This window comes from Ahaetulla prasina, chromosome 6 (assembly GCF_028640845.1).
Source record: "Ahaetulla prasina isolate Xishuangbanna chromosome 6, ASM2864084v1, whole genome shotgun sequence".
NCBI classification, from domain to species: domain Eukaryota; kingdom Metazoa; phylum Chordata; class Lepidosauria; order Squamata; family Colubridae; genus Ahaetulla; species Ahaetulla prasina.
The window spans coordinates 13,744,568-13,888,746 of NC_080544.1; the positions used below are offsets into that span (position 1 = coordinate 13,744,568).

Below are 144,179 nucleotides of genomic sequence, written 5' to 3' on the forward strand. Positions count from 1 at the left end.
TGGTCAGGATGCTCTGAAGCCTGACCCACAGTTGCTGATGATTGTCCGCTGATACCAGGACATCATCAAAGTATGGAACCACCCCTGGTATTCCTTGCAACAGTCTCTCCATCAGATTTTGAAATTGACCAGGGGCAACACTGACCCTGAATTGTAACCAGGTGCACTTGAAAGCACCCCGGGGGGTTACAATGGTCTGCACCTCTGCCATGGTGCCATCTACAGGCAATTGCTGGTATGACTGTGCCAAGTCTAGCTTTGTGAATGTCTTGCCAGGCCCTAGGGAGTGCAGTAGATGCTGCACAATCGGCACTGGGTAGGCACTCTTCTGTAGGGCCTTGTTTAAGGTCACCTTATAGTCCATGCAGATGCGGATTGACCCGTCGGACTTGATAGGAGTCACTATGGGGGTCTCCTATCTGGCGTGGTCGGTGGGAACAAGGATTCCTTGTTGGATTAGCTTATCTAGTTCCTGGTCTATTTTGGGTTTTAAGGCAAATGGCACCCGCCTGGCTTTCAGTTGTATGGGGGTGATCCCGGGGTCAAGGTTAAAAGAGATAGGGGTCCCCACGTACTTGCCGAGGGTTCCTGAGAAGACATCCTGGAACTCGTGTAGGAGGTCGTCCTTTAGGCTCTGGCAGGTGGTGTGGATCCCGATGACCCCGTAAAGTTCCATACCCAGGGCTCTGATCCAGTCCCAGCCTAGGAGGCTCGGCAGGTCTCGGCGGACGATGGTGACTGGCAGCTGCTTCTTGTACAGGCTATAGGTGACATTGACCGTTGTGATGCATTCCATGGGGATTCGGTTCCCCTGCTAGTCATGCACTCGGAGTTGTTGGTGTTCCAGTTGTTCTTTTCAGACGTGCAGTAGGGATGCCTTGACGTTGTCCCAAGACATGATTGTGATTGACGATCTTGTATCAAACTCCATCTCTATCTGCTGGCCATCAATGCCAAGCATCGTGAATACCTTGTCTTCCAGGTTGGCATTGGCTTGGCCGATTCGAAAATGGTTCGATTTTGTGCCTTTTCTTTGGTAGCCATTTTGGTTGCACCTGCGTGAAGGTGGCTGCTGGCTGGTTGGCTTCCATTCCGGACAGTTCTTTTGGCGGGAAGGCTGGCTTGCTTTGCAGACTCGAGCCAGATGTCCTTTTTCTCGCACTGCCGGCATACTGCGTCCTTGAAATGGCAGTTGTTCCGGTGGTGGTTGCTGCTGCAACCGGCACACTTGTCCTCGTCGTCGCAAGTGACTCGGTCAGTTCTGAACACCGCTTGTTCCTCGACCTCCTAATCCTCGCTCTCGACCCTTGCGTCCGCTTGGTGTATGGACACTGTGTTTGTCGAGGCGCCAGTCATGCCCGGTCGCTGTAGGGTCTCGGCAGACTTGCTGGACAGTTCGTGTCCCTTGGCCTTGTCGATCGTGAGGTTAGACCTGGATAGGAGTCACCTCTGTAATCGCAGGTCTCGCACTCCACAGATGAGTTGGTTGAGGAGTGCCCATCCAGATCCCAGTACTCGCAATGGGTGGCTGCCTTTTGCAGGGTGGCGATGTAGGTGCAAATTGGTTCACCCTCTTATTTCCCATTCCTCTTCTGTATTAAGGTGGCTCTCATAAAATTCCATTGCTTTATCGAATGAGTCTAGTCTGTGTCTTTTTTCCTGCCGGGTAACTAATATTCTTTCAGGTACAAATTTAAGGCCGGTGGCCTGGGATGATTGGTTGCTTGGCTATTTGGTCTGTTTTTTTCAAAGAGTTTTAGCAGTTCGTCCTTGGTCAGGAAAACCTACAGCAACTAAGTCATATCTCCCCATGATGGATTGTGGCTGTCAGTTATTGATTTTAGGGTTTGCATTACCATTTGAGGGCTTGCCCTGAAGGTTGGAGTGTCTTTTTTCGAAATAATGAGATCCGAGGCAGAGAAGGGCATATGTGTTAGAAAATATTCCAGTTGTCCCCTATTTCTACCCAGTACAGGTTTGCTCAATAGGGGAGCAATAACCTTTGCCTCAGTTTTAGCTTCTGGAGAATGGGTTCCTACTTTAGTCTGATCTTTCCCTATAGTTAGGTCCTTGGTTCTGGCTAACTCGGCCCAGCAGTACCAGTAAGGTATTTGGCTGGGCTTAATTTGGGATCTAAGTGCTTTCTGGGTTTTAAAATCAAAAGTACTGCTGTCAGGCCAAATTTGTCTCCTAGTATCATCCCTTATTTTACACATTCTTTTTGCTTTCCTCTTATTCATACTGGCCAGGACAGACATCTGCCTCTCGTCCCATGCCTTAAGCAAATTTCCTAAGCAAGTTTCCTATCAATTACTGCCCTCGAGCTAAAATTTCCCATGTTCCTCTTTCCAATGTGGGGCTCACTTTGGTTAAGCTGGGGCTTCTATTCTACTGCTGCCAGTGTTCAGAAGAAGAAAAAAACTCTGGAGAGGACTTTGGTTCCCGCATGAAGCATGCGCACCTCTTCATGCACTATTTCTCCTCTTACTTCCCGTTCCTCTTCCGTATTAAGGTGGTTGTCATAAAATTCCATTGCTTTATCGAATGAGTCTAGTCTGTTTCTTTTTTCCTGCCAGGTAACTAATATTCCTCCAGGTATCAACCATCTGAAATTTACACTGTATTTGATCAACACTGTAGTCAAGAAATGATATTGTTTTCAAAGGTCCCTTACTCTCCTAGGAATCTGTTTCAAGACTACCAATTGTTTCCCCTTGTATCGCAATGGTTCATCTGTTGCCTTGTTGGGTATCTCATCTCTTATCGATTTTTTCATAAACCTTACGTGCCCTTCTCATGGAAGCGTATGTCTTCTTGCATAGTTTGTATGTATTCTAAAAGTTTCATCAATTCTATTTTCATTTCCTGCTGATCTATTCTATTTTTCTGTGTGATGAAAATGTTTTTAATGTCCGTACAGCATCAGACATGAAGTCTAATATAAAGATGTGAACATAAAGATGACACGGCACACATAAACAGAGGTCTTGAACAAATACAGTTTTTACACTTTTTTTATAAAAAGTTTTTTATTTTGAACACATTAAAACACAAGACAAACATACAACATTCATATACATATCACTGTTTCTTATCAGCTATTCAAAGTGGTCCTTTCTTACTATTCATACATATTTTAATTCTATCTTATTCTACTTTTATATTATCTATCTTCTTTTATTTCATCTACATTTCGTCTACATTCATCTACATTTTCTTTACTTCATCTACATACAGATTTTACCCTGTTATTCAATTTTTATTATCTTTCCTATTTTCCAAGTATTCTGTTCTGTCCCCTCCTTCCTCCCCAAAACAATACGCCAGCCGAGGCCATCTGCCAGCAATTTATTTACACTTGGCCAGATTCCTTCTGGCAACGAAAAGTTCTGGCAACGTTCCTTCACGTGCCAGCCCTTATCAAGGAGCAGCGTGCCGACAGACCGTTGCCGGGGCAACCAGGAGTCTGCAAGATGATCTAAAGTACTCACAAGAAATCCCAGCCTTCAGTCCAAAGCAGTCAAAGAGCCAGTGGTGCATAACTTTGTCCGACACAAGGGCCTACGGAGCACTCTCCCTGCTTTTATCCCCTGTGGGGTGTGGCTCCATGACTCAGCATTCCCTGGGCCTGCCCCACCTTTTCCTCTGCTGCGCACGCTTATCTAGGCGTCGCTGTTTTGCATCTAGCCAAGATTGATCCTCAGCAGCTGGTTCTTGGGATGTTGCCAGGTAGGAGGAGGGGTCGGGGGAAAGAGGCCTTGTCAGCTCCTCCTCCTCCTCCTCCTGGCCTGCAACTGGAACCTGGGACGGTGCCAGGGAGGAGGAAGGTCCAGGAGGGGAAGGAGGCCTTGTCAGCTCCTCCTCCTCCACTCTCCAAGTCATCTGGCTCCAGGAGGCCAGGCCCGGGGGCTGGAGCCACAACATATTCATACCATCTACATTAGACCTTATAATATTCTGTATCCTCTTTTTCTTTGATTTCTTTTGTGAGTTTATCCATCTCTGCACATTCTAGGATTTTCTTAATTAAATCTTCTTCTGTTGGTGGGTTCTCCTTCTTTCAATTTTGTGCATAAGCTATACGTGCTGCTGTTAATATGTGTAGTATTAAGTTTGTGACACTTCTGAACAGAACAAAAAGAGGCATGACCCGAGCCCCTGGGGTCTTGATTATCTCCCCTGAAATTAGCCAGTCCTGAAGTTTATAGTTTAGGTGTTTGGCATGCACTTTGCTAATAACACTCGGAAAGCTAATGGGTCTGTAATTGCCTGAATCATTTCTATTACCCTTTTTATAGATTGTTATAATAATTGCTAATTCCCAATCTCTTGGCATACAGCCCGTTTTATCTATAAATGTAAACAGAGATGCTAAAAGTGAGGACCACCAAGTGGTGGTCTTTTTGATTATTTCTGGGAGGACATTATCAGCACCAGGTGCCTTATTAGCCTTAATATCTCTTCTGGTGTAACGGGGTGATATCTCTTCTCAGGGGGCCAGTAAGCAGGTTGGTCCAAACTAATTTGGCTCTCCTTAATTACATAGTCGGGGTCTCTATATCTCTCTCTAAAATATTCTTCCCAGGCCTGAATCGGTACCTGATTAGTTGGGGGTAGGGGGGATTTCCCCAATCTTCTGGTGATGTACCAAAAAAGGGATGTATTTTTTGTCCCAACTGATATAATTAATCTCTGCCAAGACTCCTTCAAAGCCGCACTTTTCTTTTCTTTTAGGAGGATCTTATATGTGCCTTCAACTGTTTTAAGAAGTGAGTGTGATCCTCAGAAGGGTCATTTTTACTTTTTCTGTACTCCTTATTTATATATCCTTTTTAATTGCATGCAATCTCTATCAAACCATTTTTTTTTTGTTCTTTAAAACCAGCTTTTTGGCGTGAGCTAGTATTCTGTTAGTGAGAACGGATTTGAAATTTGAAATTAAAGTTTCAAACTCCTCTAAGTATCGTCCTTCAAACTTATATCTTAGTAGAGATGTATGTAATTTTATGGTTTCTGGAACTAACATCCATTTAGTAACTTCCTTTGCATTTTTCTTGGTCCATTTAATTTTTACCTCGGGTCTTTTGGCTTTATTGCCAAAACTGCCTTTGTGGTTGCACTGTTTTTGGCTCTGAATACAATTTTGATTTTCTTTCTGGAAATTTTTGAGGTTTCAAATGCTTAATTATATTTCAGAGTATTGGCTCAAAATTTAGATTGTTTGTTTTATTTTTGAAGTTGTTTATGTTTTACCTACTTTGTTCACAGATCCATTTTTGTTTTAGCCACTTTTTTCCCCCATCAAAATGCCAGGGGTTGGCACAAGCTTGCCATATTCAACTCGATCAAGCCAAGCAAATTGTTTCATCCCATCCCCAATGTTCTGGGGCATCTCCCTCAGGATTAATCCCCGTGGTTTCACTTCTAATCAACCATGGCAAATGGATGTTATCCATGTTCCCTCTTTGGTTCCCTGGCTAATCAGTCCTTTAAGGACTGCCTTCACAAATAATAATAATAATAAAAGGAGGGCTTTCTAGTAAACATGGTTAGGGCCGGTCCCTCGATTACTTGGGGATGGGGATATGCTGCTGTGCTTGCCCCTACAGGACCTTTGTAGATTCCAGCGTGTTGTATTTGCCCAGCCAAGGATGTGGCACCAGCCCCTGAATCCGATCCCAGAGATGGCAAAACTGACTCTGCAGATGGCGCAGCGACCATTCCAGCTCCGTCGAGCCAGTCGACCGGTGACATGGGGAGATGTGAAGAACCTGACCACCAAAGCGCAGACAATGCTGCAGCGGCAGCAGGTGGAGCAGACCCCCGAGAATTTGTGTGCTGCCATTTGCGGTTTTAGCTGCGAATTCCTTAGCCATCATTGGTTTGTGCTTGATTGCTAATAGCCGCGCTTTATTCAATGTATTCCCTCTTTTTGCAAAATGTGTACCGATACCTTTTGCCCCAAAGCTTCTTTCACACTGCCCCAGGATCAGGTCACTGTTTTATACAAACACATCCAGGGGGTGTCCCTTTCCTGATTATGATCTTCTCACTGACTCCTCATATGATGATGCTTTGGCCACTAAAACAGAACAAAATGAGGCGTAGGGAAGGAGAGTAGAAAACTACCCCTCCCCATCAATCTCATAGTTCTTTTTTTATGTGTGTGTGCATTTTTTTTTATTTTTTACATAAACAAACATAAAAGCCTCTTCAATCCAGTTACAGTGTGTCGGTGGGGTGGTTATATATCTCTTGTACAATTTCAAGATAAACATCTCTTTCATTCATCTAGTCTTACATTATCTAAATCTCTTAATCAATTTTTAATTAAACAATGGCTATAAAATGTCATGCTCTCATTTCATGTTAATTTCCCCAAATTAGTATTTTACCTGATAGCAGTTCATTACTCTCTCCAAGGTCCATTTCATTCAGTTAGCTCTCTTGATAAAAAACCTTTCTTAAATCTTTTCCTTCAAATCCTTCCTTCTAACCATTGATAAAATAAATCCCATATTTTATAATATTGCTTATCTTCTTGTTCTCCGATTTCAAATGTCAATTTACTCATTTCTGCACATTCCATTATCTTCCTAATCATTTCATCTTGCAAAGGTAGTTTCTCATTTTTTCCAATTTTTAGCAAACACAATCCTAGCTGCTGTTATAATATTCACCATCAAATATTTTAATTCTCTACTATATGTTTCAGGTATAATCCCCAACAGAAAAACTTCTGGCTTAAAGTCTATATGTTTTTTGATCATTTTTTCCAACCATGTGTGTATTTTAGTCCAATATCTTTTAGCTTCAACACATGTCCACCACATATGGCAGTATGATCCAGGTGGCATTTACAACATTTTTCAGATTTATCCTTGAGCCTTCTGGCAATTCTTGTCGGGGGTAGATGCCACCTGTACAACATCTTATACTAATTCCCCTTGTATGCTGTAGACATTGTCATTTTATAATTATACGTCCATAATTTCTTCCATGCCTCTAGATCTATCCTGTGTCCAAAATTCTTCCATCAGGCAATCATTGTCTCTTTTACTTGTTCTTCTTCTAATTTAACCTCTAATAAATATCCATATACTTTCCTAATTAAGTTGTCATCAATATCTGTTAAAATCTTATCAAAACTAGTTAAATTATTATAGAAGCCTTCTGTTTTGGAATCTTTATCATATCTGGAGTGTATTTGCGAGTAAGAAAACCAATTCATTTTATGCCTTCTGTTTCTAGTTCTTGCATAGTTTTTAACTCACCCTTTTCATTCAACAATTCATTGTATCTAACAATTTGTTCCTTTCTAAATGTTATTGAGCATGATGAGAATGCCTCAATAGATGATACCCAAATTGGAATTTTTAAAATGGCTTTTCTTAATCCTCTCCCAGTTTAATAACAGAGCCTCTCTTACAAAGTGTCTTCTAAAATACCCTGTGTTTTAGCTTGCCCATACCATAAGAAAGCATGCCATCCCAATAACAAGTCATGGCCTTCCAAAGTCAATATTCTATTATTTCTTAAGGTTATCCAGTCCTTGATCCACATTAAATTTGCTGCTTGGTAGTATAATTCCCAATTGGCTAGCCCAAAACCCCCTCCTGTTCTCACATCTTGCAATAATTTTAGTTTTATCCTCGCTTTTGTACCTTGCCAAATATATTTCAACATTATTTTATTCAATTCCTCAAAATATCCTTTCCCCAGTCTAATTGGAATTGTCTGGAACAGATACAAAATTCTAGGTAGTATATTCATCTTAATCGTTGATATTCTTCCAAGCAATGATAATTGCAAATTCTCCCATTTGCTGAGAATCCAGAAACGGGACCCGGGGCAAGGTGCCCTTTATATACACATCTGGCTGAGGCACCAGCCAATCAGCATCGAGTATTTTTCCCTCCAAAATTCCCATACACAGCACTCCTCCCCTCCCAGAAGGCACTTTGCCCCCCACATTTGCATTTATTTACATTCGTAATCACACATATAGACAGGGCGTTCCCGGCGTCTACTGGATCTGCGCAATTCAGTTTTGGCGGGGGAGACATGCTGGTTGGAGGTGCTTTCTGTTCCTCCCAGCTCTTCTGTTCGGGCCTTTTTGTGTGGACTATTGGCAGTTGTTTCTTCATTCCCCCTTGGATTAATTGCTGTTTGGTCATTGGCGGGGATAGTTGGTGGACCTGGGCAGCGCTGGACACCGAAGTCTTCAGGTAAGTCCTCCGGTTCCCTCGGGCTTGAGTAAGCTGTTGGAAGGATTAGTTTGTAGTTAGGGACTGTTTGTTGTGGTGTTTGGTCTAAATGCTTTCTGAGTTGGTCGATGTGCTTTCATTCTATATTGCCGTTGCCCATGTCCACAGTGTAGGATTTTGGGCCTGTGATTCCTGTCACCCTGCTCGCCACCCATGTGGGGCCTTCGGCGTAATTTTTAGTAAACACCGGTGCCCCTATTGGGAAACCTCTTGTGCCTTCCCCTCCCCACTGGTACCCGTCAGGGGAATAATTGGGGTTCAGTCTATCTAGTGTGCACCATAGTTTCCACCCCATCAGCAGCTCAGCCAGGCTTAGGCCCGTGGTTGGGCATGGTGTCCCATGTTGAGCTGTCAGGAAAACATCAATTCTCTCCTGCCAGTCCCCGAGCCCGAGGCATGCCAATGCCTCTTTGGTTGACCTTATAAATCTCTCTGCCAAACCATTCGTGGCCAGGTGATACAGGGCCGAGAGGGCATGGCAGATCCCTAAGTCTGCCAAGTAGCCCTTGAATTGGGTTGTTGTGAATTGGGTCCTATTATCCGAAACCAGGGTGTCCGGCAACCCGTGGGTTAAAAATAACCTCCGGAGCACCTTGATTACTGCTTTTGCAGTGGTTGACTTCATGATTTCTATTTCCAACCATTTTGAGAAGGCATCAACTATGATCAGGAATGTTTGGCCGTGGAATGGCCCCACAAAATCTATATGTATGTGGGACCAGGGCCTTCAGGGTCATTTCCAGTCCCTTACCGGGGCTGTGGGGGAGGGGTTGGGTCTGGATTCCTGACAAGGGGGGCATTTTTCTACCCAGTTGGCGATATCGTTGTCCATCTGAGGCCACCACATGTAGTTTCTGGCCAGACCCTTCATCCTTAACAATCCCTGGGTACCTCTCATGTAGCATTTCCAATACCTTCTCATGCAAATATGCCGGTACAACAATTTGATCCCTCCACAATAAACAACCTGCTTGTGTGGACAAGTTTGGCTTGTCTCGCTTCGAATTTTTTGAATTCTCCCGCCACCCGCTCTTTAGGCTAACCCCTCTGCACCCAGCCAATAATGGTTTTTCAGAACAAAGTCCCATCTTGATGCCCTAGCCACCTCTGCTGATGTCAGTGGACCCAAGTTCAATGAGTCTATGAGCAGGGCCAGTCTCCCCGGGGTTGGTTCTTCCACCAACTTCGGAAGTGGGCACTTGCTAAGAGCATCGGCATGGCTCAAGTCTTTGCCGGTGAGGTGGACTAGTTGTAGGCTGCCAGGAAAATTGCCCATCGTGTCAATCTCGGTGACATGGCGATGGGAGTGGGTCGGTCCCCTGCTAACAGTTCTAATAGGGGGCGGTGGTCCGTGACAAGTTCAAATACCCTCCCAAACAGGTATTCATGGAACTTTTTGACCCCAGCCACGGTGGCGAGGGCTTCCCTGTCCAGCTGACTGTAATTCCTTTTGTCACTGGACAGGGTTCGAAGAAGTAGGCAATGGGTGCTTCGGATCCATTGGGCAGTCGGTGGCTCAGGACTGCGCCCACTCTGAAGGGGGATGCATTGCATAAGAGGACTAGTGGGAGGGTGTGATTGTATTGGATCAAGAGACTGTCTTCTGTTAGTAGTTTCTTGACCCCTGTGAATGCTGTGGCTTCAGCTTTTCCCTAGACCTTTCTTTGCAAGCAGTCTATGGAATGGCTCCGCTATTGTGGCTTTTTGCTTGAGGAAGATCGCATAAAAATTCAGGAGACCCAGGAACGCTTGGAGTTCGGTTTTATCCCATGGGGTGGGTGCCTCTCTAATAGCCTTGATTTTAGATTTGATGGGGTGAATGCCCACTTGGTCTATCCGGTAGCCCAGGAACTTGACTGAGGGGACCCCAATCTGGCATTTTTCAAGCTTGATTTGGAGCCCTGCATTCCTAAAAATGGTCACGACGCTCCAAAGCCTGTCCCCCAGTTGTTGATGATTGTCCGTTGACACCAGAACATCATCAAAGTACGGCACCCCCCCTGGTATCCTCTGTAATAGTCTCTCCATCAAGTTTTGAAATAGTCCAGGGGCAACGCTGACCCTGAATTGTAACTGGGTAGATCTGAAGGTGTGTTACAATGGTCTGCACCTCCACCATGGTGCCATCTACAGGCAATTGTTGGTATGCCTGTGCCAAGTCTAGTTTTGCGAAAGTCTTTCCTGGCCCTAGGGAGTGCAGTAGATGCTGCACAATCGGCACTGGGTAGGCGCTCTTCTGTAGGGCCTTGTTTAAGGTCGCCTTATAGTCCGCACAGATGTAGACAGACCCGTTGGACTTGATAGGAGTCACTATGGGGGTCTCCTATCTGGCGTGGTCGGTGGGAACGAGGATTCCTTGTTGGATTAGCTTATCTAGTTCCTGGTCTATTTTGGGTTTTAAGGCAAATGGCACCCACCTGGCTTTCAGTTGTATGAGGGTGATCCCGGGGTCGTCAAGGTTAAAGGAGATAGGGGTCCCCACATACTTGCCGAGGGTTCCTGAGAAGACATCCTGGAACTCGTGTAGGAGGTCGTCCTTTAGGCTCTGGCAGGTGGTGTGGATCCCGATGACCCCATAAAGTCCCATTCCCAGAGCTCTGATCCAGTCCCAGCCTAGGAGGCTTGGCAGGTGTCCGCGGATGATGGTGACCGGCAGCTGCTTCTTGTAGAGGCCATAGGTGACATTGACCATTGTGATGTTTTCCATGGGGATTCAGTTCCCCTGCACTGTCATGCACTCATGCACTCGGAGTTGTTGGTATTCCAGTTGTTCTTTTCGGACGTGCAGTAGGGATGCCTTGACGTTGTCCCAAGACATGATCATGATGGACGATCTTGTATCAAACTCCATCTCTATCTGCTGGCCATCAATGCCAACCATCGTGAATACCTTGTCTTCCGGGTTGGCGTTGGCTTGGCCGATTCGAAATTGGTTGGATTTTGCGCCTTTTCTTTGGTAGCCATTTTGGTTGCACCTGCACGAAGGTGGCTGCTGGCTGGTTGGCTTCCATTCCGGACAGTTCTTTTGGCGAGAAGGCTGGCTTGCTCTGCACACTCGAGCCAGATGTCCTTTTTCTCGCACTGCCGGCATACTGCGTCCTTGATATGGCAGTTGTTCCGGTAGTGGTTGCCGCCGCAACTGGCACACTCGTCCTTGTCGTCGCGAGTGACTCGGTCAGTTCTGAACACCGCTTGTTCCTCGACCTCCTCATCCTCGCTCTCGACCCTTGCGTCCCCTTGGTGTATGAGCACTGTGTTTGTTGAGGCACAAACACAGTTTGTGTTTCCACCCCGTTTCCTTTAACTTGATCCTGGGGTCAAGTTAAAGGAAACGGGGGTCCCCACGTACTTGCCGAGGTTGCCTGAGAAGATGTCCTGGAACTCGTGCAGTAGGTCATCCTTCAGGCTCCATTGGGTGGCATGGATCCTGATGACCCCATAGAGCCCCATTCCCAGAGCTCTGATCCAGGCCCAGCCTAGGAGGTTATCAGGTTTCCACGGACGATTGTCACTAGTATTTTCTTCTTGTAGGGACCATAGGTGACGTTGACTGTTGTGAAGCTCTCTACGGGGATTCGGTTCCCTTGATAGTCTCATACCCAGAGTCATTGGTATTCTAGTTGTTCTTTTTGGATGTGTGGCAGGGACGCCTTGATGTTGTCCCAGGAGATGATTGTGATGGAAAATCGGATGTCGTTCTCCCTCTCTATCTGCTGGCCATCAATGCCTACCATGGTGAATATCTTGTCTTCCGGGTTGGCTTTGGTTTGGCTGATTTGAACTTTGTTCGATTTCACACCTTTTCTTCGGTGGCCATTTTGGTTGTGCCTGCGTGAAGGTGGCTGCTGACTGGTTGGCTTCCATTCTACGTGGTTCTTTTGGCAGGAAGTACGGCTTGCTCTGCACACTCTAGCCAGATGTCTCTTCTTCTCGCACCGCCAGCATACTGCATCCTTGAAATGGCAGTTGTTCCAGTGGTGGTTCCTGCCACAACTGGCACACTTGTCCTTGTCGTCGCGATTGGCTCGGTCACTTTTGAACACCTCTTCTTTTTCTACTTCCTCGTCCTCGCTCTCAATTCCTGTGTCCCCCGGTATATGGGAGCCATGTTTGGCCGAGGTGCCCGTCATGCCCAGTCACTGTAGGCTTTGCTGGACAGCTTGTGTCCCTTGGCCTCAATGATCATGACCTGTAGCGTGAGGTTAGAAGTAGGCTCTCTTCCGATTGTATGGGAGCCCTTGGAGGTCATTGGCCTCAAGGAAATAGTCGAATCGGGCCATATACGATCCCCATTTCTCGGTGGCTGGGTCAAATGGGTTGGGTGTGTTGTAGGCAGCCATCTCCGGGTCTCGGCTTCGGCGAGGGTCGGTCTGCCTGTCTCTATCGGTTTTAAAAGATATTGGTCTGCGATATCTTTTAAAACCATAGTATTTAAGGTCCATCTAGATCTTCTCCTTTGGCCTTTCCATATCATTGTCATGGGGTTATGGCCCACCCAGGTATTGGTTTCTATGTCAATTTTTTCTATATTAGAGATCACTTTTGTTGTCATCCATATCATATCTATTCTGGACCAGGATAAATGTCTGTTTGAATAGAAAGTATATTGTCTATTTTCCTGATTTCTTTCTCTCCATACATCTTTTAAATTCATCTTATCTACCATATTAAAGAAAAATTTCGGAAGGACCTTTCTATTTTGCTTCGTAGTTTTTTGTGTTTTATAATCCAAGTTACCATTAACTACACCATTAAAATCGTCCAAAATGCAGATATTTTCATAGTCCAGTTCAACAATTTTCATGTATAATTTCCTGTAGAAGTCTTCTTGGTTGTCATTAGGAGCATATAGTGCCATTAAAAGTATTTTTGTATTATTGTCTATTATTTCCAACATCAAAGTTCTATCATTCTCATCTAAATATATCAACTTTGCCCTAATTGTGTCTCTTATGTATAAAGCTATTCCTCTTTTCTTACACTGTGGTAGTGAGGTAAATACTTTCCCCAATGTTGGCTTATTAATAATTGTTCATGTTGCTTTTTAATATGTACTTCTCGCAAGCAAATTATGTCCAGTTTTAATTTCTCTAATTTGTGAAACGTTTTCCTCCTCTTAATAGCTGAATTAAGTCCATTTATGTTTATTGTTATCTATTTTCTCTCTTCCATTTTCATACTTTATAATTAGGGGTTATTGCTCCTGTCGATCTTGGTTCATGTTGTGGCTTAACTTCTACCTTACTACCCACAGCACCTTCTTCTTTTTCAATCATCACCAATAGCTCTGTCTCCTGCAGCTAAATCAGTTGACTTCTCCACTTGTATCCGTTTCTTTTCCTTTAAGGAATTCTGCATGAAAATCTTTGGCTTTATCTATTGTATCTATTCTGTATTTTTGCTGTTGCCATGTGAACACCAAGCCCCTTGGTGCCAGCCATCTATAATTAACACCTTTCTGTAATAAGATTTTGGTCAAAAAATGGTATTCTCTTCTCCTCTCTCTCACTCTTCTTGGAACTTGCTTCAATACTACAATTTCTTTGTCTTTGTATTTCAGTGTTTTATCTCTTGCTATTTGTAGTATTTGTGCTTTAATTGATTTTTGGGTGAGTCTTATATCTCTTGGGAGATTATATCTTGTAGCATATCTCATGTGCACTCTAAAAATCTCATCAATACCATTAATCATCTTTTTCCTACTAATTTCTAAAGGTTCAGCCAAGATTTCCACCATTTTGTCTGCCAAGTTCTCTCCCTTCTCCTCCTCTATATTCTAAAATCTGAGAAAAAATTCTGCTCTATCCATCTCCCAGTCCAATGATCCACTTTTGTCTCTTTCAATCTCCTCCAATCTGCTGTCAATATATTTATTTTTTTTAATCTCTTTGCTCTTCTTTTTCCTCAACTTTTTGAAGTCTGTTCTCATATTTTTTCATCATTTGTGGTATATCTTCCACCTTTTCATCCATTTTCTCTGTTCTTTGCTTGATTTGTTCTGCTTCCTCTTGCAATTTCTGGATCCCTTGCCAGATAACTTGAAGAGTAATTTCTTTTTCTTTTTCTTTCTTTTTCCTGTTGAAGCATCGATTGTATTGACTTTTTACCTCCTACTGGTGAGGAGGAGGGTGTTGATGTGGCTGATCCAAATGCTGTTCCTTTTCTACTCATTGTCCTATGTAAGAAAGAAAAAAGCAAAAAGCAAAGTGGCAGTCGGAGGACCCAAAGAAAAAAGCACCTCAAAAATAATACAAAGAATTTCTTCATTCTTGTGTGTCTTAATCCAAGTTCAGTCAATCCCAAAAGAAAGAGAAATAAAAAAAGGAAAAAAAGGAGGCATCAGAGAAGAGAAAAAAAGAAAAAAAGTAAAAAAATATTGGCCTCTTTTATTTTAATAGTCAGTGAGGAGGGAACAGAAGCAGGAATATATAAAAAAGGGGGGGAAAAGGAAAAAAAAAAAAAAGCCTTCTTATAAACTTTCCAGTAATTATCTGCAGCTCTCTTTCTAGAGTCACTACAGTTTTCTCAAAAAGAAAGAAGAAAGCCTTTTTTTTCTTCCTTTCCCTTACAGGCTATTTTAGTTCATAGCATCCAGCAGAGCACCTGAATAAACAAAGCTGCAGAGATATAAAGTTTCTTTGATGTTCTCACCCAATATCTCATAAGAAACAAAGTATCTCAAACATAGAGCCCTAGGAAAATAGTGTAGCCGCTTTCTTACAACAGTGAGAGTACAAGATTAAGAAAAAAACAAGCTATGTCCACTAGAAAGATTTTTTCTTTCTTCCCTCCTTGCTCAAAAATATAATAATAATAAAAGCATAAAGATTTTAAAATTGTTATAATGCCAAATTATGAAAAAAAAAAGGGGGGGGAAAGAATTTAAATCTGGAAAAGGAGATTCAGCAATTTCAATTCAGTCCAGACAGGTTTTATTAAACTAAATCAAACATGGAGGCATTCTAAAAAAAAAAAAAATCTTTTTAAAAGGCAAAGAATTTAAAAAGGAAAAAATTTCTTCTAAATAATCTTGATCCGCCGCTCAGCTATCTTTTGTTAATTTTAACCCCTTCCAATTTTAGAATGATTTTAAAACAATTTTTTAAAAAAGAGTCTCTCACCCCACCAGCACACTTCTTTCAATTCTTCCGTTCCGGAGCTGTCCCAACTTCAGCAGCCATTAGAGCTGGAATTTCCTGTCAAGAAAAAGGGCTTCTCTTGGATCAGTCGGGGACTTTGCAGTGTCCCCGAGATTCTCGGGAAGTGCCCTTAGTGATCACTGTCTCTTCAGGACAGTGAGGTCCAAAAGCAGACCGTCCTGGCAGGAAAACATCGACTGCAAGTCTGGAGCTTCAGGCTTGCATGTCGTCTCGTCACGACGTCAGCTCCCAATCTCATAGTTCAGTTGGCCACTAAAACAGGAAAAAATGAGGTGCAGGGAAGGAGAGTAGAAAACTACCCCTCTCCGTCAATCTCATAATTGTTGGCCATTAAAAACAAAAGAGAGTGAGATGTAGAGTAGATGGTCACCAAGTTGGCCACCTTGATCCATCTCATAATTCTATCAAAATTTGACAGACCGGTCAAGAGTTTATGGCACACCACCCTTGACACTCCACTGCACATCAGCATAACAGCTATATTTTTAGCTATTTCACTCTCTCTTTCCTACATACGTGTACTTTTGGTCATGCCTGGGTAGTCTAAGGGAGGGTTTAGCCAAAGTTCATGTCTCACATCTGTGACAACAGCCCTCCCCATCACGCCCTATAACTTTTTATGTTATACAAATGCTTCATGTATAAAAGAGGAACAAAATTTATAGAAGTATAAATAGCCATTTTATTGCTCACAATAATCCATTAGTTTCTGCCTTATGATGATCTCCAGTTAGATTGCATATAACTACTACGCATATATGTAGAATTTGATGAGCTGACATTATATGTGATTTGCTCTGTCACGTAGTTGCTTCTTCACTCTCAGTTTGACAACTCTGTCTGCAGATCATGAGACCCTGCTGCCACCCCCGCCACCCCCAAGGTCACAGTGCATAGGTGGCTGAACAATCCGGGCCATTCTCATAACAAAAGATGAGGATGTAATTGGACAATGCATTGAACTGAGGGGGATGACCAAAGGGAAAAAAGCAAGTTTAACTACGTGAGCTTGCGTGTGAGAAAACCAGAGCTGGTTTCTCTTCTTCTGTGCCAATAGTGTATTCACTAAAGTTTTACTTTTGGGAAGCACAATGTCTCAGGAGTTCTCTTTTTGAAGTCTCTTAATTGGACAACTGACATTATAATTTAATGATCCAGCTAATAGCGACAGGAATCGTTCTCCCACTTCCCTTTGTAACAAAGTCATCACAGGTTTTATTTTGGAGATGCATTGTGATTTTTTTATTAATACTAGAAGGCATCCAAAATACAGAAGTGAACTGACATTTTTATCATATGCTCTCTAGATATTCAACACTCAAAAATCTAGGCCCTTTGGGGAAATTGCAACTCCAGACAACCCAATAATTGGAAAATGAACGTGAGAAACTCAAGATCATTATAACATTTCTGGAGTGATAAAACAATGCAAGTAAAACATGAAGAAGTAGCATTCTTTAGCATGGCTTGACAATAAACCCAAATGTATTCCTAGATTAAACATGCATACAACATACAAGTAATATTTCTATTGTTTCAACAAAATTTAAAAAGAATGACTAGTTCGGCAGAAATGAACAATGTTTGAGACAACATTGAAGTGTCTTTAACACTTTGCATTGGGGACACTCTTGCGTCACATCAAGAGGTGACAGAAAGAAGCTTCAATGGAACACAAGAGTTTTGATCGCAGCAAAGCAACGTCACAAGCAGTGATCTTCACAACCACCTCTAGCAAAGGAACTGAATAGAGGATGTCCTTTTGTGTATCAAAATTGTTAAGCAAGCATTTTCCCATTTGGTGTTGCTGGAGCAGCAAGGATGAGGAGGGCTGTGAGGAACGACCAAGCAAAGTGACTTCAACCTAAGCAGGTAAGCAGTGGTGGGTTGCTACCGGTTCGCCCTGGTTCGGGCGAACCAGTAGCGGCGGCGGGCGGCTCCATCCATCCACCCAGATGTCATCAAAAATGCAAAGAACCTTCTGCGCATGCCTAGAAGCACCGCATGCTCACAAAGCGAGCGCGCGCACCCTCACACTCCGGATAGCGAACCGGTAGTGCCGGGATTTGTAACCCATTACTGCTGGTAAAGCTGCATCCCAAACTTTCCTGTAGGTAGCCACCCAGTCCCACAAACAAAAGCAAGTAAGCAACAAAACCAATTTGCAAAAGCAGAGAGGAAGTCCAAAGACAAAGTGCAAGCTCACAGAGTAAGTTACAGTCCACAGGACAACCACCGTCTGATTAACCACCTCCCCCAATGCCTCAGGGGCCTGGGACAGCATCATCCTCAGCCCACTGGCCTCTCCAAACATTCCCAGGGAGACGTACCATCCCTGTTGGACCATCCTCATTCCAACTCCTCCTCTGACCAGAATCCGCTGTGGCCATGACACCACATTTATGGTTGTAAGTTGAGGACTACCTGTAGTTGGAGCATTTATGTTGCTTATTTTCCTCTTATGTCCTTGAAAATAAACCCTGCCCCATCCAACCCAATGCCCCAGAGGTTTTCTGCCTTTAGACCACCAAATTCAGACAGTGGCCTGATTTGAAGATTGCTTTGTCATACATTTGAAAAGCACAGTTCTGCTTCAAAGTCTCAAAGGGCCGCAAATTGTTAACAATGCAACACTTCTGCCCTGTCTAATTTTCTTAGGAGCCACTGTTTCGAACTCTACAAAACTTTGGTGAGTCAACACAAAAAAGACAAGACAGAGACAGGATATACTCCCAAGCAAGGTGAAGCAAAGGCAAACTATACTATTTGCAAGTTGCTGGGTACCCAACAGGACTCTTGAACATGGAACCTACTCCTGGCTCAAAGAAAACCACGATTAAACCCAAGAAGAACCCAATTAACAGAGCGGGAAAATTGGGTCAAAGTAAAAAGGTAAGGCTGCCTAGATAAGGCTGATTTTTTGGGTCTCCCCAATGACCACCCAACTTTTTGGGCACCCGGGATTGGTTCCATGGAGAGAGATTTTTCTGTGGATCAGAGGGGGCTGCTGAACCCCTTTATCTATAAGTAAGAGATTTTTTTTAAAAAAAATAGCTGAATAGTTTAAACCGATTAACCAGATTATATAAATAAGTTGGTAGAGAAAAATGTGGTTTTACATTGCATGCGGCTTCATTGGCGCCATGATAAAAAACAAAAGAGCATTTCATTAGAATTGTGAGAAATGTCGCTTAATGGGTTAACTCATTTCTGAGTTTTAAAAAATACCCTGCTGGGACCAGCCAGGCAAGATAATCTGGCTGTGTTTTTTTTCCCAACAATGTATAAATTTCAGGTCATCTGGATGGGGCTTCCCTTTTTTTGCTCGGCCTGGTGGCTAGCATGCCACAGCCTGGTGCCAGTCCACGGACCGGGAGTTAGAGACCCCTGTTCTAGAGCAGGGGTCTCCAACCTTGACAACTTTAAGATTTATGGACTTCAAATCCCAGAATCCCTCAGCCAGCAAAGCTGGCTGAGGAATTCTGGGAGCTGAAGTCCACAAGTCCACAAGTCTTAAAGTTACCAAGGTTGGAGACCCCTGTTCTAGAGAACAGTTTCTTCTATTTGTTGTTCTCTGTCCTCTGTTGGCCTCTACATGCAAATATGTGGTAGCAAGTGAAGGAAATACTAACAGAGCAGCATAAGGCACCTATCGTAGGCTGAATCTGTTGTCCAATCTGACAACAATATTATTGTCCTGATCTAGGGGTCTCCAACCTTGGTCCCTTTAAGACTTGTGGACTTCAAGCTTTGCTGGCTGAGGAACTCTGGGAGTTGAAGTCCGCAAGTCTTAAAGGGACCAAGGTTGGAGACCCCTGTCCTGATCCATATAGGTAGTCTTCAACGTACGATCAAAATTGAGCCCCAGATTCATGTTGCTCAGGGAGTAATTTGTTGAGAGAAGTTTCGCCCCGTTTTAGGACTTTTCTTGCCATGTTTGCTAACTGAACCACTGCAGTTCTTAATAGCAATAGCACTTAGGCTTATATACTGCTTTACCCACTCTAAGCGGTTTTAGAGAGTCAGCATCTGATTAATAAAATTAGTAATTAAATTAGTAACACGGTTGTTACGCAAATCTGGTTTCCACCCCTGTTGACTTCGCTCATCAAAAGGTCACAAAAAATGGTTATTATGTGACCACGGGGACACTGTGACCGTGGTAAATGCGAGTCTGAATGTAAATCACATGACCATAGTGCTGCAACGGTCGTGTGAAAAATGGACGTAAGTCGCTTATCTCAGTGCTATTGTAAGCGAACTGTTGTAAGTTGAGGACCACCTCTATTGAAAACAGGATTATTTCCCAAAATTAACAGTGTAACAGCTCTTACCCTAACACTGAGGTCTCTTTTTATTATTAAACACAGAATAGAAAATGTAAGATATTGTATTTTTCGGATTATAAGACACACTTTTTTGTCTCCCAAAAGGGGGTGAAAATGTCTCCGCATCTTATATTTTATTTTATTTTATTTTTATTTTATTAAATTTCTATACCGCCCTTCTCCCGAAGGACTCAGGGCGGTGTACAGCCAAAATAAAACACAGAATATGTACAATTAAAAGAATTTAAAATGAACTATTACTATGCGGCCGATAATTAAAACATATAGCGAATATTGCTGAAGCCCCACCCACCCACCAGCCATTTTTTGGCTTCCACATGCCCCATTTTTGAGGCTTTTTTGGCCCATTTTCGAGGCTATCTGGCTGACAGATCAAGTGTCAGCTGACAGATTTTTGGCCGAAAAAAGCCTCAAAAATGGGCTGAAAAAAGCCTCAAAAATGGGCTGAAAAAAGCCTCAAAAATAGGCCAAAAAAAGCCTTGAAAACTGGCTGGAAAGGGGCCAAAAAAGGCCAGAAAAAAAGGGCTAAAAATGGGGCCCATGGAGGCCAAAAACTTTTTTTTTGTTTTCCTCTTCTAAATTTAGGTGTGTCTTATAGTCAGGTGTCTTATAGCCCATAAAATATCTATCTTTGGACAGCAAGTCTTCTGTAAGAAGGTGAGAACTTTTCATTCCCTATTTAAAATGTAATTTCTGCTTTATCAACTTATAAGTTTATCACCAGGGTGCCCCAAAACCAAAGATCTTTTTTTTTTTTTTTTGGCTTTCCAGGTAACAATGAAAGGTGTTTTCAATCAAATGCCAAAATTCGGAGAGATCCTTCAGTGTTAAGGGCAATATCATCCCCTTTCTGCTTCCTTTTCCAGTTCTAATTCTTCACTGGATTTTCTTGGGTGGCTTGTAAACCAGCAGAAAATAAAGCGAAAAGATGCCACACAGCAACGTTTGAACGAACCACCGAAGCTGCGTCTTGCTGTCCGTGATGCCTTTCTTACTGCGAGAAAAAGAGAGGCAAATGACACCGATATTTATTTAGTGGGGGAAATAGTTCAAGCTTAAATAATGCTGATCCAATTCTACAGAGGAGTTATTGAGTCTGCCATTTGCACCTCTATAACTGTCTGGTTCGGTTCTGCAACCCAACAAGAAAAACACAGACTTCAGAGGATAATTAGAACTGCAGAAAAAATAATTGCTACCAACCTGCCTTCCATTGAGGACCTGTATACTGCACGAATCAAGAAGAGGGCCGTGAAAATATTTACAGATCCCTCGCATCCTGGACATAAACTGTTTCAACTCCTACCCTCAAAACGACGCTATAGAGCACTGCATACCAGAACAACTAGACACAAGAACAGTTTTTTCCCGAAGGCCATCACTCTGCTAAACAAATAATTCCCTCAACACTGTCAAACTATTTACTGAATCTGCACTACTATTAATCGTTTCATAGTTCCCATTGCCAATCTCTTTCCACTTATGACTGTATGACTATAACTTGTTGCTGGCAATCCTTATGATTTATATTGATATATTGACCATCAATTGTGTTGTAAATGTTGTACCTTGATGAAGGTATCTTTTCTTTTATGTACACTGAGAGCATATGCACCAAGACAAATTCCTTGTGTGTCCAATCACACTTGGCCAATAAAATTCTATTCTATTCTAAAGATGTGTGATCTTTGGCACATATTTGCAATCGGAAAAACAAGCTGCTAACATCCTTCTCGAGTGTTCACAGCGTGGACCCCAATTCCCAGTTACCAAACCTATTTTGGATCTGATTATAAACCTGGACAAAGGTTCTTTTGCTTATCCTTCTTAGTCTGCACTGAAAATTGCACTGCTGATGTTACCTACCGTATTTTTCAGACTATAAGACGCGCCTGACGATAAGACGCAGCTAAATTGAGAAGAGGAAAACAAACAAAGAAAATGTTTTTGCCCTCCAAGCGCCCCATTTTTGGAGCCTTTTTTTGGCCTTTTTCCAGACCATTTTTTTTTTTGCCATTTTCAAGGCTTTTTTCAGCCCATATTTGCAGCTTTTCTCAGCGCATTTTTTGAGGCTTTTTTGGCCTGTTTTTTTCCCAAAAAAAGGGCCAAAAAAGCCTCAAAAATGGACCAAAAAAGCCTCAAAAATGGGCTGAAAAAAAGCTCAAAACAGGCCAAAAAAAAGGGCTGAAAAATAGTCTGAAAATAGCCCTGAAAACGGGCTGGAAAAGGGCCTGAAAAAGGCTGAAAAAAAGCCCGAAAACAGGGCATGCAGAAGCCAAAAAATGGCTGGCAGATGGGTGGGGTTTCAGCAATATACGGTCTACACACAGACATTTTTATCCGCTTTTGGGAGACAAAAAAGCGCATCTTATAGTCCCAAAAATATCGTAGTTTGGTAATGAAACGTCTGCAAGAAAACAACCAAGCTCAGAGAGTGTCAAGGGCCTGCTAATGTTAACTAGTTTGGAAATAAAACGTCTGCCAGAAAACCACCAAGGACCCCAATCATCATCATCATCTGCTGCTGCTGCTCCTCCTCCTTGTATAACCCAACTTCTCACCCTGCTTATGTTTTCAGATCAATTCCTTGGCATGGGACTGCATTAATTATTGGTTAGCAACCCGCAGAGAATTAACCGAGCTGCATGTTTGTTTTCTTGCAACAAGAACACACCGGGTTGGGCGAGTAATTGCTTCTATCGGCTCAGACAAAGGATGGGAAGGAAATGAGGAAATGCAAGATGAATATAATGTGCCAAAGGAGGGTTGTGAAACCACACAAAGGTTTCTTCTGCATTTTGCACACTCCACCCTCTATTGAGTAAGATATCTCCTCCTGCAGAGGAACTTGTTAGGCAAGTCAACTCTGGCGCTCCTAAACCGAGATCAGCTATCTGTTCTTTCCTATCTAGATAATCTCCATGTAACATTGACCAATTTTAGACTTGATGTCACCATATTTTGTTTACACCTCCAAGCTTGCAATGAAAGTACAGGTCATTTTCGACTTACAACAGTTCATTTAGTGACCGTTCGAAGATACAACGGCACTGAAAAAAACCACAAGTGATTTAGGGCCATTCGTCACAATTACGACCGTTGCTGCATCCCCGGGAATTAAAATTCAGATTCCTTGCAACTGATTCACATTTATGTCAAGTCGCAGTGTCCCAGCGTCACGTGATCCCCTTTTGCGACCGTCTGACAAGCCAAGCCAATGGGGAAGCCAGATTCATGTAACAACCTTGTTACTAACTTAACCACTGCAGTGATTCACTTAACAACTGTGGCAAGAAAGGTCATAAAAGGGGGCAAAGGTCACTAAACAACTGTTTCACTTAGCAACAGAAATTTTGGTCTCAACTGTGGTCATAAGTCGAGGCCTTATCTGTATTGGAATGGAAAATCATATTATTTCTGAATATTTTCCATCCATCTACGCCACGATTAACTTGGGAGTTCTTTCTACAACCTTTTAGATGCGGGAGGCAGTGTCCCTCATTCAGACACCAAACAAGACAGACCCAGACTGGAGTTAGGACTGGAGGAAAAACAGCTGCAACCAGCCTGCCTTCCATTGAGGACCTGTATACTATACAAACCAGAAAGAGGGGTGTGAAAACATCTACAGACCCCTCGCATCCTGGACATAACCTGTTTCAACTTCTTCACTCAAGACAACGCTGTAGGGAATTGCACGCTAAAACAACCAGACACAGGGACAGTTTTTTCCCCTATACCATCCCTCTGCTAAACAACTAATTCCCACAACATGGTCATATGCAGTGGTGAAATCCAAATTTTTTTATTACTGGTTCTGTGGGTGTGGTTTGGTGGGTATGGTGTGGCTTGGTGGGCGTGGCTTGTGGGCGTGGCAGGGGAAGGATGCTGCAAAATCTCCATTCCCACCCTACTTCAGGGGAAGCATGCTGCAAAATATCCATTCCCACCCCATTCTGGTGCCAGCCAGAGGTGGTATTTGCCAGTTCTCTGAACTACTCAAAATTTCCGCTACCGGTTCTCCAAAACCTGCTGGATTTCACCCCCCAGTCTTATACCCTGGGATGTCAAACCACCTAGTAGAGCTGTATTAGCCATTATCCTCCTTATTTTTTCATCTTTCGTATTACCTATTTCCAGTGGTGGGATTCAAGTAATTTAACAACCGGTTCTCTGCCCTAATGATTTCTTGCAACAACCAGTTTGCCAAACTGCTCAGAAAATTAACAACTGGTGCGAACTGGCTGAATCCCACCACTGCCTATTTCCTTAGCTTCTTGTGACTATAACTTTGCTTGTATCTTATGATTTATGTTGATTGCTTTTACTTAGTATCCTATTATGATTTCTGCTGATTGTTTATTTAGTATCCTATGACTATCACTTTGTACTCCCAATTTGTGTGTATTTTTTTTCTATTCTGCATCCTATTGTGTTCTGTTCTGTTCCGTTTTATATTCTATTCACAAAGAATATTCCTAGATGTAGAAAACAACCGTGCCAACCCAACTCAAAAGTGTGCCACCTTCAATTCCTGAAGAAGTTAGGAGAACTTACTTGCATAACCAGATACTCAAACACGCTTCACCGATATGAAGTAACCAAGCCACCGCATATCTGTAATTAAGAAAAACAGCACCAGAGTTGTCAAGAATAAATTAGACGTCAGTTCAGAAAAGGGAAAGATTGAAACTCTCCCTCATGTCTCAATAATTCATAAGGTTATAAAGTGTTTCAAATTCAAAAACGAAGAAAAAAGGTTACAGGGTTTTTTCCAGCAATACCTTGAAAAACAATACTTTAGTATTGAATATTTTTAATGGTAACTATGGAACTCATGGAGACTCGGTGGCTCAGGGGCTAGGACGTTGAGCTTGTCGATCGAAAGATCGGCAGCTCAGCGGTTGGAATCCCTAGTGCTGCCATGTAACGGGGTGAGCTCCCATTACTTGTCCCAGCTTCTGCCAACCTAACAGTTTCGAAAGCACGTAAAAATGCAAGTAGAAAAAATAGGGACCACCTTTGGTGGGAAGGTAAGTGTTCCGTGTGCCTTTGGCGTTGAGTCATGCCGGCCTCATGACCACAGAGACGTCTTCGGACAGCGCTGGCTCTTCGGCTTTGAAATGGAGATGAGCACCGCCCCCTAGAGTCGGCAACAACTAGCACGTATGTGCGAGGGGAACCTCTACCTTTACCTTTATGGAACTCATTTAAAATATTTGAAATGATATTATGTTATGAAGATTAACTGAGTTTTTTGATAATGGTTTATTTTGAAGATATATATGAAATATATATGAAATGTTTTGAATTGCAAATATATGAATGACTTTAATATTTGATAAGTGGTATATGTAAAATTTTATAAACATTAATTTTTTCTAATTGGAAAAATGGAATTTAAGGAAAATATTTGAATTTATATCCTGAGGTGAAAAAGGATAATGGAAGAATAGGAGGATTTAGAGTTAGGGTCAAATATTAGAAAAATAATTGATTTTTATTTTATTTATTTTTCAAATAAATAAAGGGTTTAATTTAGAGGAAGTAATGAGAGAAGTGGAAAAAGGGGAGGAGGAGCTGATTAATGATTAGAGTTTAGGGCGAAGGGCACAATTAGATATACAATATAAATAAAGAAAAGAAAAGAAAAATTAGAGAGAAAAAATACTAGCAAAAAGTGAAACATTATAAAATGTGTTGAAAAATAACTAAAAGTTGTATAAATTTGAAATCTGGCCAATACTCTGTTCAGAAAAAATGCATTGTATGTTTGTTTGTGTGTGTTTGTTTGTTAAAAAATTAAAAAAAACTTTAAAAAAAAACAAGTCACAACTTTTCCTGGATTTGGTGGTATGAAGTGTGTGTGTGTGTGTGATTGGTCTCATTCAAGACAATGATGAATGTGCATACAGATTGGGAGGTTGAACAACTAGCCTTGTGGTGCAACCAGAACAATCTTGAACTAAATATACTCAAAACCATAGAAATGGTGGTGGATATTAGAAGAAAACCTCCTATACTACCACCTCTTACAATACTAGACAACAGTATCAACAGTAGAGTCCTTCAGGTTTCTAGGTTCTATCGTGAAAATATTTACAGATCCCTCACATCCTGGACATAAACTGTTTCAACTCCTACCCTTAAAACGATGCTATAGAGCACTGCACACCAGAACAACTAGACACAAGAACAGTTTTTTCCTGAAGGCCATCATTCTGCTAAACAAATAATTCCCTCAACACTGTCAAACTATTTACTAAATCTGCATTACTATTAATCTTCTCATTGTTCCCATCACCAATCTCTTTCCACTTATGACTGTATGACTGTAACTTTGTTGCTGGCAATCCTTATGATTTATATTGATATATTGACCATCATTTGTGTTGTAAATGTTGTACCTTGATGAACATATCTTTTATGTACACTGAGAGCATATGCACCAAGACAAATTCCTTGTGTGTCCAATCACACTTGGCCAATAAAAAATTATATTCTATTCTATTCTATTCATATCTCACGACCTAAAATGGACACCCAACATCAAAAACATCATCAAAAAAGCTCAACAAGGAATGTTCTTTGTGCGCCAACTCAGAAAACTCAAACTGCCCAAAGAGCTGCTGATTCAGTTCTACAAAGCAATTATTGAGTCTGTCATCTGCACCTCCATAACTGTCTGGTTTGGCTCTACAAACCAACAAGACAGACACAGACTTCAGAGGATAATTAGAAATGGAGAAAAAACAATGGCTACCAACATGCCTTCCATTGAGGATCTGTACGCTGCACAAGTCAAAAAGAGGGCTGTGAAAATATCTCCAGACCCCTCACATCCTGGACATAAATTGTTTCAACCATTACTCTCAAAACGATGCTATAGGGCACTACACACCAGAACAATTAGATACAATTTATTTTTTCCCCAAATGCCATCACTCTGCTTAACAACTAATTCCCACAACACTGTCAAATAATTTACTATTTGTATTACTATTATACTTCTCTTCTTTACTAGTGTCAATGTTCCAGAAAACCCCTCCTGTAGAAAAGATCTTTCTCTTCCTATTTATTACTATAACCATGCTGCTTGTATCTTTTAATGTATATTGTTTTTATTTGTTTCCTTGTAAGATTTGATAGCTTATTAGTAACCTTGACTGTCACTAAGTGTTGTATCTTTTCATTCTTGATGAATGTATTTTATTCTGCTTATGTACACTGAGAGCATATGCACCAAAGATAAATTCCTTGTGTGTCCAATCACACTTGGCCAATAAAAGAATTTTATTCTATTCATTCCTCTTAATCTTTCTTCTCCAAATTCAGATTATTGCCATGCTAACAGTTGATAACAGTTGTGTTGTGAGATATGTCTATGAGAACTTCCCAGCTGCTCTGGATGCAATACTTATTTGAAAGAAAACCAATCCTTAAAGCCAAAATATACTGGGAGTTGAGTTCTACCCTATATTATCTTTTTGCTTATTTTTATTGCATTCTCCATCACATAGAATAAGCCCTTTGATGAAGTCACCCACTGTTGGGTGATGGGTTACCTAGAACAAGGCACACATATTGAATATCTACACTCACTTGGCAAATTATTTTTTTACTATCTTCCCCAGAAGTCGTCTACAGAAGCATTCTTAAGGCTGAAAAATTCCTAAGTTTGATTCCTCAACTCTGAATTTCTCTGACTCCTGAGATGAACAGAATTTGGTCTCGCTTCTCTAGGAGGTTGAATGAGTCAGCATTGGCGCAGATTCTAGATTTCCTTTGTCTTCTGGTCAATTCTGACTTTGTAGTTTGTCTTGTTATTTGGCCTCAGGTCATTGAAAAAGTTTAGTCAACTGGGGGCATCAGTTAAGGGAAGGGCTCAGAAGGAAAAAGGCCTGAAGGAAAGTAGGTGAAAAAAGGAAGAGAAGGGGAAGTGTCTGTCCCAGATCATGCCAGACTAATCTTACTGCATTCTTTGACAAAGTGACAAAATTAGTGACCAGAGGAATGCTGTCGATATAATTTACTTGGACTTCAGTAAAGCATTTGATAAAGTAGACCATAACCTACTACTAGATAAAATAGAAAAATGTGGGTTAGACAGCACCACCACCAGATGGATTCATAACTGGCTGACCAACCGCACTCAACGTGTAGTCCTCAATGGAACTACATCCACATGGAAGGAAGTATGCAGTGGAGTACCCCAAGGCTCTGTTTTAGGCCCAGTACTCTTCAACATCTTCATCAATGACTTGGACGAGGGGATAGATGGGGAACTCATCAAATTTGCAGATGACACCAAGCTGGCAGGAATAGCCAACACTCCAGAAGATAGGCTCAAGATACAGAAAGATCTTGACAGACTTGAACATTGGGCGCTATCTAACAAAATGAAATTCAACAGTGAAAAAAGTAAGGTTCTACATTTAGGCCAAAAAAACAAAATGCACAGGTACCGGATATGTGGTACCTTGCTCAATAGTAGTACCTGTGAGAGGGATCTTGGAGTCCTAGTGGATAACCATTTAGATATGAGCCAGCAGTGTGCAGCAGCTGTTAAAAAAGCCAACACAGTTCTGGGCTGCATAAACAGAGGGATAGAATCAAGATCACGTGAAGTGTTAATACCACTTTATAATGCCTTGGTAAGGCCACACTTGGAATATTGCATCCAGTTTTGGTCGCCACGATGTAAAAAAGATGTTGAGACTCTAGAAAGAGTGCAGAGAAGAGCAACAAAGATGATTAGGGGACTGGAGGCTAAAACATATGAAGAACGGTTGCAGGAACTCGGTATTCCTAGTTTAATGAAAAGAAGGACTAGGGAAGACATGATAGCAGTGTTCCAATATCTCAGGGGTTGCCACAAAGAAGAGAGAGTCAAAACTATTCTCCAATGCACCTGAGGGTAGAACAAGACGCAATGGGTGGAAACTAATCAAGGAGAGATGCAACTTAGAACTAAGGAGAAACTTCCTGACAGTTAGAAAAATTAATCAGTGGAACAACTTGCCTGCAGAAGTTGTAAATGCTCCAACCCTGGAAATTTTTAAGAAAATGTTGGCTAACCATTTGTCTGAAATGGTGTAGGGTTTCCTGCCTGGGCAGGGGGTTGGACTAGAAGACCTCCAAGGTCCCTTCCAACTCTGTTATTATTATTGACCTGCAAAGCCCCTCTGGGATCTGTCCACATTTGATGGAACTCAGAAAACCATTTTGAGTTTTGTTTCTGATGACTTCCAAAACACCATGTTTGGTCATAGAAACATATTTCTGTGTTCTGTGTTGGGATAGCTTGACCTCTAAACATCATTCTGAGGGAAAAAAATCTTTGATTTCCATCATTCCCCATAATCCTAGTCTTTCCAAAACTGGGTTTCAAAACCCAGAAGTCAAGACATTGCTAAGAATTCTGAGAGTCGCAATAAACACCGCTGGAAGTTGGGAAACACTGCTCCAAACTGATCAGAGCCCAGTTTCTCTTGGCAAAGGTAACCAGCTTTCTCATTTCTCTTCTTGCAACAGGACAGTTCATTGCATTGCTATCTGTCAAGCATGTGTTAAATTCCAGCTAAGCTGATTTATTGCTGATACCTATAGACAAGAATCTGGTCACCTAAGGTCAGCGCTAAATTGCATTCAATAAGACTTAAGAGGGACGCGGTGGCTCAGTTGGCTAAGACTCTGAGCTTGTCGATCGAAAGGTTGGCAGTTCAGCAATTCGAATCCCTAGTGCCGCGTAATGGGATGAGCTCCCACTACTTGTCCCAGTTTCTGCCAACCTAGCAGTTCGAAAGCACATAAAAAATGGAAGTAGAAAAAATAGGGACCAGCTTTGGTGGGAAGGTAACAGGCTTCTGTGCGCCTTTGGCATTGAGTCATGCCAGTCACATGACCACGGATATGTCTTCAGACAGTGCTGGCTCTTCGGCTTTGAAACGGAGATGAGCACCATCCCCTAGAGTCAGGAACGACTAGCACATATGTGCGAGCGGAACCTTTACCTAAGATTTAACAAAATTCAAGAGGACGGGAAATCGACCATTATTTGTGGAAATGTAATGACTCCAGCACTCTTGACTCTGCCTTCGGGTTCTGTCTGTCTACACTGTCCTAAAAACTTTGTCCTCCTCAGCAAGATAAGCTGTCTAAAGATGCACATTACTTGTGTAATGCCTGCCTGTTTCCTGACCATCTGGAAACTAAGTTTCCTGCATGTCCATATAATTGTCTGGCTTGTTATGAGCTGTGCTGGTGCAGTGGTTAGAATGCAGTATTGTAGGCAAACTTTGCCCACAGCCTGATATTCGATCCTGACCAGCTTGAGGTTGACTCAGTCTTCCGTCCTTCTGAGGTCAGTAAAATGAGGACCCAGATTGTTGGGGGCAAGATGCTGACTCTGTAAACCACTTAGAGAGGGCTGTAAAGCACTATGATGCAATATATAAGTCTAAGTGCTAGTGCTATTGATTCAGCCTTCCATCCTTCCAAGGTGAATAAAATGAGGACCCAGATTGTCAGGGGCAAAAGGCTGACTCTATAACTGCATAGAGAGGGCTCTAAAGCACTGTGAAGCGGTATATAAGTTTAAGGCAGTGGTTCTCAACCTTTATAGTGCTGTGACCCCTTTAATACAATTCCCCACGATGTGGCGACACCAAAGTGCACCTCAGCAGCCGCAGAAGTGGAAAAAAAGCGGCAAACTGTTTTTTTGAATTTATCGCGCCTGAAGCCGTATTGGCTAACGATCTGAACTGCTTGCGATTGCCTTGAGGACGGAGGCATTAAAGCAGAGACTCCTCCCCTATTAAGTTTATCATGCCTGAAGCCAGATTAGGCTAGCCATTGGGAGTGATTGCAGCTGGCTTGAGAGGGAGACATCAGAACAAAGATTTCTCTCTTTTTTAATTCATCGCGCCTGAAGCCGAATTCGGCTAGCGATTTGAAGAGCCTGCAGCTGGCTTGTGGAGTCAACCATTGGAGCGCGATTCTTCGACTCGCAAGTGTACTTTCCATATTTCCGATGGTCTTAAGCGACCCCTGGCAAATCGTCATTCGACCCCCAACGGGGTCGCGACCCACAGGTTGAGAACCGCTGGTCTAAGGGCTATTGCTGTTAGCCAAATAATCCCTACAAGGAACGTGTGTCCCCAAATGTTGAAGTCAACTTACCCTACATGGAAAACACGTTTGTGGTTCTCCTGCAGATATTGTGTGAATCTTCCTAATGGACCCAGACCATCGTAGGGGATTCTGGAAGGGGCCAAGACAGCACACTGAAGAGAGAAAAGGGAAGGCCCATTTTATTAGCAACACTCAAGCTTCCCTCCAGATTGTTCTAACTTGCACACCGGTTCCCTTTTCAATCCCCTTGTCATCTTCACAACCAAATTTACAGGGTAGTAAGAAAAGAGGTACTTTCCATAACCTGTACACAATTGTGCAAACCAACAAAACTTTTTAAAAAAGGACATGGTTTATAAAATGTGCACCTTTCTAAAACGGGGCATTCAGCAAACAAAGATAATTCGTTGATAGAAGATGATAATAATAATAATTTAGCAAATGGCAAATACATGGTTCAAATGTTAATGTCCAGTCCACCCAGCCATTCAAGGACAGCCATTCAAGGACAAACACACAAAGGCAAATAAACTAAATTTCCTAATGTCATTTACTTCCAGGCTTTCTAAGCAGTTCTGCTACCCTATGGCTTCATTTCCATAAAAGAGAAAATAGAGGGAGTCCTTGACTTACGACCACAACTGGACCCCAAATTTATGCTGCTAAGCAAGACACAAAAAAATCCCCAAACAAACCTAGGGACTGTCTCCTCCTTTCTCTGCAATCCCGCCCCCTCCCCGGTTGCATATGATGGGGTTTGGTTCTGGGGACCAGCAAGTGGGGACAGGAGGGCTCAGGGCTTGGTGCACCATTCTACAAAGAATGCTGCGCTTTGCTGGCCTGCCTCCCTGCCGGCCACTGCAGCTTCTGCCTCCCTCCCTCCCTCCCTCCCTCCCTCTCTCTCTCTCTCAGCTCTCTACCTCTGCCTCTATCTCTCTACATCTACATCTATCGACATACCTCCTTTCTATATCTATCTAATCTCTCTCTCTCTCTCTGTGTATCTCTATCTCTATCTCAACTCTGTATCAGCGCTCGCTCTCTCTGTCTGTGTCTGCCTGTATCTCTGTATATTTATTTTATTTATTTTTGTCACAACAATATACATAAGCATCACACAAAATGGTTATATAGTATATAAACATATATATGAGGAAATATGAGGAAGTATAAGCATATACGTATAAGAATAAAAAAACAATAGGACAGGAATGGTAGGAACATTTGTGCTCTTATGCACGCCCCTTATAGTCCTTTTAGGAATGGGGTGAGGTCAACAGTGGATAGATTTTGGTTAAAGCTTTTGGGGTTATGAGAAGAGACCACAGAGTCAGGTAATGTGTTCCAAGCACTGATAACTCTGTTACAGAAGTCATATTTTCTGCAATCTAGATTGAAGCGGTTAACATTAAGTTTAAATCTATTGGTTGCTCTTGTATTATTGTAATTGAAGCTGAAGTAGTCTTTAACAGGAAGGACATTACAATAGATGATTCTATGAGTTAAACTTAGGTCTTGTCGAAGGCGACGGAGTTCCAAGTTTTCTAAGCCTAGGATTTCAAGTCTGGTGGGATAAGGTATTTTGTTGTATTCAGAGGAGTGGAGAACTCTTCTTGTAAAATATTTCTGGACACGTTCAATTGTATTGATGTCAGAAATGTGGTGTGGGTTCCAGACAGGCGAGCTGTATTCAAGGACTGGCCTAGCAAATGTTTTATATGCTCTGGTTAGTAGTGTAGTGTTTTTGGAAAAGAAGCTACGCAAGGTGTGTGTGTGTGTGTGTGTGTGTGTGCGTGCGCGTCTCAGCTCTCTCAGCTTTTTTTCTCTATGTCTGTCTCTACATCTACATCTATCTATATAGCTCTCTCTCTCTTTCTTAGCTCTCTACCTCTGCCTCTATCTATCTACATCTACATCTATCTATATACCACCCTCTATATCTATCTAATATATCTCTCTCTATCTGTGTATCTCTATCTCATCTCTCTCTCTCTGTGTCTCTACATTACATCTATCTACATACCTCCTTTCTATATCTATCTAATCCAGGGGTGTCCAAACTTGGCCCCTTGAAGAGTGGTGGACTTCAACTCCCAGAATTCCCCAGCCAGCATGAGCTATAAATTTGAGCAAGTTGCTGGCTGGGGAATTCTGGAAGTTGAAGTCCACCACTCTTCAAGGGGCCAAGTTTGGACATCCCTGATCTAATCTCTCTCTCTCTCTCTCTCTCTCTCTCTCTCTCTCTCCATCTACATCTATCTACATACCTCCTTTTATTTTATTTTATTTTATTTTATTTATTTTGTCAGAACATCACACAAAAGATTATATAGTATATAAACATATATATATGAGTAAATATTAGGAGGTATAAGCATATATATAGATATAGGAAGAAGAAAAGAAAAACAATAGGACAGGAACGGTAGGCACGTTTGTGCGCTTATGCACGCCCCTTACAGACCTCTTAGGAATGGGGTGAGGTCAGTAGTAGAAAGTTTTTATATCCTTTCTATATCTAATCTCTCTCTGTGTATATTTCTATCTCTATCTCAGCTCTCTCTCTCTGTGTGTGTCTCTACAATACATCTACACCTATCTACATACCCCCCCTCTATGTCTGTCTCTCTACATCTACATCTATCTACATACCTCCTTTCTATATCTAATCTCTCTCTCTCTATCTCTCTATCTGTATATTTCTATCTCTCTCTCAGCTCTCTGTCTCTCTACAGCTACATCTATCTACATCCTCCCCCCCCCTCTCTCTCTCTCTCTGTGTGTGTATCTATATCTCTCTATCTCAACTCTCAGCTCTGTCTGTCTCTCTACATCTACATCTATCTACATCCCCCCTCTCTCTCTGTGTGTGTGTGTGTGTGTATCTATATCTCTCTATCTCAACTCTCAGCTCTCTCTCTGTCTCTCTACAGCTACATCTATCTACATCCCCCCCTCTCTCTCTCCGTGTGTGTGTGTGTATCTATATCTCTCTATCTCAGCTCTCTCAGCTCTGTCTGTCTCTCTACATCTACATCTACATCTATCTACATACACACGCACCCTCTGTGTCAGCTCTCTCTCTATGTCTGTCTCTGCCTCTATCTATCTACATCGACACCTGTGTGTATATCTCTCCCTCCCCGTCCCCTCCTTACGCCGTAGTACAGCATGGCGCCGACGATCACCACCACGAGGAACGGTCTGGTCCTTCGGAAGTAGGTGGCCGGGTCGTGGGAACGAGCGGCCGACGCCGACCGGGACGCCATTCTCCTCCGGGTTGGCTCTGCCCACGGCTGCCCGAGCCAGGCCGGCCCCGAGGAGGAGCCCGTTCCGCCTCCCGCCCTGCTCCGAGATGCGCTGCTCCGCCTTTGCCTTCGCGGGATGGCAGAGGCGGGTCGGGCGAGGATGGGAGGAGGGCGCACGTGGGAATGCCTCCCTCGGGACCCGGTGGGTGGGTAGGTGGGACTAGTTGGGGGGTGATTCCGGCTTCTTTTGCAGCAGTCCGGAGGATTGCTCCGCCTTTTCTCTCCGGAGGGGGCTTTAGTTGGGGGTGGGTTTTTTTAGGGGGGGAGGGGGGACGTCCCTCTATCTATTTTTCTATGAAATTAAAAAAGAAAAATAAATCACTCGCGTGCTTTAGGTAACCCACCTGGCGAGGCAACCCATTTCCCAAGGATGATGGGTCGGGATTAAATGGACTTTTGAGGGGGGTTTAAATCTGTCTGTCTGTCTGTCTATGTATCCATCCATTCATCCACCCATCCAACTATCCATCCATCCATCTTCTTATTTGCTTACTTATTTACTTACATATTTATTTATTTAACCAGCTTTATTATGTAGACATAAAGATACATAAAGACAACTCAAGGTGCTGAACGTACCTAATACTCCTCCTTCCTCCTATTTTCACCACCACCACCACCACGTTGGGGTTGGGCAGAGAGAGAGAGAGAGAGCAAGTGTGGTTCAGATTCCTCCAGTTGGCTTTCATGACTAAGGTGGGACTTGAACTCAGGGCCTCCTTAACCACATGATCATACTTTTCTGCTTGGGGTTGAGGGATCAAAGTGATTTGAGCAGCACTGTATAAACGCGGATCCTTTTTCCGTGTGTCTCAAAATACTTTCAAACCGAGCAATAAAAAGACAAATCTAAAAAGAAAAAGAAAAAGGGAGAAGAAAGGAGGAGAACAAAAGGCCAGAAAAAGAAAATGTGGAAAGTAAAAAATAAAACAGGAAAGAAAAAAACTATGAAAACGAAAGTCAGGAAAATAAGTCACTTGCGAACTTCCTTTGCAACAAAAATGAACAACTTCCTTCATGTTACACAAATTCCAGTCCTTGTCTAGCTTCCTTTTCAATGCCCCAACTCATCAATCATCACTTCACTTTTCTCTGTTTTAGTTTTCCATTCTTTTAAAAAGCTACATATTATTATTATTATTATTATTATTATTATTATTATTATTATTATTATTATTATTATTATTATTATTATTTATTAGATTTTTATACCGCCCTTCTCCCGAAGGACTCAGGGCGGTTTACAGCCATAATAAGAAACAACAGCAATATACACATAAAACCATAATTTAAAAAACTTATTATACAAATGGCCGAATTAAAACATTTAGAATAAAACCCCAATTTTAAAATGTTAAAACATTAAAACTAATTAAAATCCTATCAAAATCCTATGCCAGTCCTGCGCGAACAAACAAATAGGTCTTCAGCTCTCGGCGGAAAGTCCAAAGGTCTGGCAGTTGCCGAAGTCCAGGGGGAAGTTCGTGGTTTTATATTTTTTTTAGATATTGGTTTTATCTCTGACCGAAGCAAAGCTGGCTGAGGAATTCTGGGAGTTGAAGTCCACAAGTCTTAAAGTTGGAGACTCCTGCTCCAGGGTGAGAATTTAGGCATATAAAAATCTTGGTGTCCTTTCCATGAAAATTTGCTCTTGACAAATTAGAGTGAATTTTGAAAGAAACTGAATCCAATCTGTTGGATGGATAGCGATTCCTGCTATGACATGGCATTTTACGTTAGACAAGATCGATAGTTTTGCCCATTTTTAACCCACATTTGACATTTCTAGCCTTTCAGAATGAAAAGTACACATTTAGACTGGGTGAAACCAGGCTTAATAGCAGTGACTGGGAGAGGGATCTTGGAGTCTTAGTGGACAATCGGCTAAATATGAGCCAGCAGTGTGCAACGGCAGCCAATAAAGCCAATGCAATCCTAAATTGCATTAACAGAGGGATACAATCAAGATCAAGTGAGGTACTAGTACCACTCTATAAAGCCTAAATAAGACCACATCTAGAATACTGCATCCAGTTTTGGTCACCAGACTATAAAAAAGATGTTGAGACTCAAGAAAAAGTGCAGAGAAAAGCAACCAAGATGATTAGGGGACTGGAGACTAAAACATATGAAGAACGGTTATAAGCCGTAATAGCCGTAATAGCTCAGGTAATAGCTCAGGCCGTAATAGCTCAGGCTCTTAGAAGCCTGTTATTAGAACACAGTAGCCTGCAATTACTGCAGGTTCAAGCCTGGCCCGAGGTTGACTCAGCCTTCCATCCTTTATAAGGTAGGTAAAATGAGGACCCAGATTGTTGGGGGGGCAATAAGTTGACTTTGTAAATATACAAATACAATGAGACTATTGCCTTATACACTGTAAGCCGCCCTGAGTCTTCGGAAAATGGCGGGATATAAATGTAAATAATAATTTAAAAAAAAAATAAGAACTGGGCATGGCTAGTCTAGTGAAGAGAAGAACTAAGGGGAGACATGATAGCCATTTTCCAATATTTGAGGGGCTTTAACAGAGAGGAAGGGGGTCAACCTATTTTCCAAAGCACCTGAAGGCTAGACAAGGAATAATGGATGGAAACTGACCAAGGAGAGATTCAAAGCTAGAAATGAGGAGGAACTTTTTGACAGTGAGAACAATCAACCAATGGAACAGAAGTTGCCTTCGGAAGTTGTGGGAGCTTCATCACTTGAGACTTTCAAGAAAAAATTGGACTGCCATTTGTCAGAAATGATGTAGGGTCTCCTGCTCGAATAGGGAGCGGGGGTTGGACTAGATGACCTATAAAGTCCCTTCCAAGTCTGTTAATCTGTTAAATCTCCTGTTCCACTAAAACCATTAATTTTTATTTGCCATGGGAGAATTCACCTTGGTACAGATTCGCTTCTTATTTTGGAGGTTGCAGTCTTGCAAATTTGGAGCTAATTTTTTTTTGTTTGTTTGTTTGGGCATGAGATATGTTTTTAATGCATTATATCTGCAGTTTCAGAACATTTTGAATTTCTCCAGATTGAAAGCAGCAAGGAGGGGGAAAAGCTCTGCCTGTTTTAAAAAAAAGAGCACCAGGGGGCAGTGTTTCCCTAAAAAGACATTTTGGGTCCAGACAGATCTTTAAAAGTGTAAACATGAATACTTTGAATAAACACACAAAAAAAGTGTTTTCCCGCCCCCCCCCCCATTGTGTTTCCTTTTTAACCTTGGAGAGATGAAATGTATTAAAAAATGAAAGAAAAAAAATCAAAGTAGGGTTTTCAACGGTGAAAAGGATAAGATACGGAGATTCTCGAGCTGTTTTGATTAAACTTCTCTCTTTATATCCCACCAGTATTATTTTTATAAACAATGAAGTGGTGAGCTTATCTAATACATCTTCTTCCTCCTATTTTCCCCACAACAACCCAACTCTGTGACACAACAACCCAACTCCCCTAATCATCTTGGTTGTTCTTCTCTGCACTTTTTCTAGAGTCTCAACGTCTTTTTTATAGTCTGGCCTAAAGTTACTCAACTGACATTCAAACCTAAGATGGGACTTGAACTCAGAGACTCCTAGTTTCCAGCCTCAACCACTAGGCCTCTCCTTGTTGGCGGCCTTTGATTCATGAGATAAATGACCAGATTTCAACACTCCTCCTCCCCTTCCCTCTTGTCTGGATGATGTAACATCACATTCACATCTTTGATTTGATTATAACCATCCACAGAGCATATTATTAATGGATATAAATGGATTAAAGGATGTAAATTTGCCCTCCCCATCTTTGGAGAACGCCTTCTGGAATGACGGCCTTGATCATTCTTGATCAAGAAATGATTTCTTGCTCAGATTTGAGGTAAAGCACATGGCTTGTGGTAGGTAAGACAAATAGTGAGCAAAGTAAATGGCCTACATTTAAGTAAACAAACAAACCCAGATCCACAAATATAGAATACGTAGTCCTAGTGGACAATCAATTACCATACTTTTCAGAGTATAAGACGCACTTTTTTAACCCCTAAAAGAGAGTGGAAATGTTTGTGTGTTTTATACACCGAATACAACAATTTTTTGGCCTCCTGAAGCCCCACCCCGCGCATCCTGTTTTTGCGAAAAACAGGCCCGTTTTTTTGCAAAAACGGGGCCCTTTTTTTTCACAAAAACAGGGCACACAGAGGCTTTGGGAGGCCTGCAGAGTGTTCCTGTGGGCTGGGGAGGGCAAAAGCTTTTTTTTCCCTCTTGCTTACCTCTGAAATTTTCGTGCATTTTACACACCAATGCGTCTTATGGTTTGAAAAATATGGTAAATATAAGCCGGCAGTGTGTTACAGCCACCCAAAAAGCCAATGCAATCCTGGACTGCATCCACAGAGGGATAGCATCAAGATCATGTGAAGTGTTAGTACCACTTTATATGGCACTATTTGGGCCACATTTTATACAGGTAATCCTTGATTCACGAAGGGGAAGAGGGGAACCAATTTATCAGCTCCTGGTCCATCCGGCTAAAATGGGACATGTAGAAGTCATTGAGGTTGAAGACTAGAAGACCTCTCAAGGTCCCTGGCTTCTGATTTTTTTTTTATTTTTTTTTTGGAAGACTGGCTAAGTCCTGCCTGTCTCCATTTTCAGTTGGGTATTCCACAAATAGATTGCTATCAGTTTAACAAGGTGAGTCATGATTTCCATCTGGTGAATAAAGGCGAATCTTTTGAAGAACAGCTTGAAGTCTCAAGATTGTACTCTTGGAAAGAGAGTTGCATTTGCAAATTAGGCAGCTGTTCTTCTCCAGGTTTAAGCTGAACTTCTGGTGAAATTTTCCATCGTCTGAGTCAGAAACAAAAAACAAAGATACAATGAATAGCTCTTTATGGAGCTATCACTGAGAGGGTTGCCCAGAAATGAACCAGATTCCTGAAGGTTTAAGATTAAACCTTCACTTATTATAAAGCCATCAATAACTGAGTGTTTTGGGATTTTTTTTGCTTTTTGGTACTGTCCATGGGGTTTGCGAACTAAAGTGCCTATAGTCAAGGCTATGGTTTTCCCAGTTGCAATGTATGGCTGTGAAAGTTGAACCATAAGGAAGGCTGAGCACCAAAGAATTGAGGGCTTTGAACTCTGGTGCTGGAGAAGACTCCTGAGAGTCCCTTGGACTGCAAGGCGATCAAACCGATCAGTCCTAGAGGATGTCAACCCTGACTGCTCTTTAGAAGGCCAGATCCTGAAGATGAAACTCAAATACTTTGAATGAGAAGGAAGGACTCACTGGAGAAGAGCCTAATGCTGGGAAAGACGGAGGGCCAAAGAAGAAGGGGACGGCAGAGAATGAGGTGGCTGGATGGAGTCACTGAAGCAGTCGGCATGAGCTTAAATGGACTCCAGGAGATTTGGTAGAGGATAGGAAGGCCTGGAGGAATATTGTCCATGGGGTCGCAATGGGTCGGACATGACTTCGCGACTAACAACAACAACTGAGTTTTAAATTGGAGGCCTTGTATTGTGTCCTCAAGTCCCTGAACTCCACCACCCCAACTCACAGTCTCAGAACACACACAAATGCATTGAGAAATGATTCCCGAAGACATCTGAGAGTCTAAGACCAAGAATAATTTTAGGTCTTTTTACTAACATTGCTTGTGTCGACTCTTTTTTTCACTCATCCCCTGAATTCCACCTCAGGATGATTTGCATTAAGTAGTGTTGATGATTACTAAAATCAAGTTGGTGTCTGTGGCTAAAAGCACTAGAAGACTATGAATTTTAGTCCTGCTGGCTTCTATAACAAAACCAGTTGTGTGACCTTGGGTGAGTCATTCTTTCAGTACTAGACAAAAATCACCATTCACAAATCTGGTCAAGAAAACGGCAGGGACTTGTCCAGACAATCGCCAGAAATCAAAAACTGTCTCAAAGGTATTTGTACATCTTCACACACACAAACTGGAGGAGGGGAGCCCCAATTATGCATAAGAATAGAATTGGAAAGGACCTTGGAGATCTTCTAGTTCAACCCACTGCTCAGGCAGGAAACCCTATGCCAATTCAGACAAACGGCTGTCCAGTCTCTTCTTAAAAACCTCTAGTGTTCGAGCATTCACAACTTCTGAAAGCAAGCCGTTCCACTGATTTAATTGTTCTGTCAGGAAATTTCTCCTTAGTTCTAGGTTGCTTCTCTCCTTGATTAGTTTCCATCCGTTGCTTCTTGTCCTGCCTTCTGGTACTTTGGAGAATAGACTGAGCCCCTCTTCTTCGTTGAACCCCCTCAAGTATTGGAAGACTGCTATCTTTTCATAGACTACTCATCCCTAATCCTTCTTTTCACTAGACCAGACACACCCAGTTCCTTCTCTCTCTCTCTCTCTCTCTGTCTCTGTCTCTGTCTCTCTCTCTCTCTCTCTCTCTCTCTCTCTCTCTCTCTCTCTCTCTCTCTCCATACACACACACACATACATATATGTAAATTTTCTATATTTTAGAAAATTATATTATTATCTAAAATAATTCTATATTTTATTCTATATGTTAATAGAAAGAGCAACTTATTCAAAAGCCATATAAACAGTGTGCTGTTTGGTTACAATTCTTTTGAGTAATACTCATAGCAATAATAATATTCTCTAGTAGTAACCTTGTAATGACAGTGCTCTCCCCCATAATATTAATACATATTAATTATTAATACTGATCAACATTAATAAGTTAACAATAAAATCAATTTTTCTCTTGTGATTTGAGGAGTTCTAACTTCTGTTTCTCTTATTTAACCATCGATAGAAGAGATCCCCTATCCCAAAATATTCAGTGTCTTCCTTGTCTTTAATTTCAAGTGTTAGCCTATTCATTCCTGCACATTCTAAGATTTGTGCTAAGATTTGCGAGGGATCTCCTCGCCCTGCCAATGTTGTGCAAACTTGATTCTGGCCGCTGTTAACACATGTACTATTAAATATGCATTCCTTTTACTGTATTTTTCTGGGATAATGCCCAACAGAAATATTTCCGGTTTTAAATCTATACGTTCCTTTATCGTTTTTTTTCTATTCAGGTGTGTATTTTAGTCCAATGTTCTTTTGCTTTCGGGCATGTCCACTTGTGGTAGTACGAGTCCGGGGTTTGGTTGCACTTCCAACACTTGGCAGACATTTTCTTAAACATTCTTCTTCTTAAGGTCTGAAATTTCTTCCAAAATCAAAAGAAGACCCCACCCCCACCCACCCTCCTTAGCCAACAAACCCCGTCAAGTTTGCAGGCAGTCGATTGCTCCATCAGAAGCCGGATTAATGTTTCATCTGCCTTAAAGACAATGAGGTTCAAAAGGGCTTTATGTTTTATTTCAGGCCCTGAGAAAGTGCTAAACAGGAATAATTCAGCAAACAAAGATAATCAGGCGATAGAAGAGGACAATAATAGCGCTCATGATCAAGAGAGCCAAACTGCTAAATTCCTCTCCTTTGGGGAGGGAAATAATTAAATAAAAACCTTGAGACTGTCTCCTCTAGGACTCCGTGGATCACCTGATATGAAACAAAGACACAAAGGCAGATAAATTAAATTTCCTAATGTCATTTCCTTCCGGGATATCTATTCCCAGTTATGCTATTCTAGAGTAGGGGTCTCCAACCTTGGCAACTTTAAGACTTGCGGGCTTCAACTCCCAGAATTCCTCAGACAGCTTTGCTGTCTGAGGAATTCTGGGATTGAAGTCCGCAAGTCTTAAAGTTGTCAAGGTTGGAGACCCCTGCTCTAGAGCATCATTTCCATAAAATATAAAAGGGAGGGAGTCCTTGTCTTACGACCACAACCGGACCGCCCCCAAAATTGATGCCGCTAAGTGAGACATTTGTTAAGTGAGCTTTTGCCACAGTTTTGCCCCATTTAGCGAACTTTCTTGCACTGTTAAAGTGCATCACCGCAGAAGTTCAGATAGTCACATGGTCATTTAGCGAATCTGGCTTCCGTATTTATTTATTTATTTATTTATTTATATTTCTATACCGCCCTTCTCCCGAAGGACTCAGGGCGGTTTACAGCCATATTAAAAACAATTTTTACACACACTAAAATAATTTAAAATGAAATATTTAAATTTAGGCTGATTCCTTAAAACCCATTTAAAATTCCCAGTTAAAACTATCAGGCCAGTCCTGCACGATGAAACAGCCATGTTTTCAGCTCACGTCGGAAAGTCCGGAGATCAGGGAGTTGGCGAATACCTGGTGGTAATTCGTTCCAGAGGGTTGGGGCCCCCACAGAGAAGGCCCTCCCCCTGGGGGTCACCAGCCGACATTGTCTAGCCGATGGTACCCCGAGGAGGCTCACTCTGTGGGAGCGCACTGGTCTCTGGGAGGGCGTCGGTCGCAGTAGGCGGTCCCGTAAATAGCCAGGTCCCATGCCATGAAGCGCTTTAAAGGTGGTAACCAGTACCTTGAATTGCACCCAGTACCTTGAATTGCATTGGTTTTACTTGTCAGGAAGGTCACAAAAGGGGATCACGTGACTCTGGGACACTGTGACCATCATAAATGTGAGTCAGCTGCTGTGAGTAAAATGTGAGTAAACTGATTTTAAATTTAATATCAGCAGCGAGATTATTGGTTGTGCAATATTGGAAGAAAGAAGACTTGCCTACAATTGAAGAATGGACACTTAAAGTATTGAACTTAGCAGAAATGGTAAAAATTTCAGCGCATTTGAAAGACTATTCACAAGAAAGATATATATTGGAATGGAGAAATTGGATTGATTATATTCAAAACAAATATCAGACTAAAAAGTATCAAATAGCTTATGAGTGATTGTAGGAATTGCATTGTATTAGTGTATTTGTTTAAATGGGAAAGGGGAGTTAAGGTTGCAAAGGGGAAAGGAGAAGTAATGGGTGATGGTTTATTGTTGTATTTTAGCTTATGATTGTTAGATGTAATACCCTGTATTTTGCTCTGGGAAGTCTGTGGGGAGGGGGAGGGTTGAGGGGAGGGCGGAGGGAGGTGGGGGGGGATAACTGTTGAAAAAAAAAATTTTGTAAAACTTTTTCAATAAAATAAATAAATAAATAAATAAATGTGAGTCAGCTGCCAAGCATCTCAGCTTTGGTTATGTGATCATGGGGATGCTGCAACGGTCGTAAGTGTGAAAAACGGCCATAAGTCACTGTTTTTCAGTGTTTTTCATTGTAAGTTCATTCAGTTTTTCATGGTAAATTTGAAGGGTCACTAAACAAACTATTGCAGTTTGCATGTTACCTTTAGGCGTGTTGCTTTTCCAACCAACCAAACACACACACAAATAAATTAACCCTACTAAAGGGGCCAAGTTCCCATCGTGATCCTGATCAGTTAATATGTAAACTCTGAAATGCATTGTTGACCCTGCTGTCTGGATCACTGCCAAAGCTGAGTGAGGAAAGTTAAGCATTTAGTAGCATTGTAGGCTGACACTTCTAAAAATCTCCTCCTCCTCCTCTTCCTCCTCCTCTTCCTCCTCTTCTTCTTCTTCCTCCTCCTCCTCTTCTTCCTCCTCCTCCTCCTTTTTCTTCCTTCTCCTTCTTCTTCTCCTCCTCTTCTTCCTCCTCCTCCTCCCCTCCTCCTCCTCCTCTCCTCCTCCTCCTCCTGGCTTTCCCCTTGACTTTACTTGTCAGAAGGTCACAAAAGGTGATCACATGATCCCAGGACACTGCAACTATTGTAAATATTAGTCAATTGCAAGCATTTCAATTTTCATCATGTACCGTAACCATGGGGATACTGCAACAATCATAAGTGTGAAAAACAACCATAAGTCACAATTTTCAGTGCTGTTGTAACTTCAAATGGTCACTAAATGTAACTCGAGGATTACCTGTATTTCTTCATTCTACTGGTTGCACCCTTTCAGTATTATTATCATCGTCATCATTTTTTATTCATTAAACATGAAACTCCATCAACTGAACATTTAAAAATGCACCACAAATACCATAGACCGGCAGTGATGGTTGATATGGGTTGCTGCCAGCATCCTAGGTATCAACCAAGTATCTTCTTAAAATTTACAATGGACCTGGGATTCGCAGATCTGGATGTTTGACGGTGTTACAAATATCGTCGCAGAATGGAAACTGTTCCCAATAAAGCTGCCTTTTTGCAATTGACTGATGGCGAATTTGTCAATGCCAATGATGGTGTTCAAGTGGCTCTCCAGTTGTTTTGGGATTCCATCCAAGGCACCTATTATTATTGGTACTACCCTTGCTTGCCTTTGCCATAGTCGTTCTATCTCTACTTGTAGGTCTTTGTATTTTGATATCTTCTCCAGTTCTTTCTCTTCTATTCTGCTGTCTCCAAGCACTGCCACATCCACTATTCAGAATTTTGTGTCTTTCTTATCGACAGTTGTTAAGTCTGGGGTGTTATGTGGCAGGTTGTTTATTATATCATCATCATCATCATCTCTATTCCTTTGCAAGTACAGTGAGCACTTCTATACCGGAGATAAACTCTTTGTGTGTCTAAACCCACTTGGCCAAAAAAGTGTTGAGAGACATACAATAATCCTGATGAATGATTTGAGATACATCAGGAGCAGGGGTGAAATGTAAAATTTTTTACTACCGGTTCCGTGGGCGTGGCTTGGTGGTGGGGTAATGTGACTGGGTGGGTGTGGCCAACTTTTTTTTTTACTTATAAAAGCATTTTTTCTGTAACCTCTTCGGCTGAAGAGGTTGTAAAAAAATGCTTTTAAAAGCCTCTGATGATCAGGCAACTCAGCTGGGATCACCAGAGGAGCCTTTTAAAAACTTTTAAAGGTTCTGACAATCCCAGCTGAGTTGCCTGATTGCCAGAACTTTTTAAAAGCATTTTTTTACAACCTCTTCAGCCGAAGAGGTTGTAGAAAAAAATGCTTTTAAAAGGTTCTGACGATCCCAGCTGAGCCGCGTGATCATCAGAGGCTTTGATCTCCAAAGGTCCTAGGGGAGGATGAGAGTTTATGGATAGTTAGCATATGTTTAGTTTATGATTGTTAGATGTTTGTTATACCCTGTATTTTGCTCTGGGAAGTCTGGAGGGGGGTGGGGGTAAAGGGGGGAGGGGGGAAGGGGGGAGTTTAGGGGAGGGGGAAAGAGGGGAGATATTTGTTAAAATATCTGTTAAATTATCTGTTAAGATATTTGTTAAAATATCACGTTGCTCCCATATAACACCTATCCTGCGCGGCCTGCACTGGCTGCCGGTAGCCTTCCGGGTGCAATTCAAGGTGCTAGTGCTCACCTTTAAAGCGCTCCATTTACGAGACTGCCTTCTGCCACCGATAGCCTCCCAATGACCTGTGCGCAGCCAAACAGTGTCGGCTGGTGGCCCCCAGGGGGAGAGCCTTCTCTGTGGCAGCACCAACCCTATGGAATGAGTTACCTCCAGGGCTACGCCAACTTCCCGACCTCCGTACCTTCAAGCAGGGACTGAAGACTCTACTATTCAATCGGGCGGGACTAGCCTAAATATTTATTTTAATTTAATATTTAGTTTAATTTAATTTTAATTTAATTTTAATTATATTAATCTATCTATAATTTTTAAATTTTAAGGGTTTTATATCGGTCTATGACCGTTTTAGTTTAAATTGGCCTGTTAAATATTTCATTTTAAATGTATTTTAAATCTGGGATTTGTATTGTGTATTTATGTGTTTTAAATAAGGCTGTACACCGCCCCGAGTCCTTCGAGAGAAGGGCGGTCTAGAAATCTAATTAATAAATAAATAATAAATAAATAAATAAAATTTTGTAAAACTTTTTCAATTAAAAAAAAAGGAAATGGAGGAAAGACAACCCTGAAAATATTTGAAGGATGAAAATTGAAATAGTTAAAAAAAAAGGGAATGAAAGGGAGTGAATATGAATAAAAATGGAGAAATTAGAAAACGATGGGCGAAAAAAGATGTGATTCAATAAAATGAGCAAGGAAATATTAGGAAAGGAATAAAAAACTATGAAAAAAAAGAATATTTTGGCAAAAATTGTAACTAAGAAAAATATATTGGAATATTTTGAATTGTATAAGATAAGATAATGTCAATACTCTGTTCATGAATTGTGTCTGTGTGGAGGGGGGCGGATTTAAAAACCAACAAAAACTTTTATTTAAAAAAAAGGGGGAAAAAATGTGCCCAAAGTACACTTCAAGTCATTCAAAAGCCTCAAGAGGCATCCAAGGGCTGTTAACAGCCAGAAGAGACTCCTGAGTATCACAAAATCCTTGATTAGACCTCCAAAAATGCAGATTTTGTCTCATGCATCCTTAAGAGATAAAAAGAGGCCAAGGGCTATGCAGATGGAAAATTTTAGGATTTGCTTAACGCAGGAGAAGCCCACATCTGAGAAAAATGGCACAAATAAAGCCAATCTATACCTTGCTTACCTATCTTCTACCTTTGTCAGATAGCTATGATCTGCAGAGATGGCTCCCAGGGGAGAGGTGCCCCTACCTCAAACTCTGAAAATACATTAATAATTAACAGTGCGGTTTTATATGGGCGCCCTCAGCAGATAAATGTGTGAGGCACCCTGAAAGCATTCCGGGTAGCTCAAAAATAGCCTGAATTTAGTAATTAACCCTTTTCCTCTCCTCCTTCTCCTTCTAACCCAGTGGTAGTCAACCTGGTCCCTACTGCCCACTAGTGGGTGTTCCAGCTTTCATGGTGGGCAGTAGAGGTTTTGTCCGATACTGAAGCACTTTCCTTTTTTAAAAAACTTAATTGACTTTTTAAAAAAAAATCATTTCATTATTTAAAAACATTTGCATTAGGTTTTCATAAAATTCCCCGTGACAATTTAAATTTCTGAAAATATACTATTTGTATCGCTCGCGCATAAGTTTAGTTCACGTTACGGAAGTGAAACTAAATGGTGCTATAGTGTGACCGCAAACAAAAGAGCCTCGTCCCAGAATAGCTCGCGCATCTCCCCCCATACCACCCAGCTGTAACAGACAAGCAAAGCTGGTAGACGGCGCCCCCCCCCCAAACTCAATCCACGATGCGCAAGAGGCATGCGCAGACGACGATACACAGCGCATTACTGTGGAACCGGTGGGCGGTTAGAAAATTTTACTACTTACTGAGATACAAAACTGGGCGGTAGGTATAAAAAGGTTGACTATCCCTGTTCTAACCTAAATGCTGCTTTTTTCATTCAAAAGAAGGTGACGGATGGAGTTAAATACCCATCCGGCGAGCACTTCAGCATATGAATCAGAGGTGGGCTTCAAAAATTTTAGCAAGGGCTTCTCTGCTCGGTTGCTGGTTGGGTGTGGGCGTGGTGGGCGTGGCCTAGTTGTCCTCCTGCACCATGGAGGGGGGAGGTATTTTTGCCCTCCCTGTGCTCTGGAGGCTTTCTTTGAGCCTCCGAGAGCATGAAAACAGCCTCCCCAGGCTCCAGAGGCCCTCTGGACTCTGGAAACAGGCCTGTTTTTGGCCTTCCCAAGCTTCCGGTAAGTCCGTTTTTCGCCCTCCTGAGTCTCTGCGCATGCCCTGCACTTACCTGCATCCAAAACCAGCCACGTGGGGAATTCTGGGAGGGGTAGGGTGGGGTGGATGGAGCCATCCAGGAGTGGGATTTGGAAGTTCTCCAAACTGCACAGAATCTTAGCTAGAGGTTCTCCTGAGCCCCTGCGAACCCCCAGGAGTCCATCCCCGATATGAACTCCATCTATTTAAATAGGAAGTCAGTTTTGTGGACAGATTCAAAACCCTGGATTAGAAATCAGGAAACGGTGTTAGTTCTGCTTTAGATAGAAAATCTAAAGTAGATCTCGGGGCCAGTGTTGTTTTTTTTTCTTCTATCTTTCTTCCAAGTCATTTCTAAAAAGCATTGCTAAGCAACCTGCAAGGATTTGTATCTGCAGTCTCGGGGAACAGGCCGTTGCAACGACACAATTAAACTTAGAATATATCATTATAATGTAAATATAATTATAAATTATGATGTAGGTAATTGCATACAACTGATTGTATGCCAAGACAACTAGACACAGGGCAGGTTTTTCCCTCACATCATTACTCCGCTGAACCCCTAATTTTCTCAGTTGACAAACCACAGTGACTATTAATTTCTGCCTAATGGATAAATAGGGACGCGGTGCCTCAATGGCTAAGACGCTGAGCTTGTCGATTGAAAGGTCCGCAGTTCAGTGGTTCGAATCCCTAGTGCCCTAGTGAGCTCCCGTTACTTATCCCAGCTTCTGCCAACCTAGCAGTTCGAAAGCACGTAAAAAAATGCAAGTAGAAAAATAGGGACCACCTTTGGTGGGAAGGTAACAGTGTTCCGTGCGCCTTTGGCATTGAGTCATGCCAATCACATGACCATGGAGATATCTTCGGACAGCACTGGCTCTTCAGCTTTGAAACGGAGATGAGCACTGCCCCCTAGAGTCGGAAACAACTAGCACATATGTGCGAGGGGAACCTTTACTTTTACTTAATGGATAAATAACCCATAGAGTGTGGCTGTAGTATTATTTATCCTTTTATTACCTCTTACAGGTAGTACTTGATTTATAATCACAACGGAGCCCAGAATTTCTGTTGCTAAGTGAAACATTGGTTGAGTGATTATTTTTATGACTTTTCTTGCTACGGTTGTTAAGTGAATCACTGCAGCTGTTAAGTTGGGAACAAGCAAATCTGACTTCCCCACTGTTTGTCAGAAGGTCATAAGAGGGGATCATATGTCCCCCGGACACCACAACCGTCATAAATATGAGTCCGTTGCCAAGCATCTCAATTTTGGTCATGTGCCCCATGGAGATGCTACAGTGGTCGTAAGTGTGAAAAACGATCATAAGTCACTTTTTTCAGTGCCGTTGTAACTTTGAAGGGTCACTAAATGAACTGTTGTAAGTCGAGAATTATCTGTATTTTTCCATTCTACTGTTTGCACACTTTAAGTGTTGTTGTTGTTGTTGTTGTTGATCTTCAATTTGATTCACAGTCTGGACCTGGTAAAAACTTCAAGTCCTAACCCAGGACCTGAGAGCTGTATTGTTATTGTTATTTTATTCATTAAAGATGAAACTCAGTCAACTGAACATTTAAAAATGTATCACAAATATCATTGACTGGCGCTGATGGTTGATACGAGGGGCTGCCAGCGTGCTAGGTATCAACCAAGTACCTTCTTAAAACATATGATGCTCCGAGTAGTGCAGTCTTTTGCAGTTCTGCTGATGTTATTGCTGGACGCTGAAATTTCTTGATGTATTTTATAAAATTCTTGGACATGGTACCAAGGGCCCCAATGACAATGTGTATCATTGCTACATGTTTCATCCATAATAGTGTAGTTTCAATTGCCAGGTCATGATATTTCGTGATTTTTTTTCTAGTTCTTTTTCTTTCATATGCATCACAAATAGCATTGACTGGTGCTAATGGTTGATACGGGTTGCTGCCAGCATCCTAGGTATCAACCAAGTACCTTCTTAAAATATATGATGTTCCGAGTAGCACAGTTTTTTGCAGTTCTGCTGGTGTTATTGCAACGAGGAAGTTGCAATTTCTTGATGTGTTTTATAAAATTCTTGGACATGGTACCAAGTGCCCCAATGACAATGGGTATCACTGCTACATGTTTCATCCATAATTGCATAGTTTCGATGGCCAGGTCGTGATATTTTGTGATTTCTTTCCCAGTTCTTTATCTTCAACTCTGGCATCTCCTGGTACAGCGATATCAATAAACTGTACGCTTCGGCTGTCAACAACTGCGATATCTGGCGTGTTATGTTCCAAATGACGATCCGTCTGTATTCCAAAGTCCCACAAGATCTTTGCTGTCTCATTTTTGATAACTTTTTCCACTTTGTGCTTCCATGACTTTTCGGATACATGTATGTCGTATTTTTTACATAATGACCAGTGGACTAATTTAGCAACTCAATCATGTCTAGCTTTGTAATCAGTTTACGCGATTTTGTTGCACTCACATATTAAGTATGAAACAGTTTCAACTTTGTCATTGCAAAGTCGGCAGTTTGGATTGTCAGTTGTCGTGTCCCACTCCCCTTCCGATGACCGGGTCTAGGAAGTCCGTATCAAGCGTGGCCACGAAGCCTCTGCAGCTTTGCCAAATTCCTTCCAGGTTTCTCAGGGCAGGCAGGAGTCCAAGTTGTGACTTCAGTAAACTAGATGAGACTTTGCTTGACTTAAGGTTGGAATGCCACAAGCAGGTCCTTTATATAGGCTGTGGGGCATGGCTCCATGACTCAGCATTTATCCAGGCCTGCCCCTCTCTTCCTTCTGCTGGCATCACCTCTCAGATCTCTGGAAACGAGGATCCTCCCACTGTGAATTATCTTCAGCTGGATCTGCTGTCGGTAATTCTAGCACATGGCTGGCTCCCTGCTCACACACTGTAGGAGTGAGGTTTGTTTGTTCATTCCTGACATCCTGTCCAGGCATGGGGCCAGGGCCGGGGGCTGGAGGCATGACAGGCCATTCATCTTCATTATCAGACTCCGAGTCTGATAACAGGCCCGGGTGTAGGTGGGAGGGGCCCAGCTGAGGAGAAGAGGGAGGACGAGGCACAACATCAGTGAATTTTTGTACCTTTGCTTTCATGGCATTAGTTTGTAGTGCTTGTTTTTGAGCAGCGAGTATTAAACCTTCCGATTCTTTCTTGATGGTTCCCATCTTAAGCCATGCCCATGTCAAGTTGTCATCACATTTTCCTTCAATGTTTATCAGGTGCTGTCCATGCAAAGCTTTGGTTTTCCATCCTTTTAATCTGTCATCTAGCCATCTAGTTTTTTCCTTATATTCTGCCTTTGTTTCTTTTGTTTTTATAATGTTCTCTGTTTTTACAGCCTGCAGCAATTTTTCTGTACTTTGGTTCATATAATCATTCAAACTTCGTTTTTCTTCTTCTACAGTTTGATGGATTTGCAATAGCCGTCTGCCCCCTATTCCTCTTGGCAGGTACAACCTGTCGGTGTCACTTCATGGATGCAAAAATAATAATAATAATAATAATCAAAAGTTTACGCATTTTCCGGTCCAGATCTTCCAGTTCAGCCACAGTCCAGTTGATGATTCCAGCTGAGTACTGTATCACTGGAACTGCCCATGTATTAATGGCTTTAATTATGTTTCCAGCTTTGATTTTAATATTTTGTGGACCCTCCTGTTGTATTCCTTTTGTGTTGACTCTTTGACTTTTCCATTCAAGATGTTATCTGCTGCCAATATGCTTAGGTATTTATAACTATCATCCTTTGCTAATGCTTTTACTAAGTTTCCATTTCCCAGTTCTATTCCTTCTATTTTTTCCATTTTTTATCGGTGCATGGATAGTATAGCACATTTTTTCCAAAATTCATTCTGATGTCGCTGCTGAATAGGTGAACTGTGTTGAGTATTGATTCAAGTTCAGTGGGGCTTTTCACATAGAGTTTTAAGTCATCCATGTATAGCAGATGGTTTATCTTACCATGTTGGCTTGAGATTTGGTAGCCCAGTTTTGTGTTTCGTAGGATTATTGTCAGTGGAATTAGTGTGATGTTGAACAGTAGTGGCGAAAGTGAGTCCCCTTGGAAGATTCCTCGTCTGATGTTGATTTCGCTAATGTTCTCCCCATTTGCTGTTAGAACTGTTATCCATTTTTGCAAATTTGCCTTCAAAAATGTACAAATATTTTTACTGATTCCAAAGTTTTCCAGGCAGGTGTTAATCCAGCTATAGAGTTATGAGTTAAATGCCTTCTTGTAATCAATCCACGCCTTATTTCAATTCGTTTTTCTTCATTTTGCATTTTTAGTACCATTTTGTCAATGAGCAGTTGATCTTTTGTTCCTCTTGATTTTTTTTATAATTTTCTTTTTGTTCTGCTGGATACAAACTGTTTTCCATCAGATGATTGAATACTGAATTTGCCAGTATTCTCGTAAAAAGTTTGAATGTTGTTGGCAGACAAGTAATTGGGCGATAGTTGGCTGAAAGAAGCTTCTTGGGTAAGAAGCGAAACATCTTCAAAGAAAAACCAGAAAGTCCAGTTGCCTCTTGAAAAAAGTACCTTTGGACCATTGTGTCCTGGATGATAGAGAGTCTCAAGAGACACTCCCAGAGGAATTCCTTCTTCTTTTAGTCCTATTTCTGAGGATAAAGAGAGCTGGAATTTTGGAAGGGCAAAATGCAAAGAATAGCATTTGGGAAAGAAACTATATGAACTGAACAGGAGGAGAGACCCTTTATGGCATATTTCCACTTTGGATACGGTGTAGAATCTACTGCAGAAGTATCAGAAGTATATTTCATTGCTTTGTGGTCAGTTCCTGCCTGCCTGCCTTCTTTCCTTCCTTCCACACAATATTTGCTCCTAAGAAAAACAGTGCTTTGTTGTAAGTAAATTTGAAATTTACTTACTCTCTCTCTTCCCTCCCTCCCTCCCTCCCTCCCTCCCTCCCTCCCTCCCTCCTTCCTTCCTTTCTTGACCTTCCTTGGAATTCCTTCCTTCCTTCCTTGACTTTCCTTGAAATTCCTTCCTTCCTTCCTTCCTTCCTTCCTTCCTTCCTTCCTTCCTTCCTTCCTTCCTTCCCCCTTCCTTCCTTCCTAGAACATGATGCTTTTATTTATCTGAAACTTCCTTCCTTCCTTCCTCTCCTCCTTCCTTCCTCTCCTCCTTCCTTCCTTCCTTCCTTCCTTCCTTCCTTCCTTCCTTCCTTCCTTCCTTCCTTCCTTCCTAGAACACAGTATTTGCTCGTAAGAACCCAGTGCTTTTATTAATCTGAAACTTCCTCCCTCCCTCCCTCCCTCTCTTCCTTCCTTCTTGTGAAGTTTTTCAGAGGCAAATGTATACTCTAAAATTTCAGAGTATAAAATTACTGAATCTCACTGGCCGCACAATTCTAATTTAAGCAACAACAGTGGGTGTAACCTGAGCCCTGTTTTAAGGCAATTGTTTTTTGTTTTTTTTAAATCAAGTCAAGAAATGCCGGTGATAGAAACCTAATAATCTGCAAAATTTTAAGCACAAGCATTCCTGTTATGCCACATAGCTCCCCCTTTATTATGTGTAAATATCAGAGGGGGTCTATAAAATACCCGTCTTTTGTTTAACTTTAGCAGATTTGGTCGTAATGAGGTTGTACGTTTTTATATACACACATACATATATACATACGTTTACATCGGGGTGAAATGTAAAATTTGTTACTACTGGTTCTATGGGCGTGGCTTGGTGGGGAAGTAATGTGACTGGATGGGCATGGCCAACTTTTTTTTTTTAACTTTTAAAAGCATTTTTTCAACAACCTCTTCGGCCGAAGAGCTTGTAGAAAAAATGCTTTTAAAGGGTTCTGATGATCCCAGCTGAGCCACACGATCATCAGAGGCTTTTTTTTTTTACTTTTAAAAGCATTTTTTTTGGCCGAAGAAAAAATGCTTTTAAAAGTAAAAAAACAAAAACCTCTGATGATCACACAGCTCAGCTGGGCATGGCGGGGGGCAGGGATTTTTGCTACCAGTTCTCTGAACCACCCACCGCCATCGCTACCGGATCGGGCGATCCAGTCCAAATCGGGAGCATTTCACCCCTGATGTATATGTATGTGTGTGTGGGGGGGGCATAAGAGTAAATACTCATTTAGACAGGAATAAATACCTGGGCTTAAAATTTTGCAGATTATTGGGTTCCTATCATCAGCATTTCTTGGCTTGTTTTTTTTTAAAACAACAACAACAAAGGACTTAAAACAGTATGTATGTATGTATGTATGTATCAGTGGTGGAATTCAGCCAGTTCTATTCGGTTCAGATGAACCCGTAGCGGCGGCTGTGGGCGGCTCCGTCCACCCACCCAGACATCATCACATCCCCTTTTCACATTTGCGAACCGGTAATGAAGGTAAGTGAATACGACCCCTGGTATGTATGTATGTACGTATGTATGTATGAAGTATGTATGTATGTATCTCTTTAACAAGGGCAAAACATGTGTTTGCAGATGCAGGCCTAGTGAAAAGCAATTAAGCACGCAAGACATGGATTTATATTGATGGTGAGATGAAAACAATGTTCAACCATCTTGTCTCCGGGAGAACTTCATGGAATCCATGAAGTCACTGGTTCAGCTTGATGTTGAAGAGACTTTTTAAGGGAATGGGGGCCCTGAATCACACTGTGCTTGATCCCATCCTGCTTCTATGATCTCTCATTATTATTTTTTAAGAATAAATGAATAAACTCTAGAATCATATCCCAGCCAAAGTGAACCAATGCAATACCACCCATTGAGTTAGACCAGGGGTCTCCAACCTTGTCAACTTTAAGCCTGGAGGACTTCAACTCCCAGAATTCCCCAGCCAGCTTTGCTTGCATGGGGAATTCTGGGAGTTGAAGTCCTCAAGGCTTAAAGTTGCCAAGGTTGGAGACCCCTGAGTTAGACCATTAAAAGTTTGATGGAAACAAATTTGGGAGCAGGAAATGTGAGCCCCTAAAATACAATCATAATCATAGAATCCTAGGGCTGGAAGGGACATTGGAGGTCTTCTAGTCCAACCCCCTTGAAAGAAGATACTCAGAAGTGTTGTGCTTGCAAAAGTTCTCCTCACTTTCAGGACTCTCCGCTTTTAATTCATTGCTTGGCTCCCTTCTCAGGCAAAATGTAAGACAGGTAATTCTCGACTTACAACCGTTCATTCAGAAAAAATAATTGCTACCAACTTGCCTTCCATTGAGGACCTGTATACTGCACGAATCAAGAAGAGGGCCGTGAAAATATTTGCAGATCCCTCGCATCCTGGACATAAACTGTTTCAACTCCTACCCTCAAAACGACGCTATAGAGCACTGCACACCAGAACAACTAGACACAAGAACAGTTTTTTCCCGAAGGCCATCACTCTGCTAAACAAATAATTCCCTCAACACTGTCAGACTATTTACTGAATCTGCAGTAATTAATTTAATTTAATTAATTTGATTAATCGTTTCATAGTTCCCATCACCAATCTCTTTCCACTTATGACTGTATGACTATAACTTGTTGCTGGCAATCCTTATGATTTATATTGATATATTATCATCAATTGTGTTGTAAATGTTGTACCTTGATGAACGTATCTTTTCTTTTATGTACACTGAGAGCATATGCACCAAGACAAATTCCTTGTGTGTCCAATCACACTTGGCCAATAAAATTCTATTCTATTCTATTCTATTCAGTGACCATTCAAAGTTACAATGGCAGTGAAAAAAGTGACTTATGACCATTTTTCACACTTACGACCATCCCCGTGGTCACGGGATCAAAATTCTGACCCTTGGCAACCGACTCATCTTTATGACGGTTCCAGCGTCCCCCGGGGCAATCACGCGATCCCCTTTTGCGACCTTGTGGTGAGCAAAGTCAATGCGGGGGGTAGGGGGGGGAGGCCGATTCACTTAATGACAGTGTGATTAGTTTAACCACTAGCTGAACAGCTGCCGGTAGTCACTCAACAACTGTGGCGAGAAAAATCATAAGATGGGTCAAAAACTCACTTTAACCCTCCCTTCTCGCTTAGCAACATCAGTTTTGGGGCGTCATTGCGGTCATAAGTCAAGGCCTACCTGTAGCCTTCTCAAGGGTGTATGTGTTTCTAAATGAAAAGGAGTGTGGGGTTTTTTTGTTTTTTTTTCAATGAACAGCTTTTAACAGAGAAGAATGGGGAGAACTTGTTGGGAGTTGGAAGTCTTCGGGGGAAAACGCTTCCCAACTAAACCAAAAAAAAAAAAAAAGTGATTTCTTTCCAAGGAACCTGTGTCCCCACAACTCGCCCACAACCCCCCTTCCCCCTTCAGAACTGCTCAGAGACGCCCTTTGAAAAGCTGATAACAAGGCAGATGACTAGGGAGGCCTGGCAGACACCCAGAACAATCAAATTTAAAAGTGTGAAAATGATCCTTCACCCACTACGTTAAGAGCCACTTCAGTTTGGGCGGAGAAAAAATGGAATAGCTATTGTCTCCGTTGATCCCTTGTACAAACCCTTATCAGTGAGGCTAAGTAATCTGGGGTGGTTAATCTGGTAGAGTTGTGTGTTTATGTGTCTGTCTCCCTCCGAATACTCCTCTCTCTCTCCCTCCCTCCCTCCCTCTCTCTCTCTCTCTCTCTCTCTCTCTCTGTGTGTGTGTGTGTGTGTGTGTGTGTGTGTGTCTAAGAAGACCCGGTGGAAACTTATAATTCAAGTCCTAACCTTGGAACTAGGAATGATTAAGGTAGCGTCTAAGAATCCAACTTGGATTGAAGCAGTGAATAAGAGTTCAAAAACGAAAACGCTTGAAATGAGAACTTGTAATAAAAGCAGAAAGGGTGGAGAGTAGAGGAAGAAGGAAGGAAGGAAGGAAGGAAGGAAGGAAGGAAGGAAGGAAGGAAGGAAGGAAGGAAGGAAGGAAGGAAGGAAGGTGAATTGCATGGATTTTTGATTGAAACCTCTATCATCCAGCCGTCTCAATTCCTTGCACATAGATGCAGAAGAAATGGAGGTAGTGACAGATTTTATTTTCCTGGGTTCCAAGATTACCACACAAGGGGATTACAGCCAAGAAATTAAAAGATGCTTGCTGCTGGGGAGGAAAACTATGGCAAATCTAGACAGCGTACTAAAAAGCAGAGACATCACCCTGCCAACAAAAGTGTGTATAGTCAGGGCTATGGTTTTCCCAGTTGCAATATATGGCTGTGAAAGTTGGACCATAAGAAAGGCTGAGCGCCAAAGAATTGGGGCCTTTGAATGATGGTGCTGGAGAAGACTCCTGCAAGTTCCTTGGACTGCAAGGCGATCAAACCGGTCAGTCCTAGAGGAGATCAACCCTGACTGCTCTTTAGAAGACCAGATCCTGAAGAGGAAACTCAAATACTTTGGCCACTTAATGAGAAGGAAGGACTCACTGGAGAAGAACCTAATGCTAGGAAAGATTGAAGGCAATAGAAGAACGGGACGACAGAGAATGAGGTGGCTGGATGGAGTCACTGAAGCAGTCAGCGTGAGCTCAAATGGTCTCTGAGGGATGGTAGAGGACAGGAAGGCCTGGAGGAATGTTGTCCATCCATGGGGTCATGATGGGCCGGACACGACTTTGCAACTAACAACAACAAAAATTGGTCTAAGTATGCATTCATTGCCAAATTTAATCACATTTTGCAAGGAGGATAAATTGAAAATTGGTTAATATCTAGCATGGATAATGAAGGATCCAGCAAAAAGGATACCACCAAGCAGCTACAGGCCAATTACCTGCTTACCACCAACTTTAAGAAAAGAAATATTATCAGTTTATTGTAATATAAAATACGAATAGAAACAAAGAGAATAAAAAAAAATTCTAAAAAAAAATTCCTTTCAGATTATAATTTAATATGGATTTCAATCCCTTGCTCCACTATTATGTTATAACCAATTTCTTTGGCCCATTGAATCATACAGTCATTAAGATCTTCATTTTCCAGGTTCATATTAAAATACATAAAACCTTAGCAATACAAGGTAGTCCTCGACTTACGACCACAATCGAGCCCAAGATTTCTGTGGCTAAGTGAAACAATTTTTCAGTGAATTCTGCCCCATTTTATGACCTTTCTCGCCGCCGCTGTTAAGTGAATCACTGCCATTATTAAATGACTAAACTGCTTGTTAAATAAAATTGGTTTCCCCGTTGATTTTTGCTTGTCACAAAAGGGGATCACAGGACCCTGGAATCCTACGACCGTCATAAATAGGAGTCAGTTTGCCAAACGTCCAACTTTTGATCACATGACGGTGGGGATGCCGCCAACAAAGTGTGAAAAAGGGTCACAAGTCACTTTTTTTGATGCCGTTTTAACTCGGAATGGTCACTAAACGAACCGTTGTAAGTCAAGGCCTGCCTGTAAGCTGTTCGCTGTTAGCACACAAGGTAACTTCAAATTCACTTTTTTTGCCGATTCAAAACCGTGTAACTTTTCTTATCCGAGTTAAAGTTTCTTTTAGTTTGTAAATGTGTGGGAGGCGCTGCTGTCTGACTCCAGTTTGCCCTTTCATCTTGAGATTAGGTTCTCCTTGTAGAGCAAGATAAAGTTTCACCCACCTCGCTGTCACATTTTTTGTCCCTGAAAAAAACTTCCTGTTGTTTTAGAAATCTTTATTCTTTATTGGCCAAGTGTGCTTGGACACACAAGGAATTTGTCTTCGGTGAGTAGGCTCTCAGTGTACGTAAAAGAAAAATAGAATGCATTCATCAAGAATCATAAGATACGACACTTAGTGATAGTCATAGGTTACTAATAAACCAATCAAATCATACTAGGAAACCGTCAGCTAGGCAGTGTCGTCTGGCGACGCCCAGGGGAAGGGCCTTCTCTGTGGGGGCTCCCACCCTCTGGAACGAACTCCCCCCAGGACTCCGTCAACTTCCGGACCTCCGAACTTTCCGTCGCGAGCTCAAGACACATTTATTCATCTGTGCAGGACTGGCTTAGATTTTTTAAATTTATAGGGGATTTTAAATTGGTTTTTGTTTTTTTTAATATTCATATTTAGATCTTTTAATAATTGGGCATTAGAATAAGTTTTTTAATGATTATCTTAATTTGTATATAAATGTTTTTATGTGCCTGTGAACCGCCCTGAGTCCTTTGGGAGATAGGGCGGTATACAAATTTGAATAATAAATAATAAATAAATAAATAATAAATAAATAAAACAATATAAATCGTAAAGTTACAAGCGACATGGTTATAGTCATAAGTGGAAGGAGAGGGGTGATGGGAACGATGAGAAGATTAACAGTAGTGCAGATTTAGTGAATAGTTTGACAGTGTTGAGGGAATTATTTGTTTAGCAAAGTGATGGCGTTCGGGGGAAAAAACTGTTCTTGTGTCTAGTTGTTCTGGTGTGCAGTGCTCTATAGCAGGGGTCTCCAACCTTGGCAACATTAAGACTTGTGGTCTTTAACTCCCAGAATTCCTCAGCCAGCTTTGCTGGCTTTGCTGGCTGAGGAATTCTGGGAGTTGAAGTCCACAGGTCTTAAAGTTGCCAAAGTTGGAGACCCCAACTCTATAGCGTCGTTTTGAGGGTAGGAATTGAAACAGTTTATGTCCAGGATGTGAGAGGTCTGTAAATATTTTCACAGCCCTCTTTTTGACTCATGCAGTATACAGGTCCTCAATGGAAGGCAGAGTTGGTAGCCATTTTTTCTCCAGTTCTAATTATCCATTGAAGTCTGTGTCTGTCTTTTTTTGGTCTCTGCCTGTCTTCTTCTTCTTTTTTTTTTTTTAATTAGACCTCCGAAGTGAAACATCTTAGGAGAAAACCTTATTAACAAACAACTTTCAAATTCTAACTGATAGAATAGACAGGTAGCTGATGCAGTCCAATGGCATCGAGTTGAAATAATTTCAATAATTTGCCACCCATCTCGTATCCGACGACTTTGGGCGGCTTACATCATAAAAACGTTGCAAGCATTAAAAGTGTCCATCGTAAAAAAGACAGATTAAAAAAAAAACAACCAAAAGCACATCAGACAGACATATGTACAGTCTTTCCCTGTCTTTCTTTCCTTCGAAGATCAAAAGGTAGAAACTTTTGTGAGCAGAAAGCTTGCATGGATCGTCTCCCTGGCATCTTGGAGTTTCCTCTGTGGCTCAAAAGACTAGAAAATGTTACACAGTGGAATTGTAGTAACTGGCATTTGCCCCAGAGAGTTGCTGATATCCTAGCTTAATTCACAAAACAAACCGAACCCCAAATCCGGGTTAAAAAACACAAATGCCGTCTTTGTAGAACGTGCCACTTTGGTAGAAATAATCTACTACATGACTTCAGCAGTGGCTGGTGGATTGGTCAAGAAAATCAAGACAAGTAACTTTTGATGTTCTCTGCTCATAACTGAAAAGCAACTACCTGGAAACCACAACAAAAGCTAGGATTGAGCTCTCTAAAGGTAAAAGATAAAGATTTTCCTCACACATATATGCTAGTCCAGGGGAGAAATCCAGCAGGTTCTGGAGAACCAGTAGAGTAAATTTTGAGCCGTTCGGAGAATCGGTAGCGTAAATTTTGAATAGTTCAGAGAACCAGCAAATACCACCTCTGGCTGGCCCCAGAATGGGGTGGGAATGGAGATTTTGCAATATCCTTCCTTGCCACACCCAAGCCACGCCCACCAAGCCACGCCCACAGAACCAATAGTAAAAAAAATTGGATTTTACCACTGTGCTAGTCATTCCCGACTCTACTAAGTAATAATCTTATTTATCTCTCCTCTAAGTAATAATGTTATTTATGTAGATGCCTAAAGAAATTCTCCATCATCCAGGTCATGGTTTTCCCAAAAGTGCTATTTTTCCCCATGTTTTATTTGTTTTATTTATATAGCATTCAATTTTCATCACAATGTGTGGTCTGGATACAGTTATGTTTAAACAGTCATAATACACATCCTTGTTCATCGCCATAATATTGATAATATAATAGCAATATAATAATAATTCTTAACATCATCTTCTTTAACTCTCCAATTTAACATTTCCTCTTTTTATATCTCCTCCTTTCTAATTACTGTATCGGTTATCTAGCTATTAATAAAATGTGTCCCGTACAAAAAAAATATTCAGTTTCTTCTTTATCCTTAATAGTAAATGTTAGTCTATCCATTTCTGCTCATTCTAATATTTTCTTAATTACATTCCCCTCAGACGGAACCTCATCATTTTCCCACTGTTGTGAAAATACAATTTAGTTGCGGTTAATTATATGCAAGATCAGATATGTAGTATTTTAATCATATTTTTCTGGTAGAATGCCCAACAAAAATATCTCTGGTTTCAGTTCTATATGTTACTTTGTCATTTTTTCCAGCCACATATGTATTTTCATCCAGTAATTTTGGCTTTGGGGCACATCCACCATATATGGTAATATGAACCCAAATGCTTTTTCAAAAGGCAGTTGGACTGTTGTTTTGAGGAAGAAGAAGAAAACGTTTCGCTTCTCATCCAAGAAGCTTCTTCAGTTGTGACTGGATAGTGGGGGGAATGGAAGGAAAATCAGAATAGAGCTGGAAGGGACCTCAGAGGTCTTCTAGTCCAACCCCCTGCTCAAGCAGGAGACCCTATACCATTTCAGATAGGTGGCTTTCCAGTCTCTCCTTAAAAACCTCAAGTGATGGAGCACCCACAACTTCTGAAGGCAACTTCTGTTCTAGAAAGTTCTGACAAGATGGTGGGAGTGGCAGATGGAAGGATTGTATTTCTTTGCAGTCATCTGGTCGTTAGCACTCTCTCTGAGAGTCATTGGAGGCTACTTGGGAGTTTAACGAACTACACTATTTAATATTTGATATTAATAAGAATGTACATAAAATACCATTAATAAGTTTAGTATGAATGTACAAAAAAAATATTATGTAGCATATTGAATCTTGGGGGAAAATTAAACAAATCATTGTGATTTGTGGACTTGAATGTGAACTATTTTCAGTAATTCTAATTAGCTCTGGACTTGGCTGAATAAAAAAAAATTATCTTGACTGAGATACACACACATATCATGTACTTCTTAGACCCTAAATGTAATATTCTCTCATGGTGTCCATTTTGAATGTAATACAAAAAGAAATAGCTGTACTGCGGTGAATAACCAGTGGATGGAAAGAAGAAAAGAAAACAGTTTTCAAATATCCAGAACATCCAAAAATAAATAAAGGAGGAGCAATGCATAGAAAAATATGCTGTTCCTATTAGTTAAAACTAACCTAAAATGTAGAATTATGGAGGCCCTGGCAAATCTGAGGAAGATACAGTTCAGTAGCTTATGCCTTTTGAATGTTTTTGGGTTTTTTTAAGTTTCTGGTTGATTTTCACTTTATATTCAGCTGTATGTTTTAAGATTATGTCTTGTTCCTTTGCAAAAGGACCCCCCCCCTTAAAAATAATGTTCAATGGAGTTTTATATTGAGGTTCTATTATTCTATCTGCCCTTGGTTTATTATGGGATTGAGTTAAGTGCAGCTCTACTTGGAAATAAGGTAGCGCCAAAGAATTGAGGCCTTTGAACTCTGGTGCTGGAGAAGGCTCCTGAGAGTCCCTTGGACTGCAAGGCGATCAAACCAGTCAGTCCTAGAGGAGATCAACCCTGACTACTCTTTAGAAGGCCAGATCCTGAGATGAAACTCAAAATACTGTGGCCACCTAATGAGAAGGAAGGACTCCCTGGAGAAGAGTCTAATGCTGGGAATGATGGAGGGCGAAAGAAGAAGGGGATGGCAGAGAACGAGATGGCTGGATGGAGTCACTGAGCTGAAATGGACTGTGGGGGATGGTAGAGGACAGGAAGGCCTGGAAGAATGTTGTCCATGGGGTTGCAATGACACAACTAACAACAGAAATGTCAGGCTTACTTCTGAGTAGACACGCAAAGGATTGCATGAAAAAGAGAGCGTTGACTTCCAGCTTGTTGCAGAAAATCTAAATGGGATTGAGATTACAGAGAAATTTTAATTAACCGCCTTTGCTTTTTGCAAATGTTTCCCCCCCCACTTTCTTTTTTCTTGTAAAAGAAAAGTACTTTTTGTCATTCAAAAAAACAAAACATAAGGAATGTAAGTTGTTACTCTGTCCTTCATCACTATCTTGGGGTGGTGTACACAAAATTAGAATAAAATAACTGCACAAGAAAAACTCTAAAACGTAGCATTCTAAAAGTTGAAAAATGCTATTAAAGTCACTTTCAAAGTACTTGGCAAGCCGCAGACACCTAAATCCAATTTTCAGTGGAATCAAAATGGATCCACTCAGACCAAGAGTTATGAAGCAGGATTAAAGAAGTTGTTTTAATGGATGCATAAACTCACAAAAGAAATTAAAGAAAAAGAGGATACAGAATATTATAAGGTCTGGTGTAGATGGTATGAATGGTTGGAAAATAAGAAAGATGAGAAAATTGAACAACAGGGTAAAATATAGATGAAATAAAGGAAGGTAGATAATATAAAAATAGAATAAGACAGAATTAAAATATGTATAAATAGTAAGAAAGGACCGCTTTGAATAGCTGATCAGAAACAGTGATATGTATATAAATGTTGTATGTTTGTCATGTGTTTTAATGTGTTCAAAATAAAAAAAACTTTTTTTATTCAAAAAATAAAGAAGTCGTTTTCTCTGCTCTTTTAAATAATTTAAAAAAAAAACTTCTGTGTTTGGCACTCCAAAACTGGATGGTTATCCACTCACTGGAGGATATTTTAGGAGGGCAATACCTCCAAACAGTTTAACTTGCTATTTGTTGACAAAATACTTCCTTAATAAATGAATTTATACAGTAGTGGCCAAAATTCTGGAAACCTTTTTTCCAGAAAAAAGGGGACTTTTTAGGGGACTGGAGGCTAAAACATATGATGAACTGTTACAGGAACTGGGCACCACTAAGTCTAATGAAAAGAAGGACCGGGGGAGACATGATAGCAGCCTTCCAATATTTGAGGGACTGCCACAGAGAGGAGGAGGTCAAACTATTTTCCAAAGCACCAGAAGGCCAGACAATGAATAATGGATGGAAACTGAACAAGGAGAGATTCAATCTAGAAATAAGGAAATATTATCTGACAGCGAGAGCAATCAAGCAATGGAACAGCTTTTGCCTTTGGAAGCTGTGGGAGCTTCATCACTGAAGGCTTTCAAGAAGAGACTAGATAGCCACCTATCAGAAATGGTGTAGGGTTTCCTGCTTGGATGGGGGGACGGTTGGACTAGATGACCTACAAGGTCCCTTCCAACTCTGTTAATATGTTAATATGTTAATCTGAAGCAATAGGCAAGAAGACAGGTTAGTTTGCTCACTGGCCTTGAGAAATTCAGCATTGAGAGATCACGAGACACCCCCCACCCCGGGAGGTAGGTCTTCTGGGAGCTGCTGATACCATTCTTTTCCAGTCCTTACAAGAAGATTAAAAACTTCTTTGAGAGCAGCCGGTTGAGACATCCTTCCACACGTCGGTTTTTTTTAAGCTGCTTCTGTGTGGGTTGGGCGGCTGTATAAATTTGTTTAATCAAATTAATAAATTAATCATCACCGTCACTGACAGAAAATCTTGGGGCGGAATCATGTTCGTCTATGGGGATTTAAAAAAACAACAACAGGAGTTTGGTAGCATTTTTTTTTCCTGACGTATTAGACCAGGCAACTTTAATTCTTCCTTGCTTAACCAAAAATGAAGCCTTTTAATAATATCAGACTATGGGGTTCTTTGAGATAAAATCCAGGTAAAATCAGCAACAAAACAACTTCCAGACTTTTTCAGAGATTTCCAAAAATGCTGAGGGAAGGAAAAACAGGACATCTATGATGGAAAATCCTTAATTCAGCCGCTTGTCTGTGGAGCGCATAAAGATTTTATATTTCAAAGTAATATATATATATATTTTCCTTTTTTCTTCTTAGCACTATTTACCTGGAGAGCTCCAGCTTGCAAAACACTGAACTAAATTTAAAAACCTCTAAATCTGTGGGAAGGTGCTGAGTGATTAAGTTTGATATATCAATAAAAAAATAAACTAAAATAAAAAGTCTCTAAATACACATGCACTAACTTAGGAGCAATTTCCCTGAACTGAAAGGCACCATCTTCAAAGCTGTATACAGCGGAGTGGCATGACAATTATTTTTGAGATCTGTCGTATCTCCATAAAATAAAAAGAACATTAGATCCTCTCATTTATAAAAGAAGGGTGAATGTTATCAGCATAGTGAATTTTATCACTTCCTCTTTTTTTACATTTTTGATACCAGCTGTTCTTGCCTGAGGGTAGATAAGATTAATTCTGTACTATTTGCACTGGAAACAATATGAAATGAAGACTAGTGGAATTCTGGGCTAAGTGTAAAAATTAGAAATACTTGCCAATCATTGCCAAAGGCGCCAGAGATTCTCTGTTTTATTTTTTGCCAGTAAGTTCATTAATAAATTTGTTAAATATTTACCAGGACCTAAATATATATTTCTCATACTGGAAACGCAGACATATAACAGCTTTAAAAATGTTCCTTTTATTTAGAAACCCCAAGACTTCACAATCTCTCCAAGCTCTTCTTTCTAACTTTAAAATAACAAGTTCCCAAAAGTATTTTACAACTAAATAACCTACAATGAAATCCCTAACGTGCCATTAAGTTGTTTTGAAAAGATAAAAAGATGCTTTAAATTGCTGCTATTTAGTTCTCTAAAACCAACCATTCTGAGACTTCTACTTTTCAGCAACTCGCAAGTTATGCCACTTGCTATCAGGATACTATTATTTAAAATCAAGGTTCTTACCTTGCAGATGTTAAGGAAGGTTAGTTTAAGATTGAACCCACAGAAGAAGTAAAGATATTAATGCAATGTTTTTCTGAAATAACCTTGCTTGAGGTTTGGAATCAATTGTTTATTAAATGTATTTGCCACCCATTTCATAGCAAAAGGATTCTGGATGGCTTACAGCATTAAAACATTAAAATCCTAATAGATAAATATTTCCAAAACAGTAAAAATGTGACCAGCCAGCCAACTATGTTAGAAGTTTTAAATGCTGCCTTTTATTTTTAAAAACACCACTATTCAGAAATGGAATCTGAGTGGTTTTTCCTTTCTCATAAAAATCTTTGCTATTTTTCCTTGATAAGCAAGAATAATTAGAGACTATAATCAGTTAGTTCTCCACGCAGATGGTTAGCTACAGAATGTCGATATTATTGTGGTCCATTGTCAATTCTGATTTATGGTGACTGCAAGATAAATCCTTGCGATTTTATTGTCAAGGTTTTTCAGAAGTGTCTTGCCATTGCCTCCTTCCTAAGGCTGAGAAAGAGTGAAAGAAAGAGGTCACCCTGTTAGCTCTGAGCTTAAGATGGGACTAGAACTCACAGTCACCTAGTTTCGACCCTGATGCCTTAAGCACTATAATAAATCAGCAATTGTAGAAACAGAATAAATGTATTAAATTCCATGGTATTTATTTTCTAACATATGTCTGAAATGGTGTAGGGTTTCCTGCCTGAGCAGGGGGTTGACTAGAAGACCTCCAAGGTCCCTTCCAACTCTTCTCTTCTTTTCTCTTCTCTTCTCTTCTCTTCTCTTCTCTTCTCTTCACTATTTTCTACTCTACTCTATTTTTTATTCTATACTCTACACTCTATTCCGCATTCTATTTTATTCCACATTCTATTCCACATTCTATTCCCTATTCTATTCTCTATTCTATTCTATTCTATTCTATTCTAGAGAAGGAGGGAGAGGGAGAAAGATGGAGAGAGAGAGAGAGAGAAAGAGAGAGAAAGAAAAAAGTGAAAGAAAAAGAAAGAAAGAAAGATTCTCAATCATGCAGGTCATGGTTGTCCCAAAAGTGCTTTCTTAAAAGGCAATTGAACTTTCTTGGTGGTGGTGGTGGTTGTTCCTGTCAAAACTGAAGCAGCTTCTTAGATGAGAAGCAACATGTTTTCAAGGACATATTACAGCAAGAACATCCAGTTGCTTTTTGGAAAAGGCAGCTTTGGGCCACACCTTGATGTGTTAAGACATATTTCCCTCCTCTTCCCTCTGCATAGGGAAGTAAGAAATATGCTCTAAGCCCCTTATCTTTTCTTGCCTCCCTTCCTTGTAAATGAAGGGGTGACAGGATTGCTCAATGACATATGCAAAGGGATCCTATTTAATGCTAATTATCATTACAAAAAAAAGGCAAAGAAAAGCAAAGCAAGCAAACAACACCTGGACACCAACTGATTTGAATATTCTGGCAGTTTCTAGTTCTCTGGAATTCTACATGCTACATTCCTATTTCTACTTTTGGAACACTTGGAAAAAGCCCTGGCTCTTTTTGATTTTATATGCATCTGTTTCTAGGGGACACAGTTGTTTTAATTAGGAAATTCAGATCAATTGCAGTTTGAATTCAATAATTCAGAGTTAAAAGTTAGCTTAAATTATCCGTGATGTCAGCTGAGGTTGGGAGGAAAACAAATAGGCTAGAATAGTCCCGTAGTTTGAAGCTGTTTCTATATGCTGAGATGAATTTGTGGAGTAATTATCACTAAGCATAAAAATATGCTTAATTATGGCCTTTAAAAAAAAAAAAGGACACGATCCAAGAGGAATTGAAGCCAAAACAATAGATTTCAATTGCTGTTATTTTGCAGCAATGATAAACAGGGAAAACCGGTTGCAGAACTAAAGACCCATATTTTTAATCAATGAGGTTTTCTGAAAATTTTTAGAGGGCATGTATTTTAATCTATAGTTTTATTATATTAGTTTTATTAATGTTAAACAAATAAACATGACATTATTGTAATAAGGTATTCAGAGTATACCATATTTGACTTACCTTACAGTTGCCAATAATATAACTGCTCCCACTTCTGGTTGTATTTCTTGTTTTTTGTTTTTTGTTTTCTCTTTTAATTGTTTTGCTGTTGCTGGTCATTGACCAAATCAATAACTTTCAAATGTTCAACAAACTTCCATTTTTATTTAATTTTTTTTTGTTACTCTGCAAAGCAGCAATCGTTCCAATTATTTTCTAATGAATTTCTGCGTGATCCCTTCTAGGTTCTGTTTTAATTCAGGAGCTAAACTTTAGCTGCTAATGTCTATCCAATTCAAGCTGGATCTCTTTTCTGAATTTCTTGAAAACTACGGAGTTTATTCTCTCTCTCTCATTTTCTCTCTGTCTGTCTCTCTGTCTGTCTCTCTGTCTGTCTCTCAGATTTTATCCCATAGTTGATTGAGAGATAACTGAGAGTCACTTCCAGGTAAGTTTCACAAAAGCCCAGACGCTTCTCAAAACTGAAGGACACGCTCTAAATTGCAAGGGTGCCCTTGGTTCAAATTGGCTGACTTGACATCCAAGTTGCAGAGTTGGGAATAAAGGCAGGATCACTCCCTTCCTGGTAAAACCCATATTGTGGCAACGCAACAGCCTTCTAAGAGTTAAGGAGACAGCTTCTGATCTAACCCTTGAGGCAAAAACTTCAGCTGGTTTTGTCATCTTCCTTGCAGATAAGGAGACTGCAAATACCTCTGATTGATTGATTGATTGATATTTCCAGCTTAGGAAAAGCATGTGCAAGAAGAGAATCGGAGCCCTCCCTCTCCTTTTCCAATTCCCAAGAAAATTTCCCCCAAATTGCTGCCTTTCATATCTTGAAATGGTGTATTTGTAGTTAACCTGCCGGGGATTGATGGAAAATTAGGATATTGCGCAGGTTAAGCATCCATTCAAAATCATATTGCCCAAAAGCACAGAATAACTTTGAAAGGTAACAATGTTGAGGTGATAATGTATTACTTTAATAACATTTCTCTCTAGAATTGGGAGAAGGCCTAGGAATAGAATAACTGAGTTGGAAGGGACCTTTGGAGGTCTTCTAGTCCAACCCCTGCTTAGGCAGGAAACCCTACTCCATTTCAGACAAATGGTTATCCAACATCTTCTTAAAAACCTCCAGTGTTGGAGCATTCACAGCTTCTGCAGGCAAGTTGTTCCACTGATTAATTGTTCTAATGGTCAGGAATTTTCTCCTTAGTTCTAAGTTGCTTCTCTCCTTGATTAATTTTCACCCATTGCTTCTTGTCCTGGCCTCAGGTGCTTTGAAGAATAGCTTGACTCCCTTTTCTTTGTGGCAGCCCCTGAGATATCGGAACACTGCTATCATGTCTCCCCTAGTCCTTCTTTTCATAAGACTATACATACCCAGTTCCTGCAATCGTTCTTCATATGTTTTAGCCTCCAGTTCCCTAATCATCTTTCTTGCTCTTCTCTGCACTCTTTCTAGAGTCTCAACATCTTTTTTTTCACCTTGGTGACCAAAACTGAATGCAATATTCCAAGTGTGGCCTTACCAAGTGGTATTAACACTTCACGTGATCTTGATTCTATCCCGCTGTTTATGCAGCCTAGAACTGAGTTGGCTTTTTTGGCAGCTGCTGCACTTCTATTTAAACGATGCTCCGCTAGGACTCCACTAGGAATCCTGGCTCCCCTTTTTTTTTCTATCTGACAACTTTTGAAGCTTCATGGCATGTTGACAATCTTTTCATTGCAGGAAGAATCCAGCGATAAGAACCCCAACCAGCTTGTTAACCCATCGGTGTAGAGTTCTTACTCCGCAAACAGAAGCTTCTTCAAAAGATTTTATTTTGTGTGCTCCAGCTGGATATAGAATAACAAGCCTGAGAAGGCCAGAACTGATGTCACCTGATTTGACTGAGCGAGGACTCTCAAAGTTTGCTCCAACAGCATTCATATAAGAGCTGGAAGAGACCTTAAAGGTCTTCTAGTCCAACCCCCTGCTCAAACAGGAGAACCTACATCATTCCAGACTCTCCAGTCTCTTTTTAAAAGCCCTCCAATGATATCTACAACTTCGGAAAGCAAGTTGTTCTACTGATTAATTCCTTCAACACTGTCAAACTATTTACTAGAATAGAATAGAATAGAATAGAATTTTTATTGGCCAAGTGTGATTGGACACACAAGGAATTTGTCTTGGTGCATATGCTCTCAGTGTACATAAAAGAAAAGATACCTTCATCAAGGTACAGCATTTACAACACAATTGATGGTCAATATATCAATATAAATCATAAGGATTGCCAGCAACAAGTTATAGTCATACAGTCATAAATGGAAAGAGATTGGTGATGGGAACTATGAGAAGATTAATAGTAGTGCAGATTCAGTAAATAGTTTGACAGTGTTGATGGAATTATTTGTTTAGCAGAGTGATGGCCTTTGGGAAAAAACTGTTCTTGTGTCTAGCTGTTCTGGTGTGCAGTGCTCTATAATGTCGTTTTGATGGTAGGAGTTGAAACAGTTTATGTCCAGGATGCGAGGGGTCTGTAAATATTTTCACGGCCCTCTTCTTGATTCGTGCAGTATACAGGTCCTCAATGGAAGGCAGGTTAGTAGCAATTATTTTTTCTGCAGTTCTAATTATCTTCTGAAGTCTGTGTTTTTCTTGTTGGGTTGCAGAACCGAACCAGACAGTTATAGCTAAATCTGCACTATTAGTCTTCTCATTGTTCCCATCACCCATCTCCTTCCACTTATGACTGTATGACTGTAACTTCGTTGCTGGTATCCTTATGATTTATATTGATATTGTTTCCTGATTACTTATTTGTACCCTATGACTATCATTAAGTGTTGCACCTTATGATTCTTGATGAATGTATCTTTTCTTTTATGTACGCTAAAAGCATGTGCACCAAGACAAATTCCTTGTGTGTCCAATCACACTTGGCCAATAAAAAATTCTATTCTATTCTATTCTATTCTATTCTATTCTATTCTATTCTATTCTATTCTATTCTATTCTATTCTATTCTATTGGTCTCGCTATCAGAAAATTTCTCCTTAATTCCAGGTTGCTCCTCTCCTTGATTAGTTTCCATCCATCGTTTCTTGTCTGGCCTTCAGGTGCTTTGGAAAATAGATTGATCCCCCCTTTCCTTTGGGGCAGCCCCTCAAATACTGGAAGACTGATATAATGCCTCCCCTTACTCCTCCTTTTCTCTATACTGGCCAAACCCAAATCCTGCAACCATTCTGTTGTGTATGATCCCATTGGTGGGAAATCCCAGCGGGAAATTCCAGCGGGAAAACATTTGAATCCTATTGGTGACCAACTGACCCAGGTGTGTATATAAGGAGAGCATCCTGCCTGCATCTTTTGCTGAAGTCTCACTATAAATAAAAAGAGCTGTTGTCACGAATCCAGCCTCGAACTCCTTACTCGCAAACTCAACACTGGCGACGATCAGGACAGAGAAAAAGAACCCAGCCCTCCCAAGATGGCCAACTCTGCCAACAAACTGGAACCATTTGATCCAGCGGAAGAGTCTTGGGAGATGTTCATGATAAGATTCAATTGCTTTCTCCATTTCAACGACAATAGCCAACTACCTGATGATAAAAAACGGTCGTTTTTCCTCACCAACTGCGGCTCGAAAGTATTCCGGATGGCGGTGAACCTATTGTCTCCAAGGCCAGTCCACCAAGTCGACTGGTCCGTCCTGCAAGAGACACTTAAAGCTTACTATGAACCGACTCCATCGAAATACTCCCAGCGTTTTGATTTCCGCATGCGTCTTCAGCTAGAGGGGGAACCTATCGCTGACTTTATCGTTTCCCTTCGGCAAGCCTCCTCCATGTGCGATTTTGGGGCATACCTAGATGAAGCATTGCTGGATCAATTCATTTGGGGCTTAAGGGACGGCCAGCTGAGAAGGACGCTACTGGCTAGACGAAACCTCTCATTAACCACCGCAATTGATGAGGCTACAGTATACGAGCAATCACACCGAGCAGCTTTAAAGATGCAGCAGCCAGGGGTGAGTAGGGCTCCACCAGCCTATCGAGAGGCACCGGTTCATTACGAGTCCGCCCAAGCCCACGCTTCAAGCTCCAACTCCTTCGAAGAGGGGGAGGAAGAAGAGGCGACAACAGTTTGTCGAACAGAGCGTTCTCTCCGGAAAAAAAGTTTTGAGTTTCCCTGCTCTAGCTGTGGGGGAAACCATCAGAGAAACAACTGCCGTTTCCGTGATGCAACGTGTCGTCGTTGTGAGAAGAAAGGCCATTTGGCTCACGTCTGCAGGGCTACATCGCCGATTCAAGTTTCCCGCCAGAGAAATCGCGGGGAATGGCGGCCAGCTAGCCAGCAGACATCCCCGCGCAGGCGCGAACAAAATGGCCGCCAACAGAAGGGCGCGTATGCAAACCTAATCACCATTGGCAGCGCCATCACAAAACCAGAAGAAAAAACGTACACCATGGTCACAGTAGATGGGAAGAAGATCAAGATGGAAGTCGACACCGGATCGCCCATCACTATCGTATCCTGGCCTATAATTCAAAAGTTGTTGCCGCACATTAAGGAAAATCACCTACAAGCCCAATACCTGCGCATCCATGATTTCCAAGGCAACAAAGTTCCTGTGAAAGGCACAGCCACCGTAAACGTAGTCTATGGGCAATATAAAGAGAAGCTGCCTATCACCATCGTGCAAGGCAACCTCCCGAGCCTCATGGGTTGGGATTGGATCCGGAAATTAGGGATCGGGTTATTTGGAGTACTCGAGATCAACGCTGACTGCCAATATAGGAAGGATGATCTCCTTCGTGAATTCAAGATGTGTTCACCGGAACCTTGGGCAAGTATGTGGGAACACCTATATCCTTTAACCTAGACCCAGGGGTAGCACCCATTAGACTCAAAGCAAGGAGGGTTCCTTTCGCACTTAAGCAAAAAATAGATAAGGAACTGGATAAGTTAGTTCAGCAGGGAATCCTCATCCTCATTGACCATGCTAAATGGGAAACCCCCATAGTAACGCCTATCAAGGCTGATGGGTCTGTCCGCATCTGCGCAGACTATAAGGCAACGTTAAATAAGGCCCTACAAAAGAGTGCCTACCCAGTGCCGGTCGTGCAACACTTATTGCACTCGTTGGGCTCGGGGAAAATTTTCGCAAAACTTGATCTAGCCCAGGCTTACCAGCAGTTGCCTGTTGACAATGCCACAGCTGAAGCGCAAACAATAGTGACCCATAGAGGAGCATTCAAATGCACCCGTTTACAATTTGGGGTCAGTGTGGCACCAGGACTTTTCCAAAATCTGATGGAGAGACTGTTACAAGGGATTCCTGGGGTGGTGCCTTATTTCGATGATGTCCTAATTTCTGCTGACAATCAGCACCAGCTAATGATTAGACTAAGAGAAGTCTTGACGGTATTCAGAAACGCAGGACTTCAACTGAAACGAGAGAAATGCCAAATAGGGGTGCCCTCAGTTGAATTCCTGGGATACAAAATCGACCAGATGGGCATCCACCCCACCGAGTCGAAAATTAAAGCAATTAAGGAGGCACCCACCCCCAAGGATAAGACGGAACTGCAAGCCTTCCTTGGCCTCCTGAATTTTTACGCTGTATTCTTAAAACAAAAAGCCACAGTGGCAGAGCCCCTTCACAGACTCTTGACTAACAAAAGACCATGGTTCTGGGGAAAGGAGGAAGCAAAGGCATTTTCTAAAGTTAAGGAACTCCTGACGGAGGACAGTCTCCTAATCCAATACAATCACACTCTGCCGTTAGTTTTAGTCTGCGATGCATCCCCGTTTGGAGTGGGGGCTGTACTGAGCCATCGGTTGCCGAATGGGTCCGAGGCACCAATCGCATATTTCTCCCGAACTCTGTCCAGCCCAGAAAGGAATTATAGCCAACTGGACAAGGAAGCCCTGGCTGCAGTCTCCAGGGTTAAGAAATTTCATGAATACCTTTTTGGGAGACAATTTGAACTCGTTACCGACCACCGCCCCCTTCTTGGACTACTGGCCGGGGACCGACCCACTCCCATTGCATTATCCCCTAGGCTCACGAGATGGGCATTGTTTTTGGCAGCCTACAACTACAAACTGATCCACCGTCCCAGCAAGGACTTAACACATGCTGATGCTCTAAGCAGATGCCCACTGCCAAAGCTAGTAGAGGACCCAACCCCAGGTACACCAGCTCTGCTCATTGACTTTATGACAACGGGCCCATTGACCTCAACAGGCCCATTGACCTCAACAGGCCCATTGACCTCAACAGGCCCATTGACCTCAACGGTCCTTGCAAAAGCTTCACGGCTTGACTTGCAAATAAGAACAGTCATGGGTTGGGTACAGAGAGGGTGGCCCACTAGTAGGTTGGCAGATGAATTCAAGGATTTTGGAAATAAGAAAAACGAGCTAGCCACACAAGGGGGTTGTTTATTGTGGGGAGACAGGGTTGTGGTGCCACGAGCATTAAGATCCAGGGTTCTAGAGATGTTGCACGAGAGTCATCCTGGCATAGTGCGGATGAAAGGCCTCGCCAGGAGTTACGTCTGGTGGCCACAACTTGACAAGGACATAGAAAAATGGATTGCACAGTGCTCCCCATGCCAGGAGTCCAGACCTGCCCCTCCATCCGCCCCAGTCAGGGAATGGGAACCACCACAAAATCCCTGGTCCCGGATCCACATTGACTTTGCCGGCCCTTTTCATGGCCAAACATTTTTGATAATTGTTGATGCATATTCAAAGTGGTTAGAGGTATTCCTAACGAAATCTACAACATCGGAAGCTGTCATCCAAATTCTTCGGAGACTATTCTCAACACATGGGCTTCCCGACACCCTAGTATCTGACAATGGTCCCCAATTTACAGCCCTACAATTTGAAAGTTATTTGGCGGGTTTGGGAATCCGACACGCACTCTCGGCTCCTCACAAACCTTCGACAAATGGTTTGGCTGAAAGATTTGTGAGATCCACAAAGGAAGCACTAGCACGATTGGGGCCAGGGGACTGGCAAGAGCGCATTGACATTTTCTTGACTTCACAGCATGTCACACCTTGCCCGGCCACAGGCCTAAGCCCAGCCGAACTCCTCATGGGGCGCAAACTTCGGTGTACGCTTGACCGTCTAAACCCAAACTACTCTCCAGATAATTACCAAGGGGGAGGAGAGGGAATTAGAGAATTCGAAATAGGGAACTCGGTATTCGCAAGGAATTACTCAGAGGGTCCGGCATGGCTAGCCGGTTACATAGTAGAAAGAACCGGTCCCAAATCTTATAAAGTAGACTTGGGGAATGGAAAACTGGAACGGAGACATATCGATCAACTCCGTAAACGAACAGAAAACAACTCCAGCCCTAACTATCACCTAATTCCTCCAACAGTTGACTCAAACCTAAGAGGACTGGATGACTCACCTGACCCCTTCACCAACCCAACAGCGATTATTCCACCAAGATTTGAAGAAACAACCACAAACAATCCACAAAATAGAGACCCATTGGAAAAGAGGGGAGGCACAGGAAACACCTCCGAATCAATGGAAGAGCTGGGAAGTGGGGAGGGCACCTCCAACCAGCATGTGTCCCCCGCCACAGCTGAGCAGGTTTCTCCCACCAAACCTGAACTGCGTAGGTCAAGTAGAAACAGGGAACGCCCGAATTATCTACGCGACTATTATGAATATTATTACAATTGCTAAACTTGCAAACCTGGGTGAAGTGAAATTCAGGGGGGGAGGAGTGTTGTGTATGATCCCATTGGTGGGAAATCCCAGCGGGAAATTCCAGCGGGAAAACATTTGAATCCTATTGGTGACCAACTGACCCAGGTGTGTATATAAGGAGAGCATCCTGCCTGCATCTTTTGCTGAAGTCTCACTATAAATAAAAAGAGCTGTTGTCACGAATCCAGCCTCGAACTCCTTACTCGCAAACTCAACACATTCTTCATATGTTTTAGTCCCCAAGGCTTTAACCACCTTAGCTGCATCTTCTCTGCACTTTTTCCAAAGTCTCAACATCTTTTTTTTTTTTTTGGAGACCAAACCTGGATGCAAGATTCCAGGTGTGGCCTTACTAAGATTTTATATAGCGGTACTAATATGTTATGGGGACGGTAGCTCAAGGGGCTAGGATGCAAGCAGAAAAATAGGAACCACCTTTGGTGGGAAGGTAACAGTGTTTTTTTAGTCATGCCATCTATGGTGTTTTTTTTAAAAAAATATTTCAGGAAACCAGATTGCGTTGCTGAGATGAAAAAGCAGTCAGTCCATGGAAGGGAACAACAAATAAAATAAATTCATATAATGATGAGGGCAATATTCTGAGGGATTCAGAAATGTTTTTTCACGTATAGGCTGAGGAAGGATGCTTCAGAATTTGAATCGGTTTAAATCTTCCTGGCTTCAGAATTTAAATCGGTTTTACATTCATGTTTCTCCAGGAAATGGACCGGATAAAGAAACAAATATTACAGCTACGAGGTCAGCTCATTCTTAGGATACGAGATAGCTGGGCATGAGACATGAGATAGTTGAAAGAGAGCATGGAAGAGAGAGAGATTGGTGACTCTACCATGTTCAATAAATGAGGCGGTGGAAAGATGATTTAATATTTTATCCCTTTAAAAAGGTAAAGATAAAGGTTCCCCTTGCACATACGTGCTAGTCGTTCCTGCCTCTAGGGGGCAGTGCTCATCTCCATTTCAAAGCGGAAGAGCCAGCGCTGTCCAAAGACGTCTCCGTGGTCATGTGGCCGGCATGACTAAATGCCAAAGGCACACAGAACGCTATTACCTTCCCACCAAAGATGGTCCCTATTTTTCTACTTGCATTTTTTATGTGCTTTCGAACTGCTAGGTTGGCAGAAGCTGGGACAAGTAACAGGAGCTCACCCAGTGGTGGGATTCAAATAATTTAACAACCGGTTCTCTGTCCTAATGATTTCTTCCAACAACCAGTTCACCAAACTGCTCAGAAAGTTAACAACCGGTTCTCCCGAAGTGGTGCGAACTGGCTGAATCCCACCACTGAGCTCACTCCATTACACAGCACTAGGGATTCAAACCACTGAACAGCAGACCTTTCAATTCACAAGCTCAGCATCTTACCCACTAAGCCACCGCATCCCTGTTTTACCCCTTTGGAATGCCTCAAATATCTCCTATTAGTTTGAGTTCTGATTTAAAAAAAAAAAAAAGGATTACAGATAGCCTCGATTTATGAACACAATTGAGCCCAACATTTATGTTGCCAAGGGAGACATCTTAAGTGAATTCCCCCACCCCCTCCATTTTAGGACTTTTCTTGCCATAGTTGTTAAGTGAATCACTGCAAGTTGTTAAGTTAGTAACACGGTTGTTAGGTGAACCGGGTTTCCCCAACTGACTTTGCTTGTCAGAAGGGTCGCCAAAGGGGATCGCATAAAAATGGCCACCGTCATAAATATAAGTCAGTTGCCATACGTCTGAATTTTTATCAGGTGAGATCAGGATGCTGCAATGGTCGTATAAGTCAAGGACTACCTGTATTCCCACCTAGAATGGCTCTGATCCATCCAATGAGCTTTGTAACCTCTTTCATACTATATGTGTTGTAATGTATCTTTAAAAGTTTTGGCGGGAAAATAGCACGTTGCTGATTGGTTGAAGCCTCCGGCTTAACTGTATATAAAGAGAGGTTTTTCCCAGCACTGGCTGCTGGGTTCACCATATAGTAAAGAGCTGTTGTCACTATCCTGGTCTCCTGCCTCGTTATTGCCCGAATCTAACACTGGCGACGAAGGTGGGATCTCGAGGCTAAGAGCGCCAGGAAAAGAGCTGAACTCACCAGGAAGACGCGAACCCAGCAAACAAGGGGCGGAAAGCAGCGATGTCCGGCTACACACCGCCAGCGCCATTCGACCCAGCCAAAGAAAAATGGGGGTCATACATGGCTCATTTCGAGTGTTTCCTCGAGGCGAACGAACTTCAAGGAGTTTCAGACAACAGGAAACGAGCGTATTTCCTGAGCCACTGCGGTCCAGAGGTTTTCGACACCGCAGAATCCCTGGCGGAGCCAACGCCGGTACAGTCGGTACCGTGGCAAACTCTGCAGACCTTATTGAAAGCCCATTATGCACCAACGCCGTCCACGTATGTGCAACGGTTCGAATTCGGGGAGCGCAGACAGCAAGAGGGCGAGTCCATCAGTGCATACATGGCCGCCCTGAGGAAAGCCTCAAAACATTGCGAGTACCGAGACTTGGATGAGGCATTGCTGGAGCAACTCATCCGCGGGGTCAGGGACATCTGTTTGCGGAGGCGGCTGCTGTCTAAAAGCAACCTAACGCTGGCAAACGCCTTGGACGAAGCCAGGGCTCATGAGATGTCTACCCAAGCGGCGGAAACCCTATAAAAGCCGCTCGCACCAACGGCCGGTGCGAAATCAACCCCAGTCCACAACGAGGAGATCCAGGCTGAGTCGGACGGTGAGGAAGAGGAAGGAGTCTTCCACACCGGGAGGCCGGAGAAAGAAGACCGGGGTGACTGCGCAAGTTGCGGAGGGCAACACCAACGACAACAATGCAAATTTAAAGATGCGGTGTGTCGGAGATGCGAAAGGAAGGGGCACATAGCACAGGCCTGTCGAGCACCCCAACCTTCCCGCCAAAAATTCAAACCGGCCAATCAGAGCGCGGGAACGCGGCGGCTCATGAGTGGTCAGTTTAAAAAGGCGCGAAGTTGAATCAGACTGTCGTGAGAGTGGGTCACGCATCAACACGCCTAGAAGAAAATCTTTACAAAGGCAAAGATTGAGGGGTGCCGTGCCGATTGGAGGTGGACACGGCTCATCGATCACGATCATGTCCTGGGACAATCTCGTGAGAGCCTTACCCGCCATCGCAGCGCAAGCTGCAACCACAGAAATTAAGGTACAAGACTACCAAGGGAATCGCATCCCTGTTCGAGGGTAACGTCGTCCACGTCGAGTATGGACAGTACAAGAAAACTCTGCCCATCACCATCGTCGATGGGACCCTGCCAAGCTTGTTGGGACTGGACTGGTTCGAGCATTGGGCATGGGAGTGACTGGAATCTTCAGAAAGCGAAGTCGACCTCAAAGACGCACTCGTGAAAGAATTTGGGGCGTTTTCAGAGACTGCCTGGGCAAGTACACGGGACTCCTATCTCTTTAACTTAGACCCCAAGTTGCCCCTATCCGTCTAAAGGCTAGGAGGGTCCCGTTCGCCCTAAAGCCCAGGATTGACCGGGAACTGGACAAGCTAGTAAACCAGGGAATTCTAGTGCCAGTTGACCATGCTAAGTGGGAGACCCCTATAGTCACCCCAGTCAAACCGGACGGGTCGGTCCGGATTTGCGCTGACTACAAGGCAACGCTTAACAAAGCGTTGCAAAAGAGTGCTTACCCCGTCCCGGTGGTACAGCACTGACTGCACTCAATGGGGCAAGGGCAAGTTTTTGCCAAGCTAGACTTGGCCCAAGCCTATCAACAGCTGCCCGTAGATAGCAGCACAGCCGAAGCGCAGACAATCATGACTCACAGAGGGGCTTTTAAGTGTACCCGGTTACAGTTTGGGGTTAGTGTGGCTCCAGGGTTATTTCAGAACCTAATGGAGCGGCTATTGCAGGGCCTACCAGGGGTGGTACCATACTTTGACGATGTACTGGTATCCGCTGAGAATCTAGAGGAATTAGGGGTAAGGCTGCGAAAAGTTTTGGGCATTTTCTGGTCTGCCGGTCTCACGGTTAAACTGAACAAACGCCAGATCGGGGTTGAGTCTGTGGAATTCCTGGGCTACGGATAGACAGGAAGGATTCACCCACTGAGAGCAAGGTGCGGGCCATCAGGAAGGCCCCGGTTCCAAAGAACAAAAGCGGAGTTACAGCCATCCTTGGGTCGGGTCAACTCCTCCGGGGTATTTTAAAGGAATAAGGCAACAGTAGCCGAGCCGCTGCATAAATTACTAGCAAAGACGGCTGCATGGTCTTGGGGAAAGGCGGAAGCTAGGGCATTCGAAGGGTAAAGAATCTCCTATCGGTGATAGCCTCCTTATCCAATACAATGGCACGCTGCCATTAGTGTTAAGCTGCGATGCATCTCCCTATGGGGTGGGGCTGTGCTCAGCCACAGGTTACCAAATGGCACAGAAGCCCCTATTGCATATTACACCCGAACCATGTCATCAACTGAAAGGAATTATAGCCAGCTTGATAAGGAAGCCTTGGCTATAGTCTCCGGAGTAAAGAAATTCCATGAATATGTATTTGGTCGTGATTTTGAAATCATCACGGACCATAGACCTTGCTAGGTCTGTTGGCAGGCGACCGCCCAACGCCCGTGGCACTTTCGCCAAGACTGACCCGATGGACTATCTTCCTGGCAGCGTATTCTACAAATTACTACACCGGCCAGGAAAGGAATTAGGGCATGCAGGCGCCTGAGCAGATGCCCGTTACCAGAGACTATCAAGACCCCACTCCGGGATACCAGTTCTGCTAATTGACTCTTTGGACTCTGGCCCAGTCACATCCAAAGAGGTGGCTCGGGCTTCAGATAAGGACATTACAATAAGAACTGTAATTGGTTGGGTACAAAGGGTTGGCCCGCTGCGGGCGGCGTTTTAAAGAGTTTGTAAAAAGCGTGGGAACTCTCGGCTCAAGGGGTGCCTGCTATGGGGATCAGTGGTGATCCCGGAGAAATTGAGGAAAAGGTATTGGATCTCCTTCACGAAGGTCACCCAGGGATCGTGAGAATGAAGGGTCTAGCGAAGCTATGTGTGGTGGCCCTTAATGGACTCGGAAATTGCTGAAAGGGTAGGAAATGCCAGGCCTGCCAGGAGTCCAGACCGCTACCCCAACGGCCCCGATTTGGGAATGGGAGAGACCCCAGGGTCCCTGGTCTAGGATCCATATCGACTTTGCCGGCCCGTTCCACGGCCAGACCTTCTTGGTAATAGTCGATGCCTACTCCAAATGGCTGGAAATCATTCTCATGAGATCCATGACAGCCGAGGCCGTGATTTCAGTCCTACGGCACCTATTTGTAACCCACGGGTTGCCCGACACTTTAGTCTCCGATAACGGCCCGCAATTCACGGCAACCCAGTTTGAGGGGTACTTGGCAGAGGAGGGCATCCGACATGTCCTCTCGGCGCCTTTCCACCCTGCGACGAACGGCCTTGCAGAACGTTTCGTTCGGAGCGCAAAGGAAGCATTGTCCAGAATCAGGCCAGGCGATTGGCAAACAAAAATTGATACATATCTAGCAGTCCAACACAGAAACCCCTGTGTAACAACTGGCCGCAGCCCGGCCGAGCTATTAATGGGTCGGAAGCTTAGGTGCCCACTAGACCGTTTAAACCCAAACTACATACCAGACGGTTACAAAGGGGCACACGGAAAAACAAGAGAGATGGCAGTAGGCGACCTAGTATGGGCACACAACTACAGCGAGGGCCCGACCTGGTTAGCAGGAAAAATCCTAGAAATAACAGGACCAAAATCATATTTAATAGAGATAGAGGATGGCCGGGTATGGAAACGCCACATAGATCAAATAAGGAAACGCATAACCAGTAAAGCAGAATCAGACGAAACAGACCCTGACTATTCAATGCATAAATCCACAGCTGACTCAAACCCGGGGCAAACGCAGGACTTATCTGAGTTCCAGGAGGTCCAGCGACGCCAACCGGTTCCTCCCGAAAACAGCAGGGACGACTCTGCAAATAATCCAGGGCCGGAGGGCCTAGAGGAGGAGCTGAGAGGAACAAACAGTCCCTCCGGTCAGCTCGACCCACTCCCAGAAAATGCATTGCGCAGGTCCGAAAGAGTCAGGAGACGCCCAGTCTACTTGCGTGATTACGTTGACAAATAAGATGTTAATTTCATGTAAATATTGGTAAAGTGTTTTCTGGGAGGGAAGGAGTGTAATGTATCTTTAAAAGTTTTGGCGGGAAAATAGCACGTTGCTGATTGGTTGAAGCCTCCGGCTTAACTGTATATAAAGAGAGGTTTTTCCCAGCACTGGCTGCTGGGTTCACCATATAGTAAAGAGCTGTTGTCACTATCCTGGTCTCCTGCCTCGTTATTGCCCGAATCTAACATGTGTGTTTGCGTGTGTGCATGTAACAATGTACACATTTATTGTTCGGGGGGCCTCCTAATACAGAATGGGAGGCAGGATTTCCTGCACCTTCCTATCTCCTAATCTGCAAATAGAGATTTGTGCAGACTCGGGAAGGAATAATTTTACCTTTTAATTTTCCTAACATTCTGTAAGCACATCAGCCTTTAGCCCTGAAAATAAAGCCTTGCTGGAAAAGATGACATCAAAGTCCACTGATTAAACAATTTTGTTGCCCTAATTCCTTGGCTGGGTGCCTTCTGAGTTGCGTTTAACAGAAATTTAGGATTCTCTGATTTGGTTCAACTATTCTGCTAAAACTTAATGTTAGGCACTTTTCCTTTAACAGTATGAGAAAATTGGAACGGTTAAAGGAAACCATACTTTGTTTAAACCCGGTTAATCTGCATGTTGTTGATAACATGCATATTTTTAATCTGCGTACTTTTGTGTTTAAACCAAATCTTTTCCAGCCTGTGAAACCCAAGCTGTGTGTTTAACTCACAGAATTATCTATTGTAATGTCCTTCCTGTTAAAGACTACTTCAGCTTCAATTGCATTAATACTAGAGCAACCAATAGATTTAAACTTAATGTCAACCGCTTTAATCTAGATTGCAGAAAATATGACTTCTGTAACAGAATCATCAGTGCTTGGAATACTTTACCTGATTCTGTGGTCTCTTCCCATAATCCTAAAATCTTCAACCAAAAACTGTCTACTATTGACCTCACCCCATTCCTAAGGGGACCATAAGGGGCGTGCATAAGCGCACAAAACATGCCTACCGTTCCTGTCCTATTGTTTTTCTTTTCTTCTTCCTATATACATATATGCTTATACCTCCTTATATTTACCCATATATGTGTTTATATATTATATAATCTTTTTGTATGATACCTACATATATTGTTATGACAAAATAAATAAATAAATAAAATAAATGTGTCCCATTAGAAAGCACAATCAACAGGCAAGCTTTGGTGGATGCAGAGTAGCCAATTAAAGGTTTGAACTCCCCCCTTTCAATTCATTTGCAAAAGCCGAGTCGAGTTTTAGCAAGTGAAGCGTCCTCTGAGAAGGCAAGGCCGTGCTTAGATAAACTGCGATTTCACTTTAAAAAAAAAGAAAAAGAAGGAGTAGTAGTTGCCAGGAAGGAGTTACGGTGTGTTAGTCATGTTTACTCGCAAACAAATGCCTGTTTATTTCAGGTTGATTGCAATCCCAGGCAATCTGGCTACTTAAGCGTTTACCAATTTCAAGGCCCCAACATCCAAGCTGTAATATATGAGCAACTGTTTGGCACGCGTCTGTTTTATTTGTTGATATCTATCAACCTAGTCCTTTCCTTTTAGTACAGAGCAAAATTAAATAAGTAAAAATTCTGAACCAGGAATGCCGACCAGGAATTCTGAACCAGAAATCTAAGTGGTTGGTTTTGGGGAGGTTTTTTTTTTTTTTTGAAAAATATTATTATAAATATTATAAAAATCAGGCTTAAGGCAGGAGAAATTGGGGTCAGAGCTGGGCCAAAGAGGAAATGCCCACTTGCTGAGATAACTGAGTAACAGAGTGGGAAGGGACCTTAGAGGTCTTCTAGACCAACCCCCTTACTCAAGCAGGAGACTATATACCAGAGCTCTCCAACCCTGGCAATTTTAAGCCTTGTGGACTTCAACTCCCAGAATTTCTCAGCCAGCTTTGCTGGCTGAGGAATTCTGGGAGTTGAAGTCCACAAAGCTTAAAGTTGCCAAGGTTGGAGACCTCTACTATATACCATTTCAGACAAATGGCTCCTCTTGAAAACCTCCAGCGATGGAGCACCCACAATTTCTGAAGGCAAGCCAGGCTCAAACCATTCAGGAACCACTAACTTAGATCAAGAGGCACTGCTCTTCAAATAGAAATGTGTTGACCAAAACTTGAAATTTCTTATCCACCACTTAGCTATTTTCTCCCAGCAGAATTGGGCCTTCAAGAAACTTTAGAAAACTTTTTAAGTGAGAAGAGACTTACAGGAGTGGCCAAAATTGTGGAAACCTTTTGGGAAAAATGCATTTTCTAAAACAAGCTAATAACACCACTTTTTTTGGGGGGGGGGAGTATTTTATTTTATTTTTTATTTATTTTGTCACAACATCATACAAAAAGATTATATAGTATATAAACATATAAACATATATAGGAAGAAGAAAAGAAAAACAATAGGACAGGAACGGTAGGCATGTTTGTGCGCTTATGCACGCCCCTTAGTAGTACCATAAAATTATAATTCAATGGAAAGATAATTTAATCAAGAATGTAATGCAATAACTTTGATGAAGGATTTGCTATTAGAATAGCAGTTACAGTATAAAGAAGAAAAGTGAAATATGTAGAAAAAATGAGATATACAAAAATTATCACCATGTCAGTTAATACTTAGTTGGGGAACCTTTAGCATGAATTCTGGCCTTATAACATCTTCCCATGGAGTGAACAAAGTCTTTTAGTTCTGCAGCTGTTATAATGTGAAACCAATATTGAATGATTGGAATAGAATATAATTTTTATTGGCCAAGTGTGATTGGACACACAAGGAATTTGTCTTGGTGCGTATGCTCTCAGGGTACATAAAAGAAAAGATACCTTCATCAAGGTACAACATTTACAACACAAATGATGGTCATAGGGTACAATTTAACACTTAATGATAATCATAGGGTACAAATAAGCAATCAGGAACACTCAATATCAATATAAATCATAAGGATTACCAGCAACAAAGTTACAGTCATACAGTCATAAGTAGAAGGAGATTGGTGAGGGGAACGATGAGAAGATTAATAGTAGTGCAGATTTAGTAAATAGTTTGACAGTGTTGAGGAAATTATTTGTTTAGCAGAATAATGGCCTGGGGGGGGGGATTGCTTCTATTAACTTGGTTTTATTGCTGGATCATTTCTGACTAACAAGTTTCTTTAGTCAGCTCCATAGATTTTCAATTGAGTTAAGGTCTGGGCTATTCCCAGGCCATTCCAGCAGTGGAATATGATTATCTTGAACCCCCCCCCCCAAAAAAGTGGTGTTATTAGCCATCAAACCTCAAAAATACATTTTTCCCAAAAGGCTTCCACAATTTTGGCCACTACTGTAGAATAAAGTTGGAAGGGGCCTTGTAGATCATCTAGTCCAGCCCCATGCTATTTCTGACAGGTGGCTGTCCGGCCTCTTCTTGAAAGCCTCCAGTGATGAAGCACCCACAACCTCTGAAGGCAAGCCGTTCCCTTGGTTGATTTCACATTATTTCTAGGTTGAATCTCTCTAGGTTGAATTAGATATTTGACTGAGCCTAACCTTGGTCTTCAGGAAGGTTTTCAAGACTTGGGTGTTTCAAAGCCCGTCATGTGAGGCAGGTTATATGGGGTGCGGGGAGTGGGGCATTTTTGTGCCTTCTTTGGTTGCCCTAACTATGTTCTGGGTTTATGTCTGGATGTCTCCTTAGTTGGGTTTAACAGAAATTTAGGATTCCCTGATTTGGTTCAACCATTCTGCTAAAACTTAATGTTGGGCATTTTTCCTTTAACGGTGTGAGAAAATTGGGACTATTAAAGGAAACCATACTTCGCTTAAACACGGTTTAGCAAGCTACCTAACCCCAGGAGGTATATTCAAGGAATGTACTGCAATTCAAGGCACCGCTTACCTATTTTCTGGAGCGGATGATTATTGTTTTTAGTTGTGAAGTCATGTCTGACCCATTGCGACCCCATGGACACAATCCTCCAGGCTTTCCTGTCCTCTACCATCCTCCGGAGTCCATTTAAGCTCACATCTTCTGCTTCAGTGACTCCATCCAGCCACCTCATTCTCTGCTGTCCCCTTCTTCTTTTGCCCTCAATCTTTCCCAGCATTAGGCTCTTCGCCAGTGAGTCCTTCCTTCTCATTACGTGGCCAAAATATTTGAGTTTCATCTTCAGGATCTGGCTTTCTAAAGAGCAGTCAGGGTTGATCTCCTCTAGGACTGACCGGTTTGATTGCCTTGCAGTCCACGGTCCTATGGTGCTGGAGAAAACTCGCCGCACCATAGTTCAAAGGCCGCAATTCTTTGGCGCTCAGCCTTTCTTATGGTCCATCTTTCACAGCAATACATTGCAACTGTGAAAACCATAGCCTTGACTATATGCACTTTTTTTTAGCAGGGTGATGACAGAGCGGATGATAGGGCAGTGCTAATTGCAGAACCCATCCTCCCCAGCCAGCCGGGCCATTATGGTTAAGGAACCAAAGGGACCTTCAATAAACGTCTTTGAGTCTTTAACATCTAGCCTCCCATGAAGACAAACTCATAATCCAGAAGCCTAAATGGAGAGACTTTGGGTTCTTAAAATAGCTGAAGTCAGAATTTTAGTGCCTTCTTTGATTGCCCTAACCATGTTCTGGGTCAGGGGTCTGCAAACTTGGCTCTTTTAAGACTTGTGGATTTCAACTCCCAGAGTTCCTCAGTCAGCTTTGCTCTGGGAGTTGAAGTCCACAAGTCTTAAAAGAGCCAAGTTCTGAACTATTCTGGGTTTATGGCTAGATGCCTCCTGAGTTGCGCTTAACAGAAATTTAGGATTCCCTGATTTGGTTCAACCATTCTGCTAAAACTTAATGTTGGGCATTTTTCCTTTAACGGTGTGAGAAAATTGGGACTATTAAAGGAAACCATACTTCGCTTAAACACGGTTTAGCAAGCTACCTAACCCCAGGAGGTATATTCAAGGAATGTACTGCAATTCAAGGCACCGCTTACCTATTTTCTGGAGCGGATGATTATTGTTTTTAGTTGTGAAGTCATGTCTGACCCATTGCGACCCCATGGACACAATCCTCCAGGCTTTCCTGTCCTCTACCATCCTCCGGAGTCCATTTAAGCTCACATCTTCTGCTTCAGTGACTCCATCCAGCCACCTCATTCTCTGCTGTCCCCTTCTTCTTTTGCCCTCAATCTTTCCCAGCATTAGGCTCTTCGCCAGTGAGTCCTTCCTTCTCATTACGTGGCCAAAATATTTGAGTTTCATCTTCAGGATCTGGCTTTCTAAAGAGCAGTCAGGGTTGATCTCCTCTAGGACTGACCGGTTTGATTGCCTTGCAGTCCACGGTCCTATGGTGCTGGAGAAAACTCGCCGCACCATAGTTCAAAGGCCGCAATTCTTTGGCGCTCAGCCTTTCTTATGGTCCATCTTTCACAGCAATACATTGCAACTGTGAAAACCATAGCCTTGACTATATGCACTTTTTTTTAGCAGGGTGATGACAGAGCGGATGATAGGGCAGTGCTAATTGCAGAACCCATCCTCCCCAGCCAGCCGGGCCATTATGGTTAAGGAACCAAAGGGACCTTCAATAAATGCCTTTGAATCTTCAACAACTAGCCTCCCAGGAAGACAAACTCATAATCCAGAAGCCTAAATGGGAGACTTTAGGTTCTTAAAATAGCTGAAGTCAGAATTTTAGTGCCTTCTTTGATTGCCTAACCATGTTCTGGGTTTATGGCTAGATGCCTCCTGAGTTGCGCTTAACAGAAATTTAGGATTCCCTAATTTGGTTGAACCATTCTGCTAAAACTTAATGTCGAGTGCTTTTCCTTTGATGATATGAGAAAATGGGGGTTGGTAAAAGAATCCATGGTTAGAAGAGACTTTGTTTAGCAAGCTACCTAACCCCAGGGAGTATATTCAAGGAATGTACTTTAATGCAAGGCACCTAATTTCTAAGGCAGATGATAGGGCAGTGCTAACTGCAGAACCCATCTTCCCCAGCCAGCATGGCCATTACAGTTAAGGAACCTTCAATAAATGCCTTTGAATCTTCAACAACTAGCCTCCCAGGAAGACAAACTCATAATCCAGAAGCCTAAATGGAGAGACTTTGGGTTCTTAAAATAGCTGAAGTCAGAATTTTAGTGCCTTCTTTGATTGCCCTAACCATGTTCTGGGTCAGGGGTCTGCAAACTTGGCTCTTTTAAGACTTGTGGATTTCAACTCCCAGAGTTCCTCAGTCAGCTTTGCTCTGGGAGTTGAAGTCCACAAGTCTTAAAAGAGCCAAGTTTGCAGACCCCTGTTCTGGGTTTATGGCTAGATGCCTCCTGAGTTGCGCTTAACAGAAATTTAGGATTCCCTAATTTGGTTGAACCATTCTGCTAAAACTTAATGTCGAGTGCTTTTCCTTTGATGATATGAGAAAATGGGGGTTGGTAAAAGAATCCATGGTTAGAAGAGACTTTGTTTAGCAAGCTACCTAACCCCAGGGAGTATATTCAAGGAATGTACTTTAATGCAAGGCACCTAATTTCTAAGGCAGATGATAGGGCAGTGCTAACTGCAGAACCCATCTTCCCCAGCCAGCATGGCCATTACAGTTAAGGAACCTTCAATAAATGCCTTTGAATCTTCAACAACTAGCCTCCCAGGAAGACAAACTCATAATCCAGAAGCCTAAATGGGGAGACTTTAGGTTCTTAAAATTGCTGAATTCCACCTATGAAGCCTTCAGGCCCCAACTTCTCCTATCCATGAGAGGTCAGATAAAGTGGACTTTTGCAACCAAATTAAGAGCAGAGACCATGGAAGGTCCACTGGATATTCTGAAGAAGGTCCCAAACCCCATCGTGGGGTCTAATCCTGCTTCCTTACTCATCTTGCCCTCCTCCTCCTTCTTCCTCTTTTCCCCTTGTGTAAATAAGTACAGGGGCCAACATCAAGGGTCGTTTTAAAAGGCAAGTATCCTGACCTCCCCCCACTCCTCCGATTGGTGGATAAAGAAACCCAGCGGTGGGGAGGGTCAGAGATTGAATCCAGGGGCCAAAGAGTATAAAAGCCCCATCCCAAAAATATTAGCGGCCGCATCTGACCTCTCGGTGACCCAATCCGAGGCGCTTCTCCAGCAAAGAGATTTTACTTCGCCATCCAAAATGAACCCCAGCAATTCAGGTAAGAAATCACCATTTTAGGCGGAGGTATTTCTGTCCGATTTTTTTTTTTCTCCTTTTACGGGGCAAAGCAGGAGGAGGATGTCGGATAGCCGAGACAACAAACGTTTTCTAAGGCCGTTTATGGCCGGGAATCTCGCCCCTTCGAGAGAGCCAGTCTCGGGCCGATGGAGAGAAAAAGCATCGAATTCGTTCCCAACCCGGTTTTACAAGGGAGAAAACCCGACGAGGGGAGGATTTCTCTGGGTTTGGGCGACTCACTTCGCGCCTGGGCGAAGTGAGAAGGCTTCGATCCGTGCTCTCACAATCCAAACGCGACCGCCGAGGCCAACGAACTGGGCGGTATCCTAAACTTAATCCTGGATCATTTCTGCAGGCGACACGAAAGTGAGCCTTTCGTGCCTCCTGGAAACTCGAAAAGCGGCGTCGTGTGAACGGAACTCACGCCTGCTTGCCCCAACCAATAAGTCAATACAACCCGGGCTAACCAGCTCGGTTAAAACTTCCAACTGGCCTGGATCGGGAAGCGTGTTGGTCATTTTGGGGAGGGGGGGTTTCCTTTTTTCCCCTCCAAGTTCTGAGAAGACAACCCTACGGGGCTTCAGAAATCGGGGCTGATTCCAAAACCGAGCGTCCACATAGCTCTATCTTAGATGCGCGGATCCTCTCCAAATTGAACTTCACGTTACGCTCTTGGGTTTTCTTTTGTTTTTCTTCCTTTCCTTCAGGAAAATGGACCAAACTGGGAGCTGTCAGAGGGGAAAGAAGGAAGAGGACGATTTATACGAAAGAGCAAGTGGCCCGCCTCACCGAGGCTTTCGAAGCGCACCCGTATCCCGGCTACGTGGCCCGCGAGCGCTTGGCGCGCCAGATTGGCATCCCGGAGCCGCGAATCCACGTAAGGCAGGGTGGCCCCCCGCGCGCTAGCGTCCCACCGACCCGGGGCAAAAGGGGTTGCGGGAAGACCAAGAACTCTTGAAATTAAATGAATTTAGCCTTCTGCTAGGAAGAGACCACAAGAGACTTTGCTGCAACCTGGATGTGATATCTCCGCTTTGAAATAAAAAAATGTTTGTGTATCTGTGTGTGTCTCTCACACTCACACACATTCACTCTCTTACACTCTCACACTCACTCAATCTCTCTCTCACTCAAATACACTCTCACACACTCACTTACACACACACTCTCACATACACTCAACTAATCCTTGCTTGGTGTTTTTCAGGTCTGGTTCCAAAACAGAAGAGCCAGGCAACCGAAGTCATTGAACTCGGGAGAAAGCGGAGAAAGTAGCCGGCAGGAGGACTCTTCGGAGTCGAGACTAACACCTGGCAGTCTGGACTATTCATCCCACGCATCTGGACCTGTTTGGGATGACTCGGGGCCACAGGGGAGTAATTGGACCTTCCTAGGACACCCTCAAACCTTTGAGTCTCTGGAAGGGAGTCAGGAAGCGGCTCCTTCCACGTTGCACGTCCCTGCGCCTGTTGGGTCCCCGCTCCCAGTCCTGCAGAGTTCCTGGGACGCCAGTGCTCCATCTGGTTCTGGACTGGTTCCCACCATTCCCCAAACTACCCAACAGCACCACCTCCTGCAGCCTCCCTTAGAGACCTATTCCTATCACCCCTATCACCCGCAGGAGACTTCGCAGCTGGGGGATCCTTTCTATTCCACCCAGCCCTGCTCAGCTCCCGATCCAGCCTTGAGTCTCCACGGAGCCTCGGACCTGGAAGGACCTTTGGGCTTGGGCTTGGGCTTGACCCAGGGGTCGGCTACCGATGGAGAGATGCCCCAGCCTGGTTTTTATGGCAATGAAGCGGTAAACTGGGAAAACTGGAGGTAACTGGTCGGGGGGGGGGAATCGGTCTCTGGATTTCTCAGTCTGCACTTTCTACGCCCATCGAAGTGCCGTTTAATTTATTCATCGGAGCACTTCGTTTTAAGGGGGAGGCATCTCTTAAAAGAACTTTAAAAGCCTGTGCGTCTGAAAAATGAAGGGACAATTTGCAATAAACTTTGTTTTCAAATTCCGGTGATCCGTGTTTTCTTATTCCTATAACGAGGCCAAGTTGAAAATTGGTTTCACTTATTTTATTTTTTTTAAAGGAACTTGTCAGGGAGGCGGATTATGGGTGTTCAGTCACAATTAAAAGGTAAAGGTAAAGGTTCCCCTCGCACATACGTGCTAGTCGTTCCCGACTCTAGGGGGAGGTGCTCATCTCCGTTTCAAAGCCGAAGAGCCAGCGCTGTCCGAAGACGTCTCTGTGGTCATGTGGCCGGCAGGGAACGTTTGCTATCTTCCCACCAAAGGTGGTCCCTATTTTTCTACTCGCATTTTTACGTGCTTTCAAACTGCTAGGTTGGAAGAAGCTAGGACAAGGAACGGGAGCTCACCCCGTTACGCTGCGCTAGGGATTCAAACCTCTGAACTGCCGACTTTTCCATCGACAAGATCAGCCTCTTGGCCATCGTGTCCCATTCAGTCACCACTACTCACAAAAATGCCTTGCATTTTGGGTTGAGTAAGAGCGGGTGGTTGTCCTGGGTTTGCAGACCTCTTTCCAAGCCAGAGCATCCACGGTGGAAAGGAACAAATATCTGGAACATAGGAGAAAAACTGCCACGTGTCTATTTTCCTTCCCTTTGCTTTTTGCAAAGTGAATTCTCTCTTTCCCCCTCCGTCCCCCCTCCTTCTCTCATGGAGGGAGGAGAGAAAGAGAGAGAGAGAGAGAGAGAGAGAGAGAGAGAGAATATGAATGAATTCTGAGCCAATATCACCAACCAGAGTCACAAGACTAAGTTACTTATTTTGGGGGGATGTTCATAAGATCAGGCTTAAGGCAGAGAACTTGGAGACAGATTGGCCAAAGAGGCAATGCCCCCTTGCTGAGATCTTGGTCTTCAGGAAAGTTTTCAAGATCTGGATATTTCTGAGCCTATCATGGGAGGTAGGTTATATGGGGTGGGGGGAGAAGGACATTTTAGTGCCGGCTTTGGTTGGCCTAACCATGTTCTGGGTTTATGGCTAGATGCCTCCTGAGTTGCTTAACAGAAATTTAGGATTCCCTGATTTGGTTGAACCAAATTCTGCTAAAACTTAATGTTGGGCACTTTTCTCCTTTGAGGATATGAGAAAATGGAAGGTTGGTAAAAGAAACCATGGTTAGAAGAGATTTCGTTTAGCAAGCTACCTAACCCCAAGGGAGTATATTCAAAGAATATACTGCAATTCAAGGCACCGGCTTACCTATTTTCTGGAGCGGATGATAGGGCGGTGCTAACTGCAGAACCCATCTTCCCCAGCCAGCATGGCCATTACAGTTAAGGAACCTTCAACAAATGCCTTTGAGTCTTCAACAACTAGCCTCCCAGGAAGACAAACTCATAATCCAGAAGCCTAAATGGGGAGACTTTAGGTTCTTAAAATTGCTGAATTCCACCTATGAAGCCTTCAGGCCCCAACTTCTCCTCTCCATGAGAAGTCAGATAAAGTGGACTTTGCAACCAGATTAAGAGCAGAGACCATGGAAGGTCCATTGGATGTTCTGAAGAAGATCCTAAACCCCAATCCTGCTTCCTTACTCCTCCTCCTCCTCCCTTGTGTAAATAAGTACAGGAACCAACAGCAAGATGTCATTTTAAAAGGCAAGTATCCTGACCTCCCCACCCCCACTCCTCCGATTGGCCAATAAAGAAACCCAGAGAGTCAGAGATCGAGCCCAGGGCCAAAGAGTATAAAAGCCGCATTCCAAAATATTAGCCGTTGCATCTGACTTCTTGGGGAATCCAATCCCGCGGCGGTTCTCTTGCAAAGAGATTTTACTTCGCCATCCAAAATGAACCTCAGCAATTCAGGTAAGAAATCACCTTTGGTGGGGGGCGCCCTGTTTCTCCCCGTATTGTCCCCCCCACCCTCTACAGGGCAAAGCAGGAGGAGGATGTCGGCTAGCGGAGACAAAAAGCGTTTTGTAGCCCGCTTGTGGCCGGGAATCTCGCCCCTTTGAGCGGCTTCGAGAGAGAGCCAGTCTCGGGCCGATGGAGGAAAAGCATCGAATTCGTTCCAAACCCGGTTTTACAGAGGAGAAAACCTGAGTAGGGGTATTTCTCTGGGTTTGGGGCGACTTGTTTCGCCTGGGCCACGAGAAGCCTGCTCGCCCGTTCAGACGCGATCTCTGAGCCGTGCGAATTGCGCGGTATCCTAGGCTTAATCGAGGTTAATTCCTGCGTTCTGGAAGCTCGAAAATCGCGCGGGATGTTTTGCCCCTACGATTAAGATATACTTGCTCCCAATAAGTCAATACAACCTGGTTAACCAGCTCGGTTGGTAGGTGACTGCCTTGGCGTCGCAATCTAAGTTTAAACCAAGGCTAATTGATTCCAGCAAATGTTAATACAACATGGCTAAACTGGCTCGGTTAAAGCCTCCCACCGGCATGGATTGGGAAGCGTGTTTGGTTGGTGGGGCCTTTTCATTCCAGAATTCAACGTTCCAGAATTTTGAGGGTTCAGGCTGACTGCAAGCGGAAGAAATGTTGTGTGAACGGGGTCTAGATGCGCGAATCCTGCCCAAATTGGGCTTCACGGTGCTCTCTTGTTTGTTTTTCCCCCTCTCCCTTCAGGAAAATGGGCCAAAGTCAGAGATGCCAAAGGCGAGCGAAAGAATTTACACCAAGGGAGCATGTGGCCTCAACAGCAACGGCCATTTTAAATGGTTTTCTTAAAATATATAGACTTAGGATTCAATGGCTTGGTTCAACCTATCCTGCTAAACATTAATGTTGGACAGTTTTCCTTTGGTGCGGTGAGAAAATTGGAGTGGGAGAAACTGAGTTCAATTTACTGAGGTAAATAACATAAACTTCTGTCTCCCATCAAGAGAGACTCAAATCCGAGAAACCTGAAGGAGAACCTTTTCTATTCTTAAGATTATTGAACTCTGTGAAGCCTTCAGGCCCCAGCTTCTCCCATCCAAATAATTCAGAACTGAAGGTCCGTTGGATGTTCAGAGGGTACCAAAGAACTTTGGAAAAAGAAGATGAAGAAGCAGATTAAGGAAACGAGATTGGACCCCCAGTGTGGAGGGCTCAACAGCAATGGCCATTTTAAACGGTATTCTTAAAATATAAATATATATTCATAATGGGCTGATTCCAAAAGGGAGCAGATGGTGCCATGTGAATACGGCCTAGTGGCGTGAATCCTGCCTGTCTCCTTCCAGAGCCAAATTGTGCTTCATGTTGTCCTTCATGTTTCTTTCTCCCTTCAAGAAAATGGGCCAACGCCAGAGTTGCAAGAAGCGAGCAGAAGAAGCCAACAATTTATACCAAGGGAACATGTGGCTGCAAGGCCCATGAGCTTGCAAGCGGTAGACCTGAATCCATGTAAGAACAGATTGTCCCACCAAGCGGGGCAAAGGGATGGCAGGGGATGAGAAGGAGCTGAGGACTCAGAGAACCATGAATACATGGTGGCGCAGCTGATTATGCCTTTGGGAAGATTTTTCACCTCATGATCTCTTGTTTTTTCTCTCCCTTCAGGAAAATGGGCCAAAGTCGGAGCTGCTAGAGGCAAGAAGAAGAAGTGGATGATTTATACAAAGGAGCTTGTGGACGGAATCACTGAGGGGCGCCCCACCCCGGCTACGAGGCCCACAAGTGCCTGCAATCCTGGAGGCCCAAATCTAGGTAAGGACAGATTGTCCCATCATTGGGGCAAAGGGGTGGCGGAGGATGAGAAGGATCGGAGGGCTTAGAGAACCATGAATACCTGGTGGGGCATCTGATTATGCCTTTGGGGGAGGATTGTGCACTTCAAGTTGAGCTCCTGTTTCTTCCTCCCTTCAGGAAAATGGGCCAAAGTCAGAGCTGAGTGAGGCGAGCGGAAGAAACTGACGATTTATACCAAGGAATATGTGGCCCATTCAGACAAACCTTGGAGCCCTGTGAACTGTGTGGTATCCTAGGCTACCTAGTAAATAATTGAGATCCATCTTAAATCATAAACTTCTGATCAAGAGGTGCCTCCCATCAAGAAAAACCCCAGAAACCTAAATGGGAAACTTTTCAGTTCTTAAAATTGTTGAACTCAGAATATCAGCCGGCCATCTTTGAAGCCTTCAGGCCCCAACTTCTCCCATTCACAGGAAGTCAGATGGAGGGGACCTTTGCAACCAAATTAAGAGCAGAGAGAACTGAAGATCCATTGGATGTTCTGAAGGTGCCAAACCGCTTTGGGATCCAATCCTGTTTCCTTAGGTTTCCTCTTTCTCCTTTTTTTCCGTTGTGGGATGACTCAACAGCAATGGCCATTTTAAACCCTGTTCTTAAAATATATATTTATAATAGGCCGATTCGAGAAATGAGCAAATGGTGTCAGGTGAACATGGCCCAGAGGTGTTAATCCTGCCGGTCCCCTTTCAGAGCCAAATTGCACTTTCATGTCATTCTTCTTTCTTTCTCTCTTCAGGAAAATGGGCCAGATTTGGAGCTGCCAGAGGCGAGTGAAAAAAGCGGATGATTTATACTAAGGAACTTGTGGCCTGACTCAGCGAGGCTCAACAGCAGTGGCCATTTTAAATGGTATTCTTAAAATATAAATATATATTCCTAACCGGTTGATTCCAAAAACAAACAGATGGTGCCACATGAACTAGAGGCATGAATCCTGCTCGTCTCCTTCCAGAGCCAAATTGTGCTTCATGTTGTCCTTCACGTTTCTTTCTCCCTTCAGGAAAATGGGCCAAAGTCGGAGCTGAGAGAGTTGAGAGGAAGAAGCAGACGATTTATACCAAGGAGCGTGTGGCTTGACTCACCGAGACACCTGAATCCAGGTAAGGAAAGATTGTCCCATCAACTGGGGCAAAAGGGTGGTAGAGGATGAGAAGGTTCAGAGAACCATGAATACCTGGTGGAGCATCTGATAATGCATTGTGGGGGGGGGATTGTGCGCTTCACATTGAGCTCCTGTTTCTTCCTCTCTTCCCCTCTTAGGAAAATGACCAAAGTCAGAGTTGCGAGAGGAAAAGTGGACTATTTAAACCAGGGGTCTCCAACCTTGATCCCTTTAAGACTTGTGGACTTCAACTCCCAGAGTCCCTCAGCCAGCAAAGCTTTAAATTTTGGCCATTTAAGTAATATGCTTGGTTTTAAGTTTTGTTTTAATGTGTATATTGTGGGGGTTTTATTATTTGGCTGTACACCGCCCTGAGTCCTTCGGGAGAAGGGCGGTATAAAAATCTAATAAAATAAAATAAATAAAATAAATAAATAAATAAACCAAGGAGAGCATTCACTTCACCAAGGCCTTCAAGGTTCACCTGTACTCCAGCTATGAGGCCTGCAAGCACTTGGCACGACAGAACAACATCCTAGAGGCCCAAATACATGTAAGAAAGGGTTACATGTACTCACATCCCACCAAACCAGGGCAACGAATTATCTTGGGACAAGAAGACGAGGAGGGCAAAGACAACCAAGGCCAATAACAGGACTGGTCTTGCTCTCAATCCTTTTTTCGGGTCGAGAACTGACTGTGTCTTTGCAAGTAGTTCTCCATAGGCATGATTAGCAATAAAGGTTCTTGAACTGTAGTTGCCTCGTGTTTGTTTTTATTATGCCTGTATTCCACTTTAAAGGGGTGCGGTGGCTCAGTGGCTAAGATGCTGAGCTTGTCGATCGAAAGGTCGGCAGTTCAGTGGTTCGAATCCCTAGTGCCGCGTAATAGGGGGAGCTCCTGTGACTTGTCCCAGCTTCTGCCAACCTAGCAGTTCGAAAGCACGTAAAAAATGCAAGTAGAAAAATAGGGACCACCTTTGGTGGGAAGGTAACAGCGTTCCGTGCGCCTTTGGCGTTGAGTCATGCCAGCCACATGACCATGGAGACATCTTCGGACAGTGCTGGCTCTTCGGCTTTGAAACGGAGATGAGCACCTCCCCCTAGAGTCAGGAACGACTAGCACATATGTGCGAGGGGAACCTTTACCTTTATTTCACTTTAAATATAGGATGCTAGTCATGTTTACTCACAAATTTCAATGGCCACCATGGGAGGTAGGATATATGATGGAGTACCTGATTTTACCTTTTTGGAGATTGTATTTTTGGGGTTTGTTATGTTCTGGGTTTATGGGATAGTTCCCCTTTCCTCACCCCCCACCCCAGTTTGGCTCAATACAGGCTTGCTTATTCATTGGCTTGGTTCACCCATCCTGCTCACGATGATCGTTGGGCAGTTTTCCTTTGGTGCAGTGAGAAAATTGGAGTGGGTAAAAGAAGCCATGGTTAAAAGAAACACAGTTTAGCAAGCTACCTAACCCCCCCCACCCCCCTCAGCATATTCATGGGGAGGTGCTACAATTCAAGGCCCTGGCTTACAGCATAGTTTCTGGAGCTCATGAAAGGACAGTGCTCACTAAAGATCCCATCTTCCCCAGCCAGCAAAGCCATTACAGCACAGCCATTACAGTTAACGAAAGAAAGGCACCTTCAGTAAATAACTGAGGTCCGTCTTAAATCATAAACTTCTGCCTCCCATCAAGAGGGACTCAAACCCCAGAAACCTAAAGGAAAACATTTTCCATTCTTAAGATTGTTGGACTCTCTGAAGCCTTCAGGCCCCAACTTCTCCCATCCACGAGAGGTCAATAGAGTGGACCTTTACAACCAAATAATTCAGAGTAGAGAGAACTGAAGATCCATTGGCTCTTCCTCCTCTTTTTCCATTGTGGGATGGCTCAATGGCAATGGCCATTTTAAACCCTAGTCTTAAAATATACATATAGGCTGATTACAGAAATGAGCAGATGGTCATGTGAACATCCATTGGATGTTCTAAAGGTGCCAAGCCACTTTTGAAGAAGAGGAAGAAGCTGCTTAAGGAAAAGGGATTGGAACCCATTGTGGAAATCGGTGGAGGGCTCAATAGCAATGGCCATTTTAAATGGTATTCTTAAAATATAAATTATATTCATAATGGGCTGATTCCGAAAAAGAGTAGATGGTGCCTGTTATCAGTGTGGGACAAAATTAACCAACAAAACTGTAGGGAAATACCAATCTGGCTCTCCACCTTAGAGCATGATACACTGAAATCTTGTAAATATGGAAAAAAATGTTTCTTATAAAGATATATTAAAAGAGAATGGTGAATTTGAAAACTAGATTAGAACTAAAAAACCAAGGGGTAGAATTAAGAGTAGTGGTCGTACCTGCAGATACAATCATATTATGTGAAAGATATGAAAACATGGGTTTTTTATACAGAACTAAAGATCAGCAATTCAGCGGTTCGAATCCCTAGTGCCAGCCACATAATGGGGTGAACTCCCGTTATTTATCCCAGCTTCTGCCAACCTAGCAGTTTGAAAGCACATAAAAAATGCAAGTAGAAAAATAGGGACCATCTTTGGTGGGAAAGTAACAGTGTTCTGTGCACCTTTGGCATTTAGTCATGCCGGCCACATGACCACAGAGACGTCTTCGGACAGCACTGGCTCTTCGGCTTTGAAATGGAGATGAGCACCGCCTCTTAGAGTCGGGAACAACTAGCACATAGGTGCGAGGAAAGCCTATAACTTTTAAACAACATTGGGCAAGATATTAGTGGGGACTGATGATAAGGATCTTATACAATTATCTATTAAATTATAAAATGGAAGAACAAGTTAAAGAGATGATAATATGGGCCAAAAACTTTGGATATAATATAGATTTGGATAAATGGTAAAAGTTTTGGGCTAGAAACCGGAAATTGATAATGGCCACATCATGTAAGGAAAATCTCTATAAAATGTTCTATAGGTGGCATCTCCCTCAGAAAGATTGGCTAAAATGTTTAACAATATGTCTCCAAATTGTTGGAAATGTAAACAAATACCTGGCACATATTACCACATGTGGTGGACTAACATAAAGGCAAGGAAATTTTGGACACAAATCCATATGTAGTTAGGAAAAAATGATCAGACAGCATATAGATTTTAAGCCAGAATTATTTTTATTAGGAATTATATGGAATGACTTTGACAAAGGGACAATATCTCTAATATTACATATCTTGACCTCAGCAAGAATTGTACAGTATATGCGTAGCAATGGAAGAATGAAAATACCCCTTCAGAGGATGAGACAATAAGGAAGATACTAGAATGTGCGGAAATGGCTAGACTAATGTTAAAAGTAAAAGATAAAGGAGATACAGAATACTATTTAACATGGAATAGATCAGGGGTGAAATGCTCTTGGTTCACACTGGATCATCCGATCCGGTAGCAATGGCAGCAGGTGGTTCGGAGAACCAGTAGAAAAATATCTCTCCCCCCCCCCATGCCTAGCTGAGCCACACGATCAGAGCCTTTTTTTTTTTTTACTTTTAAAAGTATTTTTAAACAACCTCTTCGGAGAGCTGGATCTGGCGGCTGTTTCTTCTGGCCCTTGTTGGTGCTCCTGCATCTCAGTCTCTCAGGGAGATGCTTGACTTCCTCTCAGCCCCAACACACTGGCTGGCCCATGAGAAAGAGTGAGAGAGAGAGAGAAAGATCCAGCAAGAGACGAAGCTTTGTTCCCATTCTGGAATATAAAGCAAATCTCCATCCCCCCTCCCCTTCCCTTGCCAGGTGAGGAGTGACTGGGAAGGGAGGGCGAAGGGCGGGGACAGCCACTGGTGGATTCAGCCGACAGGAAGCTACAGCAGGGGGAAGAAACAGCCCAGGGTTCCCGCCATCTGTTGCTTTGGCCCGCCTGCACCACCACCCCTTGCACCATTACCTCATTCCAGCCGATGAGGGCTGCGCTGCAAAGCTGCAAGTTTCTTCCAACCCTTGTTGGTGCTCCTGCACCTCAGTTTCTTGGGGGGACGATTGACTTGCTCTCAGCCTCAAGACACTGGCTGGCCCATGAGAAAGAAAGGGGGGAGAGAGAAAGAGAGAATGAGAGAGAAAGAGTGGGGGAGAGAGAGAGAAAGAGAGGGGAGAGAGAAAAGAGGGAGAGCGGGAGAAAGAGAGAGAGAGAGAAGAGAAGAGAGAAGGGGAAAGAGAAAGAGAGATGAGAGAATGAGTGGGAGAGAGAGAAAGAGAGAGAGAGAGGGAGAGAGAGGGAGAGAGAGAGAGAGAAAAAAGAGAGAAGCGGAAAAAGAAAGAGAGATGAGAGAATGAGTGGGAGAGAGAGAAAGAGAGAGGGGGGAGAGCGAATGAGAGAATGATAGAGAAAGAGTGGGAGAGAGAGGAGAGACAGTGCCTGTAGGACCCCATCCCATCACTGGGAGTCCAGACGCTTCAGCAAGCGGCGCGCTGGATTTGTATTAGTGGTCCCCGGGATTTAAAATTATGGACTTGGTGGTCCCTGAGGTCGAAAAGGCTGGGGACCCCTGATCTAGTCCAACCCTGCTCCAGCAGGACATTGTTAGTTTCTGTCTTTTGATCCCCCAGTCACATGGTTACATAGCCACGTCCACCCAGTCACATGATCCCCCCACCAACCCACGTGTCTCCTTGCAGAGCCAAATTGTGCTTCACGTTGTCCACTTGTTTCTTTCTCCCTTCAGGAAAATGGCCAAAGTCAGAGCTGTGAGAGGCGAGCGGAAGAAGAAGCGTAATATTTACACCAAGGAGTTTGTTGCATACTTCACCAAGGCTTTTGAGGGGTGCCCCTATGCTGGCTACACTTCACAGAGGTCTTCGAGGTACACCGTCTATGAGGCCATTTAGAATGCTAGATTGGCATCGGCCCAAATATATGTAAGAAGGAATCGCACTGTGCATCCCACCAACTGGGGCAAGAGATATCTGGGGACCAGAAGGTGAGGAAGGTAGAGAAAACCAAGACAACTAATGGGGCTGGTCAGGCTTTCCATCCTTGTTTTTCATGTCTAGTTCCAGAGCAGGAGATCCGCAATCTGGAATCCATTCAGTCACCCGGAAAGTGTTGGGCAGGGGGCCTCCTAAGTCAACTGGCAGTGTGGACATCTCCACTCTCTCACCCGTGGGACCTGTTTTGGGTGACTCAAATTTGAAACTGGAAGCTCCTTAAAGGTAAAGGTTCCCCTCGCACATACGTGCTAGTCGTTCCCGACTCTAGGAGGCAGTGCTCATCTCCGTTTCAAAGCCGAAGAGCCAGCACTGTCAGAAAACATCACCATGGTCATGTGGCTGGCATGGCTCAATGCCAAATGCGCATGGAACACTGTTATCTTCCTACCAAAGGTGGTCCCTCTTTTTCTACTTGCATTTTTTATGTGCTTTCGAACTGCTAGGTTGGCAGAAGCTGAGACAAGTAATGGGACTCCCCCGTTCCATTCCATTAAGGAAGCTCCTTAGATAGCCCCAAACATTTGAGAGGGAGCCAAGAAACAGATCCTCACACATCACAAAACAGCATCTCGGTTGGATCCACTGGTCCAGTTCTGCGGAATTGAATGTGTAGCTGAACCTGCATCTTGGTAGGGGCAGTAAACTTTGTTCTCAAACCCCATCTTTTGATGTTGTTTGTTTCTGGTTTTATAGCTTGTTGCCCCCCGACTTTGGATCAACCCAGAATTAGAATTCACTGGTTTGGTTCAACCTATCCTGTTAACTCTTAATGTTGGGCAGTTTTCCTTCGGTGCTGTGAGAAAATTGGAGTGGGTAAAAGAAGTGGGTTGGGAGTGGGAGGCACCGTCTATCGGTGGTTCTCCTCCTACCTCTCTGATCGGACGCAGACGGTGTTGACAGGGGGGCAGAGATTGACTCCAAGGTGCCTCATGTGTGGGGTGCCGCAGGGGTCGATTCTCTCACCCCTCCTGTTCAACATCTATATGAAGCCGCTGGGTGAGATCATCAGTGGCTTTGGGGTGAGATACCAACTGTACGCTGATGACACCCAGCTGTACTTTTCCACCCCGGGCCACCCCAGTGAAGCTGTCGAAGTGCTGTCCCGGTGTCTGGAAGCCGTACGGGTCTGGATGGGGAGGAACAGGCTCAAACTTAATCCCTCCAAGACGGAGTGGCTGTGGATGCCGGCACCTCAGTACAGTCAGCTGCAGATGCGGCTGTCTGTCGGGGGTGAATCATTGGCCCCGATGGAGAAGGTACGCAACTTGGGCGTGCTCCTGGATGGTCGGTTGTCCTTTGAAGACCATTTGGCGACCGTCTCCAGGAGAGCATTTTATCAGGTTCGCCTGATCCGCCAGTTGCGTCCCTTCCTGGACTGGGATGCCTTATGCACAGTCACTCATGCTCTCGTTACCTCTCACCTGGACTACTGCAATGCTCTCTACATGGGGCTCCCCTTGAAGAGCACCCGGAGACTTCAGCTAGTTCAGAACGCGGCTGCGCGGGTTATTGAGGGAGCGTCTCGGAGCTCCCACATAACACCTATCCTGCGCAGACTGCACTGGCTACCTGTTGTTTTCCGGGTGCGCTTCAAGGTATTGGTTACCACCTTTAAAGCGCTCCATGGCTTAGGACCGGGTTAACTACGGGACCGCCTACTGCCGGCTTCTATCTCCCATCGTCCGGTACGCTCCCACAGAGAGGGACTCCTCAGGGTGCCATCAGCCAAACAGTGTCAACTGGCGGCCCCCAGGGGGAGGGCCTTCTCTGTGGGAGCTCCGACCCTGTGGAACGAACTTCCCCTCGGACTTCGACAATTACCTGACCTTAGGACCTTTCGCCACGAACTTAAAACTTATTTATTTCGTATGGCTGGACTAGCCTGATTTTTATATTTATTGGATGGGTTTTTAAAATTTTGTTATTTTACGGGGGAGTACGTTTTTTAACATTTTGGGCATTTAAATTAGTTTTTTAAGGGATGTTTTTAATTATTGTGTGTATTTATATTTTATCTGCCTGTTCACCGCCCTGAGTCCTTCGGGAGAAGGGCGGTATACAAATTAAAATATTATTATTATTATTATTATTATTAAGCCATGAGTAAAAGAGACACGGTTTAGCAAGCTACCTAACCCCCAGTCACTATATTGATAAGGATGTGTTGTAATTCAAGGCTTACAGCAGAATCTACTTTCTGGAGTTGATGATGGGACAGTACTAACTGCAGATCCCATTTTCTCCAGCCAGCATGGCTTATTACAGTTAAGAACCAAAAGAGTCCTTCAATAGATATCTGAGACCAGAAGGTGGGGCTTGCTGTCAGCCAGAATGGGTGTGCAAGTGGCTGCTCCATGGAGCACAGCTGATTTCCAGCTGTCCAGTGGGCTTTTTGAAGCTGAAGCAGTGGGAGAAGAAGGGTGACCTCTCGAATGTACACTGGTGGCGGTTCATATCGGAAGACAGAGAAAGCCTTCACGAGAGCAGATGCAGAAGAATATGGCCTGTAATGGCTGAACTGTAGAGTTGACAGCTGGTTGATGTAAGCGGTGGCAGAGTGGAACAACGGTGGACTGGGTCTGTCCAAAATTCACTTCCGACTTCTGCAAAGTGAGTGGATTGAAAGGGAAGTGATTCTGAGTGAAGGCTCTAGTGGATTTAAGAGAAGAAGGGACTCCAGCCAGGAGGAGGGGTGGACATTTCTTTTACCCCTCCCCATTATAGAAGCGGCGAAGGAAATTGTGGAGTATCTTTAGGACACATAAGGATAGAAGACCAAGGGAGAGACAAACTGACAAGATGGATCTGGGCTGGAGATTTTCATGGGACTATATAAAAGAAGGACTGGATTGTGCTGGATGCTATCTCCACCCGAGAAGTTCGCCCACCTGGGATTTAGCAGGTAATAAAAATAGAATAGAATAGAATTTTATTGGCCAAGTGTGATTGGACACACAAGGAATTTGTCTTGGTGCATATGCTCTCAGTGTTACATAAAAGAAAAGATACGTTCATCAAGGTACAACATTTACAACACAATTGATGATCAATATATCAATATAAATCATAAGGATTGCCAGCAACAAGTTATAGTCATACAGTCATAAGTGGAAAGAGATTGGTGATGGGAGCTATGAAACGATTAATAGTAGTGCAGATTCAGTAAATAGTCTGACAGTGTTGAGGGAATTATTTGTTTAGCAGAGTGATGGCCTTCGGGAAAAAACTGTTCTTGTGTCTAGTTGTTCTGGTGTGCAGTGCTCTATAGCGTCGTTTTGAGGGTAGGAGTTGAAACAGTTTATGTCCAGGATGCGAGGGATCTGCAAATATTTTCACGGCCCTCTTCTTGATTCGTGCAGTATACAGGTCCTCAATGGAAGGCAGGTTGGTAGCAATTATTTTTTCTGCAGTTCTAATTATCCTCTGAAGTCTGTGTTTTTCTTGTTGGGTTGCAGAACCAAACCAGACAGTTATAGAGGTGCAAATGACAGACTCAATAATTCCTCTGTAGAATTGGATCAGCAGCTCCTTGGGCAGTTTGAGCTTACTGTAATGTAAAGCCTGTCTAAATGGGAAGACTCAGATAATTTGAATTGATTAATTTGATGTGATTTCTGTTAAAAATTATTTTGTTGATATGCATCTATAATAATAGAATGTAGAATTGGATTGGATTGAATTGATTGTGATATGTCTGGCCAGCCTGCAATTAAATAAACTTCTCAGCTTGAAGCTGTGGGAAACAGAAAACAGTTAGGGCCCACAATCACATTTATGATTGAAACTGCTCTCTGAGTTTTCTCACTGCTTTACAAATGAGCTATAGGTTGGTCAAGGAAATAAAAAGTGAGGATTTAAAAAACAAAACTTCACAGTTCTGGAAATGTTGTTTACTGGTATGTGTGTGTATGTGTGTCTATGTGTAATCATTTTCAAACCTGGATGGAGGATGAAATCCTCTAATAATAGTACACAAAATTATTTAGAAAATGGAGCTCATTGGCTTGTGAAAAAGTTCCCTGAAATAAGTATAATGATTGGTTTGCATGGAGGAAGCATTGAATGAAATTTTTGTAGGTGAAACTGGTTTATACAAAAAAAGTCTGATTGCAGTACAAATGTGCATGTATGCGTGCGATATATGAAGCTCATAAGGAGTCATAAGATGTGTTGACCCCACCTTAGATAGATTCCCTTTCGTATAAACAGTAAGTTGTAAGGTTTTGTTGTTGTTATTGTTGTGAAGTAGGTAAGGATCCCATGGAGAATGTGAGAGATAAATTTGTGGAAAATGTCTGTGAGTTGTTGAGGCTAGAGAGAAATGCAGAGTGGTTGTTTTGTTGAAAGGATGCTGAAAGGCACAAGGAGGTGAGAATTCTGTGTGGTTTAAACATTTTTTCTCCCCGTACTCCCCCCCCCCATTCTTTTACGCAAGAATTTTCCCCCCTTGGAGGAGCAAGGGGGAGGGCTGCGGGTTTTTGTTCTTTTCACCATTTTTCTCTTTCTCTCTCTGCTGAGCCAGTTTAAGTCCGGGTAAAGGGTGACATCTGATACTTCCCTTTGCAGCTGCACTGTTTTTGGCTCTGAATACAATTTTGGTTTTCTTTTTCTTTCTGGAAATTTTTGAGGTTTCAGATGCTTAACTATATTTCAGAGTATTGACTCAAAATACCTCATTTAGATTGTTGTTGTTTTTTGAAGCTGTTCGTGTTTTACCTACAGATCCATTTTTTTAGTCACTCTTTTTTCTATCAAAATGCCAGGGGGCTGGCACAAGCTTGCCATATTCCACTCGATCAGGCCAAGCAAATTGTTTTATCCTGTCCCCAATGTTCTGGGGCAGCTCCCTCAGGAGACACGGAGGTTAATCCCTGTGATTTTACCTCTAATCAACTATGGCAAATGGATGGTACCCATGTTCCCTCTTTGGCTCCCTGGCTAATCCGTCCTTTAAAAACAAAAACAAAAACAAAAACAAAAGGAGGTTTCTCTAGTAAACATGGTTAGGGCCGGTCCCTCTGATTACTTGGGGACAGGGATATGCTGCTATGCATGCCCCTACAGGACTTTTGTGGATTCCAGCACGTTGTGTTTGCCCAGCCAAGGATGTCGGTCCCAGAGATGGCAAAGGTGACTCTACAGACGGCACAGCAACCAATCCGATCCCATCGTGCCAGTCGTCCAGTGACACGAGGAGATGTGAAGAATTTGACCACCAAAGCGCAGGCAGTGCTGCAGCGGCAACAAGTAGAACAAACTCCCGAGACTTTGTGCGCTGCCATTTTTTGGGGTTTTAACTGCCAATTTCTTAGCCATAATTTGTTTGTGCTTGATTGTTGGGCCTCTGGTGGCTCAACAGACTAAGTCTGTCTGTTATTAACACAGCGGCTTGCAATTACTGCAAGTTCAAGTCCCATCAGGCCCAAGGTCGATTTAGCCTTCCATCCTTTATAAGGTAGGTAAAATGAGGACCCAGATTGTTGGGGGCAATAAGTTGACTTTGTATATAATATACAAATGGATGAAGACTATTGCTTAACACAGTGTAAGCCGCCCTGAGTCTTCGGAGAAGGGCGGGATATAAATTCAAATAATAAAATAAATAAATAAATAAATAACTGTACTTTGGCAACAGCAGCTGTCATCCCACCTGTCGTGTCCCACTCCTCCGCTGACGGCCGGGTCAGGGAAATCCGAATCAGGCTTGCCTCTGCAGCTCTACCCAAAGTCCTAGCAAAGTCCTCAGAGCAGGCAGGAGACCAGAAAGTGACTTCAGCAAGATAAGTTCGACTTTGCCTGACTCAGAGACTGCCAGAAAGCAGATCCTTTATATAGGCCATGGGGTGTGGCTCCATGACTCAGCACTCATTAAGGCCTGCCCCTCCCTTCCTTCTGTTGCCTCCGCCTATCCAGTCTTCTGATGTGAGGGTCACTCCAATCAGCAGCTGTTGGAAATAAACTTTCCTCAGGCTCACATGCTGTGGAGGAGGAGGAGGGGTCTAGTTGCTCCGTTTGCCTGGGCATGGAGCCAGGGCTGGGGCCAGGGGGTGCTCCCTCCTCTGCAGCCTGCTTGAGCATGGAGCCAGGGCTGGGGCCGGGAGATGCCCCCTCCTCAGCCTGTCTGGGCATGGAGCCAGGGCTGGGGCCGGGAGGACATTCTTCAGCGTTCGGAAGCAGATAAGCAGACCCCGGCTGCGGTGAGAGCGGGCAAGACACCACACCACCCAAGCATTCGCTCGAACAACGAATGAAACAAAACCTATGGGTGCAGCTAGCAAACATCACAAAAACTGATGCCTTTTGTTTGTCTGAAGCCTATGATATGGAAAATTTGCTTTCTACATGTCTAATCCCTGTCTGTACCCCTGCTGCAGTAATTCAAAACTTTACTGATTTGAGTGGGTTTTTATTAAAAGGGAACTTTAACTATAAGACTATAGCTAGTTGGGGGGAAGTTGCATATTATCCACCCCCTAATGCAATCGCTTTGCATACTCCAGTGGTAGCAGTCCCTGAAAATGTAACATGTGTAAAAATAGTTAATTGTACTTCTTCAAGCAAAAATCCTCACTGTCTTTGCATTAGTTCACCTGTCTTAAACTGTACAGCTTTTGAAGAGACCACTTTTAATAATGCCCATGTTTGGCTACCGTAAGGTTTTTTTTTTACATATGGCCAAGAAACCTTTAATTATATTCCTGCTAATACCAGCGAAGCACAGTGTTGTCTTAGCCGGTTGATTCCTGTTTTGCTTTCCAAACAACAGCTTCATTCGAGCTGTATCCGTCGTGGGGTCACGCTAGATAATACTTGTGATTCTGAAACACCTCTACTTAACAAAGCAGAATACGTAGCATTGGCTATGTCTATGGTGGGTGTGGCGGCACTTGCTGCTCGAGCTCACCTTAACATTAATGCTGTTGCATGTTATTTAGCAAAAACAATTAATGCTACTTCTTCAGCTATTTCAGCAATTAACCATGAGCTGCAAGCCTTGAGAAAGGCTATTCTTCAAAATCTCATCGCTGTTGGTTATTTGCTTCTGCGCCAGCATCTGGGTTGTGAAAGTTTTGAGGGACTTTGTTGCTTTAACATTTCAGATGAGTCACAGAACATTCATCATCAGCTTAACATTTTACACAATTTGGCCTCTGATTTAAAAATGGACACTTTGGGATCTTGGTGGGAAAGCCTTTGATCTTGGCTACCTGCAGGTTTATTGGGAAATATCCTACGTTATTTAGTCATCATTTGTGCTATTTTGATTGGTGGATGTTGTTTTGTTCGGTGTCTTCCCTCTTTTTGTAACATATGTATCGCTACATTTTGTCCCAAACCCCTTCCCACGCTGCCTAAGGGGCAGGTTATGCCTTGTACAAACAACTGCAAGGATATTCCTCTCCTGATTATGACCCTTTTAATAAACCACTGTAAGATGATGCCTTGCCAAACAAAACAAAACAGAGTGAGATGTGGAGGTGAAAGGTCGGGGTATAGGGCCATGTGCAACAAACTGCTATGGACTGATTGCCTATCTATGCACCTTACATGTCTACATTATCTCATTCTGGCTCTGCATCACCTCACCTTGACCTTACCACCAGGGCCCCTGGTTGGTATTCTGGAGGGGAGAAGAATCTACCAATGAAAATGCTGTTACCAGTTTGCCTTATTCTGCTTGTAAAAACTGTATAAAAGTAATAAACGCTGGACAGGCAGTAAGATATCTTTGCACCTTGCAAATGCCTGGACCCTGATTACTACAGCAACCATTAAAATGAATGTCTTGCCAAAATTGTTATACCTCTTTCAGACCATACCCATAAGATTAGACAAGAAATTTTTTATAGAATCCCCCCCAAAAATTATCATGTATGTATCCTGATATCCAAGTGAAATGTTGGAGATGTGACTGTGATGACGCTACATATTTTCATATTTGGTGGACTTGTAAGGAAATCAAGGCCTTTTGGATAAGAATTTGGTGGATTATTCAAAATGTCCTGAAGAAGAAGAAAAAGTTCCTGCCGCAATTTTTCCTTTTGGGAATTATAACGGATTGTACAGTGACTGAGATTAAATTGATTTTGAACTTAATAACAGCAGCAAGGCTGTTGATTGGACAATATTGGAAGAAAAAAGAGTTACCTACAATAGAAGAATGGATATTGAAAGTTACTAACTTGGCTGAGATGGCTAAAATCTCAGCCTTTTTGAAAGACAATATGCAGGAAAGATATTTAATTGAATTGGAAAAATGGATTGATTATTTACAAAACAGATATCAGATTAAGAGATATCAGATTGCCTTTGAATAATTAGGATGTATTATTTTATATAATGGGGGGGTTAGGAAATGAAAAGATTTGGATGAGGTTAATTGTATTAGAGGGAAAATTTTATTCTATGTTTGGTTTATCTATACCAATAGCTTGACCCAGGAAACCGGGGACGGGGTGAAAGGAGGGGGGGAGGGGGTTTTGAGGGGGGGAGGGGGGAAAAGGGGAAAAATGATTTTGTTTGTTAAAACTTTTTCAATAAAAAAAAGAAATTTTTTATAGAATTGAATCAAATCACAACAAAATTTATATGGGCTGGTAGAAAAGCACGAATAAAATTAACAGGCCTTCAAGATGGCAGAAGCAGAGGTGGTCTAGGGCTTCCAGATTGGCGACTCTACTACAAAGCAGCAATTTTAACCTGGGTCAAGGAGGTTATCCACTCAAGGAGTGGATAAATTTAAGAAATAAAAGATTACTCATATTGGAAGACCATGATCTACAGAAAAGGTGGCATGCTTTTCTATGGGACAAAGAAAATAAATCCCATTCATATTTTTTTCATCATAAAATATGGGAGGCCTTAATACTCAAGAAACTAAGAAAAAATACTATATAAAATACTATATAAAAATGCAAATTTTGTGGGTGTTGACAATGGAGGCGATGATACACCAAAACGTCATGGATATAAACCAAATAGTTAAATATTGTGAAATTTTAGATGGCCAAGGAAATTGAAAAAGTAGGCAAGACTTGGAGAGACAAGGAATTAACAGTGATTGGTGGCCTTAACTACAAATAAAATTGTGGTATATAATAATAATAATAATAATAATAATAATAATAATAATAATAATAATAATAATAATAATAATAATAATAATAATAATAATAATAATAAATAATGATAATAATATTTAAATTTTTATACCGCCCTTGTGGTATAAGGACTCAGGGCGGTGAACAGGCAAAATAAAAACAACAATCAAATACATACAATAGAATAAAATATTAATTAAAAAACTTATTTAAATTAGCCCAATCTAAAAATACTTTTAAAATCCCAAAACCTAATTTAAAAATTTAAAACCCTAAAAACAACTAAAATTCTATGCCAGTCCTGCACGGATAAATAAATAGGTCTTAAGCTCGCGGCGAAAGGTCCGAAGGTCCAGAAGTTGGCGAAGTCCAGTGGGAAGCTCGTTCCATAGAGTAGGGGCTCCCACAGAGAAGGCCCTTCCCCTGGGGGCCGCCAGCCGACATTGCTTTAAAAGATAAAGAGGAATATGGAATTGAACGGGTTACACAACACTTAGACAAATTACTGATTGGCTCAGATGAAAAGTTAACTAAATTGTACAAGTATTTTTTGGAATTTGATAAAGCAGAAGAAATAGTGAAAGGAGTGATGATAGCGTGGGCAAAAAATGTAGGGCACAATATTGAATTAGAGGAATGGGAAACAATTTGGAACAGAAATTATAAAATAACAAGATCAGCAAAATATAACGAAAACCAATACAAAATGTTCTACTGTTGGCATCTGGCTCCCTCAAGAGTGGCAAAAATATATCCAAATTTAACCCCAAGTTTTTGGAAAAGCAGACAGAAGCAGGGTACCTTCTATCATTCATGGTGGCTGTGTTCAGAATCGAAAAAATATTGGGGGGAAAAAAACGGTTGCAGAAAATAACCAGCGCTCAGCTGGAATATACACCAGAATTGTTCCTTCTGGGGATAATGAAACAAACTTATGATACTGTAAGAAAGCAAGATATATGATTCTACATATAACAACCGCGGCAAGATTGGTCTTTGCGCAACATTGGAAGAATGTAAAGACGCCCTCCGATGACTTAATAATTAAAAAAAATCTTTGACTGCACTGAAATGGACAAATTAACATTGGAATTGAAAGGAATGACAGATTTGGAGTATTACATATCATGGGAGAAATGGTACAAATGGATTGAAAACAGAAAAACAAAACAGATTCAGATATAATAGAATTTGATGAAATAAAATGTATAGAGTATAAGAACTTCATATTGATATGTTGTGTAAATGGTCACAGTTCTGCACAAAACTTTTCTTTTTTATATTTTTGTATTTATGTTTTTGTTTTTCGTTCGTTTAAAAATTAATAAAATATGTTTTTTTTAAAAAAAAATAAAAGCCAGGTCATCTGTGAAAGCTTGGGAGAAAAAAAAGAGAATTGGTTGCATTTAGTGACATTTTTCATTACAAAATTAATATAAATAATTATAGAGATTTTATAGAAAATGTTTTAAAAGATTTGAAAAAATATGCAATTCCTGACAGCATTAAAAAAACTAAAGCTTTTGTCAGAACAATTGCTGTCAGTCAAACAGAAGCAGAAAGGGGGTTTTCACAAATGAACATCTTATGTTCAGAAAGCAGAAGTCACCTAACTGTTTCTAATATAAATTAATTACCATTAATTTAATTGGCCTACCCCTATTCCTGTAATTAAGAAATGGTTAAGAGCAAATCACAGCACTGATGCTCCCCTGAAAATGAAAAAAAAAGGGCAATTGAGGACACCAATAAAACTGCGATTTAGCAATACCTTAAATAAGTTTTATTGTTTTTTGTTAAGTATTTCATAGTTTTCCATTAATATTTTAAAACTCAAGTTGCAACAATCTAGTCTTGTGTACCTCTTTTATAATAAACTAATAATAAACTATCTTTTGGTATATAATATCTATTTTTATACTTAAAACTCATTAGGGCAAAGAAGTGATGTCGAATTGGCCACCTGTTCACATGGCCACCTAGCCACACCCACCCAGTCACATGGCCGCTTAGCCATGCCCCTAAGCCATGCCCCTAAGCCATGCCCACAGAACCCATTGTTAAAAAATTTGAATCCCACCACTGCATCTAAAGATTATGAAAGTTTTTTTTTTTTTAATTTTATTTTTATTTGCATTTATATCCCGCCCTTCTCCGAAGACTCAGGGCGGCTTACACTATGTCAAGCAATAGTCTTCATCCATTTGTATACTATATACAAAGTCAACTTATTGCCCCCCAACAATCTGGGTCCTCATTTTACCTACCTTATAAAGGATGGAAGGCTGAGTCAACCTTGGGCCTGGTGGGACTTGAACCTGCAATATTGCAAGCAGTTGCTGTTAATAATAGGCTGCATTAGCCTGTTGAGAGTTGAGAGATTATGGAATGTGAGTTATTTCCCTTGCTTTGCATACTCCAGAGCTTGGCCATTTGGTTAACAGACTTGAGAGGCCTTTGAAGGCGGACTGGAGAGGAAGGGCCCTATGACTGAAGACTGAGAAAGAACTTGGAAAGAGTTTAAAGGAGTACAGCTGAGAAGATAGTATTTATGAGTGTATAGTGTGAAGGCCCGCTACTCCCTTCTTTCAGTTGAAGTGTTGAGGCCTGGAGAAGGTGGAAGAGCCCTTAAAGAGACAATTGAGGAAAGGGACTAAACATTTATTTTAATAAACAGAGGCTTGTTGTTTCATCCACCAGCAAGATTCATCGGTGAATCAACGTGATATATTTATATATCTATTTATCTATTTATCTACATATCTATTCGTTTTTATATATTCATAGTTACTTACTTATTTTATAGTAAATAAGTAAATAAATTGTTTATTAATAAATATTCCTGTTTATAAAATACTGCCTTGTCATGGCAAAGGGGCTTGCATAGCTCAATGAAGCTCTGAGCTATGCCATGCAGGGACACCCAAAATGGACAAGTCAGAGCAGAGAGTTCTGATAAAACGTGATCCACCGGAGAAGGAAATGGCAACCCACTCCAGTATTTTTGCCACGAAAACCCCATGGACAGACAAAAAGGCCCTCAGGTCAGAAGGTGTCCAATATGCTATTGGGGAAGAGCAGAGGGCTAGTACTAGTAGCACCAGAAAGAATGAAGCGACTGGGCCAAAGCCGAAAGGACGCTCAGCTGTGGATGTATCTGGTGATGAAAGGAAAGTCCGATGCTGTAAAGATTTTTTCTCCATAGGAACCTGGAATGTAAGATCCATGAATCAAGATAAGCTGGATGTGGTCAAACAAGAGATGACAAGACTGAACATCGACATCTTAGGAATCAGCGAACTAAAGTGGACAGGAATGGGCGAACTTAATTCAGATGACCATCACGTATACTACTGCAGGCAAGAATCCCTCAGAAGAAATGGAGTAGCCTTCATAATCAATAAAAGAGTAGGAAAAGCAATACTGGGATACAATCCCCAAACTGACAGAATGATCTCAGTTCGAATCCAAGGCAAACTGTTCTATATCACAGTAGTCCAAGTCTATGCCTGAACCACTGGTGCTAAAGAGGATGAAATTGACCGGTTCTATGAAGCCCTACAGCATCTTATAGAATTAACACCAAAAAATGATGTCCTTATCATCATGGGGGATTGGAATGCTAAAGTAGGAAGCCAAAAGATAACTGGAATAACAGGCAAGTTTGGCCTTGGAGTACAAAATGAAGCAGGGCACAGGCTGATAGAATTCTGTCAAGATAATACGATGGTCTAGCAAGCACTATTTTCCAACAACCCAAGAGACGACTATACATGGACATCATAAGATGGTCACCACAGAAATCAGATTGACTATGTGCTCTGCAGCCAAAGATGGAGAAGCTCTATACAGTCAGTAAAAAAAAGACCAGGAGCTGACTGTGGCTCAGATCATGAGCTTCTCCTTGCAAAATTTAGGCTTAAATTGAAGAAAGTAGGGAAAAGCCCCTGGCCACTCAGTTATGAACTAAATTATATCCCTGATGAATGTACAGTAGAGGTGACAAATAGATTTAAGGAATTAGATCTGATAGACAGAATGCCTGAAGAACTATGGATGGACTGATGAACTATGAACTGAAACATAGAACAAGACAACGGCATTGCCCTCCTCCCGTACATCAAAGGCACCACAGATAAAATCAGCAAAATTCTCCACAAACACAACATCAAGACAGCCTTCTGCACTGACCAAAAAATAGCCAACATCTTAAGAAATCCCAAAGACAAGATCCATCTAGAAAACCAAGGAGCCTATGAAATACCATGCAAAATCAGCCCAGCTACATACATTGGACAAACTAATAGGAGAGTAAATGCACGCATCGCAGAACACAAGAATGCAGTCAGAAAAGAAGAAAAAACTTCCTCCATTTTCCAGCACCTTAGAACTACAGGACATAAAATTGATTTTGAAGGAACCAAATTAATCTCCAACACCTAACACTACAACAAGAGAATAATCATGGAAGCCATCAAAATAGAGAAACACCCCACAACATGAATAAATGTGACGACAGCTCCCACCTACCAGATATCTGGAAACTAGCCCTAGTCAACAAATGAGTCCCAGCCACAAAAATTGACACCGGACCCAGGATGACACATGACGCCACCATCGATCATCCTCACCAGATTCAAGCCCAGGCCCATCCCACAGACGAAGTGCAACCACCCTCCAAAAGCCAGACCGCGTTGGCACCACCAGCTGCTGTGCCCCCCTCCAATCCCCATACAAAGCGGGCTGATGCACACCATGAATACACGACAAGACCTCAAACTCGGAGCCAAACCAAAATCCAGGAGGTTGCATCACAGCCATCTGCTCAGGACATTACATCACAGAACTCAAGAGGTTACAACACTAAAGCTCAGGATGTTACAACACAACCAACTACCCAGGATGTTACAGCACAAGACTCAGGATGTCACAATACTACAGCTCAGGATGTTACCACAAAGCCCATTACCCAGGTCGTTACAACACAGAAGACTAATAGGCACACAATTAGGACCATACCCACACAGGATGCCATGAAACAACGACTAATCTGCAAATATCAACTCCACCAACCAATCAAGATGTTAAGAACTCAACCAACCAACCTGCTTACAGCAACAAAGCCAACACTCCCCACCTCCCCATCAGTATTTATAGAGAAACGGCAGCTCCAACCATGCTTTGCTCGCACAAGCACAAAGCTGTAAGCACCAGCCTGAAGATGACGAGTGAGACCTCGTCGAAACGTCACCAAGATACTCTCAACCTTACATGGGAAAAGACCCGAATACACCAAGACTTACATACCTATACCCGTGAAAATCTATGAAAACAAATATCCTACCTCTACAGGGAGGAAACCTTCCTACTGACCAGGACCTACGAGAAACTCGAAGTCCAAAGAGCTACTATCTTATGTGACCTCACATTCCTACGCAACTGCTGAGACAAAAACGTGATCCCCACATGCTTCCAACTAAACTTCCATTCTAAAACCTCAGCTACTGAAAGGATCCTGAAAAGAACTGAATTAGCCCTGATCAGAAATGAACTCCACAGAAAAAGATGCCTACTAGACCAAACCAACAAGGACCTACTCACTCTTCACCTCAAACTCAGCAACAAAATCCACCCAGCACTCTGGGACAAATCTAAACAACTAGTCCTTTGGAGAGCTGAAACAGAAACCTCCCACAAGACTGACACACACACCAACAAACTCCACAGACTAGAAAAACGCCAGAAGCCCAATCTCCCTCCACAGCAACTCATGAAACAAACACTACATAACATATTAGATAGGACCCTCACCACAGCAGACACCAATGTTCTTTCCAAAGGATTCAACTTTGCAGTCACCCCCCCCAAACGCATCCCCACTGAAAATATCATATGCAGAGTTGAAGGTAGCCTAATCAAAATCAACCCAGATGAAGCCAATAAAATCAGACTTGAAGTCACCAACTTCCTCTGCTTCAGCAACCCACCCAGAAGCAACTTACACAAAGAAAAAAGAAAAGCACTCACTGACTTGAGGAAAGACAATAACATAATCATTCTCCCAGCACACAAAGGTAATGCCACAGTGGTGATGAACACATCTGACTACCAAGCCAAACTATCCAACATACTCCAAGACCCCGCTTACAAATGTCTAAACACAGACCTCACCACCTACCTGGAAAAAACCTCTAAATCCAAAATAAAAGCCTCTCCCACCAGTGAAGAGATCCAGCAAAGAATCATCCCCAGAGAGAAATCATCTAGATGCCCCAAGCTCTATGGCCTCCCCAAGATACATAAAGAAGGAACACCACTCAGACCCATAGTCAGCTCCATAGGCTCACCTCTACAGAATCTTGCCAAATTTCTTGCCAAACAACTTCAGCCCTATGCAGAATCCATCACCTCACACGTACAAAACTCATTCCACTTCATAGAAACAATAAAGAGACAAAACCTACAACTCAGCGACCTACCTGTGAGCTTCGATGTCATATCCCTCTTCACCCAAGTGCCTATTAAAGAAGCCTCGACAGCTATCCAAAACAAATACAACCCAAACACATCCTGGATCTGACCAACCACTGCCTAACCAACACATACTTCATCCACAATGGACAAAGATACAGATAGAAGGAGCACCTATAGGATCACCCCTCTCACCCATCATCGCAAACCTATACATGGAATACTTTGAAACCAACGCTTTAGATAAATCTGAACATAAATCCAAATTCTGGCTTAGATACATAAATGACACTTTTGTAATTTGGCCACATGGAAAGAAAAAACTGGACAACTTCCTCACACATCTCAATAGCCTACACCCCAAAATACAATTTACTATGGAAACAGAAGCTAACAACCAGCTCCCCTTTCTGGACATCCTAATCTACAAAAAATTGCAACCCAGGTGGCAGCCTTGACACACGCGTATATTGAAAAACCACAAACATGGGCCATATTCTACATAATAAGAGCAATCACCCCATTACACATAAAGCCAGTTGTATTCAGGCAATGTTCAGTAGGATAGACACTCATTGTAGTATACTGACAGCCAAAGCCAAGGAGTGGGCATATCTTTATCAGGTCTGCAAGCTCAACAGATATTCAATGGAGTTTATCCAAAAGTATAACACACCTAGGGTTTGGCAGACTATTGAAGGTGCCAGTGGAACTGCTACATGGTGCTCCTATATGTACGGGGGCGGGGGGGTATCAGAAACTGCTGCACACAACCTCTCAGCACATAGAGTCAAAGTGGTGCATAAACTGGACCAAACACTGAGAATGAGAGTGATGCACCCAAAGGAAGTGTTACCTAAGGAGGAGACATCTTTGATAGTTTACTGCATCAACTGTGGTAATTGTGCAAGCAATTATGTAGGGGAAATGGCCAAGTGGTTACAGACCAGAGTATATGAACATGAACTGGCTGCCTGACGCAAGGAACAGTGCTCCCAGATCTGGATGCATATGAAGGAGTGCAACCACATATTTGATTTTCAAGAAGCTGAAGTTATTGCCCATGATAGGACAAAAGGAGGAAGCCTACTAAAAGAAGCCTGGTTTTTTAATAACAATTCTATCAATAGGCATATCGAACTGCCATCAGCCTACCTGGAGTTGAGACACCAGGAAAGACCCTGCAGGATGAGCAGAGACGGCTTCCCATCAGGGAGCAGAGACCAATGGCACCCTCCCCATGAACATGCAGACTCAGCCTGTGAAGGCATAGGCAGCCCTGACCAAATACAGAAAACAGCAGGGCTGTCTCAAACCATAACAGATAGGATTAATGAGAAACAAACCAGTCTGACCACAAGGTCACGGACAAGACAGCAAATTGTGATGGCTGGCAGGCTAACATCATCCCTTATAGATAAGCAGGCCAGGAGGGAGGAAACAGTAGGAATTAAGCCTCCATTAACCAGCATGAGGACAGCAAAAACAACACAACTAATTACATGTGGGAGATGGTTGGAAAGGCCTATTTCACATGCAATGGCCAAATTGATTAATGGCATATAAAGGCAGAGATCTCTGTAATGGTAGTTTAATACTCTGACAATATCAGCAGATGGCTGACAAAAGCTTAGTAGAATAAAATTTTAATTATTTTAGTTCCAGAGTTCATAGAATGTCTGTTTCTTGTTTTACAAATACATCTGGAATTTGTATTTTTAGAATAGTTTGTAATATGTATATATGTATGTATTTTAGGTAGACTGGTCCTATTTGATTTTAAAGAAACTATTAATTAATCAGTGAAATATTTAAGTAAACTATATTATTGTATTATTAATTCTATTAACTGTATTATTAAGTCAAATTAATTTGAATGTAAAGTAAGTATTATAGAGGAATTTTAGAGATATTTTATTGAATGGTGAAATATTGAATGTTAATGATATTGAGAAAGTAAAAATAGATAGATTGTTAGATAGATGCTAGATAGGGAGTGATACTGGGGGGTATTATAATATCTACTTGGGAAGGAATTTTGAGGTATTAGAATAGAGACTAAAAGAAGGGAAGAGAAGAATGGGGTAGATATATGGTGCTGTGGAAAAATTTCTTGAGAAATATCAAGATGACAAGTACGACTACCACAGTTACCAAAAATAGGGGAGGAAGCAGCCTCGATAGTAGCTTCCCCCTCAGGACCACTTCAGTGGAAAGTATGTTGGGAAGCAAGAAATCAGGCTCCACTATGAATTTGCAGAGTATGCAATTAACTTGGATGGCAATACAGGAGACAATGATGAAGATGCAGGAGGGAATGACCAAAAATCAGGAAGATATCAAAAATGATATGGGAGAAGTGAAAGGAGAGATACGCAAGTTAGATGACAAAATTGGCACAATGCAGGAAATGATAACAAAAAATGAACAAAAGATAAGAACGGTAGCGGCCAAGACGGAACAAGTGGAATAGATATAACAGAAAGCAGAATGGTGGCAGCAAATAGAGAGTTAGAAGAGGCCATAATAAATTTAGAGATGGAAAAATTAATGTTCTATCTTCGATTCCAAAATATAATGGAAAACAAGGAGGAAGAACTTCCAAAATTGATGGCAGAACTCCTTGCGGAACCTCTGCAAAAAAATAAACAAGAAGTCGAAAAAGAGATAGATGAAGTCTATAGGATACACATAAACTACGCACATAGACACAAACTACTAGAGAGGTGCACGTAAAGTTCGTAAGAAAGAAAACTAGAGACAAACTCTCTAGAACTCTCTAGAACAAGAGAGGATCCCCTGGTACATAAAGAAAAAGAGATTATAATGTTAAAACAGATACCAAGAAGGATAAGGGAACAACAACGAACTTATCACGTTTTATCCACCCAATTGCTAAAATACAAAGTCATGTTTAGATGGCTCATCCCCGAGGGGATGCTAATAACTTGGCAAGAAAAGAAGTTCCCAAAGACTCCCTAGAAAAAGCACAAAAACAAGATAGCAAAGAAGAAGTAGAAAACAAAAGCCAGGAGGAACAGACATCAGAGGAAAAAATTGTGGATCAAGACTTGGGAGACCGGAGGGAAATAGAACGACAGGAGAGAGAGGGAGCTAGAACAAGAGCACAAATAGAGACAAGTACGTTTTTTGAAATGGTGCAAGAATTAAATTTAAGAGATGTGTGGAGGCAATTAAATTCTGGAAAAAAACAATATACTTTTTTTTGGGGGGGGGAGAACTTAACACAAGTATTACAAAATTTGTTTGGTCAAGAAAGAAGGCAAGGAGAAAACTACTCTCTCTCCAAGATAGCAGAAGTAGGGGTGGCTTTGGACTCCCAGCGTGGGAATTTTACCACAAGGCAGCAACTCTGGTCTCTATAAGGGGTTGGTTTAACTTAAACAACAGAAGAATCTTAACTCTGGAAGGACACGATCTACAAAAGGGGTGGCATGCCTTTATGTGGAATAAAGGGAATAGGACACACTCATATTTTTATAGACACAAAATAAGAGATGCATTGTTACAATGTTGGGAAGATATAAGGAAAAAACATTACGTGAAAATTCCTGGTTGGTTATCCACCATGGAAGCAATGATCCACCCCAACACATTAGATATAAGCAAAATGCCCAGATATTCAGAAATTTTAGATAAACACGGAAAGCATAACAACAATCAGGTACTAAAGGAACAGGGAATATCGATTGATTGGTGGCCCTATTTACAACTGCAATCTAGATACAAGAAAGATGTGGAAGAATACGGAATTGACATCGAACCAAAACAACTAGATAAACTGTTGATAGGCCCCGAAGGAAAATTAATATCTAAAATATACAATTATCTATTAGAATTTCGGGATAAACTTCGGGATAGTTTAGAACAAAATTGTGATGATCCAAGTGGGATGACGGAGGCACGTCTTGTTGAAGTTGTTTGGGATGAGTTTGATTCTGTGGCTCCCGAGGACATGGACAGGCTGCTGGGGAGGTTACATGCCACTACATGTTTACTGGACCCGTGTCCCTCCTGGCTGGTGCTGGCCACTCAGGAGGTGACACGAGACTGGCTCCGGGGAATTATAAATGCTTCTTTGTTGGAAGGGGGTCTTTCCCGCCACTTTGAAAGAGGCGGTGGTGAGACCCCTCCTTAAGAAGCCTTTCCTGGACCCAGCTATTTTGGGTAATTACCGTCCAGTCTCCAACCTTCGCTTTGTGGCGAAGGTTGTAGAGAGTGTGGTGGCATGGCAGCTTCCCCAGTACCTGGATGAAGCTGTCTATCTAGACCTGTTCCAGTCCGGCTTCCGGTCCGGGTATAGCACGGAGACAGCTTTGGTCGCGTTGGTGGATGACCTCTGGAGGGCCAGGGATAGGGGTTGTTCCTCTGCCCTGGTCCTGTTAGATCTCTCATTGGCTTTTGATACCATCGACCATGGTATCCTGCTGCGCCGGTTGGGGAGTTTGGGAGTGGGAGGCACCATTTATCGGTGGTTCTTCTCCTATCTCTCTGACCGGTCGCAGACGGTGTTGACAGGAGGGCAGAGATCGACCGCGAGGCGCCTTACTTGTGGGGTGCCTCAGGGGTCGATTCTCTCGCCTCTCCTGTTCAACATCTATATGAAGCCGTTGTGCGAGGTCATCAGTGGCTTCGGGGTGAGTTATCAGCTGTACGCTGATGACACTCAGCTGTACTTTTCCACCCCTGGGCCACCCCAACGAAGCTGTTGAAGTGTTGTCCTGTTGCCTGGAGGCCGTACGGGTCTGGATGGGGAGAAACAGACTCAGACTCAATCCATCCAAGACGGAGTGGCTGTGGATGCCGGCACCCCGGTACAGTCAGCTGCAACCAGGGCTGTCTGTTGCGGGCGAGTCACTGGCCCCAACAGAGAGGGTACACAACTTGGGCGTTCTCCTGGATGGACGGCTGTCGTTTGAAGATCACTGGCGGCCGTCTCCAGGAGAGCCTTTTACCAGGTTCACCTGGTTCGCCTGTTGCGCCCCTTTCTGAACCGGGATGCCTTATGCATGGTCACTCATGCTCTCGTCACTTCTCGACTGGATTATTGCAATGCTCTCTACATGGGGCTACCCCTGAAGTGCACTCGGAAACTCCAGTTAGTCCAGAATGCAGCTGCGCAGGTGATTGAGGGAGCTCCACATTGCTCCCGGGTAACACCAATCCTGCGCAGTCTGCACTGGCTACCTGTGGTCTTTCGGGTGCGCTTCAAGGTTTTGGTTACCACCTTTAAAGCACTCCATGGCTTAGGGCCCGGGTACTTACGGGACCGCCTGCTGTTACCTTATGCCTCCCACTGACCCGTACGCTCTCACAGAGAGGGTCTTCTCAGGGTGCCGTCCACCAAGCAATGCCGGCTGGCGGCCCCCAGGGGAAGGGCCTTCTCTGTTGGAGCACCTACCCTCTGGAACGAACTTCCCCCCGGTTTGCGCCAATTATCTGACCTTCGGACCTTTCACCGGGAATTAAAAACTTATTTATTTATCCAAGCGGGACTGGCTTGATTTTTAAATTTCCAAATTTTAATTTTTTGTAATTTTTTAGGGGGTATTTTAGGTTGGGTCAATTGACGGTTTTAATTTGGCCATTATTGAATATGTATTTTAAATTGATATTTTCATTTTGTATATTTAATTGTTTTAACTTTGGCTGTACACCGCCCTGAGTCCTTCGGGAGAAGGGCGGTATAAAAATTTAAATAAATAAATAAATAAAATAAATAAATAAATAAAAGATCCAAAAACATCTGCTGCAGCAGTTAGAACTGAATTGGGAATTCATACAATTCATGAATTATCCAAAATTAGAGCATATAACTATTTATATTTATACCATTTACTATTTAAACCAGTGGTAGTCAACCTAGTCCCTACCACCCACTAGTGGGTGTTCCAGCTTTCATGGTGGGCAGTAGGGGTTTTGTCTGATACTGAAGCACTTTCCTTTTTTTAAATTTAATTGACTTTTAAAAAAATTTTCATAGCATTATTTAAAAACATTTTCATTAGGTTTTCATAAAATTCCCTGTGACAATTTAAATTTCTGAAAATATACTATTTGTATCGCCCGCGCATAAGTTTAGTTCACTTTACTTAAGTAAAACTAAATGGCGCTATAGTGCGACTGCAAACAAAAGACCCTCATCCTAGAATAGTTCGCGCATCTCCCCCCACACCACCCAGCTCTAACAGACAAACAGAGCTGGTAGCCTGTTTGGCATCCCCCCCAAACCCAATCCACAATGCGCGAGAGGCATGCACAGACAATGGTACACGGTGCATTACTGTGGAATCAGTGGGCGGTTAGAAAATTTTACTACTAACAAAGATACAAAAGTGGGTGGTAGGTATAAAAAGTTTGACTACCCCTGATTTAGATAATTTATACCAGCGGAGCATGTGGATGGATTCACCGAGGCTTTTGAGGGGCGCCCCTACTCTGGCCTCCAGGATTGCAGGCTCACAAGTGCCTGCAATCCTGGAGGTCCGAATCCAGGTAAGGAAAAATTGTGCCACCAACCAGGGTAAAAGGGTGGCAGGGGATGAGCAGGAATGGATGGCTCAGAGAACCATAAATGGTGGAGCATCTGATTATACCTTTGGGGAGATTGCTCGCCTCACAATGACCTCTTGTTTATTCTTCCCTCAGGAAAATGGGCCAAAGTCGGAGCTGAGAGGGCGAGATGAAAAAGCGGATGATTTATACCAAGGGGCATGTGGCCCACTTCACTGAGGCCTTTGAGGCATAACCCGGTTATGAAACCCATGAGCACGTGGCATGCCTGATCCTCATCCCAGAGGGCCAAATACATGTAAGAAGGAATTACATGTACTGTGCATCCCACCAACTGGGGCAAGGGGTATCTTGGGACAAGAAGATGAGGAGCACAGAGAGATCCAAGACCAGTAACAGGGCTGGTCTTGCTCTCCATCCTTATTTTACAGGCCAAGGTCCAAAAGGAGATCCACAACCTGGAATCCATTTGGCCACTGGGAAAGTGTTGGACAGGAAGCCTCCTAAGTCATTTTGCAGTGTGGACATTTCCACTCACTCAGCTGGACCACTCAAATTGGAAACTGGAAGCTCCTTAGATAGCCTCAAACATTTGAGAGGGAGTCAAGAAACGGATCCTCTCACATCACAAAACAGCATCTTGGATGGATCCACCGCTCTAGTCCTGTGGAACTGAATGTGTAGCTGAACTGAATCTGCGTCTTGGTAGGGATGATTGGCAATAAACTTTGTTCTCAAACCCCAGGCCATCTGGGAGTTATGTGCTGACTGTAGAGCCTCAGAGTCTGACGTCAGCGAGGCAGAGGAATGGAAGGAGTCTGTTCCCAGTGCGCTCATGGGCAGAGCTGCCAGAAGGCAAGAACTGCCAGAAGGCAGAAAGCAACTTTATTTGTTCTGGTCGGTTTAAATTCTGAAATTCCTTTTTCACCCTGTGTGCTGTGTGGCCTTGCAAAGCTAATTGCCAATTGGTTCTTTGTTGGGGAGGCTCTTTGGAGCTCTGGATCTCCAACACACCCTCAGGATCTGGAGTGGTCCCCATTTTTTCCCAACCAACCCAACAGCCCCAACTCCTGTAGACTCCCCAACTCCACCCCATGACCTGCCTTAACAGCAATGGCCATTTTAAAGAATATTCTTAAAATATAAATATATGTTCATAATGGGCTGATTCTGAACACAAGCCGATGGTGCTCTGTGAACACCTCCTAGAGGAGTGAATCCTGCCCGTCTCCTTCCAGAGCCAAATTGTGCTTCCTGTTGTCCTTCATGTTTCTTTTTCCCTTCAGGAAAATAGTCCAAAGCCGGAGCTTCTAGAGGCGAGCAGAAGTGGTCGATTTAAATCAGGGGACCATGTGGCCGGATTCACCGAGACTGTAAGGACCAGCCCCTCCCCTTTTCCAAAAAGTATGAACCCTTGAAAACTTTGTATTTCAAAAGGAATCCTTTTATTGAAAAGGGATGAAAGCAAGTATAGATTCTTTTTATTCAAAAAGTTTTACAAAATTTTTTTTCCCCCTTTCCCCCTCCTCCCCTCCTTCGCAACCCCCTCCCCCGACTTCCCGGAACGAGCACAAGGTATAGTTAAAAGTAAAACAAACATATGCTAAAAAGTTTTCGTCCCAACTTAATTATACCCCTACAATCATCAATTCCTAACTTCCCCCAAAAGCAATCAAAAATAATACATCATAATCATTCAAAAACAGTCTGATAACTCTTAGTCTGATATCTACGTTGAACATAGTCAATCCATTTTTTCCATTCCTTTAAGTATCTTTCTTATGTATTGTCTTTCAAAAGGCTGATATCTTCGCCATCTCAGCCAAATTGGCAACTTTCAATATCCATTCTTGTATTGTTGGTACTTCTTTTTTCTTCCAGTATTGTCCTATTAGTAATCTTGCTGCAGTTATTAGATTTAAAATCAATTTAGTCTCAATTACTGTACAATCCGTAATAATTCCCAACAAGAAAAATTGCGGCAGGAACTTTATCTTCTTTTTCAGAACATTTTGTAAAATCCACCAAATTTTTATCCAAAAGGCCTTTATGTCCTTACAAGTCCACCAAATGTGAAAATATGTAGCGTCATCACAATTACATCTCCAACATTTTGCTTGCATTTCTGGATACATACACGATAATTTTTTAGGATCTAGATGCCATCTATAAAACATTTTATAAAAATTTTCCTCAGATTCTGTGCTCGTGAATTTAACATTTCTAACCCAAATTTTTTCCCACGTTTCCAATAATATTGGCTCCTGAAAATTTTGTGCCCACTTTATCATACAGTCCTTTACCAAGTCCCTTTCAGAATCTATTTCAAGTAACACATTATACAATCTCTTTATATGCTCCTGAGACTGATTTCTAATTTGCTTTACCAAATTTCCCTCGTTCTGCTCTATACCAATTTTTTGATCTCCCTTCCATCTAGCATGTAATTGCTCATATTGAAACCAAGTATAATTTTTCCCTTCCTCTCTTAATACTTGCAGAGATTTTAACTGCAAATTACCTCTTTCAGTATACAAAAGATCTTTATATGTAATCATTTCCTGATTCTGTTCTATGTTTATATTTTCTACTGTATGTCTAGGACTTGCCCATATAGGAACCTTATAATTTAGTTTATAAGAGTATTTTTCCAAACACAGAAGGGCATTTCTTAACACATGATTTTTAAAGGCCTTATCCACTTTTTGTCATAAATTAAATATGCATGCCATCCATATAACAAATCATAACCTTCTATATTCAAAATTCTGTCCTCTGTTAAATTAAACCAATCACTTATTGCAGAGAGAGCAGCTGCTTCATAATATAATTTAAAATTAGGCATTTTAAACCTCCCTTTCCGAGAATCTTGAATTATTTTCATTTTAACCCTAGCTTTTTTACCTTCCCATATAAATTTGTTAATTCCCTTCTGCCATTCCTCAAGATTCTTATCTTTCTTAATTATTGGTATCATCTGAAAGAGGAATAAAAATCTAGGTAAAACATTCATTTTAATAGCAGCAATTCTCCCAGCAAAGATAATTGCAATTTTTCCAAACAATCAACTCCTTCTGAACTTTTTGCCATAAAACCTCATAGTTATTCTTATACAATTTCACATTTGATGACGTAATATAAACCCCTAAATACTTAACCTTCTTTACAATTTCAAATCCTGTTACTTCCTCTAGTTTTTCTTTCTGTTGTCTGGCCATATTTTTATTATCACTTTTGTCTTTTCTGATTTACCTTAAACCCTGAGACATTCCCATATTGATCAATTATTTCCAACAAAGATTTACTAGAATTTATAGGGTTTGTTAAAGTAATCACCAAATCATCTGCAAAAGCTCTTAACTTATATTCATACTGTCTAACTCTAATTCCTTCTATCTCCTTTACTTCTCGTATTTTATCCAATAATGGTTCTAGAGTTAAAATAAACAATAATGGTGATAAAGGACATCCCTGTCTTGTTCCTTTCGCAATCTTAAAAGGTTCTGTTAAGCTACCATTGATTATAATCTGTGCTGTTTGCTCTCCATAAATTGCCCTAATTATTCTTAAAAAACCATCTCCAAATTGCATCTTTTCTATTAATTTAAATAAAAAATCCCAATGCAATCGATCAAAAGCTTTCTCTGCATCGAGAAAATAAATGCTGCTGGAATAAAATTTTTCTTTTCTAAGTACTCCAGTAAATTAACAATCTGCCTAACATTATTCCTCATCTGTCTCCCTTTTATAAATCCAGATTGATCATTATGAATTCTTCGCTGCAGAATCAACATTAATCTATTAGCTATTATTTTAACAAAATCTTATAATCATTATTTAAAAGTGAGATTGGCCTATAATTCCCAGGTTTAGAACAATCCTGTTCCTCTTTGGTATCAATGAAATAAAAGAGGTTCTCCATGAGGGGAATTCTCCTAGTTGTATCTGATTAAATAATTCCTTAAGTGGACCTAACATCTCATCCTGTAAATTCCTATAATAACTAACTGTAAGCCCATCCGTACCAGGAGTTTTCCCATTTTAATTGTTTAATTACCAAAATAATTTCTTCCGAGGTTATAGGCCGATTCAATTCATCCGTTTGTTCTAAAGTTAAATTTTTAACCTTATATTCCTTCAAATACTTATCAATATCCCTATTCGATATATTATCTTTAAGATATAAGTTTGTATAATATTCTAAAAAAGCTTTTTTAATTTTATCCTGTTGATATCTCTCTTTACCTTTGTATTCTATTTTTTCTATAGTACGTTGTTTTTGTCTTTTCCTTAAAGTGTATGCTAACCACCTACCAGGTCTATTTGCGTTACAAAAAGTATTATGTTTGGCATATTGTATATTTGTTGCCACCTGATCAGCAAGTATAGATTCAAAGCAGGCTCTGAGGTCCTTCAGGGCATGCAGTCCAGGATAAAGGAAATTAGGAACCCATCCCCACCATCCGATGTAGATTCCCACCAATCCGTCAGTGTGAAGATGATATCGTACGGCCTCTCTGAGAAGAAGATAAGAAGAGCTTCTCAGGGCCATCTTGCATTTCACATACCCTTAAGGATATATCCTGATCAGGAAAATGAGCCAAAGCCAGAGCTGCTATAGGTGAGCAGAAGAAGCGGATATTTATACCAGCAGAGCATGTGGCCAGATTCACTGAGGCTTTTGAGGGCGGGCCCTACTCCGGCTATGAAGACCCATTAGCACCTGCAATCATGGAGGCCTGAATCCAGGTATGGAGAAATTGCCACCCCTTTGCCCCGACTGGTGGCACAGAGGACAAGAAGGAACAGAGGGCTCAGAGAACCATAAATACATGGTGGAGCATCTGATTATGCCTTTGGGGGGATTGTAAGATCACGTTGAGCTCTTGCTTCTTCCTCTCTCCAGGAAAATGGGCCAAAGTCAGAGCTTCAAAAAGCGAGGGAGGGGAAAAAGTGGATGATTTATACCAAGGAGCATGTTGCCCAATTCACCAAGGCCTTCAAAACTTGCTGACAAGACTTGCAAAGATGTTCCCAAATAAAACGGAATCTGAAAACAACGTCAGTCAAGGAAATGACATTTCCCCTGATGCAGAGAAGGCAAATCAGTGACTCCTCCAATAAAAGAAAAATCTGATACTTTGCAGTCTAGGTTCAAGATGTCCTTCGGCACGTGAAACCCATTAATTCTGTCAAACCTGGAGAAACAAAATCATCCAACCTACCCATGTTTTTGGCATGACCAAAGTATTTTTGACCAACTCCACGTTGGAGCTTCTTGGAAGTGTAAGGAAACAAATGGAACATATTACCATCTATGGTGAATGTGCCCGGCAGCAAAAAAAAAATTGGGCAAATATAAAGAAATGGCTAGAAAAAATAATAGACCGACCAATTGAAAGAAAGCCGGAAACATTTTTATTAGGAATATTCATAACATACATCAAAGAAATAAAATATCTGATTTTACATTTCATAACAGCTACACATATGCACAAAATTGGAAACAGGAAAGGACACTAACAGATGAAGAAGTGATAGAAAAGTTTTTAGAATGTGCCGAGATGGACAAATTAACAAAAGAAATTGAAGTAAAAGAAGAGACAGATTATTACATAATTTGGAACAAATGGTATGAATAGCTTGAGACTAGAAATAAAGAACAATATATACAGGAGAGAATTTAAAAATGCAAAATATGTATATAACAAATATATAGAAATGTATAAAAGTAAGGCTATTAGAAAATACAATGTAACCAAAGAAAAAGGGACAATGAAGAAAATAAAACAGTACGAGAGAGATGGGGGGAAAGGTATAAAATGGAAAGAAGACCACTAAGAAACTTTGGTTTAAAAGAGGATATATTTATTTGTTGTATCTTACGTGTTTGTCATATTGTGTCATAATAAAATAATAAAAATTTATATATAAAAAAAAGTAAGAGGAAGAGTTGAACCCAGAGGCCAAACCCTTCAGAACCCTTCAGGAAAATGGGCCAAAGTTGGAGCTGCTAGAGGCGAGCAGAAGAAGTGGACGATTTATACCAGGGGACAATGTGGCCGAATACACCGAGGCTATCCACTTGTTTCTTTCTTGCTACCAGAAAATGGAAAAAGGATCTGAGTTGTGAGAGGTTAGAGGAAAAAGCATTTAATTTACACCAAGGAACATGTATCTGGGTTCGCTGAGGCTCTTGAGGGGTGCCCCTACCACGGCTAGGAGGGCCCACGAGCACCTGCAATCATCCCACAGGCCCGAATCCAGGTAAGGACAGATTGTGCCACCAACCAGGGCAAAGAGGAGGCAGAAGACCAGAAGGAACTGGGGGCTCAGAGAACCATGAATACATGGTGGAATATCTGATTATGCCTTTGGAAAGATTGCTCGCCTCACGATGAGCTCTTGTTTATTCTTCCCTCAGGAAAATGGCCAAAGTCGGATCTGAGAGGGCGAGTTGGAAAAGCGGATGATTTATACCAAGGGGCATGTGGCTCACTTCCCCGAGGCCTTCGAGGCACTTCAGTACCAGCCATGAAGTCCACGAGCATGTGGCATGCCAGATCAGCATCCCGGAGGCCCAAATACATTTAAGAAGGAATTACATGTATTGCGCATCCCACCAACTGGGGCAAGGGGTATTGTTGTGTCTTCGGCTGGCGAGCCTGGCCTCCTGGCAGAGAGTGCCTGATAAGTTTTCTGGGCAGCCTGAGATGTTCCCGGCCTTCATGGCACAATGCCAGCTATTCATGGCTATGCGGCCGCAGGATTTCTCAGACGACCGAGCCAAGGTGGCATTTGTAATTAACCTTCTTTCCAGCTTGGCTGCCCGATGGGCCATGCCCCTAGTGCTTCAGGACAGCCCCTTGATGGCGGACTACCAGTGTTTTTGGCAGCAACTGTGCCTCATGTCCGAGGACCCCGTTCGGACCCTAATGGCAACCAGGCACTTATGGGACCTCTGGCAAGGGAAGCGCCCCCTATAGAAGTACATTGCCGAATTTCGGCTGTTACGCCAAGACTCTGACTGGAATGACGAATGCATTCCAGAGGGGCCTCTCGGACCAATTCCAGGATGAGTTGGCCTGGGCGGAGGCACCGCAGACCCTCGACGATCTGGTGCCACTCTGTCTGCATCTCGACTCCCGTCTTCAACGACACGTGTCCTGTCGCCCCCCCACACACACCCAGGATCCACCGACGATGACTGCGCTCCCGTGTTTTGTGCCAACAGCGTCCCGGGTCACCCTGCACTTTGTGCCTGCTGCAAAGGAGCCCATGGAGTTAGGTGCAGCCAGACCTTGCCTGACGGCCCAGTAGCAGAGTCAGAGATGTCAAAGGGGGTTGTGCCTGTATTGCAGGGAGCCCGGCCATTTCACCACTTCTTGCCTCAGGAAGTGAAGTGGGACACGCATGCCCGTCCCCAAATCACGGTGTGACCAGTCGGGAAATGGGGCAGGCCCAACCTTGGAGAAACCCTAGGTCGGGTACGTGCCAAGCACCCAGATCTAGCAGCTGTGGACTCTGGGCTCCCTCGGCCTCTGATTTTGGACACCCGGGTGTGGTTGGTTAATCAGTCAGAGGGGATTCAGGCGCATGCACTGGTGGACTCAGGGGCCACGACTAACTTTTTGGACTGGGCCTTTGTGGACCATTTTGATGTCCCTCCGATGAGTGTCGAGACGATCAATGGGAGGGAACTGGTGGCAGGCCCTATTAAATTTACCATTCAGCCTTTGCGCCTAGCCATTGGGGCACATGAGGAGGCAATCCAGTTTTATGTGACGGCGGACCTCCTTTTCCCAGTGGTCCTTGGTATGGCCTGGCTTCGGACTCATGACCCTCAGGTGACCTGGTCGCGGAACGTCATCTCATTCCCGAGTCTGCAGTGCATCGTCCACATCCACTACACCTGTGCTGGCCAGGACGTCTCCACCCCTGTCGTCTCTATGCCTCCTGAGCTGACGGACTTCGCTGACGTGTTCAGCGAGAAGGAGGCGGACCGATTACCCCTGCATCGGCCCTACGATTGCCCCATGGATCTTCAGCCCAATGCACCATTGCCTGGGGGATGCCTGTACTCCATGTCAGAGCCTGAGTTGGCTGCCCTCAGGGACTTTTTGGATAAAAACCTGGCCCGTGGGTTCATCTGGCCATTGTCGTCCCATCTCTCGGCCCCGGTCCTCTTCATAAAGAAGATGGGGGACTTACGTTTGTGCTGCGATTACCGCCACTTCAATGCCATCATGGTGCGGAATCGCTACCCCCTGCCACTCATCCCGGAGCTGATGGAGAGGTTGCAGGAGGCCTCGATTTTCACCAAGTTCGATCTCCGGGGGGGCCTATAATTTGGTGCGGATGCGAGAGGGGAATGAATGGAAGACGACATTCGACACCCGGTACGGTCACTTCGAATACACCATCATGCCATTTGGGTTGACCAACGGTCCCGCCGTCTTCCAGCCCTTCATGAATGAAGTGTTCTGGGACATGTTAGACTGGTTTATTGTAGTCTACCTGAACTACATTCTGATTTACTCCTGATCCAGGGAAAGCCACCTTCAACACGTCCGTCTGGTTTTGAAATGCCTGTGGGAGCATCAACTCTATGCGAAGTTGGAGAAATGTTTCTTCTTCCGGACTTCCATAGATTTCCTTGGACATATCGTCTCTCCCGAAGGTATTACCATGGACCCGCGCAAAGTAGAGGCCTTGTGCAGCTGGGAACCCCCTCGTCGGGTGAAAGACATTCAGCGCCTACTGGGCTTCTCCAATTACTGCCAGACCTTCTTCCCCGGCTTTGCCACACTGACAGTTCCGCTTACCCAGCTCCTCAGGAAGAATGTCCCATTCTGTTGTGTCTTGCCCGCCCTCAGAGCAGCCAGGGCCTTCTTACCTGCTCCCGAACACTGAGGAATGTATGCCTCCCAGCCCAAGTCCTGGCTCCATGCCCACACAAACTGCAGAAGAAGGAGAATCTCCCGGCCCCAGCCCTGACTCCATGCCCAGGCAAACGGAGCAGCTAGACCCCTCCCCCTCCTCCACAGCATGTGAGCCTGAGGAGGGTTTATTCCCAACAGCTGATTGGAGTAATCCTCGCATCAGAAGATTGGATAGGCGGAGGCAACAGAGGGAAGGGAGGGGCAGACCTTAATGAGTGCTGAGTCATGGAGCCACACCCCATGGCCTATATAAAGGATCTACTTTCTGGCAGTCTCTGAGTCAGGCAAAAGTCAAACTTATCTTGCTGAAGTCACTTACTGGTCTCCTGCCTGCTCTGAGGACTTTGCTAGGACTTTCGGCAGAGCTGCAGAGGCAAGCCTGATTCGGATTTCCCTGACCCAGCTGTCAGCGGAGGAGTGGGAAACGACACATTCCTTTGCAGCTCTCAAGAACGCCTTCGTCACGGAACCCATCTTGAGGCACCCTGACCCGCACCGGCCTTTCGTGGCGGAGACGGATGCATCCAACGTGGCTATTGGTGCAGTGCTGCTACAGGCCCCAGCGGATGGCGGCACTCTTTTCCTTGGCGCTTACTATTCCCAGAAACTCAATCCTTCCAAGTGCAACTACACCATCTGGGAAAAAGAGTTGCTGGCTATCAAAGCCACGTTCGAGGCTTGGCGGCATCATCTTGTGGGGCCCGCTATCAGGTGGAGGTCCGGACGGACCATCAGAACCTCAAGCACCTAACCATGGCTCAGAAGTTGAACCAGCCGCAGATCCAGTGGTCGTTGTTTTTCACTCGGTTCAACTTTCATGTGACCTACATCCCCAGTGGTCACAATCAGAGGGCGGACACCCTGTCCCGCAAACCAGAGTACCTTTGTTCCAAGGACCCCCTTCCTTTACGGATGGTGCTGCCAGCAGAAGCCTTGGCTGCAACACAGGAGCCGGTGGACTTACAGGCCGAGGTGTAAGAGGCGCAGTGCCAAGATGCCTGGTCTCAGCAGTGGAGAGCGGAAGTGGCCCCCACGTCTCCTTGGACTTTGGAGGAGGACTTACTCATGTCCACGGGACCACTCCGAGCCCTCGTCATGACTCAGTACCATGAAAACTGCGCAGCAGGACATTTTGGGTTCTTTAAAACCCTCCATCTGGTGATGTGGACTTTCTGGTGGCCCCGAGTACGGCATGACGTCCATGCATACGTGACATCCTGCGAGCCATGCCGGCAAGCCAAGGCCACCAGGGGGGGCCCTCCTGGTCTCCTCCAGCCCCTGCTGACACCCAACAGACCCTTGGGGGTGATCTCCATGGACTTCCTGACAGACCTGCCACCGTCTTCTGGGTTCACCACGGTGCTGGTGGTTGCGGACATGCTCACCAAGATGGCACACGTCATCCCATGCTGCGGGATGCCCACAGCCGCCAAGACGGCCCATCTCTTCCTGCAGTACGTCTTCCACTTCCACGGTCTGCCAGACAGAGTGGTTTCGGAGAGTGGAGTGCAGTTCAGGGCTCACTTCTGGAAGAGCCTGATGGCTGTGTTGGAGGTGCAGGTGTGCCTGTAGTCGGCGCACCATCCGGAGACCAATGTAGGTACGGAAAAGGTCATCGGCATCCTGGAGCAGTATCTCCGCTGTTTTGTCAACCAGCAGCAGGACAACTGGGCCGATTATCTTTCCCTGGCAGAGTTCGCCTTTAACAATTCCCAGTACAGCTCCACCTAGATGATCCCGTTCTTTGCCAACGTGGGGTACAATCCGCGGCTCTTCCCTCTGGCTCCTCCAGACTCCCCTGTTCCTGAGACGCAGAGCTTCCTGTCGGAGTTGCACGCAGTCCAGCAGCTGGTGCGTTGACAGCTGAATCGGGCGAAGGAGGATTACAAACGGTTTGCCAACCGCTCCCGACGGGCGACGCCCCCGCTGTCAGTCAGAGACTGGGTATGGCTCTCCACGAAACATCTCCCATCTGATCGCCCAATGAAGAAGTTGGACCACCGGTTCATTGGCCCATTCCCCATCAAGGCGGTCATCAATCCGGTGGCCTATCGATTGACCCTGCCCCAATCTATGAGGATCCACCCTATCTTTCACCAGTCCCTTCTAGTCCCTGAGGCCCCACTGTGTCCCCTTTGGCACTCAGCAGCACCTGTCCCTCCAACCACTGTCACTGAGGACAGGTCGGTGGAATACGAAATACACAGTGTCTGAGACTCCCACTGGCTGAAAGGGCGCTTTCAGTACTTGATTTTGTGGGAGGAGTGTGGGACCAAGTTCTCCTGGGTGATTGCCTCTGATGTGCATGCCCCTGATCTGGTGCGGGCTTTCCATGAACAGAACCCAACCCATCCACAATCCAACCGTCAGCCCCGGGGGAAGGGCCCTGCGGTGAGGGATAGTGTTGTGTCTTCGGCTCCTGAGCCTGGCCTCCTGGCCGAGAGTGATTCAGGGAGTGAGGGGGAAGAGCCGACAGGGCTTCCCTCTGCAGGACCTTCCTCTCTGGCTCCACTCCAGGTCCCAATGGCAGGCCAGGTGGAGGAGATGACTAGGCCTCTTTCTCCCGCACCTTCCCCTCCCAGGCAATGCCTCAAGACCCAGCTGCTGAAAATCAGTCCTGTCGTCAGCGCACCATCTGGAGACCAATGTTAAATCCCAGGCATCACAGAAAGGAGAGCCGGGAAGAACCAAAGAAGGGTGGGGCAGGCCTAGAGAGTGCTGAGTCACGGAGCCACACCCCACAGGGAATAAAAGCAGGAGGAGCTGCTCTATAGCTTCTTGTGACGGACAAAAACTGACTCTTGGAAACTTTGGCTGCAATATTTCGAGACTAAGAAGGCTTCTGGATTTCTGTTTATTTCTGAACTCTTGGTTGCTCCAGCAATGAACTGCAGCTACGCTGGCTTCTGAGGAGATAAGAGAACTTGGCAGGCAATTGCTAGTTCGTTGCCAGAACTGATATCTGTCGTAAGAATAAATTGCTGGCAGATATAGTCAGTTCTCGTGTCTTCTTGGTTGTGGTTGGAGGGGGGGGGGGGAACAGAACAGTTATCTTGGGACAAGATGGCAAGGAGTGCAGAGAGACCAAGACCAATAACGGAGCTGGTCTTGCTCTCCATCCATGTTTTTCAGGCTGAGATCCAAACCTGGATCTTTCACAACCTGGAATCCATTCAGCCACCGGGAAAGTGTTCAGCAGGAGGCCTCAACTGGCAGTATGAACTTCTCCACTCTCTCATCAGCTGGACCTGTTATGAGTGACTCAAATTGAACACTGGAAGCTCCTTAGATAGCCCCAAACATTTGAGAGGGGGCCAAGAAAAGGATTCTCTCACATCACAAAGCAGCATCTCGATTGGATCCACTGATCCAGTCCTGCGGAATTGAATATGTAGCTGAACCTGCGTCTTGGTAGGGGCGATTGGCAATAAACTTTGTTCTCAAACCCCATCTTTTGGTGTTTGTTTCTAGTTTTATAGCTGGTTAGTCCCTGAGTTTGGATCAACACAGATTTAGAATTCACTGGCTTGGTTCACCCTATCCTGCTAACCCTTAATGTTGGGTATTTTTCCTTTGGTGCTGTGAGAACATTGGGGTTGGTAAAAGAAGTCACGGTTAAAAGAGCCAAGATTTAACAAACTACCTAACCTGCAGCCCGGTCACTATATTGATAAGGATGTTTTGTAATCAAGAGACGGGCTTATAGCAGAATCTACTTTCTGGAGCTGATAATGGGACAGTACTAACTGCAGATCCCATTTTCCCCAGCCAGCATGGCGCTTTACAGTTAAGGACTGAAAGAGTCCTTCAATAAACATCTGAGACCAGAGTTTGAATCTTCAACTTCTTTTCCAGAGATGCCCCTTCCCCCGCATCAAGAGAGACTCGAACCCAGAGGCTGGGTGGTTCAATGCTACCAAAAAGAGGCGGTGGTGAGACCCCTCCTCAAGAAGCCTTCCCTGGACCCAGCTGTTTTGGGAAATTATCATCCGGTCTCCAACCTTCGCTATGTGGCGAAGGTTGTAGAGAGTGTGGTGGCATGTCCAAGTAACTGATGGCCCTACACACACGGGGGGGGGTCCACACTGGACTTGATTTATATCTCTGGACAGTGGTTTAATGATCTGGTATTAGGGGATTTAGTGACGATACCGGTGTCATGGACAGATCATTTTCTCCTCCGCCTAGACTTTCAGACCGCCGCTCACCACCGCAGGGAGACGGAACCAATGCGTTGGTTCCGTCCCAGGCGCCTGATGGACCCCGAGAGGTTCCTGACGGAGCTTGGGCCATTTCCTGAGGATCTTGCCCACAGCACGACCGAAGAACTAGTTGCGAAAATTTATTTCTCAACAGCTTGTAATTCATAGTCACTCCACAGAGAACACAGATAACTGTGTTTTAAATAAATAAATAAAAATTCCTCTTAAAAAAAGAATCAAGTCCGTTGAGGAAATTAACAGCTTGTTTATGCACTTTTATGATCACAGATAACAAAAGGAAAGAATTTTTCTCCGAAGTTTAAGTTGGAACGAGGTAGAAATTTTTTTTTATAAAGTAAAGGTTTTGCTCTTTTTCTCTCTCTCTTTTTTTTTTTCCTTTCCTTTGGTGACGAGGAGAGAAAAAATGGCGTTGATCATTGTTTGAAAGCTGTGAAGTTCTCTGTGTTCTCTGTGGAGTGACTATGAATTACAAGCTGTTGAGAAATAAATTTTCGAGTGCAAAATAAGCCGCTTCGGCTTCAATTAAAAAATTGCTGTCCCTTGATCTTCATTAAGACCCTCTGCAAAAGTGGTTTGAAAATTTTTTTAAATGATTCAACAACCTTCAGAAATGCAGCAAGTTGCTGCAGCTTTAAACAAAATTGGGGAAAAAATAGCAGGATTATCGGAGCGTATGGATAATTTGACATTGGAAATGAAAAAAATGAAACAAGAAATGAATGAAAATTTTGCAAAGCAAACAGTGGAAATGACAATTATTAAAGATGAACTTGAGCAGATTCATGTACATGATGCAAAAGTGGATCGGCAAATTGGTGAGATATTTTACAAAAATGAGCAGCAAGACAAGAGAATTTGTCTCTTGGAAGAAGAAATGAGGAAACACAATTTGGTTATTCAAGGAATTCAAGAAGAAAAGGTAGATAATTTGAAACAGCAGGTTTTAAAATGGATTAATGATCTTGATACGCAAACTACGTTTACAATAACAGATCTGGCAAGTGTTTTTAGAATTGGATATAGAAGGCAAAATGGTTCCAACAGGAATGTGCTTGTCAGGTTTGCAAATCTTAGTGACAAGCTGGAAGTTATGGCCAAGGTGAGAGAGATGGGAGATGCTTTGAAGTTTGAAGAGAAGACTATTCAAGTCTTCCCAGATATATCAAGAGAAGAAAGGGCATGGAGATTTTTTTTAAAACCAATTACAAAGGTTTTGAGAGATAACGGAATTAAATATAATTGGAGGCCACCACAACAATTGAAATTTTTTTATAAAGGAAGGATGCGCACAATTACCCCGGACACAGATGCAATACTATATTTACAGGAGCTTGGACTGATCAAGGAGGAAGATTTAATGGAAATAAAAGATCAAATGCTTAAGATGGGTGGAATACATGTGGAAACATCAACTCCAGAAGAAGAAAAAGGGGCTATTGGGGGGCAAGACCCTAAATGGTTAAAGAGGAAAGAAATCTCACCTGTGTTGGTTGAACAGAAAAAAAGTCGTGAGGATACAGCCGGAGAAGAAGCAGATAAGAGTCTTGGAAAATACGAAGCTGAATGCGGGAGAGAGCTACCACTTTTTTCTTTTTTCTTGAGTGATGAATTTAAATAGACAGCCCGAAAGAAGTGACCCGGACATTGGCACGTCCCCCATTCTCTTTACGGAGGCGAAACCGATGAGGATGTGGGGGAAGAAGATTGTTTGTTTTTTATTGTTTGTTTTGTCTTTTGTCTTTTTTTGTTTTTATATTTAAATGTCTGTTATATGGGAGTTCAATGTTGGGTTTTGGGCACAGAAAGGAAGAGGCGGGGATAGGATTGAAAAATTTACAGTTTAAATGGGAGTTATAAAAATAATGTCATGGAATGTGAAGGGTACAGGGAATCAGATTAAAAGAAGAAGATTGGAATTTAAGATTAAAAGAGATTTACCAGATATTTTATTTTACAAGAAACCCATCAGAAATCTGAAGATTCAAATAGAATGTATATAAAAGGTATGCAAATATATGAAAAGCATTTGGATTCAAAAGCCAGAGGAGTTGCAACATTGATATCAGATAGGGTGTATTTTGAAAACATCAGGTAATTTTGGATGAGGATGGAAGATATGTAATAATTGTGGAAATCTTAATGAGGAAAAAGTGACACTTGTTAATTTATATTTACCGAATGAAAACAAAGAGAATTTCTTGAAAAATAACACAAAATTTTGGAGAATGAAAGTGTAGGGAAAGTAATTGTGGCTGGGGATTTTAATTAATCAGAGATAAAATAGATAGTACTAACCCACTGCTGTGGAGGAGCAAATAAAATGGGGATTTTAAATATGGATGCTCTGAAACGTGTAGATGTGTGGAGAGAGGTTAAAGGAATGAGAGAGTACACTTTTTCTCTAAGATATATAATACATATTCTAGAATTGATTATATTTTTCTCTAAAGATTTGTTGAACAATGTGGATAAGGTAGATGTGGAATTTTTAAAGATTCTGATCATGCAGAAGTTATGGTGGATTTAGATTTTAATTTTGAGAAAAAGAAGTTATTGGAGATATGAGGAGAAACTGTATAAAATGAAAGGATAAAAATGGATACTTAAAAATTGGAGGAAAGTTGGAGATTAAATGATAACGGGAGGTTAAATTTTGAAATTGTTTGGGATGCAATGAAAGCGGTGTTTAGAGGAGAGTATTAAATTATCAAGTAGGAAATATAAAATTATAAAATTAAAATGGAAAGAGATAAAATCAGATTAAAGAATTGGAAAATCAATTTTGCTTACTAAAGAAAAATCCTTGAAGAGCTTAATATGTTAAGAAATAAAATGATAGAAGAGGATACAGAGTTGGTAAAAGAATTTGAGATATTTAAATAGGAATTTTTGAATTTAGTAACAGAAACTCTAAGTTATTAGCAAAGATGGCGAAAAATAAAAGAGAGAAGAGAAAAATTGGAGCTTTGATAGATGATAAAGGTATAAGATGTTACAAAAAATTAGAGAAATGTGAAGTGGTTAGAAAAATTTTTCAGAATCTATATTCAAAGAAACCAGTCAATCGGGGAAAATTGCAAAGTTATTTAGAAAAATATGTGGTGAAAATTGATCAAACATATAAAGAATTGATGGAAGAAGATATAACACAAGATGAGATTAATGGAGTTATACAAAAAATAAAATTAGGGAAAGCTCCAGGTGAGGATGGATTACCTGTTGAGTTTTATAAAGAATTTAAAGAATTAATAATACCAAGATTGCTGAAATTATTTAATGGAATATTACATGGTGGAGAAGTTCCTTCGTCATGGAATAGAACGGTGATATCCCTAATTCCTAAGCCAGATAAAGATTTAGAAAGGATTGAGTCCTACCAGCCCATTTCTTTAATTAATCAGGATGCAAAGATATTTACTGCTATTATAAGTAATAGATTAAGTAGATTTATAGATAGATATATAAGTTACAACCAAGTAGGTTATGTGAAGGGCAGATATATGAGTGATATTGTTAGAAGAATATTAAATATTATAGATGTAGCTGAACATAATGGTGATAAAATTGGTATAGTATCATTGGATATTTTTAAAGCTTTTGATTCTGTACAATGGGAAGCTATTAAAGTAATTGTGGAGGCTTTAGGCTTTGGTAACAAGTTTATACATGTTATTTCAAAATTGTATCAAAAAAGTAGTGCAAGAGTGAAGGTGAATGGAATATTAACTGAAGAGATAAAATTAGAAGCGGGTACGAGACAAGGATGTCCCTTGTCCCCAACATTATTTTTATTGGCTATGGAAATCTTGACAAAAATGATAGAAAAAGATGAAGAATTAGAAGGATATAAGGGTATAAGATAAATTTGTATGGATGATACTTTAATTATTTTGAAAAATGTAGAGAAAGACCTGAAAAAGATATATAAGCATTTGAAAGAATTTGAGGAAATGACAGGTCTGAAAGTAAATTGGTCAAAATCAGAATTATTGATGGATAGTAATGGTAATGAGCGCGAGAATATGCAAGAGCAATTTGGGATAAGGATTAAAAATACATTGAAATATTTGGGTATAGTGCTTTCACTCAAGGTTAAAGAATTGAAAAAACTTAATTATGATGTGGTGATTAATGAAATTGAGAAGAAGATAGACAAATATAAAATGTTAAAGTTGTCTTGGTTCGGTAGAATTGCAATGTGTAAGATGATGTTGCTGCCCAAGTTTAACTTTTTATTCGAGATGCTACGCTAAATTTGACAGAGAAAGATATTGAAGGATATCAGAAAAATTGGACAAATTTTGTAATGGTGGGAAAAGACCTAGATTAGTGAAGAAAATGTGGTATCAAAATCAAAAGGAAGGTGGATTAGGAATCCCCAAATTATTTAATTATTATTGTGCATATGGTATCCGGATAGTGGTAAAAATTTTAAAGGTGAAGATAATCATTGAGAGATTTAGAGTTAAGGGATATAGAGAAATTTGGATCAAGGTGGTTTTAGATAAAGCAAATCAAAATGTGTAATTAGAAGTTATTGGTTAAAGGATTAAAATGGAATAAATTTGTTAAAATTTTAATTCGGATATAATCTTTTGGGGAAGACAATTGAAATTGGCCGATTAAAATAATATAAGATGTAATGAAGTGATTAAAGATGAAAATATAGAAACTATTACAGATTGGTTAAAAGTTTTAGAAAATGAAAGGAGGAATAAAGAAATTATTGAAAAATTAGGGTTAAGTTGGTTTGAAAAATACAGATAGAAAATGGACAAAAAATTAAGGAAAACTATTCGATAAATAGATGTGAAACTGAATTTGAATATTTAGTATCTCGGATTATGAAAGATAAAGGGACTCGTTAGTAGGGTTTATAAGATTATAATCTGATGAAAATTACAAAGAGTGATGAGGATAAATTGGGAAAAGATCTTAATATTGAAATACCAGAGTCAGATTGGAATGTGAATTGGAATAGTAGAATTATGAGACTTTATCTATAAGGATTAAAAGCATAATTACAAAGTTGTTTGAAATGGTATTTGACTCCAGTAAGATTGTCACAAATGGATAAAAAATTAGTAAAAATGTTGGAGATGTGAGATGGAATTGGGGACTTATGAACATATGTGGTATAAATGTGATAAGGTTAAAAGTTTTGGCAACAATTGGAGAAAATGATATTTGAAATGATGGGAAAGTAATAACATTGAGAGTGGAAACTATATTATTGTTGGTAATTAAGGAAATAGAATTAACAAAATATGAAAAGAATTGATTAGAATTATGATTATAATAGGTAGAATTATAATAGCTAGATATTGGAAACTAGATGTGATTTTAGAATAGAAGAGTGGAATTCTGAAATGTGGAAATTAGCTTTAAATGATAAAATGACATGTGATATTAAAATTAGAAGTGGTGTGTATAAAGAAGATATTTTCTGGAAGACTTGGAAACCATTTGTGGACTATGCGCTTGGAAAATTGGACGCTCGGTACCTGTACCTCGAGAACGTGGATTTTGGCAATCATGAGGACATATCCAAGACCCAAATCTTCCTTTTATGTATAGCACAAGGTGGAATAATGTATTTTCGAGGCTGATCGGACACTAGTTAGGTCTTTTGTACCTAGTGGCACTGAGGGTAAACGAACATTTCACCTCCTCTTGCATCGGCAGATAACCACCCAGCCGCCCTGTTTCGGGTGACCCATTCCTTCTACACCAGGGGGACGGGATGACCTGCAGGGACGTGAGGAGTTTAGTGTTATCTATACGATAAAATCGCTCAGCTCAGGATAGTTTGGACCAAGATTGTGATGATCCGGATGAGATGACTGAGACATGTCTTGTTGATGTTGTTTGGGATGAGTTTGATCTGGATGAAGCTGTCTATCTAGACCCGTCCGGGTATAGCACGGAGACAGCTTTGGTCGCTGGTGGATGACCTGAGGGCCAGGGATAGTTGTTCCTCTGCCCTGGTCCTGTTAGATCTCTCATTGGCTTTTGATACCATCGACTATGGTATCCTGCTGCGCCGGTTGGGGGTTTGGGAGTGAGGCACCGTTTATCGGTGGTTCTCCTATCTCTCTGACGGTCAGAGACGGTGTTGACAGGAGAGGAGATTGACCGCTACTTGTGGGGTGCCTCAGGGCGATTTCTCGCCTCCTGTTCAACATCTATATGAAGCCAAACCAGCAGGAGGTCATCAGTGGCTTCAGGAGTTACTTTACGCTGATGACACAAACTGTAGTAGTGTTGTCCCGTTGCCTGGAGGCGTCACGGTCTGGATGGGGAGAAACAGCCTCAGACTCAATCCATCCAAGACGGAGTGGCACCTGGTTCGCCAATTGAGCCTTTCTGGAGGGATTCTTCTTATGCGGTCACCATGCCTCGTCACTTATCTTATTGCAATATTCTCACATGGGCTACCAGAAGTGCACTCAGACTCCAGTTAGTCCAGAATGCAGCTGTGATTTTTAATTTTAGTAATTTTATATGGATATTTTTTTAATTTGGCCAGTATTGAATATGTATTTTAATTGATATTTTAATTTTGTATATTTAATTGTTTTAACTTTGGCTGTACACCGCCCTGAGTCCTTCGGGAGAAGGGTGGTATAAAAATTTAAATAAATAAATAAATAAATAAATAATGTCAACTACCCCAATACCTGGATGAAGCTGTCTATCTAGACCCGTTCCAGTCTTGCTTCTGGCCCGGATATAGTACAGAGACGGCTTTGGTCGCGTTGGTGGATGATCTCTGGAGGGACAGGGACAGGGGTTGCTCCTCTGCCCTGGTCCTATTAGATCTCTCAGCGGCTTTTGATATCATCGACCATGGTATCTTGCTGCACCGGTTGGGGAGTTTGGGAGTGGGAGGCACCGTTTATCGGTGGTTCTCCTCCTATCTCTCTGACCGGTCACAAACGGTGTTGACAGGGGGGCAGAGATCGACCACAAGGCGCCTCATGTGTGGGGTGCCACAGGGGTCGATTCTCTCGCCTCTCCTGTTCAACATCTATATGAAGCCGCTGGGTGAGATCATCAGTGGCTTTGGGGTGAGGTACCAACTGTATGCTGACGATACGCAGTTGTACTTTTCCACCCCAGGCCACCCCAACGAAGCTATCGAAGTACTGTCCCGGTGCCTGGAAGCCGTATGGGTCTGGATGGGGAGGCTCAAGCTGAATCCCTCCAAGACGGAGTGGCTGTGGCACTCCAGTACAGTCAGCTGCAGTTGCAGCTGACTGTTGGGGGCGAATCATTGGCCCCGAAAAAAAGGGTGCGCAACTTGGGCATTCTTCTGGATGGACAGTTGTTGTTTGAACATCACTTGACGGCCGTTGCCAGGAAAGCTTTTTATCAGGTTCGCCTGATCCGCCAGTTGCGCCCCTTCCTTGACCGGGATGCCCTATGCACGGTCACTCATGCTCTTGTTACCTCTCGCTTGGATTATTGCAATGCTCTCTAAATGGGGCTCCCCTTGAAAAGCACCCGGAGGCTCCAGTTAGTTCAGAATGCAGCTGCGCGGGTGATAGAGGGAGCCGCACGTGGCTCCCATGTAACACCACTCCTGCGCAGGCTGCACTGGCTGCCTGTGGTTTCTCGGGTACACTTTAAGGTTTTGGTTACTACCTTTAACGCGCTCCATGGCTTAGGGCCAGGGTACTTATGGGACCGCCTTCTGCTACCGAATGCCTCCCACTGACCCGTACGCTCACACAGAGAGGGACTTCTCAGGGTGCCGTCTGCCAAGCAATGTTGGCTGGTGGTCCCCAGGGGAAGGTCCTTCTCTGTGGGGGCTCCTACCCTCTGGAACGAACTTCCCCTGGACTGCGCCAACTATCTGACCTTCAGACCTTTACGTGAATTAAAAACTTATTTATTTACCAGCGGACTGGCTTGGAATTTTAAATTTTAAAGAGTTTTAATTTTAATATTTATATTAGATACAAATTTTATGGGGTTTTTAATGGTATAAATGTTTTAAATTTTGGCCAAACATATAATAAGTTTTTTAACTATTGTTTTTATCTGTACATTGTCATTGTTTTTATTGTGGCTGTGAACTGCCCTGAGTCCTTCGGGAGAAGGGCAGTATAAAAATCCAATAAATACTAATACTAATACTAAAAACAAATGTGTGGCTCCTTAGATGGCCTCAAACATTTCAGCCTTTGAGAGGGAGTGAGAAGCGGATCTTTCTCCATCATAAAACAGCATCTCAGTTGGATCCATAGTTTCACTCCTAGAGAGCTCTGGATCTCCAACACACCATCAGGATCTGGAGTGGTCCCCACTTTTTCCCAACCAACCCAAAAGCCCCAAATCCAGCAGACTCTCCAACTCCACCCCGTGACCTGCCTCAACACCAATGGCCATTTTAAAAAGTATTCTTAAAATATGCTTTCATTAGGAATTCCGAGCTGGTGATGTTCAGAGCAGGCG

At 42.6% G+C, this 144,179-nt stretch overlaps 1 protein-coding gene across 3 annotated transcripts; it reads right to left on the reverse strand.

Moving 5' to 3' along the window:
- Positions 1–7,507: 7,507 nt before the first annotated feature.
- Positions 7,508–68,140, reverse strand: TMEM254 (transmembrane protein 254). 3 transcript variants are annotated; one of them, XM_058189525.1, is made up of 5 exons: positions 67,563–68,140; positions 30,958–31,061; positions 24,334–24,393; positions 14,375–14,442; positions 7,508–8,261 (listed from the first exon to the last, which is right to left on the reverse strand). In XM_058189525.1, exons 1-5 carry the CDS (start codon positions 67,659–67,661, stop codon positions 7,981–7,983), a joined length of 612 nt encoding a protein of 203 aa, XP_058045508.1. In that variant the 5' UTR covers positions 67,662–68,140; the 3' UTR covers positions 7,508–7,980. The 3 variants fall into 3 exon arrangements, with proteins under 3 accessions (XP_058045508.1, XP_058045506.1, XP_058045509.1); XM_058189523.1 differs by lacking the exon at positions 67,563–68,140 and adding an exon at positions 34,068–34,282 and having other exon boundaries at positions 7,523–8,261; XM_058189526.1 differs by lacking the exons at positions 7,508–8,261; positions 14,375–14,442; positions 67,563–68,140 and adding exons at positions 15,738–20,770; positions 34,068–34,269.
- Positions 68,141–144,179: the final 76,039 nt, after the last annotated feature.

Coding starts and splice junctions, on each gene's coding strand:
- TMEM254 (XM_058189523.1), bottom strand. CDS start 34,178: ATGGCGTCCCGGTCGGCGTCGGCCGCTCGTTCCCACGACCCGGCCACC. Junction 24,394..30,957: donor AAACGTGTTTTCCATGTAGG/GTAAGTTGACTT, acceptor TCTTAATTACAG/ATATGCGGTGGCTTGGTTAC. Junction 14,443..24,333: donor TTGAGTATCTGGTTATGCAA/GTAAGTTCTCCT, acceptor TTTCTTACATAG/GACAATGAGTAGAAAAGGAA.